The sequence below is a fragment of the Rhopalosiphum padi genome, chromosome 1 (assembly GCF_020882245.1).
Source record: "Rhopalosiphum padi isolate XX-2018 chromosome 1, ASM2088224v1, whole genome shotgun sequence".
Taxonomy (NCBI): domain Eukaryota; kingdom Metazoa; phylum Arthropoda; class Insecta; order Hemiptera; family Aphididae; genus Rhopalosiphum; species Rhopalosiphum padi.
Genome location: NC_083597.1, coordinates 60,077,797 through 60,194,960, shown reverse-complemented (window position 1 = coordinate 60,194,960; position 117,164 = coordinate 60,077,797). Strand labels below are relative to the sequence as shown.

Here is a 117,164-nt window from a genome sequence, read left to right as displayed (position 1 = left end):
CATTTTAACGTAATATTTAAAAAAGTATATATATAATATAAATTATTATTTTTATTTATTACATTATTAGGTACCTTATCTTGAACACTGAATGCCGATGAACGTTTTGGCGGTTCTACAAATGGAGTGACTTTAATTTCGATTAAATAATTTGTCAAATTTTTACTCAATCTGTAAGTTTTGACAAATGCTATATCCGACAATGCCAAAAAAAGATTTACCTTAACACTAAACGGTTGTCTAACATTTTGAGCTCCTAGTCTCTCAATGTTCATCATAGCAAACATCACAGCTTGTTCGTAATTGTTTGCCATTTTTATTATTATTTATTAATTTAACTTTTATTAAAAACTAACAAGTAACTAGATTTACGATTTACTAGATGTCGAAATGTTAATCTAATGTAAACGAAAAATTACAAAGTGACTAATCACTAATGATTATTCTGCAGTTGAATGTTGATAAATATATTGAATCTATGGCGCTAGTTAGCAAACTAGCAAATAAATCATTCGAATAATGATATTAATGATATTATTTGTGTAATCTACGTGTATAATAAGGATAATTTTGGTGTATGTATATACGCTGGCCCTGATTTATGCAAGTGCAGATGGAGCACTTCCACTTGGCCCCCAATTTCTGGGGGCCCCCAGGCTCTGTAAGTTGTAGAAAATTATTTTTTTTATAAATTAATTCTACTAAAATGTAATACTAACTGTCAATGTTCAGACTTTAGTATACTCTTATCATTAAATTGTCAGTTGAATTCCATACCCCATCGCAGTGCTAATAAGTTACCACCACAAAATATTAAAATAATAATAATAGAAAATTGTTTGAGCATCAGAAATATTTGATACCTAATAACTAATTTAAACTTTTTTATGATAAAATGTAAATAGAAATTGGTCATTTTTTATTTAATTTTAATTAAATAGAATAAATTGTTAAATTAATAAGTTATTTTCCATTTTTATAATTTTATGGAAGACTGAAATTAATTTATTTTAATTTAAATTAAAATACTTAAGTATTTTTAATATTTTAATATAGTATAATTTTGTTATGTTATTTAATTAGTATTATCTTTTCATTGTCCTTAATTTACTAGACCTTAAGTAACTAAATTGAGTAAATAAATTGTATTTATAGTACATGAAATAATGTATAAATATTTTACGAGTTTTGAGATAGGTATTTTTGTATTTAACACTTTTAACATATAAATATATTATTTTATTATTAACATTTCCCCTCCCCCCCCATCACTATGTAGAATTTTTCTAGAATATTTTTTTGACTTGAGGGCACCAAAAAAAATCGTGAACTTGGCCCTAATTTTATTAAATCGCTGTATATACGTAGTTATTATTCGTAATTCGTATAATAATGGTATAAATGGTATAATATACGTTGAACTAGGTTGATTTTACGTTGATGATAGTTATAAACTTATTCGTACATTTTTCTTTATAAAAATACGTTTATTCTACGTTGATTATTGGTTGGCCGAACTTACGTCGAAATATAGGTAATCATTTACGTATATTTTACGTAGACGTTAGGTATAAACTTATTCTATTTAATTTCTAGTTGGTGATTAGTGAATGCATTAGTTAAATATATATATATATAAGCTTACACAAAAAATATTCATTCAATATACTATAGGGTTGCCATTCATCCTCCCGGTGTCCCTCGACCGGTCATTAAGTTTGTACCAGTTAATCGGTTAACGGGTATTAATGGGTTTGTCTAAAAAAAATTTCAAATCTGGCAACTTTAATTCATTACATTTTTACAAATAATATTTATCATATACTCGAAATATATACAATATACTACATAGTACATTTATACGAAAAATATCCATTTTATTCTTAAAAAATGAACGAACCTTACACGGAAAATATCCACTACATACTTAGTACTTTAACGGATACATTAAACGTTGAATATTCGTTAAATAGTTATTGTTTGACCTAAATTTATAATTTATTATAAACCTAACCTAAATAGTATTTATCAACTCAACATCTACGTGTATTATACATTTATACGTTAGTTCGTAAATAATAAACGTATATTTAACGTATAATATAACTAAAAATGATTACTGGGATATGTCAAAGTCGAAATAATAGGCAATAGACAAAATGTCGAACGTTTTTCATGCGAGTAACTTCACACCTTATTTCAAGAATAAGGCCCCTGTACTATAGAAGGGTTCAAGGTGTATTATCTATTAAAAAAACGGCCTAAAAGACTGTGTGTATTCTACTATACTGTGTATAAGTGTATAACCTTTACCGACTTTACCTTATATGAAAGTTTAATTTGTTTATATAATTATATTAAGTAACATTTATCAATAAAAGCATTTGATAATTTTTATTTATTTAAGAGCAATAAAATATAATGATTATTTCAATTATTTATCAAATTTTTATTGATATATTTCAATACATGGTCAAAAAAACCGTGTGCGTAGAATCTTGTGAATATTTTTAATGCGTGTAATCTAGGGTTAAATAAATAATCCAAATATAATATAAAATAGTTTTTTCAATATTCACATACATCTGGTGGAACCTTTGAGATTGTTCCGCGGAACACTACACTTCGGGAAACGCTGTACTATTGTAATATTAAAAAACGAGCCATCTATTATTAATTGACTTGTTATTTTATTTTATTATCAAAATTCAAAATAATAAAATAAATTTTTATTTGAGTATACTGTTTACTTTAATTTTGTTGAATCGTGTGGATGATTGGTTTGCTACATTTTCTATCTAATAAGTATTAACAAAATGTATATATAACTCAAGTACTATTTGATGGTATTATATTGTTTTTGTATGATTAATTTATTTTCTGAAACTATAACTAGCCACATTATACTTGAATAATAATCACTTTAAATGGTAAGTAGCTAGAAAGAAAGGCTAAATAAATCCATTTAGCACTTTAGCAGTGAACAGTGATTTTGAATGAACAAAATGTGAGCAATTGATGTGATTTTATCAATCTTATATTATGCCAGGTGAATCACTTAGTACACGCCCCATTTTCCCTTTAATAATGTAATTACTCAAAATCTTAAAATACTTAAAATTTGTTGTACCATTTAAAAGGAGCTTTGTTCGTAAAACACTATAAACATCTGTTTTAAATGTGACAAAAATCGCTTTTTTTATTTCAAATAATTCAGCTAATAGAGTAGTTTTTGACTTATTAAGCTTTGGTACTAAGAATAATATTCCACGATACTAGTCTAAATGCCCAAGTATGGTTTAACATTAAATTAAAATATATTATGTAAATGTAATATACGTTTTGTCATGTTCTTAATTGTAATTAATCAGACAATAATTTTGATTTTCAAATGTTAACAGATTTATATAACTTGCCTTCTATAATGATTATAACTTGTGAATTAATTAAAAAGCAAACAATAAGTACTTTTTCATCTACCTACTCTTTCGTTATATAGTATTTTATCTAATTTTTTTTCGTAAGTATCAACAATTAATTGATCTGTGTAAACATGGTTTAAGATATAATTTATTATCTATTACCTTTAGTACAAAGGTAGTGTTCAATAAATCGGAAACTACTGATTCAATTTATGATTTAGAATTATAAGCATCTCAACGTTAAAAAAAAAATCGTCTACTGAATAGGTACTTAAATTAGTTAAATTGGAATACTTGAAATCAGAAGTTTGTATCGTCATGGCTAGTCATGACTCATGAGACACTTCTTAAATGGTACAAAACATGATTTCATGTGATTTGTTTATTTGTTAAAATTTAAAATTTCATTATTTTTAAATTTATTCAGTGGTATACGCAGACCTTATAGGGTATACGTAATTTAGTAAGTCAAACACTATCTCTAACCGTGGTTAGTGATTTTAATAAAGACAATTTGTCGTGATACCGCTTATACCGAACAATAATTATCTAACCTCTTTGCAGTCGTGTGTAGTTAGCTGCAGTTTGGAAATTATTATAGGTTAGTAAGAAATTATAAAAACATAAAATCTTAAATCCTAAAGTTCTTGTACTTTTCTACTGTTCGGGAATTGTGATATTTACTTTACCAATTTGTTTTCTTTCTTATAAATAGTTTTTTTAAGTGTTAAAAGTTTATAAGTACTCTACAAAATGGTAAGTGTTACAAGCGTAGTAAAATTATTCGTTTATTAAACAATTATATTTCATGACGGGATACATGAATGATCCTGTAATTTATAATCCGGCTATTGTTTTTCTTACCACATGAGTGCAAAAATGAGATTATTTGATTGAATATCTTTAAAATTGGTCGAAACTGTATTGAAATGTATCTAAACTATAGGAAATGATCCTATAATGGTAATTCCTGATAAAATTTTAAATATGTTAACATTTTATCAAAGGATTAAAACAGTACAGTTTAAATAATTTTGTACTTATACAATTCTACATTGTAGATTTGTTATTATTGATTATTCATTTGTTTCCGTTTTCCTGTCAGTTTTATTAATCAGTAATTTTTCGTTATTTTGGGGATACCTATTGCTGATTTGTATGGTATTAATTACTATATAAAACTAAATTTAATGATTAATTTGAGCTTCTAAATATTTTGAATGGTGTCTACTTCCAAGAAATTATTATGAATTAACAACATTAAAATTTCCTATAATATGTTTTTCAAAAAGTACCTATTAAGAGGATGTGATACTCGATACTCATTTATGGTTGTCTCCTTTAATGTAATTTACTATATTAAATCATAATCATGACATCTAGGTTAATATTTTAGTATTAAACATGAGCTTATGAATTATTAGCTAAGAGTAGTAATGTACAGTTTAAGCGTAAAGCAATTAAAGTTGTATAAAAAACCATCAGTCTTTCTTTTTTACACTATTTTATAAAAAAAATAAAAAGGATATGAAATTGTCTCAAAAATATTCTACTATTATAATTTGATAATAGATGTATAAACTCTAATATTTCACAACATCTTATATTATAAATCATAAACTATCTTTCAGTATTGATTTTTTTAGATTTTGATATTTTTACTCATTAGATAAATAAATCAGTATTTTGGAGTAGATACTTTGAAATAATTTCTCATTTTTATTTTGAAATAAAATTGATACAGAATATTCCATAAGATTTTGTATATTGTTGTAGGTATATACTTATGTTTTTAATTTATTTTTATAGCGTCCCCCAATTTTATTACTCAAAGAAGGAACTGAAGACAGCCAAGGAAAATCTCAGTTATTATCCAATATTACTGCTTGTCAAGCAGTTGTTGAAGCTATTCGTACTACGTTAGGTCCACGTGGAATGGACAAGTTGATTGTGGATAGTCGTGGTACAGCAACTATTTCTAATGATGGCGCAACAATCATGAAAATATCAGATATAATCCATCCTGCAGCAAAAATTCTTGTTGATATTGCTAAATCACAAGATGCTGAAGTTGGTGATGGTACCACCAGTGTTGTTCTATTAGCAGGAGAGTTTCTTAAACAAGTTAAACCTTATGTTGAAGAAGGAGTTCATCCCAGAATTATCATTAAAGCTTTGCGTAAAGGCTTAAAAATTGCACAAGATAGAATTGATCAAATTGCTTATAAAGTAATTTACTAATATATATATATTAATAAATAAAATTGTGTGTATGTATTTAATTCTATAATAACGATATCATTATTTTTTTTAGATGAAATTTAACAATGATGAAGAATACCGCACTTTCCTTCAAAAATGTGCAGCCACTGCTCTTAATTCAAAGCTTATTCATCAAGAAAAAGATTTCTTTTCAAAAATTGCCGTGGATGCAGTATTATTATTAGACGAGTTATTGCCATTAAACATGATTGGTATTAAAAAAGTTCAAGGTGGTGGATTACAGGTAATTTTTTTTAAATTTTAATTAATATAATTAAATTACCAACCCCCCTCCATTTTGTATTTAGTTCTAAATGTTTGGTAAATTACTTAAATTATGTTACTTGTCATTTATATTAAATTAAAATAGTGCTTATATTGATTAATAATCTTACATTACTTAATTAGTTAATTATTTATTTAATGTGTTCTTATTTAGCTAGGTAAATTACTTATCAAAATCAAAAGTAAAGTTTTCAATTATAAAATTATGAATTGTTTTTCAAATAAATATAAAACCTATGATTGTTAAATTTTAAATTATTAGGTTATGATAAGGTTTACATTAAAAAATTTTCTAAGTAGCTGTGTCAATATTCAACTGAAAAGGTAGACAATTATATTTCATGTGGAATGTCATAATAAATAATACTAGTATAACAATTAAAAATAACTTAAGTAGATTAAAAAACAAAATGTCATTAATGGTACAAACTATAAATAGATAATATTACAATTTCACACTTTTATTAATACAAAATAGATGATTATTTAGGAAGTGTCAGTCCATTTATTTATTTTATCTCTTTCACTTACACATAACTGCAAATTTGTGTTCAAAAGAATCAATTTTGTATTATTAGCTTTATTATTAGAGTATATCAATCTATATCATAAATTATTATTGTTAATTTTTTATTTGTGTTTTAACAGGATTCACAACTCATTACTGGTGTATCATTTAAAAAAACATTTTCATATGCTGGTTTTGAAATGCAGCCAAAACATTATAAATCTCCAAAAATTGCATTGCTTAATATTGAGCTTGAATTAAAAGCTGAACGTTCTAATGCTGAAGTGCGAGTGAATACTGTTGAGGTAAATTTTATTTATTTCATATTTTGCTAATATTATTATTAATTCAAAATTATTCAACTAAATTATATTTGAGATTAATTGTTATTAATAATCAAATTTAATATTATATAAATAATTTGATTTTGGAATCATATGTAGTATTTAAGAAAATGCAACGCTCGTATATGTTGTCTCCATCTTAGAAATTACATTTTACTTAGAAAGCATAATATTATTTGTTGATTGAACAAACATCAATAATTTTATAAGAACACTCCATAGAATACTGATTATATTTAAATTGGAAATAATTTATTTTATACTATATTCTGTTTGCACACAAACCAAAATATGTATCATATCCTGCTGTAATATCCATAGTCCTCATTCCTGATATTCACTAATCACCAACCTATTATTTAAATTATTATTACCTAACTTAACCTAACCATATTTTGTATACATCACATTTAATATATAAATAGATAAATCACAGTATATAGTTTAATTGCAATAGATGAAGCGTGGTAGGGTTGACAAGTAAATGAGTGAGCTATATCAGCTTGCAAAATTGTCACATTCTTTCAGCGCAAAAAATATATGTTCATTAATTTGACAAATGATAGGCATTAAAGGTATACAAACAAATAAGGCAAGCCTTCAAGGGTTAAACATTTAATTAATTTATAATATTCTTGCTAAAGTTGCTAAATTAACTGCTTAGTGCTTCAATTAAGACTCTTTAGCCCAGTGGTTTTCAAACTGGGTGCCGCGGCACACTGGTGTGCCGCGAGTATCCACTAAGTGTGCCGCGGTTTTTCCATAAATTATCGATTGCACTGAATTGTGATATAAGAAAATGCGGGTATGTGTCAACTATTCGTCCAAGAATTAAAAATATTTTTTAGCCCATCAATCACATATTTCTTATTAAATGTATATATAATTATAAACAATTTTGTTCATCTAAAAAAAAGGTCAATGTGCCGTGAAAATTTTTTGAAGTTTACGGTGTGCCGTGTATAAAAAAGTTTGAAAACCACTGCTTTAGCCATACAAAATACAATTTGTATATTTATTTACATAATATGAGTCATCAAGGTTTTCTTGATAGGAATGGGTGATTTAGTGGTAGTGTATTGAAAACATATAGCACGTAGAGTTTTGGGTTCAAATCAAACATTGTAGTGTGTTAATTGTTAATTAATTCAATGATTTTAGACAATCTACTTTTCTAGCTCTGAACAACTAGAGCCAATTAGTAATAGGGTAAATTACCATTGTTATCTATTTGTAATTTATTTTATGTATGTTATAATTATAGGAATTTCAAAAAGTTGTTGATACTGAATGGAATATTTTGTATGAGAAACTTGAACATATTTATAAAAGTGGAGCTCAAGTTGTATTATCTAAACTACCAATTGGTGATGTTGCTACTCAATATTTTGCTGACAGGTATGTGAAATATGTCAATTATCTTAAGTAATATTGTATGATTGGTTGTTTTTTAATTGTTATTCTAGAGATATGTTTTGTGCTGGTCGTGTTGTTGATGAAGATTTAAAACGTACAATGAAAGCATGTGGTGGTGTCATTGTTGCTACAACTTATGATTTAAATGATTCTGTACTTGGTAAATGTGAGTCTTTTGAAGAAAAACAAATTGGAGGAGATAGATTCAATATATTCTCTGGATGTCCTAATGCCAAGGCATGTACTATTATACTACGTGGTGGAGGTGAACATTTATTAGATGAAACTGAACGTTCTTTACATGATGCTATTATGATTGTCCGAAGAACTGTAAAAAACGACTCAATTGTAGCTGGTAAATAAATTAATAATTAATTTAATTCAAATTATTGTTTTTTTCATTAATTTTATTTAAATTTGTAAAGGTGGAGGTGCTATTGAAATGGAATTAAGCAAAGTACTTCGTGATTACTCTAGATCAATAGCTGGCAAAGAACAATTGATTGTAGCTGCTATTGCAAAATCATTGGAAATTATTCCAAGACAATTGTGTGATAATGCTGGTTTTGATGCTACTAATATATTGAACAAATTACGTCAGAAACATGCTCAAGGAGGTGAAGCATTTGGTGTGGATATCAATCGAGAACATGTTGTAGATAATTTTGAAAACTGTGTTTGGGAACCAGTGATTATTAAAAAAAATGCTCTTGCAGCTGCTATTGAAGCCGCTTGTTTAGTTCTATCAGTAGATCAAACAATTAAAAATCCAAAATCAGGCGGTGGTGAAGAACAACAGGGGCGTGGACGTGGAAGGCCTATGTAACCATTTTAAGTGTATTCAAGAGTTAAATTTATAATAATTATTAATACTTTTTTGTATAAGTTTTTGTACTTCATATGCTTACACACTGAAAACTAATATTCCTCTGTGCTTGTTTAATAAACAAATAATTTTCTATTTATATTAAACTTACACAAACATTCATATAAAATATTATTAAGTACTAAAAAAATAATAATCAATTTTTAATTTTATTAAGTAGTTGTTTTAGTAATTTTATTTTACAAAAAAAAATCCTTTGAATTGATGATATATTTTTTTTAATTACCTGATGATTATTTTCCTTTAATGGATGTGTTAAATTTGAATCCAGTGGTAATTAATAGTAACTATTTCTAAGGGTATTTTATAAATTCATAATTTATTTTTTTATTATTTATATGGTAGATTGAATTAATTTTTGTTAAAAACATTTCAGAAGTTATATAACTAATATTAACTTGTAAGACAGTACTGATTCATCTACAGTAGAAGTAGAATCATGTAAATACAAGTTCTTGCCGTTAATATAAATAGCTTTAAATTATTAAAACTATAAAAAAAATTTTTGTGTGATGAAAATATTAAAATAGTTTTGATTTTTTAAAATCTTTAATAAATTAAAGCCTTCTAAACATTAAGTCAGCGGTTCCCAAACTGTGAGGCTGGGGAGGCGTGAGCTGCGTGGTAAATATATACTGTTAACTTATATTGTCATAAAAATAAAAATGTTTGTATATTTAAATACTATAAATTTGTAATTTAATTTTTTATGGGAGGTATAATTATTTTTTTTAATTTTTAGGGTGACGTGAACTTAAAAAGTTTGGGAACCGCTACATTAAGTAATACCAGTGGCGGATCTAGGATTTTTTTATGTGAGGGGGGTACTAAGGATAAGGTCTTGTATTCTGTGTACTCCATCCTGTAGGCAAGACCTTTGTTTAGTCCTCAAAATTAATATGTATTAGTACTTAATATTCAAAACGATAAACATTTTTAGCAACTTTAAAAACTCATATATTAAAAAATTAAATTTTAACAAATACTATATTGTCTATATTGATTATAATTTAAATAAATAATAAAGACACAAAATCTACTTATCAATTATAAATCGGTATTGTTTAGGAAAAAAGTATTAGTCAATTTTTCTTTTTCTTTTTTATTAATAATTTTGCGTAAAATGTACCCAGCCTTGTTTATTTGCAACTGTCTCTTGAAATATGTGAGGTTTTTTTGCCGGACCCTGTATTATTTCAAATAATTTTATACCTATATCTATAAGAATTGTTGATGTGGAATTTTATATTCTTGTATTATATTTTCAAGCTTTTTGATCGAGTGAACATTTTTTGTCGACATCTATAGAAATATATTAACAAAAAATTTAAATGTTTAAAATTAGCTCAAAAATAGTCAAAATATCTTTAAAATTTTAATATCGATAGAGAATTATCATAATATGAACATTTGGTGTAAATTTAAAGTATCGTTATGGTTATTTGTTTTTTGATTATAATAAAATATCAAAATATTTTTGATGAGAAATAGTCAATAGATACGCATTACGCAATATCGTAAAAGAATCTCGGTAAAAATGTCCGAGGAAAAAATTTCCAAGGTAAAATTGTTCAAAATCAATAATGATCAGGGCAATGTTGCTTAGAATCAATAAAATGATAAATATATAAATATACACATATAATTTATTAAAATTTATTAATTACAACATTGATTCATTTTTTAAACTTTTCTTGCAAATCAACACACATTTTTTTTTTTGCTAGAAGTTTTCTAATTTCTCTTTGATTTATCTATTTACTTCGTCTACTGATAATTCTAATCACATATTTTCTGTGAGTAACCATATAGTCGGATGTGAATGAATAATTGATTAATTTAGAAAATCTGTGATTCCGTCCTTCAGTAATCAGTATGGTTGTTGGTGCGCTGGCCATCGTTTAACTTAAACTTCGTGCAAGGGCGCCATATGATGAGGTACCGCATATAGGCATACATTGGTGGCCCTATTTTTACCTATACCTGCCTCAATTTTATGTTGAGCTGGTACAACTAAAATGTAATAAATAAACTATAACAAGAGTTATTGAAAAATAATTTATTGTTTTAATCATAATTGTAGTTGATATATTAATTATTATTTATTAGGAACTAATTTTACGTATTTTTAAGATTATAAGGCTGATTGTGAGACTTCTACAAATAGGATATATAGCCATATTGGTAATGCTGGTAATGTATAAAGGAACATCATCCTATCTTTTAAAATAGTAATAAATTTCACTAGTGATATATTTTTATTTTACACTGTGGTCTGGTAATAAAAAAAACTTGTCCTGCTTAAAAATTTGGTTTCCCTATTTTGAAAGTGAATTGATGATCCCGACTTCGTGTACATTCCAAACTGAAAGTGGAAATGCAGTGTCGATATTTCAAATAACGTTTCGTTTCGTATTATTGTAATTAACTAGCTTATAACTCGCTAGCTTCTTGTTGCATACTTGATTTTAAATACAGAAACAAATAATTATTTTAGGACCTTCGGTAGTAGTAAAACCATATCATAATAATCTTATCGTAATATTCATAACACTATGTAATTTAAAAATTATAAATATCTATTATTTATGTGTTTACAGTCTGTCTTATAGTTTTGACAAAATGACAACGATAGGTAACTAATGTTACAGGTTGTTCCTGTTTTATTCCATACACTATTTTTTTTGATTTCAGTTAATTTTACTACGAGAATTTTCAATTTTAAAAAATGCAACCTCTTGATTTTAGACATTTTTATCGTGGGATTTAGTTTCTTGAACATTATTGTAGACTGCTTTATAAAAATTTGAACTTCAAACGCTCGTAAAAAATTAATTCGACTTTCCTGTTAAAAATTGTGTTATTAATATAGATTGAAAAATATATAAACAACCTTAAGTATATTACATTTTCAAAACTAAGATAAAAAAAAAAAAATTTTCAAAAAAATATTACAAAATAATTTGAAAATTTTTGAAATTTTATGAGCTTCGTCAATTCTAATTTTTAACTTTTATAAAAAAAACAAAGTGATAATAAGTTTTTGATACTTTTTAATTGGTTATAAAAAACTTATGAGGAAAGTTTTATTCAATTTTCGGGTATTTTATCTATAAAATTTTTTTTAACAACAATAAAAATAACGGACAATTTCAAATGTCCATAAATACAAGTAGATCATAAAGAGGTTTTTTTGAAAATTATGAATAGAGAATGACCAAATAAATATTTGGTAAAAAATTAAAATATCTTCAGTCATTTGTTTTTGAGATACACATAAAAAAAAAAATCGATTTTGTCAAAAACCTGCAGAATTGCATGAAAATTCGCGTTTTCCCTTAGTTGGCTTAATTTTTTGTTTATTTAATACTAGAGATTTTTAATCTTGATCGCTTTAAAGTACAAACTAGATTCAATTAGTTATCCAAAACCATCATCAAAATAGAAAATTGAACCATTTTTTGTGTATATGACTAAAAAAAACAAATTAAAAAAAAAAATAAATTATAAAATCAATATATTCGTTGCTCCTCTCAGAATCTAAAAATGTAGCTAAGAAGGTCTGGTGCCCGTGCCCCTAAAAAATTGGTGCTCTATTGTACTTTGCCGCTATGACCTTTCCTTAGCGCGGCCATTACAATTTTTATTTTTAATAATAATACATATTAAAAGGGAATATTCAAAGTATTTGATAATTTATATATGTTATTATTGTTTATAGAAATTCTAAAATTTAATTTCAAACAAGTAATTTATGAATTATATAAGTATTTAAAGTTTTTATGAGCGGAATAGTGCACCAACATTATGCGGAATACCCGCAGGTGTCACTCATTCCGTTCATAAAAACTTTAATTACTTATAACTCATAAACTACTCGTACATTTCACTTTATATAAAATATCCTTTAATAATAATGGAAATTTGAAATGCATGATATTATTAAATAAAGAAAACATTTAAAAGATATAACGATTGGAAATGTTAAAAGTGTTGGTTTTTAACGACATGATAATTCGACAAAAAATTTAAATAATTACTGTCTTATATTGAATTAATCACGGGTTGGCGGTTGGTTGACACAGATAATACCTATATTTTTTGTAAAAAAGTAATTTTCAGAAAAAATGCGATTCATAGTATTTTATAAAATAACGATTGATATTATATGTACCTTATTTATAAGTGGAAATTTAGTGAAACCATATATAATTATTTATAGTATAAGACATAAGTTAACATCAAATTTAATTTGTTTTTAACACCATGGATTGATGTTAAAATATTGGTATTAGATAATGTTAATATTAGAATGTTAGGTAAGTGTAAGAGACAACATAATATTCAGTAGACGATTAAAATTAATATGATTTAATAATCACAATTATAACTTTTTATATTTTTAAGTACAAATTGCTTGAAATTAAACATAATCTACATTACACAAGAGTTAACAAATACTATGAGCAAATCTATATTATGTGTACACCATTTTGTATTGTTTCATTAATATATAATAACATTACGGATATCAATATAAATATTAGATATTTTTTGGCCTTTAAAATTATATTGGCCTATAAAATCGCACATTACGATTTGTCATAGAAATTACAAATAAATAAACATCAACTGTAAAAATAAAATAAACAAATTTTGTATAACATAAAAACAAAAACAAAAAAACTTAACGAAACATTTTATGTAATCTAATGATATAAACAATTTTGATAGTATTAGCTTATTATGACATTTTTATAATAAACAAAAAAAAAAAAAAAAATGTATATCGAGAAAAAGTCATTAGGCTATACGAAACTGCTAATTACAAATAACAAAATATGTGTTGTTAATATTGTATTTAAAATTATTTATTAATCTTTCAATTTAACATTCTTATACTCTTTAGTTAATTTTTTTCGGTTTTAAAAGAATTGTAGAATATCTTGATACTAAAAACTCTAAAAGTCTAAGAAAGAGATACGTTTTAGTTTAGTGAAACGTTAAACCTACAGCAATAGAAACGGTAGGTACCAATTTCAATTATACAAAAAAAAAAAATGATTTAAGTTATTGAATAATGATAATAAAAAATAAATAAATAAATACTTCTTTCGATTTGCAACAAATCTTAATGTTATTAATATTTTTGATTGTCTGCTAAAAAGTGGCAGAGATAGATAAACTCAGGCGTACAAACAAAAACAAAAATTAAAAAATTTATTTAGATATATTATGTAACCCGATTAGTTGATAACGAATACGAAATTATTGTATTTTACTTAACGATAATATAACATATATATAAATACATATATAATATATATATTATAATAAAATGGATTTAATTTTATTTCATAATGATTTTACGTTATATATTTTTATTTTTAATCATTTATTTTTGCTTAACAATTTAAAAAACAGCGCCTAGATGAGCAGGACCATAATTTCAATTAAATTTTATGATAGTAATATGGTTTTAGGGCATATAATATTAAATCATTGAATCAAACTAAAATCTAATTAAGGACTTATTTGTATTATATTTCCTATGTATGTTTTTTTTTTTGTAATTTTTTATAATAATAACTCGAGATTAAAGACTGGCAAAGTAATACAACAGAGCGTTATGTATCTAAACGTAAACAAATAAATGATAAGAACAATTAGATAAAATAAAATTATTAAAAATTAACAAAAATAATATATCCAGATATTAGACGAAATCTGACGAACAATTGGGTATATATAAATGAAGATGTATTACTTTTCTTTTACCTAAATATTCAATTGAATTATTTATTAATCTTACTATTTGTCTAATTGAACTAATGATGATAAAAGTAATAATAATGATAATAAAAATAATACTGACAAGAGTAACTATATAAAATAACGTTTTAGAACAATTTGATATAATAATGTTGTTATAGCATAATTTCCTTACAATACGATGTATTAATTATGTATAATATGGATTACTGTGTTTTTTTTTACACATATTTTCAAGCATATAAGGTTGTCAAATTCATGTAACATATAGTTTAAGTCTCTTATAGTTGTTTCATATTCTATTACGTCTTAAAACATAACAAAATGTTCAAAACCTATACATTAGTATTTTATCATTTCTAAGGGCTACAATAATATAAAATCAATTATAATTATGTTAACAAGATTCAATAACAACGTACAAATAACAAAGTAGGTATTTACATGTTTTTATTTTATTTTTTAATATAAAACTTTTTTTATAATCATTTTTACATTTAATTTTAAAATGATTTCCATTTTTATAAAATAGTTTTGTTTATGTTACGTAAACAATGTATAGCTCTAAACAAACGTAGTTTATGTATTTTTAATTTACAATAATTTTACTTTTATTTTATTTATTAAAGCAATTAATTGAGCTGAATTTATTATTTAACACTTTGTTTGTTAACGATGAATCATGAAACATCATCGAAGAAAATTAATTAATTTCAAATCGCTATTCTATAATATCCCTAGTAAATTGTATATGTAGTATATAAGTATAATTTATATCAAATGAAATTAAGTATTTTTATATTCTATATATTTTTGAATTAATTTTTTTGTTTTTATTTCATGACATTTGTTTGAACCGGAAGACGACTCAAGATTTTGTCATTTAATGCATTAGACATTTTTAATAGTTAAATTTATAATAATAATAATAATAATAATAATAATAATAATGATGATATTGATAATAATTTTAATAATTATTAGTATAATTACTATTGTAATTTACTGTTGGGCTTTATGATGTTGAGATTTTAAGATTGTCACAGCAAAACGTGCGTGTAAAATAAAACAGTTAAGTATTCTAATACATGTCTAACAAATACATAAACAATTAATATGATCGATTTTGTACTAATTTTAAATACGATTATTTGCATAATCTGATCGCATAATAATCTTTTATTATTTACGTATTAGATAATTAGGGTGTGTCTGATTAATATATATTTATTCCTTACTTCACAGATGATTAATATAAAAAGCAAATTTGTTTAGCTAATCTAATAATATATTTATATCAAGTCCATAAATATATATATATATATATATATTAATTTGAGCAAGAGGACACACAAATTGGGTGTCTTGACAAATAATTTTATAATATTTAGTACTTCCAGTAACTGTAATAGATAGATTATGGAATAAATTAAGTTATTGATACAAGTATTCCAGTAAAATATTAACGATCCAATAATTATACTAATATTAATCATAGCTACACATACGATTTATCAGCACATTGTTTTAAGATAAATATTAAGAACCGAAGTTGAAATAAAACATGGTTTGACATTTGGATCAATGTTATGTGATGGAAAATTAATTTCCTATTACGGAATATTGGTTATAAGTAGACTTTTAAATTCGTTGAAAACGCTATGGTATGGTTTTTATATTATATCAGACTTATAATTTATTGCAGTTTTTATGTCAGTGAAATACTTTCCAAATTAATAATAAATATTATCACCGTTAAAAATGAAATCAATTAGCAACACGCAGTATGTAAGCACTTTACAACGCCATCGATATTTAAAATTAAATCCAAAAATCGATAGGTACTCAGAGTATGTAAACCTTATAAGTAAGACAATGACTGTCGATAATCAAGCCACTCGGAGACTTATTGAAGTATGTTTTATTTTTAGAGCAGTTGCGAAACATGCGAATTTTGAAACAAACGTTTTTGTACTGTGTTGGTATATTGATGATATTGAATAAACTAAATTGTTGAAGGTGTGAGACGAAATATTACCAGTATATTAGTATGAAAAATGAAATTGTATTAAAAGCTATTCACGGTTAAATAAAATAAGGAACCCAATATCAATAATTAAAAATATTATCAATATGCAATGTAAGATAATTTTAAATAAGTGCATTTATGTAAAAATACAATATCAGTATAGTAATAAGCTAAATATAAATTTTAATTTAACCTATTTCTTTTGGGAACTAGTAATAGAAACTTTCATATTTATCTCGATGTTCAGTAATATATATATCATTATGATGATAATTTCTGATTTTAAAACTTAATATTGTCACGACATGTTGTTGGTTTTACGACGCTGTGACAACGAAAAATGTATCGATTATAGATTGTGTTTGAGATTTCCAATGGTATATACATTTTTAGAGCCCTTATTCCTCAAATGAGACGAAAAAAATGAATAAAATAATATTCGTGTGGCAGTTTATCTGCATATGAAAATGACTCTTCCGATGTCATGAAAATATCCAAACATTTACAAATATTTACAAAAATGTATCGACATTGTACACTGAACACGTACTACTAATTTCGGATATTCAGTAATAGGTTCGTGATATATATAATATAATATATATATACACAATATGCCTATTTTAATTTCTTGTAAAAATGTTTGTTTCTGAAACGTTATTTACGCGTATATTTAATACCGATGCGTAATGTGTATGACGTGTCAATTCCATATTTTATGCAACAGATTTACGTCAATAGAAAATCTACTGGATATTTTTTGTTCATTCATTTTAATTCGTTTCAAGGAGCAGGGCCAGAGTAATATATCATTATTATTATTACGTAGCAAACCAAATAGATATATTTATAGATATACTTTATAGTAAACCATTAGAAAAGAAGTAGTTTCGAGAAAAAAAAAATTATAGTTTTATAATAATTTTTAGATATTAGGAGTATATAATAATAATAATATTAATAATAATTTAATAACATTATAGTTATCTCGTATGAATAATTTAAAACGGTACCACACCGATTTCTACATGTCACTTTTCCGCGTGCTATGTAGATGCGACTTCGTGTGGTCGTCATAATTTTAATAATATATAATATATGTAGAGCTGCCTCACTGCATCCGTCATTTTATATTACCTATATATAACAATATATATATGTATATATATCCGTATATTGTGTATATAGAGAGAGGGAGAGAGTGAAGCCGGAACCGGAACTGGACGCGATGACGTCGGTGGCGCGATCACGTGACGATTACGTGCGGCGCGGACATGAGGACCGCTATGGTGGCGGCCACCGTGAAGAAGGTGAATATGTACAGGCACATGCGGTCGACCACCATGGCCGCGAACTTCCAGTCGTTGGTGATCTCCTCGTCCTCCTCGTCCTTGCGCAGCTTGTCCGTGATCACCCGGAGCTCCTTGAGGATGAGCGACAGCTCGCGGTGCGGTCCTAGACACGAACTCGCCGCGGACGCCACCCCGCCGCCGCCGCCGGCCATCATCGCGTGCTGTTGCTGCTGCTGTTCGACCATGACGTGCTCGGGCATCGGCGCCACTTGGCTTCGGGCTCCCGGGTAGCTCCGGGTGGACGAGCGCAGGTCGTCGTCCAGGTCGAGCACGTTGGCCAGCAAGCTCCTGGACGATTTGGCCCGGAACTCCAGGTCGGGCAGGTGGTGGATGGACGACGCCGCCGACTTGTTCTTCGAGTCTGACTTGTTACCGTTGCCGGGCGGATCGTCGCGAGCCGGTCGGCTCATGCACAACAAGCACGGCATCCACACCAGGAACATGAGTTTCACCTGTTTAAACACACACACGCGTGTACGATTATACTGTTATATATTACATACTGTCGTGTTTTCGTCGTCGGCGTTGTCGAGGTCGATTTCGGGTATGTAGAATCACGGGAAAGTGTCAACAAAGGGGGGGGGCGCCCAACAGGAGCCAGGTAAATTGAGCCCGAAATACCGTTTTTGTGGTAAAACCGAGTCCCTCTGCCCCCCGGTTAGGTTTAGTTTCCAAAACGGCACATTTTCCTTCTCACTTTTACAGGCTTAGTACTATCTGTTACGTTAACATATAACTGGCGTGGTTAAAAATGATGTGCTTTTTTTGTTTTTAATATCGAATATAATTCACTACGCTGTACATAAAAATCACAATTAATTAAATATATAATATACAAATTCGAGTCAATTTTTTTTTAAATTTATTACTATTTATTGTTATTATGTTTATGGTAAAAATGTATTTGATATATTCTTAACGAATTCAAATCTTGAAATATTTTCATTTTCATATTTCAACATATTTTCTTGTCTCAAAAAAAATTGTTTTCTATTGTTATTTTTTTCATTTTAATTACCTACCTCATTGCTACGTATTTTTATGTATATATGTATATATATATATATCTATTTGAATGTATTTAAGTAAGCAAATCGGTAATCGATAATCACTAATTGGTGACTATAGTCACTTGTACAGTACTTATTGAATGAAGAGACTTTTTATTTTTAAGTAGGTACACGTCGTTATTTATAAATTATTCTTTCGACAAATATTTTTACTTGGGATTCAGTTTACCAGCAAGTTAAAGTTTTCCGGACTCAATTTACCTAGCCCCAATATCCACCCAATTATTTGGGACTCTGTTTACCACTCCCGGCCCAACATACTCTGTAGCGTTTTTAAAATGTAACTTTTCCATGGTTAATTTGTCTGTGCCTGAAGTGTTTTTTTTTTAATAATCATTATCATTAATATAATATAATTGTTTAAAAATTATCAATGCATAAAACAAATATCCCGATTAGGTAATATCCGTCTAACTAATGCTTAACATAGTTTACGTTCAGAGTAATCCATTTTAGATTCTGACCGGAGCTGAGTAATAAGTGTATTGATTTTACAATTATATGTGTGTACAGTGTACACGATTTATAGTAGGAAAAATACTTGGATATTTAATTTTGAGGATGATTTCTTGAAACGAATTGGATCTAGTCAGTATTTCTGGGAAGTGAAAATTGAAAATTCTTAGTACTTTTCAAAATGATTAAGAAGTTAAAATTGATGGACAAATTGGAATTTTAAGCAAAATCAGTTATTGACAAAATCTTCTTATTTTGCTATAATTTAAAAACGAAACGTTGCTAGTATCGGATTCCTATCTTGGAGTCTTCGAGTCTACTACCCAGGATGAGTTAAATCCTTAGAAAGAACCAGCAGCTGGCTAGTGTTAGTAGGTACTTTCAAATTTTTCGACGTCTGTCTTATTTGTAATTAGTGGTATTGTGTTACTACTGCAAATTGAGTCTCTATATTTAATCATATTACATAATAAAGCTCGGAAATGATGTAACCACGATACGATAACTTATGTGACCATTCTACTTGGTGATCAAATTGTGAATTTTAGTATCTCATGAACAGTTCTGGGAGAGGGTGAGCTATTTGTTATATAAGTTATAATAAAGATGATGGAACCTTTGTACGAGATCTATAACGTCTAGGTACTTGAAATTTTTTTTAAGCTATAAGGATTGATTAGTTATATATATATTGTGTAATACAAACTATATATAATAATAATGTATATTTCATTAAAAATAATATAATTTAATTTCGTGCGCTGTTAGTGTTGGTATTTAAATTGTTCAATTTACTGTAAAAATTCAATTTAATTTATTAATATATATAATTTATTATTATTTTTTTTTCATATTAATAGTTGAAAAAATTATATTTTCAATAAGTGGTGGTTATTATATGCGAATTTTATTTTATTTTCTTTGTAAAGGCTAGAATAATGTTGACCTATTCGTTTTTTGATGGATGAGCGTGATTATTTGGCATAATTTTATAATCTCTCTGAAATGCTATAAAATAAATTAACGATTACTTATATTATTATATCTGTATCATAGAGATCGAAAATACAGTTAAAAATAGAAGACTCTAATACGTTTTGTTGATTATCAAAATTTTTGATTTTTGTAACATACCTACTTCAGATCTTTCTTTACCTTGATATTAAATCTTCTTTCATGATATTATGTTTACTGTATTTTTATCGTAACGAGACTATTTGTGTATACTGAGCATAAATAAAATTATAAACTATGATTTAGTAAATGATGATTTATTTTTTTATGAAAATATATATGCCACAAACATTTAATAAAATAATAAATAAAATACAATAAAATAATGAGTCTTTGAGCTTTTGCGGGTGCCTTTGAATACGAGGTTTATTCATTGTAACTTATATATTTTTTTTTATAAAACTGAATTTTAACTCTGAACGATGAAATATTTTAATAGAAATAAACGTGTTACGATTTGTGTATTTGCACGTTAGATAGACAATTGTGTTACACATATGCGACGAAAATATCATTTATTAATTGTTTTAAATATAATCGATAAATACTATATACTAAATACTAATATTTTATATATAACTTAATTGAAACAATATTTTTATGCAATACTACGTATGTTATGCAAATCTGGGGATAAATAAAAGTGAGGTTTAAACAGCTGGATAATTTTTAATTCAATATTAAGTTTTTTTTTCCTGAAATATTTTAAATCAAACATTTTTAATATAATAATTATACTTAGATTATGGTTATTATTGAGTTTTTACTTCATTCTTGTGTTGTGTTGGTTTTTTGTTGTCTCAGTTAGTATTTAATATTTGTATTATTATAAAATAAAATGTTATAAAATTGTAATTACCCATTTGGACATAACGTGAGTGTCCGCATTACGGTGGTGATAATTCAGGATCATGATTGTAGACACGACTGAAGATGCAACCATGAACATGATACAGTTGAAATAAGTACCTATAGGCCGCAGGAACGCAATAAAACATAAATTAATAATCGTCGCATTGGTATTCATTTTTTTCCATTGTTTTTAAAGCATCGTGCGTTCATGTTTACTATGTGCAAAAAATGTGATCTAAATTGTGACTTCGAATGTCAATCAAGATTAAATTTAAAATGCATTATACATTTGTATGATCTAATGTACTTATTGTCTTTAATATTTTATTGAAATTAAATTTGAAAATATAATATAATTCCAAGTCACTGTAGAATTCATAAGTGGATTCTTGTAAAAACAAATATCATCTATTTTGAAATGTAATGACCGAGGAAGTAAAAAGTGTTCTAATCAAACTACATAGATAATAAATTGTAAAATAAAATCAGACATAAACAAGACAGGGTTGTATATTTAAGACAGACAGATGTAAAGTAATGTACTACTCATGCAAGTAATACAATAATTATCGTAACATTCGTAACTATTTTTATATTTTTAATTTAATTTTTGATAAACGATCAAGTCTTGTTTAAATCATCATCATTAATAATGAACACTTTAGACCACGGATGATTATCAATTGAAATTTTTTTATTTTCGTTGACGATTTATCATCTAGCGAAGTACTTTTCTTTTGATTTTAGTTGATGAATTAAACAAAAGTATCTATACAAATTCCCTTAGTTGTATGTTAGATACACGTTTATAAACATAAAAAAAATTAAGACTTGTCCACATGCAATGACGCGTTTTTAGCGCTTTTACGTATACTGTATACATATTAATAATAATAATAATAATAATAATAATAATAATAATAATATTAATAATCATAATAATAATTATTATTTTGAACGCTTATTGATTTAATAATTACATTTTTATATTATATTGTCACATAATATAAATATATTGTTTTAAAATGTTATATATGATAAAGTAGAATAATTTTTAAAATTATGTTAATTGTGGTTGCTGCGTGATGTCGATGAAACAATGATTTATTGCTACAAACATAATCCCAGCTTATAAAAAAAACAGAATACAGTAACAATAAAATCGTATATGAATTGAATATTGTTAATACATAAATCAAATAAAACAATGCAGGTAAAAAATTAAATATACCCATACGGTTTGAAGGCATTTTTTACCTTTTTCCTTGTAAATCAGTTTTGTAATAATTAATATAAATAGTGTTTTGTTTTGGGCTTAGTGATGACATATTGGTAACTTTACTGGACGAAGTATAAAACTACTGGCCAGAATACGATTGATTTTGTTTATCGTATTAAACTAATGTCTTAACAACTATTACTTTATAAATGTATAAATATTCATACTAAAAATATATATTTTTCGTCCAGACTTTAAGTTAAATCCAAATACTCAAATAATAAATTATAAACCAGAATTACAACAGCCATGAACTTATAATATTATCTTACATTTTTGTTATACCTTAATTTTTATCACCGACATAATTATTTAATACAACTTGAGCATCAAAAATAGAGTAAAATGTATTTAAATATATGTTTTATAAAAGAAAAACCAAAACAATAATATAAAACATCAAACTAATAATTTGTACGTAATTTTTAAATTATTAATAGTTTACACAAAAACTTCGCTAGATGTTTAAAACGGATGTACAAACGACATACGTATGTATATATTCTTTCTTTAGAAATAATTACACAATCAAATCATCTATGGTCTTAAGGTAATCATAATTTAAATGACTTATACAAATCGGAGTTAAAATAACTTATTATTTAATCGTTTCTATTTTCATTAAAAAAATTATTGGTTTTAAATTAATTGTATTTTTTAAATATTGTACATTTTTAATGGCGGGAAGATTACAGTTCTTAACGCCTTTTAGTTTTATGTTTTCTTTTACTTGACGTAAAATGTATTTATAATATGTATATATATTTATTTATTTTTAACCGATTTGCATGAAGTCATGTGTATAATTAGCTAAATAATTTTTAAGAAACTACCGGCTTTGTTACTTGGAGGCAGAGGGGCCCACAAATATATTATAATAGTAATATATATATGATTGATTAAACATTTTGTTTTTTTAATTAATATTTAACCATTTTTTAATTTGTGAAATAAACAAATATTGTTTAATTTACAATACGAATTGGTTAATATTTATCTTTGACGCGGCAACATCGGTTTAATCAGTTTTATTGTTTTCACACAACATTGAGAGAAAATAATAAAATAAAAAATAAAAAAATAAAATCAATAAATAAATCATAAAATGAGAAAGAAGAGGAAGGAAATAGTGAAATAATCGTGTGATAAACATTTTTAACGTAAAATGATAACAAATAAAAATAATATTAACATTTTTTAATAAAAAAAATGTACGTTTTACTTTATATATAATGATAATATATTATATAAAAATGAATGAATAAATAATAATTATACTGATTTGTAATAAACTAATAAAATTTTTTTTTTCAATTCTTTAATTATATTAATTGTTTAACTTTTGAAAATCAATAGATCACTGGTGCAGTCTGCAATATCACGTCATCTGGTACCTTGTTTCAGTTTTAATAGTGTGGTGTATAAACTGAACAGAAACAAAATGTAGAGAAAATGACAAATAAAAATAAATTAACAATTATAAAACTACTATAATGAGTGAAATAAAAAATAAAAAAATAAATAATAATAATAATAATAAATAAAACATACTGACACGTATTCATGATCACACGAACAAAACTGTACATTTTTTTAAATGTTTAGTAGTGTATATTAATATATAAGCATGTTATGTTTATGCATATATATTTTAATATACGTATTTATTTAGTTGTAGATTTTTTTTAAAATTATTATTTAAAATTCGCACGGTTTTCTTTCTTATTTAGTTTTTTTCTGCTTAAATGGTTTATCGGACAACTGAGAGCAGAATGTCAAATACAAATACGAATGCACAATGAAACACGGTGACGATCAAGTAGTTTACGAAACATAAACAAAAAGATAGCATGCTATAGAAATGTTTGTAATGATGTTGAAGAAATATGATGTTTTTTTGTGTTTTTGTATTTATGTACATTGTACAAGCGTTTTCGGCTTTTCGCAAAGAAAATTGATAGTTGTAAATAATTTATTTTGTATGTGTTTTGTGATTTCAATGTTTAGATAACCATATCGCTATGAACTTAGAAGGAAGATCCCTCTACCTGAAATGCTGAATCTGTACGGTATAAAAGTGATTTTAGGACGTATGATAGGTACTGTATTATTTAATAATTTTAATTTTTATAAATATTTTGACTAGGTAGTCTATTTAACCGAGTGTTGTGAAAATAAAAATGCAGTTAAATTATTTAATCTTAAAAATAAATTTCCATTTCAAAAAGTTATTCTTATTTCTAGTTATTTTTTTCAAGTTTTTAAAACAAATAATTTAAAAATTATAGGATTCCCTTCCTCCCCTTACCAACTCACATAAAAAAAAAAAAATTTTTATATTTTTATATTAAGATTTTATATCTTAGAAATTTAATTTATTGATATGATTATTCATTAGTCTATTCAAGAAATGATTTATCTATTGTTCATAGCGTTATGGTTTTATTGTTCATTCAGACACAAAATACCTTAATTTTGATTATTTGAATTGTTTGTGTTGTTGCAAGTGTGTTGAATGTGTTATTTTATATTGTATGTACGAGAAAACAGAGAAAGTAAGAGCAAGCTGAGCTGAACACAAACCACAAAATTCCGCAAAACATGTATATGTATAATGTATATATATTAAAAAATATACATATATAATTATATATATACATAATTTTAAATATATATTTATATATATATATATATATATACGTGTGATTTATTTAAATGGAAAAAATCAAAATGAAAACTCGAACTAGGTTATGGTTACACAGCAATAGATGGATGTATACATACATATATGTATATATATATATATATAATATATATTATATAATAGTATATGTATAAATATATATAAATACAAGTAGAAAAACAGTGTTTAAAAATATGTATATAAAATATGAAACATAATTTATATAATTCAATATAAATATAATATGTATATAAACATATATATATATATAAATACATGTATGTATAGTATGTATAATGTTTATATTATGCACATATAAACCTATATATATGATTAAATACATATTTATATATTTATATATAAATATTAAATTGTTCCTAATACGACATGTATTTATTTGTTTTTATTTTTAATTTTGCCTGACCTAGTAAGGGGATAGCTTCAGATGTTTGTGGTAAGGCATCGGCTATCATGAGTGAGAATACGGACAGTGATAGGAGGATTGTCACTCCTGAAACAACATAAATGCCAAACACCACACATTCCATTAAATAATAATAATATTAATAATAACAATAATAATAGTAATAATAATGATAATAATAATAATAGTAATAATAATACAAAAAATAAAATAAAAATAATAAAAATAAAAATAACAATAATAATAATAATTATTATAGTGATAATAATAATTACAAAATTAAATCAATGATAACGTTTTAGGTATAAGTATAGGCTAACGGTGACTAAAAAAAACAGTAATAACTAGTGGACGAAAATTCGAGTACCTACTAGTATAACGATACAAACAGTCGTGTACGACAATTTATATTTTGCATAATCTTTTGTACCTATGTGTTGTTGATGAATACAATTTAATTTTAATACATGTTAATAACTTATACCAATATTATATGAACAGTATACAGCGGTAGTGTTGAAATGAAACCGAAAATAAACTCGAACAAAACAGCTAACTACACGGAAACTACAAAAATACAATTACGTATGTGCTCACTGGGTTTTTGTTTCTCAGGTCACTTAACATGGAGAAATATGTTTCAGTCGTTATTTTTTATTACGGTTTTTATTAATAATTTTTTTACGATAAGTATTTTCTTCTGGAGACCAGGTTCAAAGGGTGAAATAAAATAATACAGTGCTGTTTATGGTATATATTATTATGATATACGTTTAATGCGATCCCGTTAACTGTTTTACGTATATGTCTTAATAGTTAGCAACAGAATGTCATTATTCAGGGATCCTATATGTGTGTGTGTATATATATATATATATATGTATGTATATATATATATTTATATCGATTGAAATTCTAAAATAGTTTCATCGCATATTATTTGCCTTTAAAAAATATATTATAAAACCTGGCACCTGCGTCTTATAAGATGCAACGTTGTTGTTTTAAAATTTAATGATAATTGTGTGATAAGAAAAAGTAATATTTTTACAGTGCATATAAAAAAAAAAAATGATATTATTATTGCTTTAAATTGTATTAACACTAATTAAGCGAACACTGAATTTGGTAGAAAGCTAAAGGACTCCACACTCTAAGGTTTAAGATGTTTATATGTCCAAATACAAAAACATTTTAAACAATTGTTTTTTATGTAATAAATAATAAAAAATATATAAAATAAAAATAAAGATCAATACATGCATTATTATGATGATTACACGATATATGTTTATCGATCTTGTACAATATATTGTGTATACTATGATGTATATATATATATACCTATGAGTATATTATATATACATATTACATATTATATATATATATATAATATTATATATTATACATATATAAAAGTAAGAATTTATAATATGTGTACATAGGTATATATAGTATATTTATCTCGATTGGAATGTTATATGTTTATTGGGCTAGTGGTAGGTAGTTCTCGAAGAGAGGACTTGTGGTTATAGGTGATGATCGTGAGGTAGTGGTAATGTGGAGGTATAATGGAAATCGTGGTGAACCGGCGAGTGGGAGGTATATAAGAAAATGTACATTATCATCCGGACGATATGAAGCCCGCACAGGTTTATTATTCTTTTGAAACCACTAAATTGCATCCCCACGGTGACGGTTTCTGCTGTAGTCACGGCAATCGGGATGTTCAGTGTGTTAAGTGTGCGCGTTTGAAAGCGCATTCTAAAGCGTATATTATATATATATATATTTTCATCTATACATTTGCCGAGAAGTGTGTGTGTGTGTGTGTGTGTGTGTGTGTGTGTATGTATGTGTATAATGTGTATGTGTATGTATTTTGTATATGTGCGTATATTGTGCATTTGTGTTTTTGAGGGTGTATCCCGAGCATTACTTTTCTAACCAACTATATCTAAAATAGGCACTAAGCGCTCTAAATGACATAACATGGTTTCATACACGTACAATTTAGTATATGCATTCAATAAAATTTATTTTTCATTTTTGCACGTGCAGTAGGTATGTAATAATATTATAATTTGTAACATTATACATACAAAAATCATCTATTTATTTAATTTTTCTCTATACCTATTATAGTATATAATATTATGTATGTATATTGTGTTTTTATACATATATCTATATAATATAAATATGTATAGGAGGAAAATAAAAATATTGTGACGGGGCCGAATGAAAAAGGAAAACAAAAACCCGTGACCGTTCATTTGAGTTCTATGTATTCATATTTTTTTTATGAAAAATAATAAATAACAAAAATAATAAATAAAATAATAATAATAATAATAACAACAATAATAAAAGTTGTGTTTAAACAAAGCGTTTTAAGTCTATACAAGTTAGATATTTGATGAAATTTATTCTTAAATAATTAGACTAGACAGTTGATTTTTGAGCAAAACATTGTTATATTCCCACAGAATAACACCTACAGTTCTAGAATATGTTATTATTATAGTTAACAAGCATATTTATCTAATATCTAATAAGCATTTGTTATATTGTTTTATTTTGGCCGTATCAAAATAATTTAAAAAAAGAAAAAAAATACTTGACACTATGTGAAGCCTCCAAGCAATTTGTGACCGAAACTAAATTTTTTTTAACAATAATAATATATTTCTTTTTTTTTGTATTATTGCGATGTTTATGGTACGTGTTAAATTTGATTTTTATTAATTGAAGTCCCCCAATTGTTGCACCCCTGCCATCCAAGTACAAATCCTTAAACAGGTGCAAATAATAATAATAATAATAATAATAATAATAATAATAATAATAATAAAAACAACAACAACAACAACACAAAGAAAAATAACAAACTTTTAATTTGATTATACCTATCAGTGGTAACTCAGAGGCAGGTGGCATTGTTTCGCACACCATATTTAGGAAGAATGTAAGCGATAGCAAAACCGTAACTCCTGTTCGCCAACATCAAAAAAATATATTAATTATAATTTTAATAAATTATTGAAAAGAATACATATTATTTGCAAAAAAAAAATGTATAATATAAATTAATATAAAATGTCATTGTTTACAACACGGTTTATTAGCTGAAAATGTGTATTTTGTCAATGTAATTATGGGAACCTGGTCTCCAGTTCCTCTCGAGCTAAAATATATTTGATAAGTATATTGTTATTTTATTTTTAATATCATATAATTTGCTTGCAACGTAACATGATTTCTTTGTGACAATAATAATACAATAGAAACATAATGGATATGTTCAAAATCTATTAAAATAATTAGCACAAACACAATTTTTTTCAGCTTTAAATTTCCATAATAACTAATATTAACTTACATTACTTTCAAAAATTATTTATATAAAGAACCACATAAATATTAAAGAAAAATTCACTCAAACACCTAATTTAAAATAAAACTATCGTTCGAGTTATAGAATTTTTAAGAAATTGTTTGAAAAAATGTATAACGACTTGTCATTTTGTTCAACAGCCTGCTCCAATCGCTATCACGTCGAAATTTCTTTTAAATATTTATACACGTTTTCAGATAACTAATTTGGGTAATAGTTGAAAACTTCACTCCTTAAATAATTTTTACATTTTATGGAATTAAAATTATCATAAAATAATTTAATAAAATTCATGATTGAAGCGTCTATTTATTAAGAAACATACAAAATGTAAAATTTGATTTAGTTTGAATTTAGTATACATGAAAATAAAATAAAAAATATATTAATCGAGATCAGTGTTTAACAGACTTATTACTTGATAAATGCGACAATAATAATTTTATATATTCATAAATATATAAGTATAGATTTATACTTTTGCTGATTAATTGAATATTGATTGTACCTAAATTGATATCACATTTTGATTTAAATCCTTCCAGAATAACATTCTATATCTTGGCATTAAAATAAAATATTGATCATATCTTTTTCTCAAATAGTTTATTTTATGAATACTTGTATACGAGTAATGTATATTATGTAACTATGTACATTGCACATTATAATAATATGGTACTAAAATATTTAATTGGAGTTGCTTAGTATCTATATGGATGATAGATTCATTCGGAAATTCATTTATATTAAAATGAAATATTTTCTGTCAATATAATAACCTACTACGCAGTCATTAAAATAAAAAAATAAAATAAAAAATAAATAAAATAATAATAATAATAATAATAATAATATTAAAATAAAATAAATCATAATAATAATAATAATAATAATAATAACAACAAAACATATAGAGTACTTAACATTTTTGACCTCAAATGTGTTTGTGAAAAAATACAATAATATTTTTACAATATATGTATATATATATATTTATATAAATTCATATATAATGAAAAAAAATATACTCGGTGCGTTTCGATTACCAGTGTGGTTGTTTTGTGTGCCCTCCTTAGCCAAGTCGTGTGACCACGAAAAAAATGTTTATATAATATGTTATTACAATATATTGTGTATATAATATACGTATAGATTTTCGCATAAAACGAGTACGTATATTGTATACAAAAATGCTCAGTTGGCCGTGCGTTACCTAAAAGAGGAACTGCGTCCGAAGTAGCCGGCATTGTCTCGGCCACCATGTTTAGAAAAACGGTCAACGACAGGAGAATCGTTACACCTTTAATTAAAACATTTATATTTACACGCCTATTATGGTAGATTGACAAAACAAAAAAATAATAATATTAAATAAAATGATAATCATAGTAATATCGTTTCCCCGACCGCCCATAATCTGCAGAGTATACGTCTCGTCGGACCGCGGTTACCGCGGTTCGTTTCGTATGAACCAGGTACACAAGTATAGTATTGAATTGTTACATTATATACAGACATATAAATACATATACATATTATATATTATGAATTATAATAATAATAATAATAATATATTATTATAATAATAGTCTGGTCGTGTCATCGACGTCGCCAAAATATTTTAATATTATTGTCGGCACGACTACACGTCTTGTCGCACGCGCTTTGTGTACGTAAATGTGTGATTGTGTTCATAATATGTTTATCAGTGAGTTTGTTTGAGTTGTGTGTGAATGTGACTGTGTGTAAACGTTTGTTGGTGTACTTATGTTTATGTAACGTTTAAGACTGTGTACGCATGTAGGTACCTAAGGTCATTTTCTCGCCACAATCTGAGGGCAGCGTGAACCCGAGCATGGCCATAGCGGCCAGTGTTACGCTCGGCAAAATCAGGTTGACGATGTAATAAACTGTTCTGCGCCGAACGTATATGGTAAACGTGATATCCACATACGGATTCGGACAACAAGAGTAGTTTCTCAAGCTCCTCGTAGCTTTCCGGCCTGTAAAAAACTGATGTAAACAAAAAAAAAAAAAAAAAAACAAAACAAAAACCAAACAAACAATACGGATACCGCGAAAATCGTAGAGTTTAACGCTTCCAAAATAAAATACACACACATACATATCAAAACGATTGCGAAGTAAAAACAAAAAAAAATATTCGCATATATTATGTGTATGCAAAGTGTGAATAACGGTTTTTTTCACTATATATCTCGCGATTATTTCATCTCTCTCGAGCATTATTACCACCTTCTACACATCAAAAAACATTATAATATAATATTTATTTGTATTATATACGCAGAAACAAGCTCTGTAAATCGAAATTGGACAGTGTGATGCGTATGCTATTTACAAGAAGCGAACGTATATACCCTGCAGTCTTATTACCTAAGTATGACGACTCTTACTCTCATTATAGCCGGATCGTATGTTTTTATCGAGGACGCATCATTCATTTAATTATTTATCGTTATAATGTTGTCACTGCAGTTTTTGTGTTATGCTTGTTTACGTTATCTCCGTCACCATTGCACTGTATAGACGGACAGAACGAGATAATTTTTCTACGAGTGCATTTTCAGGTGCATTTTATTGTCATATAGGATCGGAACAATCGATAATACAATGTCCGACAATGATGTAACGAAACACGGAATTATAGTGAAATCGATGTTATTAAACTTTTGTGGTGTGATTTATCACATGACTCGAAACGACTAAAGTCCTGCTGATGAATATCAAACTGCAGTAAACCATAGTATGAACAAAAATATTTCAAACATTAATAATTAATCACGTCCAAATAATGATTTTAGCAACACAATGTTTGGTTTTCTTTTTTTTTTTATCGACGTATCTAACATTGTGAATAAGTTATTAATTCGATTTTGGTTGATTCCGCGTTATTATTGTATAATATTATAATACGACAAAAGACGCTCGTAATAATGGAAAAACAACTGAAGGTCGTGGTTTTGGTTAAACTCGATTAATGGTCGATTAATGAAAAGCGCTTGATATATATTGGGAATTGAAAAAAGTTAGTTACCCAACTAAAAGGACACGGTTTTTACTTTGAGTCCAATTACATAATTATTTTTAAAACTAAATGTTTATTTATAAGAAGTTTGTCGAGAGAGACGTAAAAATAGCTGAAAAAAGTTCGTAATATATTGATTAGTTTAGTAATACCTATATTATTATGTTAACACACACATTTCAATAATTATAACGTTATACTGATAACGTTGCACTAAATATATATTATAATATGTATATTGTATACCTATATTATTATGTTACACTTAAGACTAAAAACAAAAACCCCTGTGTCATAAACAACAGACATTGCACAATGGGACACTTTAAAAAGTTGTATAAACATAAATAGTTATTTATTATTATATTACTATACGATTATTAATTTAATTTCGTTTACCTAGAGATAGTTTTTCGCCACAGTCCGGCGGTAGAGTAAATCCTAGTACGGCCATAGATGCAATCAACACGCACGGGACTATCAGGTTGAAAAAGTAATACAGGGTGCGCCTTCTAATTAGGATGGAAAACGTTATGTCTATGTACGGTTCGGGGCAGCAACTGTAGTAGATCACATTGCGCTTTCCGGGAACGCCTGCCAAAAGGAATAGTTATGTGTGAAGGAAAGCAATTATTAAAAAATAAATAATTAAACACAATTATCATTGTTATAATATTATCATCGTTACATTCACGACATTGTGTTATTAAACACGCTGGACCGTCGCTGTATTTAGAAATGAGTTTGAAATGTTTATAATTTAAATATGTATATTATACGCAGGCATCACTACATTATTATAAACCACCTACTTACACTGCTGTACCTAATCGTGTACTGCTTTACGCCCGCGCCTACGCTCTAATCTATCAGTAAAACGTCGAGGAGAGGAAGTGTACCTATATTGTTTTCTTCGAGTGAACATCATACTACGAGATTTTTCTTTTTTTCTTATATCCACTGTATAAATCATGTGTCTTTTCTTGGATGTTTTGCATACGTGCGTGAAATACTCAACTTAGGTAACATACGATATTACGATTTGACCTGTACATTTTCAACGGAGATTTCAACAGGTCTTCGTTGATTCACCACCCACTCAGTCACTGTATATTTATATTTAATATTTAGGGGTATTAACGGCGTATTAAGACATTATGTCAGGGAAATAGTTCTACAGGAATTCCAAAGGTCGAAAACATTATGAATAACGATTTTAAACAATAATTTTTATATTCAAATAGAAAACATGACGAATTGTTTTAATTCATTAATTTTATTGATTACTTAAGTAGTTTGTAATCTAGCTATAGTATTTTTTGCTTTTGACTAAATGACAGTAGTTGAAACTTGAAAGTATAAAATATATGGGACGCGATTGAAAAATATTATGAATTGTTAAAATATGTGTATAAGTATTTTTTTTTTTTTATTGTCGTGTAGTGTTTGGAGTGCTATATTGAAGTTTTCAATATTAACCATAACAGTAAAATACAATTTGTAATACTATGGTACATTTTTATATCTATATTATAAGTTAGTATTGTCATATTGATCAAATGTTTTTTTTACGTCGTGTCAATAGTAAATATTTATGGTAAAGGTGAAATATTTTGATCGCAAATTAATTTAAAATATTTTTATATTATTTTATCTTGATAATGATCAATACAATAGAAATCTCATTAAATACAATAGTGAAGCCAATTTTGATGAACTCAATTTATCGTGAGGATATATTTCTGGTTACAAACATAGTGAAATATAAATTACAAACAATGAAAATTGTAAATATAATAAAAATATATATTTAAAAACATACATAGGTATCGATGAGAAATTAAAAATGTACCAAGTATATGAATAAAATAAAAAATAAAAATCTTAATAAACGATAAACGTTATAAAATGATATACAGCTTAGACGGTCCAGATGTTATTATAGTTCATTTACAACATTAATATTTATTTGTATGATTTAATTGTTTTTTAAGTGAATCAATACTTTTGTGGTAAAAAAACACATTAAAAACAACAGTCGTGTGTCAAAATGTCATTATAATAAACATATTATAATAGCACATTGGGTAATATAGAGGTGGAAAATATAAATGAGGTGATCCATTAATTTGTTCTAAACGATAATAAGCATTAGACGACTACAGTTTAACAACTTAAACTGTTGCGAAATACAAATACAAGTATTATACTAAACGCAATGCTTCACAAGAAAATCTCTGTGAAAATATTACCTATTGTTTTATATTGAAATTAAAATTATTTCTACTATTTTAATATAAGATATATTGAACGTGTATAACTTTCAAACATAATCATTTTGTAAAATTTGAAATAAAACGTTTTTATTTTTGTTTGGAATTCAGTTAACTTTAAAATAAATAATATATAAATCCAAAAACTGATAAAGAATTACTAAAATCACGAATAAATAAGTCTATTCTAAATTTATAACCTGAAAGGTTTATTACAATTATTATATATATAAGTAATAAAGTTTCTAATATAATGGATCACCGTATTGTATAATGATATATAAATACACACAAGTAGCACAAAAAAAAAAGAAAGCTGTTTAACTAATTAGATGCAATGATTATTAAAATCAAATAAACGTGCAAAAAATTAAGAAATATAGAATAATGTACATTAAATCTAAACGGTGTGTCCAGATGTATTTCTAACGTGTTGTTTTAATTTTATTTCAATGCTATATTTCGTGGTCTAATAACAACAAAAAATGTAAAATTACGATCGAAATAATAAGCTAATTAATTAGGTATAGATACCTAAACTGTTTACATGTTTAAGTGACTGTCACACAAATAATGTGTTGTTTATTCATCAATTCAAGGTCGATGAGTACTAATATCAATATGCGAGTGACGAATTCAAAATAATATATCCTAATATTTAAAAAAAAATATTTTGTTATTATTAATCATTGGAAATTGATTTTTGATTAATTGTAATGATTAGTATGATAATGTGTACGAGTAAGATATCATGTTAAAGTAAGTTATAAAAATAATGAAAATAAGTATCATTCCTAGAACAAATAATAACAGTTTGATTTTGTAAGTACAGGGAATTGTTTTCAAATTTATTGAGTTTAATAATATGATGTGTACCATAATAACAGAAAATGTTGAACTTAATTGAATTATTTGATACATTTGATAAAAAAAAATATATATTATATTATTAAAAGATAGAATAAATTCAATTCTTATGTACTTTAGGGATTATGAATTTACAATCATTCAATTGAATTTGCCACTCATCGTGTTTAATACCTACTCTTGTGAGTATCTACACCATGCTTTTTAAATCGATGTGATTCTGTGCTAATATGAAATAGTATTTTATACAATTTTTTTTAAATTAAATGTTGTGTTTTGGATTAGATATATTTAAAAATATTTTAATCACCAGTATATTACTGTATAATTTGTTCAGGATATTTGGAATCAGAGGAAAATGTATTCTTAGCCAAAGGATATAATTAGCAAGTATTCCCATCAGATGATGATTGATCAATATTTTTTTTCTGTGAGTAATATTTTATGTTTGTATATATACATATATATATATATTTTTATTACTACCTTATCTTCACTTGGAATGTATAAATAAAATGGAACAATGCTTCGTTGTAGGCTGAAATTCAAATGAATATTTTGTACCCTTTTTATTTATTATTAAAATTTCTATTTTTATTAAGTGGTAGTAAAATAATTTTACTTATTGATGTAATAATTGGAAACAAATTTGATTTCGTTTGAAAACTATCGAAATGGGATATATTTCTTTTGGTTACATTTGTGTATTCAAAATAAATGATACTGTAAAGTATGTGAAAAAATATTTTTACATTATGCCAAATAAGTTATATAATATATTATAACATATACATAAAGTATATCCAACAAAAAATTCCCTTAAAAGTATAACTGTGTGTCTGTGTGTAGTCTATTCCATTCGTTCTTTACCATAATACCTAAAACTATGTGTACATGTGCTTTGATGTGTTTTGTGTGGTTTATATTATTAGATAGATTTTTTCACTATATTCAATTGAAAACTATTTACATCAAAGTATTAGATTTAAATTTATGATAAATGTAAAGACTAAAGGTAACTGAAACTCGAGAAATAACTGAACGTTGAATTGTATCTACGCACAAGAGATTATAAATTATTATAAGTATGCTTAGTGCTTACTACTTTAATAATTTATGACAAAATTATGACTTATATATTACTGCATCACACATAAAGTGATTATATTACTAAGTTTTATTGTAGATGAAGTACCTATTTAAAATTTTTACACAATAAGCTTTGTGTTTTACACTAACAAAAATATATCAATTCATAAAGGATATTTGATTTTTTTTAAATTTGTTAATAATATCAACAGATAAAAAATATGTTGAAAGTTTAAGTAATTTAATTTAATAAAGAGTTTCAGTATACCCAAATAAATAAAAAAATAAAAAAAAATTTATTAAATTGTAATGAATGAATAAAAATTAAGTATCTAAATTTTGTATTTTAATCACTACATTGATAATATTAAATGTAATATGTATCTAAATGATGCTATGATAAACCAATTTTATAGGCTAATTATTAATGATCTACCTAGAATAAATGTTGATATTAGAAAAATATAAAAAAACTAATTGGTTATAGTTTCTATGTATGTACATGTATAATAATATTATAATATTGTGGTTTTTTAAGAGAAATTAATATACAATATAGAATACATTAATACAATGATATTTCAATGTGCAATAGACAATTATTATGAAAAATTAAATTATTTATTAACTAAACCACCAGTATATTTCTCTCAAAAAACCACAAGTAGACCTAAAATGATATATTAGTTAATAATTAGAAATGTTACAAATAAAAACAATTCAAAGCTGTTTAAAAAAATCATTTCCTACAACGATTTTTTGTTTGCTCACCAAGCAGGTCCCATTCACCATTAGTAATAAAACCACTGATGTCTCCTCCATTATCATCTTGGAGTTGAAGGTCCAACTAAAATAGATAATAAAAACGATTTTATTAGCAAAATAAAGCTACTAAAATGCATCGTATATGTAATTAGCGTCATAATTATAATATCTACATATTCTTTAGATTGTTAAAAAATCTGAACCATCAGAAAACCAATTAAATTTATTCATCATATTTACCCTATTTTCTATTTTATAGACACAAGGATAGAAATAAAAAAAAACTTTCCCCCGTGAAAGTGGTGAGGTAAGCTATTGTTTCACGTTTTCAACATTGTACATTATACAGTCGATAATTTTTAATACATTAAATGCTTAATAAATACGATGGACGCTTACATACGTTTAATTACGTTAAAATAGTTGTGACCACACGAAAACTAGCCGGTCATTTGTCGCGTTCGATGAAAATAATATTATGACGGACGGAATAAACGAAACGCCGCGAAATTGTTTCGGTGAAAAACGATATAGTTCTAAACCGTGTTCGGTGGAGTTTACCTGAAATCCGTCGTATGTCCAACTGCCAAATTTCATATCACACTTTTGATCGTCGAAGGGGAACCACGTGATATCGATCTTGCACGTACTCTTGAATATTCCCGGTGGTATGAATACACAGCTACCATTGCTGTTTACTACCACGTTGGTTGCGTACGTGCCGTCGAAACCTTCATCAGCGCTAAACACACAGTTCAGAGACAATTTACACACCGGTGTGATATATAATATTACGTACATAGTTAAAAGTTTTTCAAAATAACACTTTTGAATAGCACGGGAAATACATATTTATTTATTTGGCGAAAAGTAATTGAAATGATTTTATGTTTAGTTTTGTTTGTTTGTTTGTTTGTTTGTTTGTTTTTTCGACATATAACAATTAATATTGGTTTCAGACAATAAAATTGCAGTTGAATCAGTTTGAAAATGTATTTTGTTCAGTAATAGGAATTGCCGAATTGGATTATTAATTATGTATTCGTAATATCGTTTTACAGATTAAAAGTTTAAGCGTAGCTATATCACACATGTGTGAATATGGGTTTTAAATTTACTACAATAATATATTAATATCTCATTTATCCCTAATAACTGTAGTACCTACAGGTATTGATTTAATCAAACGACCCATTTGATATTATGTAATTAGACATTAGGTATCTTTTTCATTGACGTTTTAAAATAAATGAAAATTAGTGAATACATTATTTATTATTGGATAAGCAAATTAATTTAATAAGACTTAAATTAAAATTTATTGAATATAATAGTAGTTCCAGGAATCATTCAAGAGCAAGGATGTGGTTAATAATTATAATATATCAAATACAACTAAATAAAATTGTCATGATCATGATTTTTAGTATTTTTAACTGACTGAAATAAATGCTTACTTTATACTATCTAATAGTTGGTCGCTCGTTCTACAGATTTTTAGAGAAGTTTTGTTTTATTTATTCATATTTAATTTGTAATATAATATAATGTTAATGTAATTTCTATTTCTATTTAGACGTTTAGTAGAAAGATTTTATTGTATAATGAAATCCCAGTAATAATTTAACAGTTTTTAATACAATAATAGTCAAGATTAGTTAATAAGTTCACTATTCAAGATTAAAAATAAAAATAAATACAGTTAAATAATTATAATAATAAAAGCATTCGTCATTGTAAAACTAACAAAATATTTGAAAACGGTCAATAACTTCATATCTAGTTTGTTTGAATGTCATAAATTATGATTACAATTTTGCATTTAGTACAATGTTTCTTCTGTTATTCTATTTTTCAGCCACAATTTTAAATTACTTTAGTATTACATATTTTAATAAGATCTTATAGGGACGTTTATTTAATATATGTCACGGTGTCTCGATCAAATATTTCTCATAATTAATTTATCAATTACTTACAATTTATATGCCATAGTTCAATTTATACATATGTTTAAACTAATAAATGTATATGCCTTTGATGTTCACTATTTATCTATATTACAATATGACGTATGGTGGAGGGGATAGTTACCCTATCAAATACTACTTTTTTATGATCCACCACTGATTAAATATTTATTCAATTGATTAATTTTAATAGCAAGTGATTGCTTTTGTTTTATTTTAGTCGTTTTTTAGTCTGAATTATGTAATCTTATATAATACTGCGAATTATAACGGACGGATGTCATCAAACATTCATTACATTGTCTTTGATTAGTAATTCTGAAAAAACCTTCTAAGAAAAGTGGATGAGTGTGTTTTCGTGGAACGCCACAACAGTATTTTAGACTATGTTTTTTCATACACAAATCTTTCAATTTCGCTCAAACTTCTTTAGTTCATAGCTATTCTGATGTCACTTCTATTAGAAAACTTCTCTATACTTTTCGAATGATTTATTTTAACTCATATTATTTCTGTGGCTTGTTGTTCCATTTTGTTCGGTCAAACTTGTATGTGTTATATACATATGCATCCACTATATCCTTAACTATTTACACTCGGTTGGTTCTCAAACTTTATCGCATTAATTTTGTCTCTTATCTTTTATATCCCTTACGTTTCGACATAATAGTAAATAGACAATTTTGTTTGCAACTTTTTCAATGCTATATTCTTATTATAAACACGGGTTATTAAAGTTCTCTCGAGAATCACCCTATAAATCGACAATCAAGATCCTGTTCAACTGTCTTGAGTTTGTTTTATGGCTCTATTACACGACCATCAAGAAGAAGAAAAAAAGCAACCCTTCCTTGACTTATGTTTTTTTTTTTTTACTATTCAAAGAAAATTATTTATTTTTTCTACGTAATTTTGAGTTTGAATTTAAACTAAACTAATCGCAATAAGCTAAAAACAAAATACTCTAAGTTCTCCGATTTTTACATTGGATGTATGTGTATATACTGTACATCACTAAAGACTGTTGGCATCTTTGTCTTCAGTATTCACAATCCATGAATATCATTAAACTATTTTGGAAGCAATACAAATTTCGTATGCATCATTCTCCAATAAATTCTACTCTTCTTAAAGCCATTCTTTGCTCGATCATCCAGAAACCATCAAGGTCTAGTCACTCAAGTTCGACTCGACTTATTTCACATTGTGTAATCATTTTCGCTATCAAAGCATTTAAAACTATTAAAGATAAACACGTGATGTTTATTAACTATAATATTGTCATACAGTCGGTTATTACATTTTAAAATATTCTATTACTGTGCATAATACTGTAATAACGTTAAAATACACCACTCAGGTTGTGTTGTTTATGTGTAGGCATAGAATTTAATATGTGTACTAACCTATTATACATGAGCATATCTGGTTTCCATATCTTGTGTGGTGGTATTCTCAAATCTTTCACACCGCCGTAGTCACTGTGGTTCCACCTGAGGTTGACGTCATTCCATTCCTAAATTTAAATTAAAAACGTTTTAATGATACATTTAATAATTACGTGTGTAACGTGTGTATAATGTATAATTCTAGTTCTTAAAATACTAAATCATATTTATATATATCAATAATATTATATTAATTATATACATTTTTATATGTATAGATTATATGGGTTATTTAAATTAAATGTTTATTTTTTTATTATAAGCCATGAAGTTAATGGAAAATTAAAATATTTAGATCTATATTCTATGTATAAATTGTCGTCTTTTGTAGAAAATAGTAAAACCAAGAAATCAGAAGTGGTTATGAGAAGTTCTTAGAAGTTGGGATAGACTATAATATTTCTAGGAGGACTATAAGTCTATAAATATTTATAAAAAAATAACAGTATAAATGAATACATAGAAATTTTTTTATTTATAATTAAATATTGCGCTCAACAATAGTTTGGTCGCGTAAATGCATTGAGGTATCATTGAACTTATCATACTATATATTTTTATAAAAAAAATAATATCATACGAGTAATTAATATGGAAAAAATTTCAATAATATTAATAGCTGGGTGATTTAATGACATTTTTCTGTATGCTATAATTGCTATAATTTAACTTTTTTAGTACGTGAAGGGGATAGTAATCGGGTCTATATTTTCACAAAAATTATTTTTTAATATTACTTGAAAAAAAATGAGAAGGTACCCTCATTTTAAATTTCTTAAATAAGTTTTTTTTTTGGAATACCTTTATACCTATACATAAAACATAGATAAACTTTATACATTAAAAAGGGTTAAGTGATTCATAATAATACAGGTGTTGATGTATATTTTTAATTATGTTTTTTCGTGTGACAAATTATATTTTAATACTTAGTAAAAAACAAACAAATATAAATTTAAAGTTTTCGTTCGTTTATTTTTAATTATGAATAAAAAACAAAAACGTTTATAAAGTATATTATATGCACTTCGAAATAGTGTATTTTGTTTAGCGTTTTTTTATTTCATTAAATTGGTTTACATTGCAATCACGGATGCTTATACAGAGTCTCACTTTTTTTGTTCTTTATTTGTCACTTAGTCGCACCACTTGTGTGATTAATCGTTTATGTTACTATCCATTTTTATGACTTTAGGTGAAAAGACTAAAAAATAAAAATCATGACAAATGGTCTGTAAATCTATATGAATATATATGATTGCACATTACATTAATCAAGAGGACAAAACTTTTTGTATTTGTTTGAAAACCGCTTGGAGTAAACGCGCGTAACTATATACATGTATACAACACGTAAAGTACACTTACTCTAACTATAGATTTTCTCTAAGCTCTAAGAATCGAAGTGTTTAACTTGAAACCACCATTTTGAGGTACATTTGTGCATTATTAAAGAATCTATGGGTTTTTTCTTTTGTACCTACGCGCGAGAGGCTGTTAAAAACTTCATTCCACATTTGGTCTCGTTATTATACACTATACAGTATATTGAGGTATATATTATATTGTATACTCTGAAGGAACGTTTAAAAATAATATGTTCCTCCATAGTCCACGTGATACTTATCAGGTTAAAAATAAAAAAAATAACCCAACAAAAGCATTATATGCTATTTATTTTAAAATAGAATTGGTCCGTCTTGTAAAATAAAATGTATATTTTACAACATTATTAAAAATAACAAAATACGCACCTACCTAAATATATAATAATATCGGAATTCATAATTTAATTATGATTTATAAACAGGGAATTATGAGATCATAACAATGTATTATTATTATTTATGTGTTGCTATTAATATTTAGAAATTAAATTCATTAATATTTGCGTATTTATTAATTTATTAAAACATATTTATCTTCATGGAGGCACATCCAAGTTTTAATAATAAATAAAAAATTAAGTGGCTTGCTTATTTTGAATATATTTAATAAGTTTAATAAGCTCTATGATAATTGTGAATATCATGGTTTATTAATGAATAATATCTTGGTAAATATTTTTATTCAAGAAAACCTCCTTTTTATTTAAACGATTTTTTTTCGGCTGTATATTACACAAAAAATATTTTAATTTCCTTTTTCGTTTATATTGTAAACCCAATCCGTGGGCGCAATATTGTAGTATATAGAACTGTTTTGCGCAAAGTTAAGATTAGAAGACAAACAATGAAACGTTCCATTTCATATAAATTAAAACAACTGAGACTTACTAAAGTTTTATGCCAAAGGCATAAAATCTTGTAATTTTGAATAAGTCTCGGCAAAATTTATGACGTACTTCAACTAAATTGCATTTAGTATAAAAATGACAAAATATTTATTTTACGTATGATTATTTACATAATAATCGTAAATCGCAGTGCGTAATTTATTATTTTATTTATGTATATTTTCGTTTACGCATTTTATTTTACATATCTCAAGTTAAATTTCATTTGTATTAATTTTTTTTTTTGTTAAATATAATATATGGTAGTTACTCAAAATATGCTTACCAATTTTAACCACATGTTGGTAATCAACAGCTGATTCTTTTCATCCTGAAACAAATAAATATGTAGGCATTAGTAAAAATTATTGTTTAGAGTATCGTATTATGATTAGCTTTAATCATGCTATTTTGGATAAATTTAAATAAAGAAAGAAACTTAGATTCATTTATGGACTGGTATTTGCGTTTCACAAACTCTCTGTCGATACCAAATAATTCAACTGTACAAAAATTTATCTATGTACCTACCTATAGATATAAATATTATGTTTTCCAACCCCTTTTAAAAGAGGTCGATAAATTTACATTCAGAATGCTAGGTAACCGGGGTAACTGACGTTTACACTCTGAGGACGAATACATAAATTTTAAACAGCCCTTCCTTTTTTCGGTAGAAAAGGGTGGTGACGGACTGCAAAAAAATATAAATATACCTTAGGAATGTTTTATTAAACTGTCCTCGTGTCCCCTTTGCTCTTTTGGATACACTCAGTGAAATAAGTGCCCTCCTAACTTATTCTTAAAATACTAGTTTTTCCCCTTATTTAAAATTTACCATAGGTAATATATTGCAAAGCCAGTTGGGTAAAAATCTTGAATTATTTTCTATACTTGAGCTAGGATAAAATATTCGTGACCAAAATATAAAATATTTAGCATTTGTCAAATGAATTTGAGACTTCTTTGATAATCCTTGCGACGTGCAGTATTAAAGTTCAAATGCACTTACAATTTACCTCAGTAACTTTACGTTAGATACACGACACATTTATTTTTAAATTAGTTTTGATAATCGATAACGATTATTTTATAGAATATTTACATCTAAATTGCCAAAATAAACTATGAAACACACATTAACTAGTATTAATATCAAATAAAAATAATTAAAAGATTAAACTAATCGGTAGATATACAAATAAATTACAAATATTATTATGTAAGGCTTAAAAGGTAAGGTTAGTTTAGTTATTAGTTGTAATACCTATAAAGTTTAATTTTAATCGAAAAAAATAACTTAATATTTAATTATATTTACTATATGTAAATGAGTAAACTATTTTTAAGTTGAACTAAACTTCTAAATGTATTTGTGTTTGAGAAATATTTTCAATTTAAATTATAATATTAAATTTGTGATTGTATTATATTATGATATTTGATAAATTACATTTTGTAATTTTAATTATTAACTTAAGTTTATTGTTACCAACGGTTTAAAACTAACTTTGTGTAACCACTGAAATTTTTTTTAAAAATAATGGTTTTTAGTTTTAACCCACACAAACATTAGTAGGTACTCTAATTTTTTAAATAATAATAATAAATGTATATATATATATATTTATATATATATTTAAATAATAATCTATGAACTTGTAAATTTTTGGAATAAAAATTTTACTATGAATCTATTAAAAAATTAAATTTTCGGGTCAATACAATTTTCGAATTTTCGTTGGATTTATATACCTACGTGTTGTTTATTCAAATGACTATAATATGGGTTAGAAACTTAGAATCACGACAAAAAAAAATCTTATCTAAATCTGCTTACCTGACATACAATGCATTTAAAATATGCTATTATATTGAATTCGATAAAAATACAAAATATTTTTCTGCATCTTCGAGACGTTAATCTATTATTTTACAGCTGTATAAAATATTTGGATCACAAAAATAAAAAGTTAGAAAGAAAACTTGCTCGGGTACTTTTCAAACATTAAACTTCGCTTGGCCCACCCTGCACAAATTATACGCTTTGTCCATGCCTTTGAGATAGACTTTTCTAGCAGACGATGTGGACTGGGTGAAACATTTTTAACGGGTTTTTATCGAACCCAACAACAAAAACAGCGGTGACAACAAAAAAGGCATATTATTATAAAGTTAGGTGATTTTCACGTATAAAAGTAAAAAAAAAGAATTAAAAACTTGCTGAAAGAAAACAAAATTAACCATCTCTTTGAACAGTTTGAATGTAGGCTAAATGGGGCATGTATATTTTTGAATACTATTTAGGTTATCATTTTTGAACAATTAAAATGATTAATATTATATGTTGATATCAATTTGCCAACAACAACCATTGAACGGTATTTATATGATATCATATAATAACTAAATATATTTACTATGATGAGTTATTACGGTATTATATTTACACCATATTTTGTTTATTTTGAATATTCATTACTTGACTTAATTTTAATTAATAATTAGAAACCAAATTTTTTTTCGTGTTATTCTACATTTCTAAGTCGGGCAATAAATAACAAATATAATGCACACATATGTTACATTATGGTAATTTAGCTTAGGTTAACAAAGTTTGACAAATTTATTTGAAATTACCTATTTTATTTGTAATGATATATAAAATATTAAAAATATATACCATAGTAAAAATATTTTTCAGTCACCCCATAATTTTGCTAATTTTTGTGAAATAGAATTTTACATAATCAAATTATTAATAATGTTACTTACCACATCTATGATTTGCATGAGCATAAGGCCGAAACTAAGTTGTAGTGGCTCCGATTCATTAGCTACTGGCCTCTCTAGTGTGTTGTAAGGGTCTAATAAATCGTTGAGCAATCGCTTCTCGTGAGGTCCGCATAGCGTTTCTGTAAAATGAAAATATGAATCAAAATTACTGCATGTTGTGTTTATACGAAATCTGCGTGGGCGAATAATATAATTTACTTATCCCTACGTATAGGTACAGGGTAGATTATTTTGTTTGCGCGTTAGCTACATAACATACTAAGCGTGTAAATGAGTAAACACTTTCTACTGTGAATCATCCTAAGCTCGTTCAATGTTCCATACAGCTGAGTCATGTACAACAATATATTATAATTATCTATAATACCTATTGAAACAAATAACGTTTTTTCGCTGTACCCGTACTACAGCGGTACAGTAATAATAACGAATACACTACACGACCGGCAGTCGCACTATCGTATTATAATATTTAATACAATACAAATAAACGATACCGATACGTCGTTGTTATTTTTCGTAATATCATACTATTATAATTATAGTAATTGCGATGAAACGAGACAGCTCGCCCGCTCGCTCAGCCGTTCGAAATAGTTTTCCAGCGGGAAATATGCTGCCGAACGTCTGGGTAAATTTTGCCGGAGGTTGTCGTGTGTTCGGACCAGCGGTGGTGGCGCGGCGGTGGAGATAAATTCCATTTATTAATAATAATTATTAGCTTACGATTGTTGTGCCATGACAATACTCTTCGAACATTCCTAATTTCCCCACAGCACCCGAATTTTCAGCCGGGCTATAAATTCACGCCACCGACGACGTCATTAAACGCACATGACATTCAACCCTATCTAATTTGGGCCGTTATATAGAATGATAATTGATTCACAAGACTTTGTTTGCGCACAACATAATATTGTACCAAACCGTAAATTCGGCTGATAAATGAGTATCCCGTTACCGCGGGGCGTTTAGAAATATTTCTGTGTTTTCCCATGTACAGAATATCCTATAGTAAATAAATAGGATCACGGATACAATAATATGTACACTGCAACATGTATAAATTATAGAAGTACTAATTTTAATTATTAGTTTATATTATTTGGTGTGGATCGCATAAAATTAATATTATTATTACTGTTATCGTGGAAAATTATTGTTTCCTTTTACATATTATAATAAAAATATATTATACTTGATAATAATTATTTTATATTTAACCTTGGGTGTATTATTATTTATTATTATACACGAATGTTAGGGAATAATAAAAATGTAAGTAACGTTTGATCACATTTACAAAAAAAAAAAAAAATGAGGAATATTAATGTATAGTATAAAAATAAATAATATATTGTTTTAATATCATTAAAAAATATTGTAAATCGTCTATCTTTAAAAAAAAAAATATATAAACAACAAATATTTACATAGTTTGCCCAATTAAACTGTGTACAATTCAACCTAACAAAAAGTTAATGCTACAATAATATTTAACGATCGCATTATTTCATTACCCCGAGTCTAAATAAAATGGTTTCAAAAGTAAGAGTAAACTGCAAAAAAAAAAAACTTAATAAAATCAATGTTTATTTTATTTTAAACAGAATTGTTTTCACTTTTATTTATTTAATTAACATTAAGAATTACAATACCTATATTACTATATTATTGTTCAATTTTGCTTAAAGATAGTCAAGAATTTATCAGTTTTGATTTTCATCAATGTTTTTTCAAGGTGATATCATAATTGTATTCTTTGAAATAATTAATAAATGATAAAATACAAACAGTTCAGACAGTTTTTAATATATTTATACACTTGTCATTATATAGTATGCAAGATAATAGATACATTTAAATCAAATAGTATATATTAATATTTCAATTTGAAAAAAAATACAAACAATGAAATACTTTAAGTTAAATCCTCAACGCGATTTTTATAAATACTATTATTATTTTTTTTTTATGTTTGTTTTATATAAATTCAACACCTAGTCACACAGTAATTATCTAATATGGTACCATATACATCGATTTAAAAAGTTTTCTATAAAGTTTTGTACGTTCGATATTATACGTTATAGTTTTCTACAAAAACTAACTTAGTCGAGAGATAAAACAAAATAAAACAAAAAAAAAACCACTGGAAGAAAAACAAATGGTTTGTTGCAGATAAAGTACGAATGGTCCTTATAATATGTTCTCATACATAGTTATTTCGTTCAGGAAGTCAAAACTTATTAATAAAGTATTATATTGTCGATAAATTACCAAAGGACGTGAGATAAAAAAAAAAAAATAATAATAATAAAAACTTTTTACCATCAAAGAAAAAAAAAGTAGTAATAATAATGTGTGAAAAAAACTAAAAAGGAACGATGAAAATCATCTGTGATGAAAATCGAGTTGTTTGGCCGTAATAGACGGACGGAAAAAAAGTGAAAACCGCTTTTTTTCTTTCTAAAGAGGATATATATATATATATATATTATTTTAATATTATATACTGTTCTCAAACGAGTCGATGCTCACATTATAATGCACATTATATTATGAGCTCTACTCTCAGACCACAGTGCATTGCACTGCGTTTGAATAGCATTTATACACGAGATGTCGTGTCGACGATGTCTGAAATGAAAATGTCAAAGGACAACAATTACACCGGACTACGCCGTCGGGTTTTCCATATAGACCCGGTCGATTGGCATCAGTAGCTGACCCCTTGACAAACCACTACAAGTAGATAAAAGAGCAGGACCGGGCCGGAGCGACCGGATGCCGCCAGCCCGTCCGACCCGTAACGTTCGATTTGAACGTGACTAAAATGATAACGAAAACGCGCCATGTTTGTTATTGCTACTACTTTTGGGACTTTATTAGTTTTTGCTTTCTCGGGATCCGAATATTGGTATACGGTGGTGCGGTGTCGAGGAGCAGCCTCACGCACACACGCTGTATCAAAATAAGAGTTCTATTAAGATACAAAACAAAATGTAATATAATATAAACATGGCGATATCACTAAATGTGTGTTCTGTATTGAGAAGAAATCGCCGAAAAATAATAAATGTATTATTTACGACGTTTTATGTGCAATATTATACCTATAATAATACGTAGTATCTGACCGAGTGTTTGTTCTCTACCCGTCTCTTCTTCGTCTACTAATATAAAATACGTATCATCTTCCCAACTCCTGCTTAAACTTTGAAACTTACATAAATATTTAATTACTTTATGAAAAATAATAATTTATAACTTTTAAAATATTTAAAATAATTTTATATTTTATTAATTGGCTATCTCAGCTCCTTGAGAACCAAACACTAGTTTTTAATTTTTCTTAATTTTAAGTTTACTTCAATCTAAAAATACTATTTTATCATCTGTTGCTGTGACTTGTGGCTGTTTAGTAAAATCATTTTTTTCAAAAATTATATTTTAAAATATTCATGGAATATGGAATAACATTAGATTTGAACAGGCTTTTATTCATGGGACGTAATTTTTTAATTAAGGTTACAAATAATTGTATAATTAAAAAAAAATTGTTTATTTTTATACCCGATTTGTTCATGCATATCCCTTTGTATATAAAAATTAAAATTAAAAAAAAATTACAGCTAACTTCTCTACGTTAGGTGACCAAAAAAAAAAAAAAAACCGCTTATAAAAATAAATGTGGTTTTACGTTTAACATTTTTTTTTTATAATTTCAGTAATAAAAACTTATGAGGAATCTTGTATAAAATGTACAAGCCTTAGGTTCAAATTAAAAATGTTATGCATTTTTAACTACAAAATAATTTACAAATGTTCGTGATTTCAAACGTTCATAATAAAAAACAGTGACTATGAATTATCATATTTTTTAAATGTTGTAAGAAAAAAATATGAAAATCATTGTATATTAATTTTAAGCTTTTTTTATACAGAAATAAAAAATGTATTAAGTATACTTTATATATATATATAAAAAAAACAAGTCAAAATTTTTTAAAAAGCTCAAAATAATGTATAAACAACGCAAAAAGAGCCAAAATATTCTTAAAATTATATCATAGTATACTAATATTCTGTGAAAATATTCATGCCAATAACAATGGAATATTGTTCCAATAATGTTCGGTAAAGGTGTGATTCCTAATGATGAATCTGACCATCTAAGGATTTTCAGGAGACATCTATAGTATAGTGATAAGTTATTAACTATTAAGTACTAGGTTCAATATTAATTAAATTAAATCATTTATACCTAAAAATTAATATATATTTAGAACCTACTTACGAACTGTTTAAATATATACTTATGTTTTAATTAATCCAAAAATTTCTTAAAAAATATTTATATTATTTTATAGTTATGATTTTTTTTGAATTGAAAATATATATTTAATTTAAAAATGTGAACTATAAATAGTAATATAAAAAAATAAATAGTTAAATAAATAAATAATTATAAACATATTAATGTATATTTTGTAAATAATGGTTTAGTAGCAAAACTAGTTTATTTTAATATTTAGTACTATACTATTTAAATGGATATTTTGTATTATTATTATTCATATAGTTTAATCAACAGTTAAATTTCTATCTAGGAATATAATAAAAATACATTGACTATACTGTTTCAGCAAAAACTAAATTATAAGTTAATTCACTCCTTGGTGGATTTATCTTAATCTACTATTGTTTAATATTACAAGTTGTATTCAACAAAAATCATCTGCAACGTATTATGTTTCTCCGATAATCAAGTTATTAATTTCTAGTTATGAATAGAAAAAAAAATAAAACTTCACCCTCATGAAACAATATTAATCAGGCTAAATTATGATAGGTTGAGTAGATAGTAGCGCATTACTCCTTGAAATTTTATTCTAGGTCAACACAATAGATTGATAATTCGATTTTTTTATAACAAGACTATGGAGAGTATAATACTATAAGCATTAGTGTGCACATAAAGTGTATGGACTACTTTTTAAGTTTATATTATTTAATAGGTACTTGATAAGGATACTTGTAATATATAATATATTTATAAACAAGTATTAAAAATGTGTATGAATTAAGCAAGTTTAAAATAACGCCGTTCAATGAATCTATTCAATATTTTGTATTGGAAGATAAAGCTTAAATAGATACTTTTCATTTAAAGTACTCATTGAGTTATTTATTATTATATATAGTATATAATAATAGACGCTGTTTTCTACTATTATAACTTTTTTTTTTTTTTATATAATTACAGGCTAATAAGTTATTTATTTTACTAGTAAGTGATTTAAAAACGACGGAGTTTTCAGCGTTATCGCTGTAGCTTTTTAATTGGTGTAAGGATATTATTTAGAGCTTTATGGAAAATAAAAACAAATGTACTAAAACAGACACAACACGGCTCTGTGGCCGCGACGAATCACTGAAAATAATAATGTACATGTATATATATTATATACTATAATGATAATTATAAGCCAAAAGGCAAGAGAAGGTCTGAGAGAATTCTGTCGCAAAGATAATAAATTTAAATCTACCAATTAAAAGCGGTTGACCCGTAAAGAAAAACATTTATAACCAGCGGGGACGTTGGACAAATTGTACATTGGACTATAAATATTTTTATCCCGTGGATGGGTTTTCTTGAACATTAGCGAAATTCCCCAGACTAGGCGGTTTTCAATTTAGGTTTTTTGGATGATCCAGAGCTTCAGACGAGACTACTAAATTTCATGTCAACAATAATCTCCAGTCTCCACGGAATGTGAAAAGTTGCAATCAAACTTGCGACGATCGATCGCAGAATGAAACTATTGTACGAACTTATAACAGTCAGCCTGTTAATTTCACCATAACTTCGACTAATTTAAATGGATCAGCCACGCAGGTGTTGGTAAATTGTTTTATTAAAAACATTCTTAAAGCATTTCTCTTTAATTTGTTTACTCGAACACTCATTACATGTTCCATTAATCCCGTACGCGCGTATTAATGAATACGATTGAAAATATCGACGTAAATCTTTTAGAAAGGGGTAATTCAAATTTAATCACTTACGGAGTAACTAACTTGAAGTTTTGTCGTGAGTGATATTAATTTTACGTTGATGCAAAGTTCATTAATTTGAAATTAAATATAGATTTTTATACTTTTTTACACTATTATAATTTGTATAATTCAGAAACAATAATATGATTATAATATAATATCAAACACTAAATTTTGTATAATTTTTTCTATCTATTAAATACCTGTTTATAGTAAAAACTAAATCGTATTAATAGTCAACAATTAGTATAATTATTTTATTTTAAGTATACAAATGACAAATATTTATTTAGAGTTAATTTTAATCTAAATATATATTACATTTGTCTGTTGAAATATGATTTGTTTCTATTGATTGATGTTATTGTTCTCTGGTTTTTTGTTTGATATTGTATTTGGAAATGACTTATACATACGAATGTAATATTTTTTATACCATCATAATATTTGATTTATATTGGTGCAGTGCGGCGGACGAGACGCCTTCTTGTGCCAATATACCTGCTATTTATGGCAAAGCTATGTTTATCGATTGTGTATAATACCATGGGAGAGATAAAGCTTTGAATATATATATATAAAAAATATGTATATATAAAGCATATTACATGTTATAATGATTATCGTTCTATCAACCTAAAGTTTTGGTAATTTTAAAATATATTATTATCAAATTTTCAGCTAGTTGGTACATAATAATAATTTATATAGTAGGAAAATAATTTTTGTGAAAATAACATTTTTATTGTTATAGTTTATCAATATAGTTATTATTTGAATTATAATACTCACTGTTGAAAATAAAACCTTTGATACTTAATTCAATATTATTAGTGAATATAATATAAAATATTCTGCAGGTAATAATCAATGTAGGTACACATTTAGTAATTATATTATAATATATTAGTAAATATTACAAATTCGTCAACTATCTTAGAGATTAAACACTTGAGAATTCTAAAAATCCAAAGATTCAATGTTATTAGAAGAAAAAAAAAACATCAAAATAAGTCATGTACGCAGATATTGATAGTATGAACCGATGTTTGTGATGTGGAAAAACGTCAGAGAAAGGGTATTGCAGAGGAAAAAGAATATTTTCTTCTATCCTTTCATTTTCTTAGTGTCATTTATCTTTTTGTGGCGGCGAGGAAGTAGTCAAACGCAGGAAATATGTCTGTCCCTTGCTACCGCATTTGTGCGTGTACGTATAGGGTATGCTTTGAGAGAGTAGCGTTAATTTTATAAATTGTAATTATTTTCGTTATTATTTTATTAAAATGTATATCCAGCATAGAATGTATAATTTTTATCCGTTTTCTTTTGCTAAGTATTAGCTTTTCACAAGTACCATGGTGTTGTTTTTTTTAATGTGTTGGTTAAATTATTAAAAAAAAAATTGTAAATTCGTGTTTCAAAAAATTAATTAAATTATATATTACAACTTTGTATTTGAAATATAAAAATTTGCAAGTGTAAAGAAGAAATAGTGCTAATAGCGCTTGCGATTTCTTAAGAAACCCTGTATGTATTCCATTTGTATTTTTACACATGACAAACCTGTTATTTATTATCCACATTTCTATTTATATATATTATATATTTTGTAGTCTAGTAAAGCGAGCGAGTGAGATAAAAACAGACTGAGGGATATTCTACTTACGTGACTACAGTGCAAATAAAAAATATGATACCAAAAAACACGTTGAACACTATCCAATGATTGTGCCAACCTTTTTACAAGGATGACAATATTTTGTTTTTCTTTGTTACTACCTAACTTTCTTATTTCCATTTTTTCATCAATACTTAATTATGGTTATTTTAAAAATATTTCCAATGAATTTAATTTTGATTAATATTTTGTGATTTAGATACGTGGAATTTAAACTAAAAGAATTCCTATGACTAAAAAAAAGTATTTCAAATTTTATCAAATGAGTCTTATAAATTAAAGTATAATTTAGTATATTTCTAAAATTATAACAAAAGATAACAGTTAGGATAATTATTTATAATAGGTATTTGTGAAAATTGTTTCGATCGTAAGTTAAATTTTAAGTAGCTTAATTGAATAAGAAATAATGAATTACAAAAGAAACAATATATTATTAAATAATATTAATATTGAATAGAATAATATAATATAATATTCATTTTTGTTGATTAAATTTATATGTTTTTTTAAATCATAGTTTTCAATATCAAGTGAATATATCAAATTATTTATCATATATTTGATTATAGTAAGTACTTGTATATTTTAAATATAAATCATTTAAGTATTGTTTTTATTTTTTAATAAATTATGTTTTTCTTAGTTTTTTTTTGCGTTTGTGATTTTTGTTTATTATAAATGCTTGATTAAGCAATTAAGTTATAAATAAAAACCTTATAAATTGTAATGACATAATGAATATTTGTTAGTTTGGTCGTGCTTTAATAAAAATTATACTATTACGTCTACAAGGTTGAAGATATTATATAATTCTCATTTACTTCCAAACCGGATAAAATTTATGATATAGTTATTTTCTTGTAGTCTTAAACTTGCTTTTGTCTTAATTTAATGCCTTAAGGAAGGGCTAAACTTTTCAAAATAATTACTGTAATCAAAAAAAAAACTATGTGGTCTCTGAGTGCGTTGAAATTGTTTTCTGTTGTAAAACTAAAACTATATGTGAAAATTATTACTTGAACCACTTGACCATGAATTATATTTTATAACTATTGACTTTTCAACCTGCTAGTAATGGTACTTTGGAAAAATACTAGTGAATTTGATAGGGTTATTATTTTTTCAGTTCATGCGTACATAGCAGATACTCCACGTATAATATAGATATATTATATATTAAATATGACATTATCGTTAAAATTATGAAAAAATTAGGTACAATTTTATCGTATTCATAATATTTAATTTACCATATTTTGATATTAATTATTTGTGTTACACGTTATACAGATAATTCATGTAATTTTGTATGTTAATAATATTATGCTAGTTAATACTATTATCTGTTGTAAATAAATCGTTATTAGAATAAATATATTTCAGTATTGTTTATTAAAATGTCAATATTATAAATTTAAAATTTTTGAGTTATCATACAATTGTATCCCAAAAATTTGTAAATAATATCATATTAAAAAAATAAACATATTCTATAATTATCTTATCATAAATTATTAAGTATTTATTTTAACTAAAAGTCTAATAACGTTAGGTTTTCGTCTTTTCGATAACGAAAGAAATGTTAAAACACCCTTAGGATAGAACAACTTTTTAATGGGTACATATTATATTTACTACAGAATACAATACACAAATGTATCATATTATTATTATTCGTATCGCAGTTATATTTCAGCTATAAAATGTATTATTAACATACAAGAATGAATTATAATTGTAAATATGTTATTCATGGCTTTAAGTTTTAGAATTGTATAATTTAACGGTAGGAAAATCATTTTTATTATAATCCCACGTTTGATAAACTTTGCCTGAATTATCAATGATGGTTAAATATGGAAACGTAAGAAATATGAGATGAAATAATTCTATAAAGTACTACCTACGTAGTAGCATTACTAAGGCGATATAAAACATTATTTCAAACTCAGATTTTGATCTTAAATTTTGTTTATAATTACAAATAAATAATAAATGTATAATTATCGTTTAAGACTTGCTAGTATATCGATTTCCTTTTAATGTATATTATATTTAAACAATAATGCTCAAATATAATATATAAAAAAAAAAATTGAAACATTTAATGAAGGAAATATTAGCAGTTTAGATCGTTGTAATGTCATTATTAAATTATCGCTGAATGTTTGATTTTCTTAAAATTAATTTAAGGCTCATGTGGAAAATGTTTAATGTGGGGAAAATCTACAGTTAATTTTATAGCAGCATAAGCCACGTTTGAGTTTGTGATTTAGGAAACCTTATAGACATGAAGTTTGTCTAAGCCACCGGGGAAATCAAAATAAGCCACTTTTATGATTAATATTAATATTTAATAATAATTAATATTCATAAACAATATCAAAATATTGAGTTAAAAAATATTTTTTGTGAAGTTATTATTAAGCCCTTTACATATTTTGTTATACATATAGGTTAGTTCTTTTATATCGTTTTTTGTTATATAGGTACCTTTATAATATTATATATATATATATATATATATAACATAAAAAAAATACAAAAATGTATACCCATTTGAACGATTTGTGTAATAAATAACAATATGTAAAAATAGTTTTTTTTTTTTATGTTTTTATGTCGAATGTTGAGATAACCGCATGAGTGTTTTGTTCGCTATATTGTCGGGTGGGAGTTGACGTTTTCTATACTTAGAATGGGAGGTTTCAAAAAACAAAAAAAATCATACGAGTACCGATTGTTTATTGTTTTTGTTTTCACTCGACTATGGTGAATATAGTAGGAATTTTAATTGAAGTATAAAATCGAGCGAGAATATGTTCTCGTGCGCGGAGCCATATACAATATAAACGTTCGTTTCGTATTAAGTGTAACGTTTTGTTCATTTCCTTTCACTCTGGGTCTTTTTTTTTTTTTTGTTTTTATTTTTGTAATTTTAGTTGCAAGAAGGGATATATTAAATAGATTTTTGAAAAAGATACACGTGTATAAATTCTAGTTGTCACTCGTATAGTCAGAAATCAATATCGTGCAATGTTTCTCATCGTTCGGTATGGGTCTGGTGTAAATAAAATTCCAGTTGTCGTTTTATTATTGTTATAATACGGCTAACAGGAACGCGTGTGTGAAAAAAGGTCTATCCGTTTGCACCGATCGTTACCGCGAGATTTCTACGCTTAATCCCAAACAACAGGAACAAAATGAAAAGCTCGTGAATTATTATCAACACGATCCCCATTGCAGAGTCACTAATGAATGAAAACGGTGATTTTCGATTTGATAAATTATATGTGTGTACGTAGTTATCTAACATAATCGAATATGCTTACATATTATTATCATAACGGTTCTCGTTATAGTTAAAAAAATAATTGAATAAAAAAATGATTTAAAACTCGTTTTTTGTGAATAATTTACCATATTAAACGATATGCATGAAAAAGTATTTTTAAAACGAAGATTGCCCTAATCTTAAAAGCTTTTCAAAGCCAAATTTCCATCAGAATATGTTTTGTCAAAAGATAAGTACCATCGAAATGTTTTTTTCACGCTTTTAACACAATTTTTTTTTCTGATCGGTTATCGGCTGTGTATATGCGCGTATAAATCGGACGGTGAAATGTTGTTTTACATATGGATTTTGTTATATAATTTGTTTTTATATCTTATACAAAACTACAAGTTACAGCATGAATCATCTCCATCATATATTACTTACGCTTGAAAACGACGGGGATAAAACTCGCTTTTCGGAATATCAGGGATTATTCCTTACTAAGAATGTTCACTAATCTAAAATGAACGACAACTGCGTTTCATTTTTCCTGTTAAACGTATTCGTGCATAATATATTAATACTAAAAGTATCCTGTTAACGTTGTAACAAATTAATAAATAAATTTTAAGAATCATAATATCATTTTATGTTTAGTTTTTATTTATTTACGCTTATTAAAAAAAATAAAATAAGACATTGCTACTTTATAATAAATAATAATGTGTTGAATGCATATTGCATATATTATACTATTTTGAGAACACTGAAGTTTGATCAGATTATTTTCTGGGTTTCAAATATAATTTATCATATTTTGTATAAGAGAAAAGATGACATAAAGTGGATGGCGAAACCGATCAATTATTTCAGTTCATCTTTCAAAAGTAAACCTTTTTTTATTGGGGACACATTGTACTTCAATATTTGATGTTCTTGCAAGTAAACTTCGATTTCCTTACATAGCATAATCTATTTCACTGTTATCATATTTTGCCAAAGCAAACATCAGCGCATAAAGGAAAGTTCTGTTTTCGGTTTATTTATCTACTTCCCGATAGTATTCAAAGATAATTATATAATAACAATGAGTGGACCTTCATATGAATTTTGACATTTATCAAATTTTCATCTATTATCAATACAATACATAATAAATTATTACGAGTTATATATTTTAAGATGAATATAATAGGTAGGTATAAATTTGACGTTTTGCATAAAAGAATTAAAAAGGTTCAAAAAAGTATTGAAATAAAAGGTATTTTTCGTAGAAATCCATATGAAAAAAGTATTATTATGCATTACCTATCATTTTTTATTCATTTTTCGTTTCTTAGAGATTATGATATTCGACTTAATGGTAAAAAATAAAGAAAATAAGTAAATTATACTTCTGAAAACGTGATAACTATATGGAAGTAACAATTCTTTATTGTTGTTAAAGTGCTCTTGTCTCAAATATTAAATCATACAGGTGTTTGTAGTATTACTGAACAGTTAAGCACACAAAACGATTTTGTGATTTGTATGATAGAGAAATGAGACGAAATAAAAAAAAAAAAAAATTAAAAGATAGTACTTAGATTAAAATTTAAAAACAGTTTTTTTTATTTAAAGGTTACACAATATAAATTAAAACAATCTTATAATCTTATAATTAAAGTTATTCATTTCATTATTCATATATTTCATAGTTAAAGTAATTAATAATGTTTTATTGAAATCATTTATAATTTATTTTTATTTCTATATCTCATATTTTGTTGATTTGTCATACTAAAAATGTGCACAATTTTCTCATAAACCCGTTTTGACGGTAATATGTGTTATCAATAATTTCGTTTTTTAAGGTAGTTAGATATTTATTATAATTTTTATAATTAACGAAATGACTGATAACATATTTATAATGACTTTAAAAACTGTTATCATTAATATATTTTTTTAAACTGTGGAGTGGTTATAATAGTATATTATAAATAATTTGAATACATAAATCGTCCCTTAGGTAAAATAAAATAATCCATAACAGTAAGCGTTTTTAGTTGAGACATTGATATTGAGTCTATTGATGGTTTTAAAAATTCATATAATGTTTTTATTATAATTATTACAATTTTGGACCAAATTATAAAAACACGTGAAGATAATAAAATTGACTGGTATGTTTATCTGTAAAATATGATACTTTTGATGTGTAATAAATACTAAAAAGTGTGTCTGATAATATTTTTAAGTGAAAACAAAAAACTGTCGAACTAAGTTTAAAACTTTATTAATTAAAATGCAAAGCAGATGTAACAAAACAAAAAACTATAACAAGTTTAAAGGTATTTAAAATGAAACCATTTTTTCTTCTTCTAGGGGAGATTAAGTTGTGAACTGCTAATTTGTAAAACTTTCTCCAACTAATAGTTTGAAATTTATCCATAATTTTATTCAGTATTACTATATATATTATTGATTTCATATTTGTTGTATAATGTATATTAATCATAGCTATTAGTTCATAATAAGTAATTTAATAAGTTTCTGGTTTATAATAAAGTAACTTTTTGTTATTGATTTAAGAGAAAAGTATGTAACTTATTCATTGTAGTCAATTCAAATTAAAATAATTGTCGTATACTTTTGTCTTGTACCTACCTATTACAGTTTTATTTTATTTTTTTAGTTAATTATTTTTTGATTATTGGAAATTTGGACGATTTCGTGAAGTGATATTTTTAATATCTTTGAAACATGTAAAATGTAGCATTTTTTAAGTAATTATACAAGTACATAAATTACTTTACAAAATTAATAATTCAAAATAAACCGATAATACAAATTGCATCATCAAAATAAATTAAAAATTGTCTTTAATTTGTCTATGTTACGAGATTGATTTTACACGAAAAAATTAGTATAGGTAGCTTAATTAGTTCAATTATGACTGATTAAAAAAAGTACCTTGTTCATTTTGTAGTTAAATTTTCCAATTAATTATTACATTATATACAACTATAAAATAATATAAATCGTTCATTTAAAAAACATTTTTTTTTTTTTTTTAAGTTATTTTATATATTTTGAAGAAAAAATAAATATTACTTAGTCTTTTGCAGATCAATATATATATATATATATATTACTTATTTCATATTTGGATATTAATAATGATAAACAATTATTTTGATATATTTCGATGTAAGCTATTTCATGATATACTATATTTATTTTAATCTAAGCACAAAGGGTACTCAGTATGTATATTTAAACTCATGTTTATATTTACTTAGAAAGTAGAACGTAATACATAAATTATTTTACCTTATGAATTGTTCGTGATTTATACCAAAAATATACACCCAATTTTAGTTGGGTTTAAATAATGCATACTCCCGGTATAATATCGCCCTTTTACTTTAACTCTCAAACAACATACTAAATATAACCATTTAAATAGGATTCCCTGTTGGATAAAATACATATAATAAATGTTCATTTCCAATATCGGGTTTGTTAAAATTGGCTTTTTCTTCTTCTAACGGACGTCATGGCAATCGTTAGATTTTATTTTTCGGTAAATGTAATCGTCTTCTTTTGCTCTGCGTATTTTGTCCCCAGTGAAATTTGAATACGGTAGAAAAGGAATTGTTTTTCATTTTACGACGTCAATTTCTATACAGGTATGTGTAATGTGTGTGTGTATATATATATGCATTTGGATTTTGTATTGTTATTATTATTTTGTTTCATCTTTCCATTTTATGCGTCTTTCCAAAGAAAAACAGAACGAACTTGAATTATACATGGGTGGCTGTAGAAACCTTTTTTTATCGGCCAATATAAAATAAATATAACTTGAGCTGATTATTCAGCTTAGATAAAATTATTGAGCTGAAGTTCAGGATAGTTCAGGTGAAATATCTAATATTGAAATTATTTATAACTTGAATTTTTTAAATTTCAGACAATTTTTTAATTTTATAAAATATACTATCTAGTTTAAATATATTAATTTCAGAAAAAAATTCCACTCTCAATGTTAGTTTATGTAAAATAATAAACCTATTAATTTATAATATAACGTTTGTAGGACTAATAAAAGTAATTTTATAACAAATAAAAATCTAATTATGATAAATGTTGTACATATTGATTAAAACCAATTTTACCATCTGGAAAACGTAGATATTTATATTGATTCTTTTCGCGCAGGAACAAATTGGTTTTGTTTTTTATTGCGATTTTTATGGTTTATCATTATATTTAACTTAAAAAGGATTTTATTAGCGTATTTCATTTTATATTTTTCACCGATTTTATAACGTTTTAATGAAATTCGTTTTATAGTCATTCACTAATACAACAGAAAATAAATGACATAAAAAATCTGTTGAACAAGTGTTCAAAATAACTAATGCTTATATTCAAATGAATAAAAACTGATTCATTACAATGAGGGCTTTAAAAGGACGTTTTCCAAAGTTATAAATGATACGAAATCCCATGATTGTCATTCGAAAAACTGTCTTTTAGGATTAAAATTTCAAACAAAAAGAACATTTATTATAATATAAAAGGAAATGATACTTAGTTTATTGACAAATTGCTAAGAGTTTAGAATAGGTACTTATTTTAAATATTTTATTTTTTTTTCCAATTTATGACGTATAGTATAAATTATAAATTATAATATATTAGTCTTATGAAATCGATAATTTATTTAAGTGCTCTTTTATAATGTTTAAATAATAAATAAAACGATTTATTATTACAAATATAATATTTATCATATATTATATATTTATTTATTAATAAAAAAAATTATTTAAAACTAAATAAAAGTTGTCCTTTGCATATGTTAGGTAGGTTTTTTCATTGGGTTATAATGGGAGTTATTTAGATATAAATTATTTTTATACAATTAGAATTTTTGTTGTTATTTTCAACAATGAATTATTAAATTAAAAAATAATTTAGTAATTTTTCAGATATTTTAAAACTTGAAATACTGGAAAATAAAACAATTTTGTACACAGTAGGATTTACCCCATATGGAGTTCACGAGTCAACTTAAAACATATAAAAATTATTCGGTTATGTATGTATACCAATTGTTTTTATACCTATTGATACATCAATAATTTTGAAAAATGAATTTATTGATTTTAGTAGATTTTGTAAAGATAATATCGTATTACAGATAAATGACAATAGGGCGTGTAAGAAAACGACGAAATGACTTTTATTTCATTATTTTTGTTGACCATTGGTATATCAATATAGAAACGATCAAGAGGATAAGAGGGCATTAAGATTGTCCAAATATCCTCTCAGAATTCAATCCCTTCTTACCTTTCTTACTTTTCTGTTCTTATATTGCGTATATTCTTTTTACTTGGTCAACTCCCTTTTTTCTATATGAACGTGTATTTTTTCAATCTTTTTCTTTTTATCTACTAAGTAAATATGAGTTTTGTGGTAACGACAGTAGTCGTCCCGTTGCGTGCGCATCATTTTCTCGTTTGGGTGTAAAACTGAACTTCTATCTTTAAGTTGAACTATTTTCTACATGGTTCTTCACACACCCAATAAGTGTTTTCCGCTTTCCTCCACTTTCTATATCTGTTTACTTTAGACCTCTGTAAGGCCACAAATAGAAAATCTATTTACCATGACTATAGTTGTACCTATTTATACAGTTAACCGCACTATATACTGTTTGGTGGAAATCTGTAGAAATTTTCGGAACAATCTTAATTCTTAATACATAAATATAGGAAGTCGAAACTAATCAAAGAACTTTAGTTTTATAACCAACAAAAAAATTATGAAATACCAATGTAGGCACTAGTTGATTTTTTTGTGTTTTTGATCAAAACTTGTTTACATAAATAATTATTTATTATCGTTTAATTATTCCTTATTGCCCGTCCGTCCAGCCATATGATAATAATAGTAAATAAAAAGTTCACATCCAATCGATCCGGAAGAACGCATTACGGTAATGATGGGTCCATGCCATCAATCTTGTCAGCCTTCACCGTCGCTGCTATTGCCTACTTCGCGCTCCCACGCACTCATCCCACTCTATTGCCTTCGAAGACAGCAGTGGCTGCGGTTAAACGTAGTTTTCCATTATGCACACTAAAATGCCGCTTACAAATAACGATATTCAACGAGGTAGGTGTATATCCAAAGAGGTTATCGAATATTTGAAACTTTTGCCCCGACCCCATCAAGCCCCTTGAGAGAATATGATTGACTTTCGTTGTGATGAATTAATCGGAGGAAAAAAGTATGAAAATAATAAAAACACAGTATAAATTTATCCTAAACACAAGACCAAAAAAATTTCAAACAGTTATTGATCCATTACTGTTATAATTGAAAATCGTATTTTTTTTTTATACTCCTTTTTAATTTAATCTAATCATTTTTTTTTTTTTTACATTTTGTGTTCGTACTCTATTTTATTATATATTGTTATGTTTATTTAAAAGATAATTTTCTCCACATTATGACGTATTCTAAGGCATTCATTTTTTATGTTTAGTAACGGGTCAGGAACTATTCATATTAGGTTAATAATTAAAATGCATTACATACCAAATTTAGTCTTATCCATTTAGAACAGTTTAGTACTTGCTATTTACTAATAGTTTTTGTAATCATCGTGTTTAATCAATTTTTTCTAATTGACTGACATCAGCACTTACTTGTATAGATACTTTATACTTATATTAGTTCACCTATTAAATTTACTAACCACATTTTTAATACTAGTTCAGTATTATAAGTATAATATTAAGACTATTCGTTTATTTAAAACGCGTACGGTCACATGTTCAAGTACTGATCCCAATTAATTTATGCTGTATGCTGCCATTAGTCAATTTATAAGTGTGTATTTACTAATATTTGTATATACCTTTGATGTATGACTTTATGAGTGCACAGTTACCATATTACCTATCCATAATAAATTGTATACGAAAATATTATTAATATAATATATTTGTATTAATTTTATAAACATGAAGGAATTGAATATTAAAATATTGAATGATGTTATGAATTAAAAATATTAGACAGAATTAGTGGTATTTTTGGGTCACCAGATTAATATCTCACTTAAAACTTGATATTGTTTCATTCACCTAACAAACGCCACGTCGTAAACAATATAAACGATATGTATTGTGTTAAATTGATGTACGATATAAATTTATAAAATAAAAATAATTAACCTTATCTTGTTTTGATAAAGTACCCATATTATCGTTTTGGTAATTTGGTACATCTTGGTTAATGTATTAAGCCGCAGTAAAATTTATTTCTCATGAAAAAAAAAATGTTATAGCATATAAATTATTAATTTTCATAATATCCATGTTCAAGTAAATATCGGTCGATAAAAACAGTTTTTATTAGCAATACCTATATTAATAATAATTTCATGACATCTACCCTTATATGGACGTATCTATATCCCTACTAAACCCAATACGTTACTATTGGCAATTCATATTCATTAGCAGTGTAATTGTGTAATTATTATAAACTGTAAAATTAACAAAGAAATTAATATTTGTTTATTTTATTATATCATAAAATTAGCAATATATTGAAAAGTTACAGAAAACATAGACATTTTTTTTATTTAAGACACACGGTAACAATGGTGTAGAATTAAAAATTATCAATTACAAGTTATATAAAAAAAGTTGTAACATGCCACAATATAAAGTATTTAGAACGAATCATTTTAAATTTATTAAGCTACGTACATTATTTGATCATCTTCAACTTATTCAGTACCAACTACCAAGATAAAGTTTCGATAGCAAATAAATTCGATCTTAAGTAATATGTTTGTGTGGGCATATTGAAGTACGTGCATCGTTGAATTTGATACTACTCGATAAAATTGTTGAGAGCTATCATATTTTGCAAATTTATTAAAAAAAAAAATGCATAGCTACGTGATGATAGAACAGCAAAAATATTGTTACGATACCCCATTATAATACATAACCATATTTTGAGTATTCATATTTATTTAATTTTTAAAGACGACGATTAAATACATTTAGAGTACGTAGTAGTTTTTATATAATTAGACGTCCTAACTTCACTCACAATTACAGGTCATAATATAATAATCGTGAAAATACATGAAAAATAATATATGTATAATTATATATGACCGTATGGGTATTGCAATTACTGATTAATGTCTTAACTTGCCGCAATAATTAGCGTACCTACTATAGCGTTTATTTACAAATTACAACTCAACCAAAAAGGTATTTAGGATTTCGGTTTCTTAGAGTCATAAAAGTGCTTCCCACTCAATTTATGAAAGTGTATACTAAGCAAATATTATTATTATAAGTTATCGTAAAAAAAAATAATAATAAGAATTTACTGTAATAGTGGGTTTTTAATGTACCTCGTCATTGAGTAGTCTGTGTTAAATTATTTGAATTCAATGATAAATAATTGTATACAAAAAATGGCGGTTCTGAGTGAAAGAGACTAAAGGTAGTTTACATTATTTTATATTAATAAATTTCTTATTAATGATTTCTTGATTTGTAAGGTTGAATGTATTTTTGTCTTTTGATGTCTTGAAATTATTTTAAGAACAATTATTTTTAAGGAACTTTTTATTAAATTTTAATAATTTATATGATTACATTACATCACGTATAATTTTGTAATACAACATTATTGTAAACGATATAAAAATGAGTTATTTATATTATTTAGCAGAAAAAAAAATTGTTCTTACTTCTTATCGTATCCAAAACGTACCCGTATAAAATAAAGTACCTATAAAGCAAAATTTTACGATCCAGTAAAATCCTTGTCTAATTCGACGGTAGGAGGTTTTGGATACGTCTTTAGGGGCAAATACGCTCAGTACAGTTATTAGAACTATAATAAATGGATACTCGAAATATTTTTAAAATAGTTATAAATTAATATTTAATAACCTCAAACTGTGTTCGCGAGTGCAACGAATCTAAACGACCAACGCGGCGGTGGCAGCGACGACGGCCGACAGGGTTAGGTACCTACTGCAGCCGCGAAGTTGTTATAAATTACGCGGCATATTTGTACAACGGTGTCGGTGATGTAGAATACTTGTGTAAAAACGTATCCACACATATTATTATTATTAAAATACATTATTACTTCAGACTAGCGCACACACATTAAACGAAGCATTCCGTAGGTGAAGTTTGGTGTATACTGTATAATATTATAATATACGGTGGGACTAGTGCGTTAATTTTTTTCCGTTTTCCACTTATTCCTACAATGTCGGTAGGTATAACTGCCTGCACACCATGCGGTGTATCCACGCCACTCTCCTGCTGCCAACTAGGTTCTTTCTGTAGTTTTTATTTTTTCTTCTTTCGGTTTTATGCCGCAATGAACATGGGTACCGAGTTTCTCATTTAATAAGTTTAACCCTTCATAATGCATAAAACGTATTACGAGTCTTAATTAAAAATCCACCCGCATCGTTCCTTTTCACATTAAACTCGCGACATTAAGGTGTACTTCCCTACCCCAATGTGTGTGTATATATATATATATATAAATATACAACAAGCAGATACGCCGCCGCCTTCGCCTCGACCACCCGCGCTTGACGCCCACCCGTCCGTGGCCGTTGCCGGTGCTGCCACCGTGCTTCTTTCGCTCAAAAAACAGGAAAAGAGAAAATCAATAACAAAAGCCGGATGGATGAGATGCTCCTGATGGCAGTGTGCTTGCTGCTGCTATTCAATATTAGCCATATTGTGTGTACACAAAGAGGAGCAATAAATATCTCTCTTTCAATTTTCACCGACCTATACCGCGCCGGTGCATTTTATTTCCATTTAGATGTGATTAAAGATCGTATATATAGTTAGATATAATAATATTCCATTTTCCAAAAAGGTATCTCGCACGTTTTATTGTTATTATTCATGCATTTATATTATAATCTATTTTAATAGAAACTACTAGCGTGCTAAGATAATGGGCACCCAAATGTAAATATAAACTATATTTTAGCATAAAATATGAAACAATATATCTGCACCGGATTTTTGGCATATAATATTGACTTTTGTAGTTTTTACGTTATTATGATGGAAATAAATCTGAAAAACATAAAATAAATTCTACCGTTCGTCCGCACAACAATAATATAAATATTTTTTGTGTTTAATAAAATAATTTTTTGAGTTGGTACTTGAATCCCTACTATCGTGCTCGTTCATATACAAAATATTCCTTTATGGTAAAAAATAAAATGTAAATGTATACGATAAAAATATGTGTATATATATTTATACTTAGCTCTTATGGCTTTAATTTTATATTATCTTGCCAATATGAACGTACAGTAGTATACAATATTATATATTATTTCATAAATAAAAGATACCATTATTCAATCTGAATGATTTTTAGAAAACCCCGATATCAGCCTTTTCTTTAAAATCAAATAGATAAAATACAGCACAGATTGACCCGATAAAATAGGTAGCATAAAACCATTTTTCACCTTTTATCATTTTATAGATTATTATTTATTAGATTGCATTCATCTTTTGAGTTATAATTCTTTTTTTCCTTTACAGAGTTATTTTGATAAACTATTTGGAATTTTTAATCCTTACGCTTATAATATTTTTATTTAAACAATACGTCATATATAACCATTCCAGTGTTAATAAAGGAATCAGCAGCAATATAAACATACTCGTGTTAAGTATAACGCTTTTTAGAATCTATAGCTTTTTAGTAATTAATCAGTGTCTATCTCATATATTTTAATTTTAAAACAATAACAGGTTTTATTTCATAGTTTAAACGTTCAAATATAATATAAAAAATTGTAATTTTGATTCAGTGTAAAAAAAATAAACATTAATATGTATACCTATTAATTTCTTATGGGCTTAGGCAAAGCTGTTTTTATAACTCTATGAATAATAAATGTATGCTTCAGTTAGCGTGCTTCTATATCAAGCATATCATCTGCAAGAAATAATATAAAAGTGAAAAGAGTTTACTCTTGTTTTCTATACATGAGTAGTAAACTGAAGAGTAAGGCGAAAGTTTTAAATATTTATACTACACGACAGAAAAAAAATCTCACTCAGTTTCTTTGATAAGAAACATGTGAAGAGTTTAGCCATAAAAAATGAATTTTAAGTTAGCTAATACTGTATTTTTCAATACTTTGTAACTGTGTGATTAATATATCTTAAAACTATTTAAAACGATAGATGAAAAAAATACAATAAAAATAAAAATAATCACATAATATACAAAATAGTATAGTGTAATAAAACATTTTTATGATTCATACAATACCTTGTGAATGTTAACTTATTAAAAACAAAAAGTCTAATTTGCATATATGAGTATACAATATGAAACATAGTTTTGTTAGTATCTTCATAAGCACTTATTATAATTATTTCAGTTCAACTCTTTAATAAAAATAAGAATATTCGATCAAGCGAACAGGATGATTATACCGGAGTACCAGGTATCGTATGAAGTGAGCTATCTGAACACGATACAGTCTGAAAGCTAGATAAAAGAAGATTAAAAACCCTTTTAAACCTTACGTAATCACGTCGAAGGATAACGTTGACAAATGAAGAATAGGTAGCAAGAATATGATTATACACATTAAATGTTTTTGCGATAAAACATAAATAAAAAAAGTTAGTTTTTTTTAAAACGTAAGGAAATATTGTCTTTTCGATAAAATCGTTGAAACGCGACGTTTATGGTATTATAGTACGTAATGAGTAATGTACAGTAATATTTTAATATTTTAATTGGCACCGAAAATATAACGCTAATCCTCAAAAATATTTTCTGAGCCCCTCTTCAATACTCCTCATGCAAGTCATATACTTCTATTAATTTTAGCCTTAAGCCTAATAATTTAGCTCAAAATTCAAACATCGAATTAGCATTATAAAATTTTCTTTCCAACCTAACATCTACGATCTACCTATTATCACCGCTGTATCTAACACTCATATTATTCCATAATCAATATAATAACCATAATTTATTTTTCTAATGTATTATTCTGTATAATTATAATTTGTAATTGATAGCTTTAACAACTTCTTGTTGAAAGTTCATAAAAAGAAGTAGGCGTGAATAAATTAAATAATATATTTTTTATTTTTTTTGATTCTGTACTGATCTGAACAGATTTATTTTGATTTTTATTGCTTACAGTATTTGCAACGTTCATTTTTCACATTACGAAATACCCTGAAGGATGTCTGTTACTGTCAGTTATAATCGTATGGGAAGTAATTGGTTGGATTCAAAGGAGACGATTGATAATGACAGTACGATGAATTTGAAAGCCTATCGGATTAACAACGATTATTGCTATTTAAATGCCGCGCAGAACATATTACGATAAAATGTGATTAAAGTCCTATCAAGACCAATGACGACAGAATGGTTAAATTGGAAAATCCAATACACTCTAAATAAAATCTTTCCAATTATAAATTCGTTCCCGGTTACTTACTGTACATATATTATTATGTATTAAAAACATAATGTTTTTGTCGATACAATAGGATATTGAAGTTTGTATATATTTTTTTTTTGTTTTGGTTAGAAAAGTCGTTTAAAAGTGTAGTTAAGTAATTATGTCGTACCTACTTACGCCTATATTAAATGTGTATACATATATTTTTATATTTTTTATAACATATTATCGAAATGACGGCATACGAAATTATGTAATATTCGACAATTAACAACATTTCTAAGTGATAGTTACAAAAATACACAGTTTATATTATTATAGTATTTATATTATGTTCAGAAAGAATATGTTTTTTACGTAATATCAAGAATATCAATATATTTGTGTCGTGAGTTAATGAGTAGTTTTACTACTACGGATAATGTTTTGGGAAGTAATAATTATATCTTATAAGTTGCATGGCAAAAAGTACATAAAGTTGTATGGAAATAATTATTTAAAGAATAAATCGTACTTTATTTACTATTAAATTTAATACATAAGAAAACTATCAAGCATGAACGCAGTTATTTATTTACACTGACTATAGGTACTAAATATTTTGAAAAGATTTGAGAGAGTATAAACATTTCTAGGATATTTGGGTAGAACTTTTTTCATTAGGCTTTTACGAGCATAGTTTCAAAAGTATTTCTTTAATTCGAATACGTATATTTCACTGAAGTATAGAAACTTAACATGTTTATAATTAGTCGTCGCATCCTGCTAAAATATAATATTTTAATAATAAAAATGTAAAACACATAATATAAAAATTCAAATTTAAACTGCATAATAATTTCCTAAACTAAAATATTCAGATTTTAAGCAATTTATATATATATATATATATATCAATATATAAATCTCAAACAATATAGTAGGTATTATATAATATTGCTTCTATATATTATAATATAAAAACTTAATGTAAAAATACAAATTATTGATGTACCTATCTACGTTTATGTTTGCATTTAAGTAGGTAACAAATGTTTGTAAAATTGTCTGCCAACATGATATATTTCTTGTGATATAGCTCAGATATTTTCCTTTAGTATCGTTATCCATTCAGCTGATACTATTGTACTAAAGTATAGTTAATCCGTCAAACACGTCACATATCATCACACAGTAAATAATGATGTCAGACACAATAGTTTTAAATGACAATCAAATAAACGGCTCAATTTGTTTTCTTTTTTTTTTTCAGGATTTTATGAAAACAAATTATTCGAATATTAGTCAAAGTTAACTCATTATATTTCATATAAGAATTTCTATAAGTTATATTGATTGTTCACGGAAAAATTTAATTTTTTCAACAACAAAAAATCAATTTTGATTAATTCAAAGGTCATAAAATTGTTGAAAACAGGTATTTTTAATCCGTTCAAAGATTATAGTAAGGTGAATGGTTTTAGTTTCATTAATTACTTTAATACAAGTTTAAGAATTTAAAATAAATTTAAAAAAATAATTATTTCAAATAATTGTTAACAATTGTAGACAGAATAGGGAATTTTCATAATTTATTTTTCATTAATATATTTTTAAATTTTATAAATTCGTAGGTTGAGTATTAAAAAATTAAAACTATACACTTTAATTGTCCTTAAGTATTAATTTAAAATACCAAGTATTACGTGATCCGTATCAATAACAATATTTTTAAATCTTTTTAACATTATGTATATAAAATTATTATTGTTATTAGTCTTAAATTTAAAAAAATATATTTTTTAAATAAGCCATATTAAATAATAAATAAATTATATTTATAAGACTTGCAATTTTTTGTATTCAATTGACGATTTAAATTTATTTTAAATTTAGTTCCATTTTTAAAAATTTATCTTATTGAGTTTTTTACTTGCATGATGAATTTATTATGAACATCAAATTGTACTCATTAGCAATAATGATTATCTAAATAAAGGTGCCTAAAAAAACATGTACGATGTACAAAACTTGTACACTTGTAACTTTATGGATTGTATATGTAGATACTATATTATAAATATTACTATTGAAAATACTCTGGGAAGTTAAATAATTTACTCTAGATATTTATTAATTTTTAGTCAAACAATATCTATACAAAAATAATAAAGGACAAGAAATATGAATATAAATTTATTTAAGTATTGAATTTGATTGGAAATGGACTTATGTTTAATGCTGCCATCAAATAAACTAGTAGTTGCAAAAAAAAAAAAAAAACACACACATACAAGATAATTTAAATTTTATCTTTTATAATAAAGTTTATTAATTTTTATTATTTAAAATTTAGTTTTGATTGTGTTTAAACCAATGTTTTTTTTTTTTTTTTTATGAAACAGTTATTTTATTATCTGAAGGACTAAAGCCTGAAACCCTGGATTTTGTTGATGAAAAAAATACTGGTAAATGGCTTTAATAACAGATATATTTTTTTCATTGCAATGTACTATTATGTTTGAAGAATAAAAGATACAGACAGTACTGGGTTTTTTTTTATATTTTTTCATGAATAAGATATATATCATATCAGTATACCAATCATTCGTAGCTAGATTGCTAGAATCACACAAACTTCATAATAAACGTATCTGTTGATTTTTTTTTTTACTTGAAGGCTTGATAAAATCTTTTTTTAAACTAATCAGTTAATATAGAAATATTATTGGATGCATATCACTAGTTTATGCCACTGTTGATATAGTTTCTAATACTTACTATAAATTCATATAAATTAAATGCTTTATGGTAAAATTATAACGAAGTTATGAGTTAGTATTGAAATGAAAAAGTATGCAATTTTAACATTAATAGCTTTTATGATATGAGTAATTATTTATTTACGAAATTGTTTTTCATTTTAATTTGATTTAATTTTTGTCAAAGAAGATGTTGTAAAAATATGCATTACTAACCGATGATAAAATTATTAATATTACTTTATGTAAAATAGATAAAAATGAACATTTTCAATTAAATTGGATCTTAGCAAAATGTTGATAAAAGGGACAAGATTGTTAGTATTTGTAATTATTTCGATGTTAACGTGTAAGAAAATTTTCTTTCCTTAATCAATTTGTACTCTGTATACCAAATATAAGGACATTTACAAGAATTCAAGATTGATTGAAATCCAACTGACGATAGTTGTATAGCTATAGTATGAACATTTTACTACTTTATTAGACTAGACTTAGTCAAGTATTCATAATTGGTTTTAGAAATTTTTTTTTAACTTAATTGCAGTTGTTTAAAACAATGAAAAAACTTTTAATTTAACGATTTAGTTATATGAAGTAAAACAAATAGATAATAATACAATAAAATTATAGTTTATGCAAAAGTAAGTTAAAAAATTAATATTATACCATGCAAATATATTTTATACCAATCATTATAATAGTTGTAGATGTAGATCAATTGGTATTTATTTGAAATAGACATTTAAAATTAATGTATACAACTAAAATATATTAGTATTAAAAAACCATGTAATAACGTAATAGTTCATTTTTATAAATATATACACTTTTTTTATTCAGAAATAAAACTTATTATCATCAAATTAAAAAGTCATTAACTTGTAAATAATTTTTATAATTTATGTGTTAAAAAGGTAAATAAAATATTAAAAATGTTAAGTTATAAAATTTTTTTACTTATAAACTTTTTCTGGAAAAACTTAAGATTCTATGCCATAGACAGTTTATAATCTGTTAGTGATGGTTGCAAAAGTTCGTTAGAAATGTAATACCTACCTTAATAACTTATTTAACTTATTTAAAAATCAAATTAAAGAAATAAAAAATGTTTATAAAGCTAGTGAATAATGCATTTAATTATCTTATAATTTAACTGACTTATTCATCATGTCTATAAATTACTTAAGAAGATGACAATACCTGATTTTGGTTTTATAGATATTTTTAGAACATTTTAAATTGTACTAATAGCTTTAATTAAGTTACATGTAAAAAAATGTACAATGAATTATTGTTTTTATGTATTAGAACTTAATAAACTTAACACTATAAATTAATCTAAAAAATACAAAATTAATTTGATTATAAAATAATATGATAAATAATATAATAGAATAAGAAAATCACTAACTAATATTAAATGAATAATCCATATTATAAGATATAAGTGAGACTAACGGCTTCGTAAACGTACGAATTTTTCGATTTTTGATTGTTATGATAAGAAGTGAATCAATAACTGTTTTATATTAAATTTGTATGATTTTATAATATTGAAATTGTATTTTCACATTTAAGCCTTTGTAAATTAAATAAGTACCTACTTTAAAACATTTATAGTTATAGCATACTTGATACTTAAGAACAAATCATATTAGTTCTCATCAATAGTATATTGTTTAAGGGTTAATTATTATTTTTTTATTATTTTTAAATGTAGTTTATCTATTTTAAATAGGAAAGTAATTTAGTTAGTTTAAACTTGAAAATATTAGAATATTTAGTTATTAGTTATTTTTAGAATAAATAACTTAATAATTATAAACATATTTGAGTATTACTATCTGAAATTTGTAAAATTATAATAGTAATTATTTTTATAATATGTACTATGTGTGATGACATATTTTTTTATTTTGAAATACATATTATTCTGACGATAATTCTTTTTGTATATCGCAGTTAATTAACTCACGCTGTTATTAGCATAATAACTATATTTACTTACATTTTTGGTATCGTTAAGATAATGGTCAATATTTTTTTTTTTTTATTCCCATTGAAATTACCCTACCGATTTTCTCGGTGTTTAAGTCCTTTGGTCGAGCGTAAAAGATGTGGATGAGAGTATACGAGAATGAGAACCCACTTGAAAAATAAAGATACGCGTTCGTATGAGACGTGAACAATAACATTCATCAGACACAAAAGTGTAGTTAGAGTGCCATTTTAAACACGGCCCCTCGGTAAATCACTCCATGATACACACAAACACACATTTACATCTTATATATACATATAATATAAAACCCATTGTCCTGAGCTGGTTTCACCCTCTTATACAGCATGTGAGGCAACCGCCCAAATGACTGCAATAATCGTTATTTTTATGTCAGAAATAAACTTCGAAATTATGTTTACTTCTTCAAAATAAATACATTATTCAAGGAAATGTATAATATTAGTAAAATATTTTAGTAATAAATAGCTTATATTTATATTTTATACAATCGTATTCATCATAGATTAACTTCCGGCTAAGAATCTCGATTGTGGATTTTAGAGGCGAATTCGATTTCGTTTTAGGTTGTGGGGGGGGGGGGGGTAGCTAAAAAATTATCACCACTCAAAATTTAACCTTAAATGACGTAAAACATAACATTTCAACAAAATTTCAGCTAAAATCACGTCGCTGGTTGGTTTATTAGATATAATACTATTTATTTTCTAATTAAATTAATTATATTATTAAAACTATAATATTTTATAAATATATCATTAAGCTTTATTAAGCTGTCCTCGTGAACTTCGTTGCCCATAAAGAATGCATTAAATACTGGTTAAATTTGGTTGTATAATGCGAAACGTAAGTGGATAAATAATATTATAGATTTTGATGGATTTTAATTAATAATTGGACCAATGACAATATCGCCGTATCGTAATCGTAGTTATTATAGAAATCGAACACGGGTTTTTTGGGATCGATTCTCGTTCTTAATTAACTTTGCTTCAAGCGTTCAGATTCCCATCGTGTGCCTCGTTCGTTCTACTGTTTCAGCAGCTCTTGAAGTAGAGGTATTGATCCGGTTAGTTTTCTGACTTCCGTTTTGATCTTAGATGTTTCATCAGACGTAATGGCTAATAATTGCCATGGTCTGGTTGATCTTCTAATATTTAGTTTTTTTTTTTTTTTTTGGTGGCATTACAAATAATATCCATTACTTAATGTTAGCCGACAGATAAAGCGCCTAAAGATAATTAAGCTATGTACCTATGTGTGACACAAATTGCATCTAAATGTCCGACTTATTTACTTTAGATAATATAGATATTCACATAAATATTAATTTCTAATAACTATTAATAACTGTTATTTTTTCATCTACGTTAACAAAGTCAACAATCTTTCATCAATCATCATCAACAATTTTTTTTTTTAATTTAATAAAGCAAGATAAATTCATAGATCCTGAAAAATCTTAAGCTTTAATAATTTTATATTAAATGAAGATAATTTTTTTTGGACAAAGACTAAGCATCTAAGAAGTAAAACTAAAATTGTTTTTCAAAGTCTCTAGTAGTTTTTGCATTATGCACGCACAACGGCAGACCTCTATCATTTTATTATTAATATAGATAATTATTTTATAGTGCTTTATTGACGGAATATTATGTATCATAGGTTATACTACCTTTCTTACATAATGTATTATACTATTCAAAGCTACAGTTTTTTGTAAAGTATTTATCATTCTTGGTTAATTATAAAATAGTTTATTTAAAAATAAAAAATGTATTATTTAAATTAACTTAATAATAATTTTTTATTATTGAAATTTAATATTTATTTTTATTATAATAAGTAAATATACGAAATTATTTAAAGTACTTAATACTATATTGGTTTAATATAATGACATCAAATAATTATATTAATTGCATTTATTGGCATGGCATAAAATTATAAAATCTTGTTTACCTTACTTTCTTTATAATAATGTGTATGTATTTAAATGAGCGGTTGCTAAAATATTTGTATACTGATAATTTAATTAGATTCATATAGATTGAGAATGACAATGGCAATAGTTATTAAGTAAATATTCACAGAGTGAACATATTCATTTGTCATTTCAGTAACAGATCACAATTTATACGATGAACAAATATTGATAAAATAAAATAATATTTTATGCTAAAATCGATAATGGTCAAATTTTACGGAATGTGTTATTTGTCTTACACTATAACATTGTGTAACTGATCAGAAATCATAAATTTAATAATGTTATATCCATATCATACTTTAATTTTGACTAGTTTTACCTTCTCATATGCCATTTGGTTTAATTTATTTTAATGTTTACTTCGATACTAGAATTTAATGGCTATTTACCACTGTGCTATAATATCAGGTAATTTATTTATATTAAAGTGAATTGTTACGAATGAGGATTGAGTGGTACATAAATCTACACTTAGTAAATTTCAATTTTAATATCGGTTCTCTGCAAAGTCAGTCTACAACGTTTCGTTATAACTCACTGTTTTGAATAATATGATTTTTATTATTATAAATTAAACGCAGTAGTTTTTTTTTCATTTGAAAACCAAAAACATTTTTTTTTATACCAAAAAAATATTAAACATTATTAAGTACATCGTAATCTGAAACCGAAAATTGAGAAAATTTTTAAGTATATCATTCGAGTGGTGGAACACCTAGAATTTTCGTAGTTATATGTAGTACTTTGGTTCTTTTTGTGCTAGATATTTGAAAGTGTTGATTTTTATTAAATTTGTTTTTAATTTATACACAACTAAACTTTTGTTTGTGAGAAAAAGCCCTGAATATTTAATGCAAGATTTCACGTAAGCCGTCGTTTTAGAATTTTAGATAATAAAAATATAAAATAAATTGTCACTTTTTTTTATACTCATAATAATAAACAAAGTTCAAAATTGAACGAAATAAAAATCAGAAAATTTTTCAATTTATTTTGCTGTTAAATATTTATATCTAATGTTAGATAACCTTTAAAAACTGTTTTCTTTATAGATTTTCCCTTTAAAAATTATAAAAATTTGACCGCAATTGCACAATTATTTTATTTGAGTACCTAATGTTTAAACGGATTTTTAAACGTAAAATAACGATTTCTAGTTTAATAATTTTGTTTTAATTAGGATATTTTAATGGTAGAAACTTAAAACTTAACAGTTTTTTTTGATAACTATATCATTATTTACTACACATAATGAAATTTCTCAAATTATTTGAATTAATTTATAGCTTAAAAGCTTTTTTTGTCTATTTTAAACAACAAACTTATTCACATCGATATACGGTAAGTCAGTATTTACTGTATAATTATATGATATACGATAATATATAATGCTATGCATATATATTTAATATAAACTATTATAATAATTTAATATATAATAAATGTATTTTTTTTTTTACGAATATTAATTCAATGTACCATAATACGGATTATAAAATATATAACTATAATAGCAATTGCAATATAAATATATTGTGAAATATAGGCTGACAGACTGTTTCCGCTCAGAATCGCTTTTCGTAAGCAATGATTTATCGTTGAATTCAAATTTAACTCGTCCACTACAGTGACTCAATGACAAGGTATATTATTCAACACCTACCGTACAGAAGAGTGGTTACCTACTTGCTCACTTTTTTTGTTTTTACCTCATTTTTGATATGATTTGTAAGCTATTGTATAATTTATACTGAGACATTTATTATCATATCGGATTTTTAAAAACAATTTTCATCAATTTGTTTTAATATGCACTGCCTCCGTATTAAATATATATTTTTACCAAATGCCGTATACGACCGGGACGGAGAACATTATATGCTGCCGGAATCTCTCGCTGCATCAATCAACGTGGACCTCAACTTTATCTCTGCCTCAATCAAATTTATCGTTCCCACTGATCTAATCAACATGATATAACTCTCTTTATCGTACCATCTGGTATTTAAATAGTCTTTATATTATTATTTGTGCATTGTTATACTTTTTATATTATCTATAATAATTAATATATTTATTTATGTATGGAATTTAATCTTGTTAATATTACCCAATAACTACTGCTGGCATCGTTTTATTTAAATACAAAAAAAAAAAAATATATATATTTAAAATGTTAATTCGAAATCATATGCAGGTATTACTGGCAAGTTATTCATACATGACTTAATAGCATTCACTATACTTAGATTTAAGTCCTGTTCCAACAGCTATTCGGAATTGAGTAACATTTTCATAAGTACCAATCCCTTCTTACAATTAAATGGACATATTAACCACATAAGATATCAATCCACAATCAATGAAATATCACATACAGTATAACATAATTTTTGATTTAATTTTTAAATTTACAATACTATAATATTAGTATATATATATTGCAAGTAACTATAGAAAGTAACTACCCAATAGTTATATTGTCAGATTAAAGACATGTTATGGTTTATAATTGATATATTTTTTCAATATTTAACGTAACAATTAATTTAGTGTATTAAACAACATAAAAACGTAAAATTATTATTAATTATCGAATTAATAGGTACTTAATATTGTTTATTTATGTCATCAGAAACTTAAAAATAAAACTTTGATGTAGCAATCAAGACAGAGAAGAAACAATTTTTGTTTATGATAAAACTTTATAAGGGCGTTAACTTTTTCTACCAAAATCGACTTTTTCGTTTATCACCAGTATAATAACACATATTTACATTTTCCGTCACCACAAATTGTAAATACATAAGTATTGTACCACATAAGTAAAAACACTTAAAATAATTGAAAATTTCTTATGCTAAAAATAACTCAAAAAGAGTTAAAATGTTTTGAGAATTGTACTGTGTTATGAAATATTCATATGAACTTTTAGTGAAAATTTAAAGTATTTATTGTTATTGTTATTATTATTATTATTTTTTTGAAATACAATAAAATATCAATAATTCTTTGAGGAGATAAAGTTATTTTACGGGTGAATATCGAATAGCAAAAACATTTGAATGCTCATAAAGTCATAAATAATTAATTTGGCTTTCCAGTAGATTTTTTTTTTTATTTGAGTTGAAAAATGTATAAAGAACTCTGTATTAGATTTTTAGATCTTAGGTATAAAAACAAAATTTTTATACATTTCTAATCACAAAACAATTTGCTTACTTTTGTGTATTTCATTAATATTGTTAACATTATAGCTTAACACGCTTATAAAAAATATTGTGACTATAAATTTTAATATTTTTTTATTTAAGAAATTAACAACGTATGAGAAGCTTTGTAATAAAGTTTCAAGCATTTTCATCTAGAAAATAATTTTTAATCAATATTTATACAAAAAATAGTAATAAAACATTTGGTAAAAATTTTTCATTTATGAGGTACATCAATTGAACAAAACTGATTTTGTTGAAAATTGGATTAATCTAACTTTAATTTTATATTCATTTTCCGGATTATAAAAATAAGTAATGAGATTTTTTAAGTTTGACACCTCTTTAAATTTCAAAATTTTTGAAAATCGAAGTATTTTATCTTTAACTTATCGTATATTTATTCATTCATTCATTCAAAAAAATATATCATGATAAAATCAATATATTTATCGCTCCGCTCAGAATCTTTTATACGTACTAAATTAGAGCTATACATTAATTCGTATTAATACATCACGTGTTTGATTTATTTCTAAGATATAATAGTATATCATGTATTTCACTGCAGCCAATAAAATTATGAATACCGTCACACGTCATGAAAATAATACAATCATAATATTTAAAATTCATATTAAGTGATTTTTACGCTTGCGCCGCGGTAGCAATGAATTTAAACGACTGTGAAAACAAGTGTACAACAGACTGTAATAATTGAAAATAAGAACTAAAACGAAAAATGAAACCGTTTCTTGAACACATAAATCATAATTAAATATAAATGTTTGTCGGATGAAATTTTCTCTTGGAAATATTCAAGGAAGGAAAACAGTATATTATTATGCATAAAGTTAAATAGATGGAACGAAATGTTTTAAACAAAAGTTTTCAGTACACCATAAATCAAATAGAAAATACAATTTTTTTTAGTTTTTATCCGACCGTTGTGGTGCGTATGCATATACATACATTTATACACGGCAGCAGCAGAAGGTGGTTTGCCGGGTAGAGCATCAACGGTAATTTAATCAAGCCTAAAAAAAAAACCACTGGCGTTAACGGCGTCGTGCCGTAGCAAGACCTCTATGTAGATCCTTTGCTTTGACTACTCTCCTCCCGTTTCATGCGTTCATAAACGACGAGGTCGTCAAGAAAAACTTGTTTTAAGTTAACGCCAGCACGCCGGTCGCAGTAGAATCATTTCGTTTTAGTTTTTCGTCTCTTAATCTTTTGCATCCGGAACGCCGAGCAAACTCTTAGGTGATATTTCCCGAAGTACTTAAACTTGGAGTGAGAAAAGGAAAAAAAAATAATATTCGACCGACTCTTTATGTAGGTACCGTGTTGGCACCCCACCTCGTTTCCTTTCCGTCCCTTAAACACTGCCACTCGTTCTCTCTCTTTCATTTTCTTTCTGTCTTTCTCCGTATTTTTCTCACCCTGTATGTATCTCACTCTCTCGCTCCTATTGCTATACACCACACCTTTAGTTTTTAAGTACAAAGTCAGTGCGCTGTACCGTACACTTGTCACGGAGGGGGTAGACCACCCGCTACCATTATATGCCACCGCCAGTCGACGACCCATAAACGCTCTCGTTGTCGCCGGCAAACACGATGATGGTGGAGTTCTTTTACACGAGAGTCACAAAACTTTTTATTCGGGAAAATCGTTTCGGCTCGCAGATGTGTTTGAATAGACTATTACTTTTGTAACTCGATTGTCGGCCATTTAGAGAAAAAGATGGTAACGACGACGACAGAAAGAAAAAAATAATTTTGTACGTGGAACGAGGCAAAGTAATGTTTATGTCCCATAGCATAGGATCAACTATCAGGCATGGCGCTATTCTCCCACTTCCACTCATTTCTTTATCACTCTTTAACTGGTAGACGTACCGTAGTTTAACGTTTAACGTTGCTTTTTCAAGGCATTCGTGTTATGAACAGTATGTGATAATATCACATCGAGAATACAACTTTTGTACCCGTATTCGTATGTAAACAATGTTCATTCATTTACTGAATACATTATAATTTGCATTTAGCAACTGTTCATATTTCCTTTTCCTGGTGTTCATGCTCAATGTTCGTCTTGCGCCAATAATTTCTCGTGTAAAAGGAAATAGAAATATATGCTGAATCAATGCATCGGAAGTTTTCGAAATCGGAAATATTCTTTTGGGTGATAGTTTGACAAGACTTTAGGAAATAATGTGTAGACATTTATATGTAAACGTGGATTGAAATAGTATATGTATACCAATCGTCAACTAAAAACTGATATTAAAAAATAAAATATTATTATAATAATATAGGTATTCTATTATATTCTAACATCATTTATACTATAAAAGTGTCCAAAAGTTATGTAGATTCTAAACAGGGTTAGGCAGTTATCAGTAATATGACGTATCAAAGTTACATAATCAAATTGTATTTGTAACTTCTAATTTGTAATAAGTCACGTAATTTTCAAGTAAAATCCAGTGATATTCAAATGCAACTGATTACATTTTTTATTGTAGCTTTGCAATAATTTTTGAAAATTGGAAAATTATATATAATTAACATTAATATGAAAGTTCGTTTTATTAAAAAATATCGAAAAAACTATATTGCATATTTATTTAATCATACTCTTCATCATAGTGATATAATTACCCTGATGTATTATTTGTATATTATATGCATTGTATAGTATATTAAATAGTTAACTAAATTTTTCTGAATTGTTGTATATAATTGGGTTCCGTGTTTCAATGTTCAAGTCTAAAAACAATATCTGTTTTCATTTATCCTGCTTAATACTAAAAATTACGTTATTAATACCATTGCTCAAGTCATATATTGGTTTAGAAAATGTTTACTTTAATTATGATCAAATTTATAATAAATATATATATTTGTCTGTTGATTTATTTTAAACTATAATAATATCCACTGTACCTCATATAGGTGTTAAACTATAAAATAAATATTGCAAATATTTAAGATTTAAACAAAATCATTTTGATTATACGTGTTATTTCATATACTGACTAGGTATTTATCATTTTATTTATTTTCAGTTTTCAATAATATTATTATAGAGATATTAAAAGTTTAAAATGGTAAGTATTTGTTGTGTTATTAATGGTAAATACATCATTTAATTTAATGTAGGTTTTTACATTTAATTTTTAGTATAGAAGATTAGTAATATTGATGTATAATTGTGTACTGTCCATTAATATTTTGTGTCAACGTAATATATTTTAGTTTTTAATTTAAAGTTCGTACATTTTTTTTATGTAATACTACGCTCTAACCATATATATATATAAGTTATTACACCAGGTATGTAATATTTTTTAACCAATGTTTTAATAAATTTCAATGTAAGAACTTTTTAATTTAATTTATACTAACGTACAAAACAAATTTTTATCATGAGTCCATTAATTTGTTTGTGCCATTATTAGAAATAAACGTAAATAATTAAGTGACACGTAACTAAATTACTTTAACTGTAATGTGTAATCAGTTACAAATTTTCAAAGTATCTCGTATTTGGGAACTAACAGACACACAATTTTAGTAAAACTTTAATCAGTTACAGTTTTTCGAGTAATAACTTGTTCATCACTGTATGCAGGCATGTAATTTATTAAAGTTAATATTTATATAAAATTAATTTATTCTAAATCTTCAAACCTTACATTAAAATACATATTACAAGTTAATCTTTACTCAGTATAATTGTACAATATCACTCAAATACCAGTTATTAATTATTGATAATTAATTTACCATCTTTTAATTTTAATATTTTCTTTGGAAAAATTTATAATAAATCATATCATTGTAAAAGTTTTGCATTCATATAGGGTTTTAGATAAATTATATAATTTATTGAATTGTATATTAAAATTAGCAATGGTAAATATTCATAACATAGAATATCAATGAATAAAAAGTAGGATTAGAATATATGAAGATGATAACTATCGTTTTAATTCAAATTTAATTTAAATAATGTAGACGACAAATAAATCAACTATACATTAAAACTAATAATTGACAAATATTTATAATTATATTATATTAACAATGTGCTTTATGTCAATTCAAAATTTTCATATAAGATACTAATATTATTAAAAATAAATTTTGATTTATTCTAGATTCAATTTCCATTTAATTATATTTAAACTGTATTTTTTCCGAATTTAGTATAACTGTAACTTAAAAAATTAATGTTCAATTGATAATTTAAAGATTAATGATTGTATTGGTTTAGCTTTTTTAAATCGATAAATTTGAATTAAAGTGTTTTGTATAAATTTAGGTTAGGAAGTCAAAGGGCTTTTCTTGTCAGTTTAAATACGTACAAAAAAAAAAAGAACTTGTATAATCATCGATTACGAATTCTCAGGTTCTCTTTTTAATTTCATTTATTTTTTAATCGTATGTATTTATATAAATTATTAATTAATTAATTAATTAAATTCAAATAATATGACATGAGTAAAAAATAAATATAAATATTTTAAATATTAAAAAAATGCGAACTTCATTAAAATTTTTAACTATTTTTCAATTTTGAAAAATATAAATATTTCAAAAAATGTTATTTATTTAAAGACATACATCATGTTTTTAATACAACGTATTGTAAACGAATATAAATATAATATTTTTGACATATTTTTTAAAGCAAAATACAGCGAAGGTTATCTGATTTTCAACATTAAATTGACATAGGTAATTGTGAAATAGTTCACGCAGAAAATGGGTTATTAAAAATATATACTTCCAGACTACTTCGTCCGGGAAAAATACGGCATTAAATAGGTATATCTCAGTATTATAGTGTACCTCAGTTCACATACAAATCGACGTCGGTGTACTTTACTTTGTAAATTTATTCGACCGAGTTGAAAAATCCGTCTATGATGGCTGGGATATAAAATTTGGTTGAAACTACTCATTAAATTATCTTTATGCCTCTAACAATAGTTTCTGAAATTTTCGTCAAAATCAGTAAAGGTAATTTTTCAGTATAGAAGCTAAAAATATACATTGATATGTATCTTTATATATATTATAATATTATAAAAGTTTTTGATAAATTGTTTATATGAACGACCATATAGCAACCTATATGGTTTGATAAACGAACCTATATAAGATCTTCCAAAGCTTCGAGGAATATTTGTATACAATTTATTGTATTATAGTCAAAAACACAATCTATTAAACAAAAGTAGGAATGACAACCAGAGGTGTATTAAAATATATTGCCCTAGGTATGAACGACATTTCGCTAAGTAGTACAACAACCATTAGAGATAAATAATTTTTTATTGTTAATATACACAGTGGTGCTATACACAATATTTTTCTTAACTTAGTTAAGATACTTAATTAATATTGCGTACGTTAAATTATTACAATCCGATTTTGTGCAATAATTTTATTTGGACAATATTCCACCTACTTATTTACCATAGATTACTTCCGGTGACATAATATTTTCTTAAGTTTTTTTTTTTTATAGTAAAATTGGAGTGTTTAAAATATATGAGTTTTTATAGAAAATCCGAAACGCCACGCGCTAGTCGCACACACTTATTCATATATTGTACTCACTATTATAGTATAAAACATTTTTTTTTCGTGGCCGCCTGCGCATAATGTCGTTTCGGATGAATCACTATTGACAGGTGCAACTAGTTGCAAACCCATCGCAGACACGTCATTAACAGACAACGCAGTCTTTTTTTCCCCTACTCGTGGGGTAAAATCAACAGTTGTAAATATGAACAAAGCTGTCAGGCGAAATACAGAAAAATATGCTTACAGAGCGAAAAGGAAATAGCCCTAACAACTGTGGTTATTTATTTTTCCAATATTAAATTGACCATCAAAAGGCATACATCACACAATATAGATCAGGTTAATAGGTTTTAATTTTTTTTTTTTTTTTTACTCTTATATAAGTGCGGAATTCGTAAAATACGATTCTACACAGTTGTCAAGTCATATTATAGCTGTATAACCTTTGAATTAATAACATTTCGTTAAGTTTCTCGGTATGCGTTCCTCGTGGTTGGGAAAATACTCGCGGCAATACTAAAAATAAACGTTCCGTTTAACCGGATTTCTGTAGATTACGCATTGCGGTCACGGCGTCTAATTAAAAGTATAGTCTTCGGAATTACCGAAAACAACCAAAACACAAACATACACACCCCGGAAAATCATGATAATATCAAAACGTTACTGACCTGCAATGATTAGGTAGACGATGAGCAGATCCGGGAGTATTCCCATGTCCCATTCAGCGGCGGCGGCGGCGGTTGCGGTGGCGCGCACGACCCGTCCTCGTCGTCGACGTCCGGTCTCCTATCAACAGGACGTGTTGCGGCCAACAACGATTAGTGGCTCCTTCTGACGTCCGTCGTCCTGTCGTCGCTGACAGCCGTACGCCAGCTGCTGGTCGTCGCCGAGCCCGTCACCGGTGTTGGGGCGCCGATGGATGTCCGCGGGACGGTGGCCGACCGTCGCGTCCATTTTAATGGCAGCGGCGGCGGACGCTCGTGTGCCGTTACTGTGACGGCGGTGGACCGGTACGACGCCGTCCGTCGGTGTGTGGCACGTGCCGAAATACACGGGAGACAGGAAAGCCCGCTGCGGCCGGCAGAGACGCGGCGTCCGCGACCGGTGAACGCGGATGAGCCGGTTTCCGATGGGCGACGAGACAGCAGCTATGCGGCGGACACCGCGACGTCTCGGCCTCGGAAACGGTATTATTATAGTGTCGTGTACGGCGATCGCCGACGGTTATACTACTAAATTATACTATTGTACCGATGAGATGTTTTGCGTAGTGGTATTGCGACAGCGGTAACCGCGGTACGACTGCGTACGAAAACCTGTCCTTACGTACTCGGCGGAACGTCTTTGGCGCGCGCAGCCACCACACACACACACACACACACACACACACACACACACACACACACGCACACAGACGCTCGTGGTTTTTCTCTTTACACACACACACACGCACACACACACACAGATATACACACGCGTCCAAGCGCGCCACTACTACTGCTGCTGCTGCTGCTGCTGCTGCTGGTGCTGGTGCTGGTGCTGCCGCTGATGCAACCGCTGGCTGGCTGCTCCCAACGCTGGTCCTGCCGCTGCTGCCGTCGGTGCTGTCGGTGGTGGTGCTGATGGTGCGTGCTGCCTGGCACTCGCCCCGCCGCCGAGCGCGCGCGCAACTCTCCGCGATCCGCAGACCCCGCCCCCGTACCGCCCGCCTATACCTCTATATATTTGCACGCCGTAAGCGCGCGCTCGTTTTCGTCGTTTCTGCCCGGGCGGCGTGTGCACCGTGTTTTGTATTGCGCCGCGCGCGCGGGTGGCGAGATGACGGCGATGACGACGACGACGACGACGCGCGCACTGGCTATCTGCTGTGCCGGCGCGCGCGCGCGCGCACACACACACACACACACAAGGGAGCGCGCGCGCGCAAACACACACACACACACACACACACCGAATCTGCCGTTGTCGCTATCGCCTTCGACTCGTCCCGTGGACCAGGCTGGCACGCTCGCGCTACTCGTCGCTATTCCGGACGGTGCATGCGCCAGAGCTCCGGTCAGAATGCTGCCGCACACCCGCGCCAAATACGATAATTACCATCACCGCATGACCGACATGGTCGGAGTGATGGAGTGAGAGCGAGCGGCGACATACGCGCAGAGAGAGACGGAGAGAGACGGAGAGAGACGGAGAGAGACCAAAGGCAGGAACGACGGGAGAGGAAAACTTTTCCGTGGAATATTTTCCGAATGCGTATGCGTGTATCGGTCAAAGGGGTTAGGGTAGTAACGATGGCGGTGGCGGTGGCTACGGCGGCGTTGACGACGCGCGGAATGTAGCGCAACATATACGCATTAAACGACCCCGAAATTATTTTACGTGTACGCCGCCGCCGCAGTGGTCGCAAAATCCCGGCTACGATGGTATAATATTATTATAATAATATACCGCGCGGCTAATGATTTGGGTTTTATAATAATAATAATAATAATAATAATAATAATAATGATATGTGCGCGGACGCTCACTGCGCTAAACATTATAATATCTATCATAACTGGTTTGATAAATCGTCGCAATGCTATAATTTCAGGCGTTTTATTATAATATTATGTGCCCAGACTAACTCTATTATTAATCATAACGAATAGTATAGGTATTATTTAAACAGCAGTATAACTCGGAACGGGAAAACGGAAAAACATGGAATACGACGAAACAATACGATAGAGATTTAAAAAGTTATGAAATAAATATGTCCAATTCTCGGGGCGCCCCAGATTGATATTACAAACATATACCATTTATCTTGTGTTTGTTGTTGCGCCACCCCGATATCGCTTTAATACTGCAGATCACCAACTGGTGTTGATATAGACGACACGTCTTCCCGCGGGGAAACTTTTTCCACAGCGGTCGACGGCGATACGCACTTTGACGTGATATTGGATTATCTTGGATTATCGCAGTCGTCCCTATCCGTACGTGGTCAACGTTTCATTTTATTATACATTTTACATTAAATTATTTTTACGATAACGTATAACACAATAAACAGTGCGGTTTCATCAGTTCCACTCAATTACAATACGCATTTAATGCTATTTACTCTTGAGATATTAAACTATAAAAAAAAAATATTATAATAATGGTAAGAGTTTCGCTGAGTTAGTGTTGTATTCGTTATAACAGCTGAGGTAAAACAAATCTTCATTATCGTAATTTCTTTAATTACCTTTAAGTAAAACTTTCGATAATGTCACGATATGCCGATCAATTTGTTTTTTTTTTTTTTACTCCTCTACATGTATAATCAATTATAAAAATTAAAAAAAAAATTAAAATTATATGTATATAATATTTAAAATTCGTTAATACATATTACATATAATACATATGCACTAATAGAATATTATGTTATTTTATTAAATGCATTTTAATAAATACTCAACTTAACCTGTTATCCTAAGTACGAAAGGAATCAAAAATTTGATATTTTGAACTTAGTGTATTTATTTATAACTAAATATTTTCACGTGCATGAAATATTGTTTGAAGCAGATTCTTATAGCATTTTTGTTCCGTAGAGCTTTTGGATCAGTGGTTTGTAATTTTTTTCCTATTGCATTAATTTATTTTCGCTTCATACCCATATTTCTAGGTATGATTTAGTCTATCACGCCAGTATCGTTGTGGCACTCGCAGCAGCGCTTTGAAAAACACAACACAAAAATTTCCAGGTACCACGTCGTGACCGACGGAGACGTACAATGGCTCTGGGGAAAGCTCAACTCCACACAAGGAGATCCCGATGGTGCAGGCAAAGGCTCAGCGCCGCACAACAATCTCCGGTGTCGATCCTCAGCGTAATCTGTAGTTGTCGATGTCACTGTCGATCACTGCTGCGTTCCGAGAATTCCAACGTCGCGTGGAAACGCCTGACGTCGTTCACTGTCGCCGGCGCGATGTCCGTTCCTCAAGATTTTTCCCTTTCGAGTCTGTCGGTAATTATTGAACGGCTATGAATGTTTCATAAACACCTAGTTTTACATTGGTTACTGAATATGTACTGTTTAAGCTCATCCCGACACTTGATATTGTTACGTGCACAACGACATTACCATATTATAATAATGTACCGTTTTTATCGAAATGTGCGTATTATCACCGAGAATAGATCGATTGTGTAAGATTGCACATGTAGTACCTTATTATTGAAACCGGTGTATACAATCAGCCAGATCCACACACCACATAATACATAGTTACAGTCCCACAGTCAGTAGACCGATACCTATAGTGGCTAGTACGCATTCCAACGTTAAACGTGCCAGTGCAGCATTCATGCACAATGTTTAGCATGCCAGAATGGTGACCGATTGTGTCCGGAAAGCTCAGATATTATGCAGGGAATATTGGCCGAAGTCCTAAGCTAACATGTAATAGATAATTATTTATGCTTGTAGTAATAACTATAAAAAAATCGAAAAATGACTTAATGCAGCATGGCACATTTTACACATAAAAAATATGTTTTGAGTGGCTAGAATAACTTGGTATTATTAATTCTACATCTCTCGGTTTTTGAAGATAAAAAATGAGACCATAATGTGTTAATTAAGAGAATCCTTACAAATCACGTAATTCACTAGCTGAAAAAAGAAACATTAGATGACTGGAGTATCTGAGTAAGCATTTTTTTGGGGTTTATTATTTGAAATCATCATTCAGAAAAGTTTGGTCACTGGTCGTTTGAGCAGAAGTTTATATGAATATAAAAAAAAATAATACTTTTTCTGATTATATTTTTGTTTTTGCTTACTTTTTTCTTTTCTTATCTTGCTTTAGTATTAAAAATACATATTTTTAAAAGTTAAAATCTACAAAATAAAATCGTGGAATTTACTACCACAGAAAAACAAAACTGTAACAAAAAACTGAATTAAAAAATACCTGTCACATCTTAAAATAAATAAGTATATCATATATTTTCTTTATATGTGAGCTATAATATAACATTTCCGATATAATGAATTAGCTAAACTATTGCGTCGTTGTCAATCAATTTCTAACTTTATTCATTACTATTACTTATTAGTTTATTAATTTTAAGTTGAAAATTGTTTTATTAAATTTATAAAATAACTACAAAAATTATTAAAACATCAAGTTTATTGATGTAAGGAAATATATCGAATTTAATTAATTAGTTCAATCATCAGTACTAAATAAAATTTTACTAAAAATGTACTGAATAAAATTGTCTAATGTTATCATTACCTGATAAATGGTGAATTAAATAAATTTGCCATGTGTTCATTTTTGCTGGATTTAATAAGACACACATATTTTATGATCATTGTTATTATGTCAAATTACATGTATTAGTTCTACAACAGTGATTTTTTTTTTTTTATCAATTTTGCGAAAACTTTTTGGGTAGAGAAGTTCTCAAAAAGTTTCATGTAGCATGTTTATAGATAATAAATCGAGTTTAGATAGTACTTTTAAAAATGTATTTTGTGAGATTTTTTTCAAAAGTAACTCTTAACGAAGGAAAAACTACCAATCGCCTTGAAATAATTTTGGAGAAATGTCAGTAAATACGTTTTTAACCAAAGTTAGCTTGGAATCATTTTTTTGAATTCTATAATTTATTATTGTTTTAAATGTTCTACCGAAACATACCAGTTTTTCACTGAAACGAGTTAAATGCTCGGAAACTGTCCTATCTGTCATTTTTATTAATTTTCTTAATGTTTTGTTCATAATGTATCGTAACACTTTCGTATGATTTTTAGTTCCTCCTTCCGAGTCATTAAGTACAAAAAAAAAAAAAAATAAAAATAAAATAAAAGCTTAATATGCAAATCGTAGTTTTATGGAATCATATTTTGAAGAATTACCATTTTTTAATCGTATGAAATATATTATACGAAACCCTAATTTTTTTTATATATGATTTTCAAATTTGTTCTCGGCTGAAAATGAATTGAGGTAATTGTTGGAAAATATTTAATGTATTTTGTCAGCCAAAAATAAACATAATATATGTAAAAATTGTGTATAATAAAAATGTTGTTAGACGGAAAAAACTTTTTGGATAAAATTATCTTAAACATACAATTAAATAATATATAAAATTATAATTTTGGCAGTATTTATCAGATTATGAAAACTATAAAATTAAAATTGATTTCCAAAATTAAAAATTATAACTCAACGTGTTATTAACTGATTAATTTATTCAGCAGTTTATACATTTATTATAAATATTTTTTTTTAAATGCTTGTATTTTTAACTTAGAATGTTGACCCATCAGCTACCATACTACAGTTAGGTCTAGATTGTTACAAGGCCACTGGTATCGATGTATATAAATGTATATGGTTTGCTAAATTTAATGTAAAATTGTTAATTGTCTTTCGTTTTACAAGACATTGTTATAGCCCAAGATTTGTTATTTCGGGGGAAGAAACAAATCAAAAATAGTAATGTTTACTGTCAATACTCATCTATTTAATAGCATACAAATACAAATTATTTCATGTTTACATCCGTTCGTAAGAATACAATTATTTTAATATTATTTAATAAATGTAACTTTGAAATTTCTGATAATCACAAACAAAAATGAAACCAGTCTTCCTATGCAATCTAGTTGCTGTCGCTTTATTTTTAATAACACCTTTTATTCCAGTAAAGGGATATTTTTTAATATTAAATTAATTACTTAATAACTAAATTATTAAGTAATTATTTACTGTTGGTTGTAAATTATTAATTTGTTTGAATATCGTAAATTTTAAAAACAACTTCATTTGAACTAATGTGATTGGCTTCAGAAAAAATTTAAATAACTCTAGTGATATTTTCATGGAGTAGTCAATAAAGTCAGCCTTATTAGAGTTTTATGAATCATACATTAAATAAAAAATATGCTGAACTAAGTTCGTAGGCTGTATAATTGCACTACGTTAAACTTAACCAATGCAAATGAGTTTTTTGGTCGCTTATATGATATTGACGTAGCATTTTGACTAAATGCTTATACTTAAGTTTTATTAATTATATAATAATAATAATGGTCAATATACGTTTGCTATGAAATTTTTGAAGGATGATAGTGATATGTGTTTTCATATAGTCACTTGTATCGCTGCAAGCTTATTATGATGACATACGATGGCACTATTATTTAGTTTATAAATTTAAGTTAATTTCTACGAAATACGAATATGATCGACACGTTATCGTAGTTATATAGAATAGCATTTCAAATACATACAATTAACTTAACTTGTTACATTTACAAACCTCCTATACTTACAAAAGCGTATAATAGTTATAGACAGTAGTCATAGTTCCCTTAGGACTTTAACAGTATTGTTACACATTTATGTGGGTAGGTAATAATAACTCGAGCCTAATCAATTACTTATACTCAATGAACTTGAACTAGTTCCTAATATATAATTTATGGATTAATGATAAAGCTTGAAAGCTCGTATTATTATATTTTCAATTATACAGAAAAAACTAATGAAGAAACTATTTTTTGAAATGTATGAAAAATATCTAAAAATATATTATTTTAAAAACAAAGCAACTTATGCTTAGTTGTTCTCATATAAATAATAATATGTGTAATGGTATACGTATACCTATGGTAAATTAATACAATTCATGCATGTATTTGTTAAAATAGTATTGCAAATTACTATAACAAAACTTTTTAATTAGATTTATTTAAATTTGTTTTACTCACTAAATCACGCATTCAAATAATAGCATTATTTTATCAATTACAAAATTACAAAATTTATTCAAAGTGTCATAAATTACTGAAATTCGTAATTATTTAACTTAACTTTTACCACGAGTTTAAATATATTAAAATACATTTTATTAGATAATATTATTATTAAAATATAAACCACTACAGAATTTATAGTAATCAAAACTGGAGACGTTTATTTGCTGTGTAGTAGTTTTCGAGTTCATCCCAATATCATGTAAGGTTAGCTAATATTTAAATTATTAATTTGCATTTGTTAACTTATATATTATAGATAAAGTAACCTATTTATTATTGTATTTAAAAAGACAATTTATAATGTATTATATATATATATATATATATAAAAAAAAATAATATTTAACTATAAAACGTTGAATAAAAAATATGTACTATAATATTTAGTAGGATTAGTAGAAATCATATTTGGTGAAACATTTGACAATTTGTCAATTCGATTTTGATGACTGAAAATAAAATAACATTAATTAAAACTTTTGACATTCATTTTCAAACAAGATAATATAATTTAGATTGATACACATCATATAACTATATTTAAATTATTTTGATAAATGAAAATAAAATATGAACAATTATTTAATATACCAATATTTTATTTATATTCTTCGATTCATGATATTTTGTACTAATTATAATTAATAATTTTTTTTTTGAATTTCATTGTATTTATTCAATTATAATTTATATTATAAATAAGCATATATAAGAACGATATCTGAAAAAATCAAAAAAAATCGTATTTTAATATTAAGTGAATATTATAGTATATTATATTATAATACTTTTTTTATTGTCGACATATCAACCATTAAAATACTTTTATCGATTAATCAAAAAACTTAATAACACTATGCTACATTTATATTTTTAAAGAATATAGAATTTTCAAAAAGTTGATTAATCGATTTTATTTTTTATATTTATCACAACAATTTTGACAGTAACTTGTCAAGAAAAAAAAAAGGTTATTCATAACTAACTATCAATACATTTTGAAAAAATTTTGGATACAACAACTAAAACTGATAATTGCATAAAACGGTTTTTCGAACGCTGATGTTTATTATTGTTTTTAATTAAATATATAACATCATAGCACATCATAATCTTAATTCGAAGCAACAAAATAAAATATTAAATAAGAATATTACTTCTGTTGTTGAACTATTTGACACTAAATCAAAAAAAAAAATATATATATATACATTATACATAATATATATATTTAAGTAATAATAATAATATTTTATGAATCAAGTTCTCATCTAAAATTATAGTAAATTATATAAATTTATGTATTTACTAGGTAAAATAATTTATAATATCTAAACTTCAAAAAATACAAATAATATATGTAATAATTATCTTATAAGTTTAAATTTTTTAAATCAGGTGAAGGTTAATAGTTATACATAACTAGAAAGAGTTAAGTTTTAAAGTTTAACAACTCATTTTTAACATATTATAATATAGAAACTATAGAAACTCATTTTAATAATTGATACTAGTATACTGGGTAATAAGTACTTATTCTTAATGTATAATTGAAAACAAAATATAATTGAAATTTCAAGACTCTTTATACGACACTTTGTGGTGGTTCTAAAGTTTTATTGAATATATCTTCTAAGTTGAAGCAAAAGCGTATTAATTTTTCATAAAAATAATTTACGTGATCGCGTTTATGAATCACATATTATTAAGTGTATTCGTGTGTATGCATGCGTGTGAGTAAGTGAGTAAGAAGACAATTGTACTGCATTTATACGTCGCAGATTTCGACGACAACACAAGAATATTTTACTTTTGTAGTTTCATATCTTAAAGAGATGCACCAATAGAATAAAATAGAACTCCGCTTTGAAGGAAATCGATTGAACATACTATTTATTTTATACAATACAGCATGTGCAACGCACAGTTGGCAGCAGACTTTGTCGACGTTATAAGAAACTGCGGCAGATTTTTACTCTATAATATACCTACTGGAAATTAATCGATTTTTCAGTTTTTATTTTACGGTTTATGAGGGATTATTGGTATAACTAGTGTCCGGCATGGTTTATTAACCAATACGCTACTAGTTCATACCTCGGTAACTACAACCGTAATGGAGCCGTTGTAGTAGTACAATATAATATATAGTATTAATTATAACGGAGATGAATGTGTGAGTTTAGTATTTTTTTTTTTTGGCGAATGCCAAATAATAATAGTAGGTAATATAAAAAGTAATAAAAAAAAAATAGTATAAATAAATAACAATAATAATAATGGTTATAATAAAAATAATGACAATAATAATAATCGTAATATCATTAATATCGATAACGCCACTAGATGGACCGCAAAAATGTCTTACAGACTTATTTCAAAAGTTCACAAAGATCAAAAAGTGTTATTTGTGTTTTGCCACTTACGTTATATACAATTATAAGAGGTTTTTCGATTACAATAGTAATATACTGATGTATATTAAAATTGTGTTCTTTTTGAGATGGTGATGATGATGATTGCATTATTATTTTAATAACCAAACCAATGTCTCGATAAATTATGGCGTCATAACACAGCGCGAAGTACGAAGTTGGTTGTAAAATACTACCCATTAACAGCATTATATGGCGAGGCCATTTTTTTTCGTATGACTTAATCTTTGGAACTTCGTATTTTCTTGATAATGTTGCTGAACCGTAAACTATACAATGATTCATTCGAAATTTACGAGAAACGTATTACGATAAAATAAATGAAATAAACTTTATTTTTATTTTTGTGTGCAGTTTTCTTTTATTTAAGTTTTAACTTATAACTGGTACACTTAATCAATTTATTTTATATACAAAAAGAGAAAAGTAAAATGTATGTAATTGGGTCGTTAAAAAAATGTAAATATACATATAGGTTTACGCTAATGAAAATAAATTTAGATTAGATACATTTATTGTATGTTGCTGTATAAGTTTAGTACTGTTAGTGGTTATAAATGTCATTAAAAATATTTGAAAGACGTAAATAGGTATAGGTCTCGGGAAGGAAGAAAACCGGATAGCAGTGTCAGAATTAGGTGTGGCTGTGGTGTTGTTAATGTGTGGTGGTCGCAGGTTTCACATACATTTGTGATAGATTTACAAGATGACTTTTCTTTTTAATAATTTTGAGAGTCTGAATAGTGAATGGTTTTTTACAGATGTATTTTATTTTATATAGTTTGTGGTATAGCTTATGATACAATATGTAGACATTTCGATTTGTTAGAAAATTATCGAAGTTTATTATAATCTTCTAAGCTATATTATTGATCAATCACCGTCATACAATATTCTGATTTTACAACATTAATTTTGGATATAACTTGATGGTTTCATTATTTTATAGTAATTTCCGCAAAGGAATTGTTTTGGTTTGAGAATTTATTCTTCCTATAATATGTAAGTGGATAAATTAATAAGGTGCATAAAAGTATAAATACAAGGTAAATATATGAATTGTTAAGAACTTATGTGTAATTCACTTTTAAAGTTTTGTTTGATAGTGATATATATTGGCGATTTGACCCAAGTTCTAACAAGGTGTCGGAAATATGCTCAATTGAAGTTTATGGGTGTACATTTATTCTCACGTTCATCAACATTAAGACCTCAAATAATTAAGTAAGTAGGTGTCGTTTTAAAGTAGAAACTACGTTAAGATCGATCGAAGGAAGGTCTTTATTAAATGCTGACAACTCGTAAACAACCTTGACGAATATTGAGAGCTGAAAATTAGGAGGAAGTGTTATCCCACATATTTTGGGGGCTAAATATTAATTATCTAGGTAAGATATACAAAATGCATTTCTATCTATGTAAGCTTATCTATTTAAATAACTCGTGTTTAGATTTGTTTTCTTCTTTACGACAATTATGTCACATTTTCCACTCATTAGATATGTGCATGTTGTTCTAACAGTTATTTTAGTGGGGATTTTATGCTTTACTAAAGAATTAATATTTATAAGTACAACACCTTAAAACAATTTATTTTTAAATTATTCAACTAAAACATCAACCACTACACATATAACGGTTGAAGATAATTAAACAATATTAGACGCACAAATCTACGAATTTTGATGTTAAATCAAACCTATATAATTATAACTAATAACACCGAATTTAAGTTTTTCAATAAAATATTGATTTACTTTTTATACCGTAGTCATTAAAACTATATAAATGTATTAAGAGTAATAAAAAAAAGTACATACAACTATTATCAATTGCAATTCAACATAATTTAAAAAGTGATTATAAAACTATTTTCCATAGAATATTAAATTAGAAATTATTAAATAATTCAAACATTTCTTTATTAAAAATCATTGGAATACAAATAAATCTAAACTCTTAAAACAGAAGTTTCAAAAATTATTAAATGTTCAAAAATAAGTTTTGCTTTCTAAAAACTATTACGAAAGAAAATAATTCAATAAAAACTTCTGCTTAAATACTATATTTAAAACCAAAACTCTATAACACAGAAACAGGGATTTAGAAAAACAAAACAAAATGTTTAGCTAGCCTGTTTACGTTTATATTTTAAGTATACGGTTTTCTATAGAACTGTACAAAGTTAAAAGATGTCTGAAGGTTAGGTTGCTTCAAAGAGTTTTTAGAAACTCGTATAATTTTGTTCTTGTGAATATAGAGAGTACAGTTATCTAATTAACAAATTCACAGATAAAGATTTTTTCTCAAATTTTGAAAATACATTTCCTCTATGTCTGGTCTAATGCTTAACCCTCGATGGAAAGCTATAAAATATGATAAATATGTTATTTCGCACATTATTCTCAGTATATAACTTTTCTAACTAATTGTATCTTATATATATGTTTTTTTTTTTAAATATTTATTTGAATATATACAATCTGTAATAATGGTTACAATAAGCATATGGGCTGAAATTACAATTGTTGTGAATGCGTGAGGTGAGTAGCAACCCAGCGGTAACACCCGACTATATATATATATTAAATAAGTAATACGATAATCATTATTTTTAGGCATTTAATTTATACTTAAAGATAACTTTAGCTGTTACTTTTATTTTTTATTTTATTATTCTCAGTAATATGTATTTCATATTATATAACTATGTATTATACACAGTGCCACAGATACGTTTTATATTGGGGTATTTACCTATGTAGATATATTACATATTTTATTTATAAGAAAACTCTTTTATAATAATTCAAAAATAAATATTAATATTCACTTTTAATTATAAAATTATAGGTTAGGTTATATATTCAATGATTTAATGTAATTTAATTTTTACTTATAACGATTTAAACTAGAGGAAAAATATATTTTCTGTTTTCCTTAATTTGTTTCGGGCATGTTTAATCGAATTATGATACAAGAGTTTGGATTATTTAAAATGTTTAAATAGTTATTATTCTAATATTTGAAATATTTGAGAAGTCATTACTTTAGAACATTGAAAAAGTTAATTAATAATAATTTTAAAGGACGTGATATTATTACTAATATACAATAACTATTGTTTATAATTGTACTTAGATATAATATATATATAAAAAAAAGATTTGTGTATTGGAGGAAATTTTTTTTTAACGAAACAAAATAAATATATATAAAGTGAAATCATTAAATCCATACTATAAATAAAAAAGATTTGTCATCATATGCTTGATAATATTTATATATAAATCAAGAACACATTATCTGCATTATCGATTTTCTGTTTGAATATATTTACTAACATAATTGTTGAAGTGAACTATAATTCAAAAAATTCTACTATTTTCTTTTCTCAATTATCAGAGAAGAACGACAGAATAATAAATATATTTAATTTATTATTGTTTAATGACCATGGTAAAATTATGTCTTAATCATAATTATTCTGATACCTAGTACCTAATTTTATAATAATAATATTATTAAATATTATAGCTACATTTAAATTTCATCTAGCTATTATCATAAAATACATTGATTTAATAAGTTAACCGACCGATGTTATTTTGATAAAATTACACTTAAAATTTTAAATTAATTAGTTTTGAAATTGTATATATTATCAAAACTCAGTGATAAATAATAACCAGATATTTAAATATTTTTCAGATAATTTTTATCTTCTCTTAACTAAATGAGGATTTAATATAAATATTATATAATAGAATAACTTCACAAAAACTATGTTTTTTGAAAATCAATTACTATAGGTGTTCACCTATTTGCCGTTAGTAAATTTTATCATATTACCTTTTCTGCGCTAAAGTATTATGAGTAAAATTGATGAAGGTTATTATTAATCTGATATTATTTACATCGATTTTATTAAAATATTTTGCAAGACTTCTTACATTGATCATTAAAATAATAATAACTTTATTAGCATATGCTATTTTCAGTTTTTGTCGTTTATTTTATTACATCTATAATAAATAAATTGGGTACTGATTAACTACCTATTATATTGACAGATAGAAGAATAGTAACTATTATACCACTCTTAAAGAATCATAATTTATTTCCCCATTAATTTCTAATATTTTTTAATCATATTAGTTTTATAATAAATATTTTTAAATTAGTTTATGATTATTATTATTATTTTTTTTTTTTTTTGATAAAAATGAAGTTCACTTATATCAACATTACAGCAATCATTTAATAATTTATTTATTTTGATCGTCTCAAAAACTTATCATATTTTTTTATTTTACTTCTCATTAAATATTTACAACTGTAATAGTATGTAATGTAAAGTAATGGATATGCTTGTAAAAAAAAAATAAAAACAATAAAGTTACTTTTTAAAACAAAATTATGAAAACTATCTACATTTTATTAGTAGTCGTTAACTAATCAAAGTTTGAAATTAATTTACTTACATTTTTACAATTTTATCTTATAAGACAAGTAGGTACACTACGTGCACAAAAATATATCATTAATGTAAAAAACATGTGTTATTTTTTTAAATTGTAATTTATAATCACTGAGCCATTTAAATTTAAATGTATTTTAAAGAATTATGTATCACAATTAATTTAAAAAAAGTTAATACTTATCTCAAGTATAAAAAAATATATATTTATAGAATTTATATGTCACTTGTATTCAAACATGATATGAATATGCACAACTGTAATATTGTTAAGTAGATATCAATATTCAACTGCAAAATGACATTTCGGAAATGGGATAATTTCCCTTTGGACATTATAGTATCACGACGTAGATTTATCCCCATCTGTCCTCATAACCTATTGGTATAACTCTATATTTCCTTTAAATATTCCAGTTTATCACTATGCTAGTATTATTATTAACTGATTGACATTATTTAATAAATTAATTAAATAGAACGTTTCATAATATTTATAACATTGTACTAAACTATGAAACTTTTATAAAATATATATCTACCTAAATGCACAAAAGTAAAAAAACAACATTATATCACATTGGTATTGCTATTTTTTTCTTTATACTTTATTTTTTATAAATAAAACAACAAATATAGAATATAGAATGACGTAAAAACAAATAGATTATAATACCAATATACTTGTGTACGCATTTCATTATTTTAATTAGAGAGTTTTCCATTAATAATCACGTGAAATAATTAAATATTCATAAATTAATTTGATAAAACTTTAATCATAAAAGTGTATGCTTAGAATAATGTTTTAGAAATTGAAAAAAAATGTTGATAATTGCTCATCGAAATCTGATAATTTTTTTCGTGGTAACTAGAGACCAGGTAATTTCAAAATAAATAAATGTTCTTTGTTTTTCGCGTACTAGGACAAATCGAGATATTATTTTACTTAGATATTTTATTCGAATTAAAATGTTTAATTCGACAGCGAAACGTAATCAAATACATTCTGATTGATCCAAAAAAAAAAAAAAAAATACCAAACCTGATAAAACAACCCAAGAGCATATTTTACTAGAAGGTATGTGTTAAAATTATTACAAGGTATCAATGCTATATTTAAAATTAAAATAGACATGCATGCTACGGAAAAACTTCATAAAATTGAGAATTGTGTATTGTTTGTTTCTTTTTTATTATTCGATATTAATTATTTATTATGTATTATAAAATTAATATGTTTGCTCTGACCATAAAATGTTTGACGTATCATTAATATAATTATTAAGTTTAATTAAACGTAAAACTTATACATTTTTTACGTGTAATTTCATTTACAATTCCATGTACCTGTTATCTAAAAAATTGAAAATAATATAACATATTAATAATATTCATTTATTTATTTAGTTTTTTTATCTGAAATTATACCCAATTCATCAGTATACTTAAATTTCACACTATTTTTAAAGCTTTGTATGTGTGTAAAACATTGCATTGCATTTAATTGCTTATATCTACATGCTATATTATTATAATTTACAAACGATGATAAATTGTAAATCTACACGTCGAAAAAAAACCAAGGGAAATCGTTCCGCTGTATAGTAGATTTTGAGTTTACTTTGTATTGAGAACGTTACTGTACTAGACGTGTTATATTTGAATTCAATGATAAATCGTTGAATACGAAAAACTATTCTGAGCAGAAACGGTGTTTCAATTTATATACCTTTGGATATTTTATAACTTATTTATATAAGTTTAAGTAACTTATTTCTCTGTTAGAACACCTTTTTGATAAGCTTAACTAATATTTTTCTAAAGAATTGGATATATTGAATGGTAATTACTTATACCTATTACATTATAGTATTATATATTTTTTATGATATAATGTTATCGTTATGAACTTATAAGCCAATACTGTAAAATAATGTAAATGAGGTGCAAGGTATAAATAGCTTACAATTATTTTAAATATTTTAAAAATTGAATTGTGTTAGTATAATAACTTAAAAAATACAGTTCTAAAAGTTATGTTAAAATCTTGACGGACCTTACACTTAATAAGTGCTGGGAAATAAACAAATTATGCTATTACTTTCTTCTAGATGTTTAGAAGGAATCACGAGGTTTTTTTTATCATACACACCATCGTACAATACAATTTCTATAAAAAATATATTTATATGTATCTTACTTGGATCGTAGCTCCTAGTAGACAATGCTGTAGTAGGATTACAGATGACACGCACGCCAAGTACGCGAGTCAAATACAAAGCGCATCGGTTAAGGCTTGTCAAAAAGACAAAAACCAAATGTCGAATATAGAACTCGGTACTTTTAAGACAGGTTATTATTGGTGCGTTATTTATTTTTCTTTTTAATATTCAATCTCATCATCATAAAAAAAAAAATTGTTTTATGTTTATTTGATACTTAATAATTTCTGATAAAACTACTCAGTTATTAAAATGAATAATGTGTAAAATGTCATAATTTGAAAATTTTTGTTAAAATTTGCCCTTTAAACAATTTAAAAATATGCGCTCATATAGATTTATTTTTAAATTGCTTGAAAAACTTACGAAAAACCAGGTAAATTATCTTTGATTAATATTTTTTAAATAAATAAAAAATAAGAATATTGTTTGAGGATAAATTTGTTATTATATATCTGAATATTCAATGACGTCAATATGTTTATTTCAATTTCTCATAAAAAATACTATGGTTTACGCTAAATTGTTTTTTTGAATTCCAGTAAAAAGCTTATAGAAAAATTTGTATTACATTTTAAAGTTTTTCGACTTATTAACAGAAATTATATGAATATAATAAATCAAGAAATAAAATTGAAATGAACCGAAGAACTTTGAAAATAATTTCTTTTTTAGAAAATATTAGTATATGTATTTAGTAAATATTTCAATTAACTACAGTTATTTATTTTTTAATTACATAAGAAAATCAATTTTGTCGCAAGCTGGTATTGTGTAAATATTCTCATTTTCCAGTAATTTTTTAGTTTCCCTTAACTATTTTAAAGCGTACTATATTTATCATACAACTAAATACAATTTTCTACCAATAACTGCTCTCAGTGTTAAATATTAAAGCGTTTTCATAGCCACAAAATGTAATGACAATTAGAAAAAAAAATACTTATAATTTATTATTATAAAATAAATATATTTATTACTATTCCAGAATCTAAATTCCTGAACATGAATTAAAATTTATCCCGCCATGCATCATTTGTGTTCCTGTTAGTCATTGGCGTTTCATTTAACGAATTTAACGAACACGTTTTTGTTGTGCCGATTCTGTCATAGAAACGCAATCATTCACATGATAACCTAACCTATATGGAAATATGATATTATGCTTTCGTTCGTTTGCGGATGCTCAAGTGCCAGACGTCTATCCGACAGACCGGAAGTGATAAAATTGTGTTAATAATATTATCTATACCTACATGACTACGAAAATGCTACGTGTGAGTAGCAGGTAACGCCATCAGACGATATTATATGAATATATTATATCGTTTCATCCGTCCCAGGATACGATATTACGTAATTTAATATTATAACACACCTGTGACTCATACACATTATAAAATAACTCTCATTGAGTCCTGTCGTATCGGCTACAGATATCAGGGTATCCGTTGAGGCAGTGACTACGACAATCGAATGATTTCACGTCATCATAACAATACCGAAGTTGTGATGGTGTAGCTTTTTACTAGATATCAGTATATCACTATATTAAGGTAAAACAATGATTATAATCAAGCACAAATGGCTAAAAAAAAAAAAAAATCGCGAAAACAGACTTTTGAGTTCAACCTTAACGGCCGAAAGGTCTTTAATAAAAGGTGCGCTTTTTAGTTTGTTTTCTGATATCTGCGGAAACACGTAGACATAATATTTTCAAAAATTATTTTCGTACGTATACCAAAAGTTCTAATAAATAATTATAAAAACGCGTCTACCGTTCTATATAATACCTAGGTCATTGTTGATTATATTGTACCTAATGACGCGACCGGACTTGACTATGTTTACTTTACCCGGCCGTCGCGGGAACATTCTACACTAAGACCCGATTGCTGCGGCAATAAAAAATACTTGTGTGCCAGGTTCCGGCGGAAATCAGTAACTAGTAACTACTCAAAGCCCGCATTGTTGCCACAGCTGCACAACCACAACAACACGCACACGCACACAGTATAATAATATAATATAGACGTGATGGCGGTGGACACGACGACGACGGCGGCGGCGGCGGCGGCGTAGATCACACGCGCGCGCCCAAACAACGAGACGACAATATATATAATACGCGTATATATATATATTTTTTATTTTTTCGCAGTACACAAGTTAGACGAGGGGGGGAGGGGGTGCCACGAGTGTACACACACACACACGCACACACACAAATATATATATACATATATATGGTCCTGTCTCCGGATCAGATGTCAGAATCGTATTAAAAGTTGTGCGTTCTTTCGGCGGCCCGTCACGTATTCGTATATACGCGGTGCCGTACGTGCGAGGAATACGGTCCGCCAAAGACATTCAGCCATAATTGAATACACACAAGTATATGTATACACGCGCCACCGCAGCCGCTCTAATTTTGAAAAAACGCTACCGTCTTCGTCCAACGCCACGTGGCCACTTGGTCAGAATGAGTTGGAGAGGGATGAGAATTAAATATTATATATTATATTTTTCCGATGTCATTCACACGACGTCGCGACATTACAGCGACTCCGGCATACGGTTAGGTGCCACGGTATTACGTATTCAACCGGACGGAGAGACGGAAGAATAATAAAATATAAAATATGTATAGTAGCACGATGTAACGACGTTACCGGAAAAGAAAAGTGAATAAACTACTTAAGTAGCATTGTAGTGCCCAGTCATTATATAAAACGCCTAGAGAATACCTAAATTTTTAGAGAATGTCCATAATATAAATTTTGCCCGGTTTTTTATACGTACGAAAATTGTCTAGTGTTGAATACCGGATTAACGACAATGTCAAAAAACGTGGGCAACTGATCGGACTGAAATAAAAATAGGTATTTTGCTTATTATAGTTCAGTAATAATATAAGGTCTATCGTTTGTTGGGTACTTAATTATAAGTAAGCAATTTCTTTTTCTTTTGCAACAACTTGTATAATAAAATAATGTGTTTCCACAAATTATTTCTACACATTTTTAAGTTCAGCATATAGCAATACGTTATACTATATTAAGAAAATAAATTTGTAAGGTAGTTAGTCGAGTAAATTTTAGCTAAAAATCATATAATTAAATTATATTTCACAATGCAGAAACGTTCTGGCGAAATTCAATTATCACGTTAAGTGGTTGCTCGTATAAACTCGAAGACTTGGACGAATCCACTGTACTAAAGAGTTATTCTACCAGCTGATAATAAAATTGTATATGTAAGCGGAATCACAGGTTTTTAAATTATAAGAAGGTCAAAGGTAGTTTAATAATATTGAAAATACTAACTTGCAAAACTAAATTGTTTTTTATAATCAATGATGCCTATTAATTAATTAATTTAATCTGTGCTACCTAGATGTATTTTTGTATTTCTTAAGCACGATGTCTTGAAACTTTTTACTAAGTACCAGATAAAATATATTTGTTGTTGCTAAAGATTGAATCAGGTCGTGTTTACTTACGTGATTTTATCGGTAAACATTACTAGAAACGAATACATAATAGATCGTTTTATTATGTATTTAATTTCATAGTTTTATACGATGCATACAGTAAAAAATAAAAGTAATTGGTCTTCACATAAAATAAATATAAAATTTAAACCGCATAATTATTATTTAAAATATTCAACATACCTATTGACCGTTCTTTAATGAGAAATGTTTGATGAGATAATGTTTTTTCCGGATCATCAAGTATATTGAAATGGAATGTCTTGCCGATTTATTGTCCTATATCCTTATTAATCAATTGTTTATTTCGGTATTTTTGTTGTCGGCCAACAATTCATCTCCCCTTTGAACCAAATAATTTTTCCATAACATGTTATTTAACAATAAATATTTTATTCTTAATAGAATCAAAAACTAGTCGAAAGTCAATGCTATCTTCACAGATATTTCGAAGGTATTGGATGAGATTAATTATGCGGTTCTCATCGATATTCTTTAAAAATCGGTTATAACTATAACCTTTGCTCTCTTGGTTCAAATCTAAATTGGGAACGCAGTGGTTAAACATTCTTTATTGTAAATCAGCAGTTACAAAAATTACATTTGGTATAGTAGAAAGTTATCTCATTTTTCCTCTCCTATTTTCCATGTTTATAAATAATGAAATAAATACTTTTCAACGTTAGTGCTTCAGTTTTGCTGATTACGTAAAATTCGTTTTAAAAGTTTACTCTGAAACCGACTGATTACCTTCATTATTAAATAATAATTTAATTCGTTTTATTTATACCATTAACTATAAGGTTTTTCTATTGAGCAAACCGATTCATAATATTATTAAATAACTCTGTCTATCAAATAGTATCTATGTCATTGTTCAGTATCCACTGATAAATGACCAATATCATATAAACATTTTATTTGTAGACATGAACGCTAAGACAAAGTTTAAGAATGTACGATTTATTTTTTTAACGATTAGGTGTGTGTGTGTGTGTGTGTGTGTTGCATAAATTGATAACTTTCAATGTTCACATCCCTGTTTATTATATTTCGGCGATTACTGTAGTGGTGATGAACTACGAATGGATTGTTACCGATTGTGTGAATTGAATATGACACGCCCGGGTATAAAAAAAATCATATTTGAACTCAATTAATGACTCTTGAAATTATCGTTTATTGCAATTCCTAAAATTCTATCACAATATTTTCGTATTGTTTTGTATAGTATTTCATTATGACATTATGATATAAGTATGGCGGAAAATTATAGTAATTATAGTAATAGCGATTTTAAATTTTCTACGCGTTTCATCTCCAATTGCATGAAAAATCTTTTTAGTTTTAAACTGTAACATTACGTTTTTATTCTTTGAACGTTATTTTTTGCATGTTTATCTTTTAATTTTAATTGTATTTCTTATAATCAACAATTATTATTGATAAAATGCTTTGTGGAAAGCTAAAATAAAAATAAAAACTTGTTCAAGTCATAAATAAGTTAATTAGTGTTTGAGATATTACCGTTCCGCACTTTGCAAATTTTCAACAATTATGAAATATTTATTTTTGCATAGTGATCGTATCATGAAAGCTATTATATATTATATCTACGTAAAAATAAATCAAACACGTTTAGCTCTTTGAACTAATTTTCAAGACGACTAACAATAAATAAGTATACCGGGGATAAATTATTTTTTTTTAAACATCAATTTAAAAATATTATTTTGAAAAATATTTATATCAATTAAGATAGCATGTGAGGTCAGCGTAAAATTAAGGGCTACAACTCGTATGCGCAAAAATACACAACTTGATTGCGCACATATATTTTGGTTACCTGTGACAAAAATCACTATTGTCAGAACTCACATTTTCCTTCTCACTTTAACAGGCTTAGGACTGTCTGTTTCAAACTTAAATTTATTTGTTATTAATTTGTTTGGTTTTATATACAAATCGTTTTCTGCACTATGTTTAACAGTACTTCTGATTATTTCTCTCGTGATTGTTCGATTATTATACTCTTCATGTTTACGGGAGTTGGTTACTTTTATTATTTTATTTTATTTATTAACAATAACACTCGCAGAACATTTTTTATTAGTACATCTAAAATTAAAATTTCCATTCATTAAAACACGATACTCACTAAATTTATAATTGTTAATATTAAAACATCGTTTTCCCCGCCGAGTTTCAAAAATATTAGACATTTCTACGTCCATATTAAATAGTTTACGTCGTCCAACACACTAACTACAAATGTACTGAAACTGAACCATACCTACTAAAACTATCCTAAAAGTAGTTTAGAAAATCCAAAATGATATGATCTACACAATCACAATGATATAATCTACACTTATAAGATAATATTGCTATAAAATATTTGATAATTTGTACTGCAGTACATGTGTGTGAATGTGTTGCAGTTGTGCGCAAACGAGTCATCGATTTTCAGGTAAAAAATTTTGAATGTGCGCAAACGAGTTGCAGCGAAAATTTACTTCCTGTAACTTAAAAAAAAATTCTGATTTCAACAATTGAAAAATGAGAATTTAAAAATTCTAAAAATAAATTTGAAAGCTATTTATAAAGGTTTGGAAGAAATTGAAAAACATTGAAAGCAATCTTATACACGTTTGTTGCAAGGCAATATTGCACATTTTCATCACTGACGATAAATGTATTGAATTGAATATCGAGGAATGATGTGTGGGTATTAATTTAAATTCAATTAAATCTGAATTTAAAAACACATTGTAAATCCACTTATTTTAGTTTTAAGATTATATCTGAAACAAATAACATTAGCTCATAATATAAATAATATATTCTTAAAGGTTGGGTTCAATATTTTGTATATAATCTAAGAATCGATATGTGTAGGTTGTAAGGCTCAAAAATGCAATCATTAGTTTTCTGGGTGATGGCACGTATTACATTCTAGATTTTGAGAGAAACGAGGGATATAATGGTTTTACAATGAAGTTTTTTTTGTGAATACTTGTACGAGTAGTGAACCAGCTCCAAAAATTGAATGTGATTTTAAAAGGTCATTTTCAATTTTCTGAGTAGTTTTTTTAACTTGTTAGTATAAGAAAAAACTACCGATAACCTTAAAAAAATATATTAAAAAAAAATAACAGAAAATTGCTGGTTTAAAATGTTATCAACGGTTTTTATATTTCAACAGATTACAAAATAATTATAATAATAAATAATAGCACACTACGATATCCACATTGCTTATTCACTTAATAATTTAAAAATATAATATAAACGATTCTAAATTTAATTAAATTATTATTCCATATAAAAATAATCAGTTATCAATTAAGTACATATAATTAGATTCAATGCACAAAGCACTATTATAAGGTAAGGTTATTATAATCGGTATACCTAGGTTACCTACCTATTATATAATATTAAATTATAAAGTAAGCTGAAACATATTACATTTTATAATCCAAATTGTATGGTATAAAAAATATAAAATTCTTGAATATTTATTTAGTAATAGTTTTCTATATTATATTTATTAAATATCTTATAAAAAAATATTATTCCAAAGAGATTTTTTATTCAAAGGGTACGCTTTAATACACATTTTAGTTTTTAGTTGCCATGGAAATTAATGCTAGCGTTTCTCATAAATACCTTGGGTATGTGTTATACACCCTTCACTAGCTGCCAGGAAAAAAAAAGTAGTGATTACTGAAATAATTTTGCTATTAACCCAATACTGTACGCTGAAAATGCATAAATGAGATATATACGACTTTTAGTATTTACGATAGGAAATAATAGTATTTTTTCATAAAATAGGTATTTATTGATTGATTTGTGATTTTATCTTAACAGCTCTACCTATATAAAAATTAAACAGGTATTCTAACAATATCGAGTCTTACATTTTTTTCGTTCATACGTTTTAATAGGGTGAAATATATATTACTGAATTATTTTTAATGTATTAATTATTTTAATTCGGTTTTTATAGATATCGAATAACGATGTAAGCGAGTGGATGGCTTTTAATTAGGACAACGAACTTTGTACATCGGAAATATTTTTAACTAAGCTCTGTGCAACTAGTTACAATATAGGTCACGACTATCACAGAAATTTGCTGCAGGTGCGTGTGTTTGGTATGTATTCGCGGAACACAAATTTCGAACGTTAATCGGTATCCGGACACCCGTTTACACTCATTCGCACCGCTTATAACATGACCGTAAAAAGATGCGATAGTCTCGCCGTCTCGTCGTCGTAAGATACGACGTGCGCCCACGTACGCACGTCCAGGAGAAAAGGTTAATCGAACTTAATGTGCCATCGTCGAGTGATTTGTTTCGGATCGGGCGTGTCAGACAGATAGACGACGGCGACGACAACGGCGGCGATAGGGTGGACATAAAAACGTCGTGTCGTAAATTCGTGAAAATTCTGTAGCCGAGCCAAAATTTTTATTTATTTGTTTTTGTAATTTCCTTTCCGATTGCATAGTGACTGCGCCACTTAAACTAACCATGCGTAGTCCTCCGTCTCGGCTCGTCGCATACGAGCTTATTAGATGATTATGTGCTATATATATATATATATAGACATTTTATACTATAATATCTACCAATAATTATATGTATCGAAATTACCGGACCGCACGCCGATACCGACGGTGTTGACGACGATGACGTGTTAACGACCTGTTGTTACGTGTCCAAAGTTCACGCATCGGGGGTTACCCCTACCGGTGTTGTTGTTCGAGTCGTTGGCAACTTCGGTTAAGCATCGGTTCTAACGGCGTGTCGTATTACCGACGTGCCCGTTATTATTGAATCGTCTCGACCAGGCGCGCTATCGAAGGGGTTGTAATCGCGCATATAGAAACGACGGGTGCTGGAATACAGGTAGTATATATACACGATAATCGTACACCATCACCGTCACATATTATATATCCCATATAGAGTTATACCTTGTCATCGCAACTGGGACGACTGCGTTTTTATACAAACGTAGGGTTACTCTGGTATGAAGAATTTTTTAATTGCATAATTATTATTAAAAAAAAAATTAATGGTATCGAACACTAACAACACGCTAACCGTAGAAGTAATACGTTATAATATGATTATTGTTAATATACCATTTGTAATGACTTTGAGACAATGTTTGCAATGTGCAACGTTAAAGATTAAAATCAAATTATATACCTTCTATTTATTTAGTCGAATACGTAGAAACTAGCAATAATAACATCTATAGTATTATTTCTGGTCGTATATAAACAACTATATTGATTTTTTTCAATTTAATCAATCATAAGTCACAAAATGATGTTTAAGGGCAATAATTAATTCAGTATTCATTAAATTTGAAAGATTATACTTAACCAACGCGCGATATTTAAATTATTTATAAATCGTATGTTTATAACCAAATAATTTTAATCTTGACACATATCGATAGCATTCAATGAAAATATAAATAATAGAATGTCTAAAAATATGCGCTTTCTTAAAAAGTGCATTGGGCAGTTGGTAAATTGTACAATATTTTATTATTAAATATTACTCTATTCATTTATCCTAAATAGTTATAACATTAAATTAAACAAACTTTTTTAGTGTTATAACTGATGCAGTACCTACTATTGTGATTAAATTTGGTTCAACACAAGACACATGGTTATGTGCCCTTCCAACCAAAGTTACGTCACTGTAAAGGGCGTCCGAGTTTAATACTAAATAATTATCGCTATTGAATGCCCATTGTGCATACCACCGATATAAATTATTATATTATATTATTGAGCTGATCCGTCCATCGTACTATTCACATATTACCACACCATACATAGGTATGTAGTTAAAAATAAATAAAAAAAAAAAAGCCAGTAGGTTAGTTTTTATTGTATCTCTCGAGAAATGTACCTACGAGAAAACAATCGATTGAATTCGAGTTTTGATTTCCCTCATGGCCGTCTTTTTTTTCATTTTTATTATCAGAAAACTTATTCAATTTTAAATATTAATCCTTAATATAGCTTATATACTATTTTAGTTTTATTTATTTAGGCTGATTAGTACAAAGACTTAAATAATTAATACAAAATACATAAAATTATGTTCAAATCCATTGTATGCATTACAATTGCATTTTAATATTTTATTGACAACAGAAACATCGATAGTCTCGTATTAAAATATGCAATATATTTAAGAATTTATTCGATTAATGAGAACAAGAAGAGAATATGGTTAAATTGTGTATATATATTTCACGTCTTTAGGGAATAATAAGAAAAAAATTTAAAACAGTATTTGTCTTTTTTCAAAAAATTAATTTAATTAATGTGATGATAGCTTTACTGATAAATCTAAAAGAATAAACAATGTATCAATTATTCCATGTGTGTTTTTAAAAATATTAAATTTGTAGTTACATTGCCAAAAACCCTTCTTATATTGTAGATAACTATTATTCTGTTTAAATTGTGTTTGGAACATTCTACATATAAAGCAAAAATAGTTTTAATCCATTTAAATTATCTCACTCGTTGTTTTCTTATTTTTATTTTATTTTTCTTACAGAACCTCAATATTTATTTTTAAAGGTTTGTTGACTTTAAAATTAATCATCTAAAATAATTTGATATATTTTTTTTTGTTATTCAAATTGAATAAATATTTTATTATTTATCTATTTTAAATATCTAAATTTTATAATAATATTTTCAACGAAAAATAAGATTCAAATAATGTGATAAATATTATTGAATTGTTCTATTTAAAATGTTCTAATTACAATTTTTTTTATCTATTCTTTAAACACCTATATATATCAGCTCTGTGCTTAGTACCTACCTATTCATATATTTTACGACAGGATGATTTTTTTTTAATGTTATACAAAATAATATTCTCCCGTGAAAAATACAAGAGCATATTGTGTTATTAATGCAGTTATTTTTTACTACAATATGAAAATAAGCTGAGTTGGTATACAGCGGACTTAATTAATTATGTCAAATCTTGCACAGTAAATAATTTATATACAATGTTACAATACAAAATTATAGGTATATAATAAAAATTAGATAAAAATAAAATTACTTGTGTAACCATAATAGATTAGAAATATTTTTTTTTAGTATAAAACCATAATTATGCCGAGTACCATATATTAATTTAATTTGATTAGAATAAAATCAACGACAAAATGTTCGTGTACGGCGGGTATGTCCGTGATGCACTACGAAACTACTCAACCGATATTTGTGAAATTATGATCATTGTGTGTGATTTGGTCTTTACTATAAGATGGGATAATGTTTAACCCGATTAATGATCTCAATATTACCTCTTTGTTATGCTTAGGGCAATGCAATTATTTTTATTATTCGATTATTTTATAAACCAATGATACATAATCGGTTAATCGATTTAAAAAATACAACGCTGGGCGGGACAATTATGTCAAGTTGATACGTCGGAACTATCAACTATACAGCAAATCATAAAATCAAAAATATTATTTATTCTACCGCTAAATGTTAGCATTAGACAACAAAATTTAATACAGATGCGTTTTTTATGGGTAACGAAGTGCATTGGGTTTAGCTAGTTGTTTTGTATATTTATTGTGATATATGATAATATTACAGAAATATAGAATAAAATTATCAAAAATGTTACATTTTATCATAACATTGAATATTGATATATTATAAGAAATTTTGAAAATATTATAGTTAATACATTGCTTACTACTAAATATGACCGAAAACGTTTCGTATCGTAAAATATCGCCGCCAATCATCATTATTGTAAATAACTATTCAGCTATAACCGTGCTTCTAATAATAAGCTTTTGTTTTCTATATAAATGCAATAGCACGTGGATCTGTAGTAAATCATAAACATTATACAATATTTGAATATTAAACGACCTGTTTAGTACTTTTATGTCATAATGCATCAAAAATTCAAAACATATTTTAAGGCTAAGGCATTTATTAACAGGAACGTTATAAATTATAACAAATATTGTATTATACTCGTATTATATATAAATAAGAAATATATATTTTCGTTTGACGTTCTAAATAATTCCAATAATACAGTAGAATTTATATATAGATAACAATCATACTAAAACGATAAAATGCAGTTATTTTTATCATTTATTATTGCATTACTTTATTTTTATTCCAGCATAACTCACTATTCAGTATTCGCTATAGTCAAACACTCACACTATAGTGCTTTATTCAGACGGTTGTCATTAACTTATGGTTATGTCGTTCGACTGTTCGAGACTTCAAGTACCAAAAAACTTTTACTGTGATTTTTATTTAAATTAAAAAAACCATCTGGTTTAATGTTTTAATTTATGTGTACACTATAGATCATAAATACTTTATACTACCAATAACGTCCTACATAAAAAAATTGTATATTTATTTCACATATTTTCATTTGTTACTATTTTTTATTGAAAGAAAACAGTTTTGTAAGTATAATATGTGTGTATTTACCAAAATATCAACCCTCAGCATTAATAATAAGAAATATCGGCGATGGCGATGCTAAGTTTACAACCCCCCTCCTCAAAGGGGAAATTATATGTTTTCTAACGTATATTCCCTCTAGACCAAATCCTTATAATATGTCACTGATGGTACACACACTAAAGGTATAATTGAAGTTCTTATTATTCATTTTATTATCTGTAAATTAATACTTTATATTTTTCTATGTGTATACAAAATCTACGCAAGTGAAGATTTATTAATACACAACGGTCTCATTTTAAGAAAAAAAAAGATGTTGCTAACCCAAAGGTAAGTTATATACCTGTTTATTTTGATTTTGCCATATTTCGGTCACGTTAATTGTTATTTATTTAAAGAAAGTTTATAGACATAATGTAAAATAATACGTTTTTTATTGAAATAAATGTTAGATTGTATTATTTATTTTTTCATTGCAACCTCACAAGGTATCAAAAATATCATTATAAATGATTACAAATATTTTTAAAATATTAATTGCTTTACTCAAAACGTGAAAATGAATAATATCTGCGTATTACTGATACTAGGATAATATTTTCAAATTATTCTATGATATAATACATTTTGTGTTATGCATTATACAGATTAAATTAAAAATATACACGTTTAGATAAAACACAAAGAAAATAAACAAATACTAATTATTGTTTAATAAACAATGGTTTTTTTTTTTTAGTTTTTAAATATTATTATAATTATTTTTAGTTTATTAAAATAGGTAATAACATAGAATGAATTCATAATTATTAATTTTATATAATATTATTATCATCACTATTGCAAAAGAAAACCAAATGTAGAAATTTGACGTATAGTATAAAAAGAAAGGCATACGATTCATTTATTTATTCTCTTAGCGTATTAACGTAATATAATACTATTTCAGTTGGATGTTCAAATTTCACATTTTGTCATTATTTGTAAAATTTATATTTTAAGACAAATTCATATGATTAAAAATAATTATCAGAATAATTAATTTAAATCTATTAAATAATTTATTGAACACACACCGCATACTCACACATAGATAAATATAAATATAACTCTTTGATAATTTTCTGCGTATCTTCCGGTAATTGTTTATTAATTTCTGATGATTTATGCTAATTTTCTAAACATTCTTGCCAGGAAACGTACTAGTTAAATATAAGATATTTCATTTTCCTGCGATATAAAGATCTTTCATTAAGTAACATAAATTGTTATTAATTTTTGTATATTATATTATTAAATAAATAATCGCTTGTCTCGTAGTTACTCAGTCTCACTGATTGGAGTCCGTAGAACTTTCGTGTATTACAAAACGAGACATGCTTCACAATATTAATCACTAATTTTAATCGCCGGTATTATTACTTTCCATACATATATAATGTATATATCATGTTTCAGAATAGTTATTAATATTTTCCCACTTTCTGAATATATATAGTTCCTTATAAATTATTTATTAGTTTTTTAGATTTTTTTTTTGAAACATTTTACAAGAATTTTTTTCATCCATCTTCATCCCCACAGAAAATGTTAAACTCGATCCAATTTTTAATCATCCTCAGTATTAAATCATTTTAACTGTTCTAAACAATTAGCAAAATTAGAATAATTAATTTTCCACAGACATTATTATGAAAATGTATGTAACTATATACATATCCATACTAAAAAGTCACTGTATTAAATATTGTACAATTTAGTTACATTATAAATAATAATTTACAATACATTGTATACATAAAAAAAAAACCGTCAAATTCGTGACCGTGAGCTCAAGTATCTCTTGTTTACTTCACTTATACGTGCTTATATAGTTTAAAAAAATAATATTCTACTGACGTAATACTCTACTTTACCATATTTGAGTAATAATTTATCTGAATGGAGTAATGACATAAAAAAACTAAAATGACAATCCTTATATTTCTTCTACAGCGTAATATACGTGAACTTATGTTTAATACATGATTAAAATAAAATAAATTAAACATGTTCGTATACAGTATTATTATAAATTTACAATTATGTAAAAAATAATACTTCTAATGCGGCTAGTATAAAGTTAAAATTAGTTTCATATACATATCATGTAAAAGGAATAAAAACAAATAAGATTCTCATTAACGAGAACAGCTGAAAAATGCTTTGTACAAAAGTCGGAATTACAAGATTGGCTATTTGGATTTGTAGGGTTGAATGGGAGGAGAAACTATAAAGGCAAATAACTCCTATTACCTTTTAACACCATTTTACACAATAATTGTGTGTGAAATTCGACCCCAATGTAAATACTCATTTAGCAACAATGTTCAATTCGAATGCGATGGTTAAGGAGGGTACCGGTGAAGTACTTATATAGCGCTGAAATTGGAGACATAAGCAATTGGACAGTATAAGTTGCAGCCATCTGCGTTATTTAGGTATTTGGTAAGGCTAAACACGAGAATCCTTATAGTCGCTTAAAATCAAAACCTGCTTAAAATAATAAATCTTTTAAATTAATCGTGTCAAATGTATGACATTACTAATACTCAAGTAAAGTTCAGGTATATTAACTGTAGGCCCGATTAATTTATCAATAATACACGTAAGTATCTTGTTTTATTAACTTCTTTTACATAATCAATAATAATATTTTATTTGTTTACTGGAACACCAAAAATACATTTAATTCAATCATAAATAATTATGGAAAAATCGATCCATTTATTTTAATATATAAATGTAGAAATATCTACTTATTTTCTCAGATAATATTTGCAGTTACTGAATTATTTACTGTCGTTATCTTAGATATGATATAAGTTCTACTTAATAAAATCTAATTTTTGTCAACTGAATATAGGTTAAACACAGAAATAGTAACAAAAATGGCAATAATTCGCATTAATAATTAAAACTACATTACATTTTTATAAAAAGATTAAAATTTGTGAAAAAATATAAATTTACAAGATAAAATTACATTTTTTAAAAGTTGATAACTCATGAAAAACTGCATTAAATT

General features: G+C 26.5%; 2 protein-coding genes across 5 annotated transcripts; one reads left to right on the top strand and one right to left on the bottom strand.

Moving 5' to 3' along the window:
• The first annotated feature begins 4,018 nt into the window (after nucleotides 1-4,018).
• On the top strand, nucleotides 4,019-9,328 carry LOC132932008 (T-complex protein 1 subunit eta). Its single transcript, XM_060998171.1, has 7 exons — nucleotides 4,019-4,178; nucleotides 5,232-5,651; nucleotides 5,737-5,928; nucleotides 6,618-6,782; nucleotides 8,086-8,219; nucleotides 8,288-8,592; nucleotides 8,663-9,328. Exons 1-7 carry the CDS (start codon nucleotides 4,176-4,178, stop codon nucleotides 9,061-9,063), a joined length of 1,620 nt encoding a protein of 539 aa, XP_060854154.1. The 5' UTR covers nucleotides 4,019-4,175; the 3' UTR covers nucleotides 9,064-9,328.
• Nucleotides 9,329-13,478: 4,150 nt separating this feature from the next.
• Nucleotides 13,479-86,775, bottom strand: LOC132918574 (acetylcholine receptor subunit alpha-type acr-16-like). 4 transcript variants are annotated; one of them, XM_060979881.1, is made up of 11 exons: nucleotides 85,786-86,775; nucleotides 45,966-46,105; nucleotides 43,477-43,521; nucleotides 40,874-40,983; nucleotides 38,059-38,239; nucleotides 37,504-37,579; nucleotides 32,903-33,097; nucleotides 31,263-31,457; nucleotides 26,055-26,141; nucleotides 21,676-21,785; nucleotides 13,479-18,728 (listed from the first exon to the last, which is right to left on the bottom strand). In XM_060979881.1, exons 1-11 carry the CDS (start codon nucleotides 85,829-85,831, stop codon nucleotides 18,171-18,173), a joined length of 1,743 nt encoding a protein of 580 aa, XP_060835864.1. In that variant the 5' UTR covers nucleotides 85,832-86,775; the 3' UTR covers nucleotides 13,479-18,170. The 4 variants fall into 4 exon arrangements, with proteins under 4 accessions (XP_060835864.1, XP_060835867.1, XP_060835868.1 ...); XM_060979884.1 differs by lacking the exon at nucleotides 31,263-31,457 and having other exon boundaries at nucleotides 85,786-86,765; XM_060979885.1 differs by lacking the exons at nucleotides 26,055-26,141; nucleotides 31,263-31,457 and adding an exon at nucleotides 28,964-29,047 and having other exon boundaries at nucleotides 85,786-86,762.
• Between the last annotated feature and the right edge of the window lie 30,389 nt (nucleotides 86,776-117,164).

Excerpts from the sequence above, each read along its gene's own strand:
- LOC132932008 (XM_060998171.1), top strand. Across the intron at positions 5,929-6,617 it reads TTCAAGGTGGTGGATTACAG|GATTCACAACTCATTACTGG; the intron begins GTAATTTTTTTT and ends GTGTTTTAACAG. Across the intron at positions 8,593-8,662 it reads AAACGACTCAATTGTAGCTG|GTGGAGGTGCTATTGAAATG; the intron begins GTAAATAAATTA and ends AAATTTGTAAAG.
- LOC132918574 (XM_060979881.1), bottom strand. The coding sequence starts at position 85,831 with ATGGGAATACTCCCGGATCTGCTCATCGTCTACCTAATCATTGCAG. Across the intron at positions 43,522-45,965 it reads TCATGCAAATCATAGATGTG|GATGAAAAGAATCAGCTGTT; the intron begins GTAAGTAACATT and ends TATTTGTTTCAG. Across the intron at positions 40,984-43,476 it reads CCAACATGTGGTTAAAATTG|GAATGGAATGACGTCAACCT; the intron begins GTAAGCATATTT and ends ATTTAAATTTAG.